At 35.3% G+C, this 144179-nt stretch overlaps 2 protein-coding genes across 2 annotated transcripts; one reads left to right on the top strand and one right to left on the bottom strand.

Annotated features, from left to right (window-relative positions):
• Positions 1-8355: 8355 nt before the first annotated feature.
• LOC120352215 lies at positions 8356-9793 on the bottom strand. Its single transcript, XM_039431961.1, has 2 exons — positions 9428-9793; positions 8356-8825 (listed from the first exon to the last, which is right to left on the bottom strand). Exons 1-2 carry the CDS (start codon positions 9791-9793, stop codon positions 8700-8702), a joined length of 492 nt encoding a protein of 163 aa, XP_039287895.1. The 3' UTR covers positions 8356-8699.
• Positions 9794-53368: 43575 nt separating this feature from the next.
• Positions 53369-101304, top strand: LOC111056049 (toll-like receptor 6). The gene is made up of 2 exons (XM_022343370.2): positions 53369-57681; positions 99631-101304. The coding sequence occupies exon 1, from the start codon at positions 53819-53821 to the stop codon at positions 57662-57664; it is 3846 nt and encodes a 1281-aa protein (XP_022199062.2). The 5' UTR covers positions 53369-53818; the 3' UTR covers positions 57665-57681; positions 99631-101304.
• Positions 101305-144179: the final 42875 nt, after the last annotated feature.

Genomic DNA, 144179 nt, shown 5'->3' with positions numbered 1-144179 from the left:
TTGATGAAGCCGCCTTCCTGACTGATGTGGCTCAGACTCCATGGCATCAAATTGAAGCATTACCCTCAGTTGATGACATGGTCAAGACTTTCGAGAATTGGACTTTGACTTTGTATGACAAACATGCACCTTATGTGACAAGGAGGATTAATAGAAAACGACGAGTACCGTGGATGACTGAAGACATACTTAAGATGATGGGACGTAGAGACAAAGCACATAGAAAATTTAAAAAGACATTTGACTTGGACAGTTTGATAGAGTATAGGAGCCTTAGAAATAGGGTTAAACAGGAATTACGGAACTCAAAGATTAGGTACTTGAATTCATTCATGACAAACAATAGACAAGACTCTAAATCACTTTGGCAGGGAATAAAAGAATTCGGGCTTGGCAAGAGAAATCGAATCCACATATTGAATTACCATTGAATAATATAAATGACCATTTCGTTTCACACTCTAACCAACGCGACGAAGTTGTCATTGCTAATCACATTGATGATCTTGAAGAGCAGGTTACAAACTTAGATTTACCAATCACTGATCAATTTCATTTCCATCCAATCTCAGAAGAAGACACTTTCAGAGCAATTCAACGTATTCATAGTAATGCTATGGGTGTAGACAAAATTCCTATTAATTTATCAAGAAGATGTTATTTGCTGTTTTACCAACCATTACATACATTTTCAACAAGTCACTTGAAGAAGGCATTTTCCCTGAAAACTGGAAGTTTGCTCTGGTTCGCCCTCTAAATAAAGTTCCATCACCCAATAAAGTTGAGGATTTTAGACCAATCAGTATTTTACCTGCATTGTCCAAAGTGCTAGAAAGACTCATTCATGCTCAAGTTGTAAAATTCCTAGACAACAATAGTAAGCTTCATAACTTTCAATCAGGCTTTAGAAAATTCCATTCAACTGAGACAGCTCTGCTTCGTGTCACTGATGATATAAGGTTAGCTATGGACCAAAGAAAATGCACCATCCTCACCCTATTTGATTTTTCTAAAGCATTCGATACTGTTGATCATACAGTCCTTCTGAATAAGTTGGCTATTCTTGGTTTCAGTCACAACTCGTTAGTTTGGTTTAAATCCTATCTATTAGGTAGGAAACAATGTGTATCTGTCGGTGACAAAAAGTCAACTTGGAAAAACGTTATGCATGGAGTACCACAAGGTTCAATTTTAGGCCCTCTCCTCTTCACTTTGTATGCTAATGACCTTTCTTCCATTATCAAATTCTCCAGTTTCCATACTTATGCAGACGACCTTCAAATCTATTTAAGCTGTCCCATAACAAAAATTAATGAAACAGTTGGAATAATGAATCAGGATATCAATTCGATAGTGGAATGGACAAAGAAAAATGGCCTTAAGCTTAATCCCATCAAAACACAACCCATTATAATTGGATATTCTCGTCTTATAAACATATTGACCTTGAATCGATTCACAAAATTAGTGTAGACGGTAATGACATTCCTTACTGTAGCTCAGTTAAAAATTTAGGCATTATTATGAATAATACTCTTGACTGGTCAGAACAAGTGAACAAAACTTGTAAAAAGGTATTCTCAGCCATGCATGCATTGAAGAAAATGCACGATATCCTCCCTAGAAACATTAAATTATTATTGGTTCAATCTCTCATCTTCCCACATTTAATGTATTGTAATTCTGTTCTTAACGATATGCAAGTCACTCTGAATGATAAACTACAGCGTTGCCAAAATTATTGTCTACGTTTCGTCTACTCTCTCCAACGCCATGATCATATCACCCCAGCCCACATTGCTAGTTCAACATTAAAGCTTCCCGATCAGAGGCTTTTTCGAATAGTCAAGCTTGTTAGAGATATCTTGATATACGGTAATCCGAACTATTTTAAAGATGATTTCAAATTTGTCTCTGAAGGTAGGAGGATAGATACTTCACATACTAGAACCGGAGAAAGTACTTAAGGATACCCAATCATCGAACTACTATTTTCACAAAATCCTTCTTAGTCAGTGCCTGTCGTGCATGGAATGCACTTCCTGTTTCTATCAGGTCCATCGAGAGCCGAGCGAGCTTCATCCTAACTTTAAAAAAACATCTTTTGGAACAAATGACTGAAACTGTCCGGCCCTAGAACGATCACATGACATCCATCCCCCACCCATCCCACAAATACAAACCTTTAAACCATGTTATAGAACGAATTGTATATATATATATTATATAAACTCATGTTATTTCAATTATCCACTGCATAATGCTGTATATTACTGAAAGTTGATAACCCTGATCTACTTTCAGCCTACTTCATTTTATTAATCAATTATTTGATCTTATCTACCTATATAATTATTTTACTCTATCAATTTTCTGTTTTTTTCTCTTTAATATTCATATTGATTAAAACTTTTACAATATTTCCATTAATAAATAAATCCTTAGTTTAAATAACGAAATTAACGTTTTGGTAGAGAGTTAGTGGGGAGGATATTTTTAATATTCTTTCCGAAGAATGGACATTGATATGTCCAAGGCTCCGCCAATTTGTGTAGATGCGTAGCAATGTGATTATTGTCTATAGTTATTATATTACAAACTGCTTTTTCATATACAGTTCAATAATTGTTTTCTTAGTCTATATTATGTAAATTCATCTATAATTTTGCTGTATTGTGGGCTATTGTATATAAGTGTATAAGCCAGTATATATTGTAATCTACATAAATAAAGTACTCAATCAATCAATCAATCAATCTCTCTCTACATCTAATTGAATTGAGAAATTCTCTCGCATCTAATGCTATAAATCTCTACAATGATCTAAGTTCTTTTACATTTTTTATCTGCAATATCGTACAAGCATTTCCAAAGGTCATCGGAATTTTTAACAACAGATAATGACGAATCATTTGTACAATCATAATGTAGATGTCCGCTGTCTAGAATATTGAGCAGTTCGAAAATCTCAGATAAAATCGAAAAGTGTACATTTTCTGTTTTTGTTAACGGTAAATCAACATCTTGACATCCTGTTGAAAATTTAATATTCTTCGCAATTGAATCAAATTCATTAAATGAAATTGACATCAAGAGACGAGTTAATTTTTTGAATTTTTTGAACACTGCATCTCGCAGATGTTTGATGTGTCTCGAATGAGGGGTTAATCTCTCTTTCTAAATTGATGAGATGCACGTGTTATAGGCGCTCGTGTCTGTATAAAAAAGATCACCCCACACGTGTTGTCTGGTCTAGCTCTAAGCAGCAACTAAACTAAAAAACGTGAATGGGATATTGGAATGAAAAATCATTTGAAGGCAGAAAACGTTTATTTACACATTTCGACACAACTATTCATAATTTCATCTTCAATTCTAATTAGCTTATCTATACACAAATTATGAGGACGATAATAACATAGATAGTCTCTTATATCATTTAAATTAACTGTGCTTAGAAAAATGTCTTTCAATTGCTTCGCCAAACTATAATTTTCAGGAGTTGATTTCCTAATTGCACTTTCACACTCATCGTACCAATCAATACAGTTTTTCAACCTCACTTCCAATTCGTTGTCAGCAGCCAACCACTTTCTCGGATCCATGTTGTTGAGCGAATGAAGAAAACTAAGTATATGCAGGAACTATTATAGAGTAATTGAGCGGTCTTTCTTCATTAATTGATGATAGACAACATGTACGCGCTTTATGCAGTCTCAATGCATGCAGGCAATAAACACATTGTAGATCCTTTCCGTTGTAGAAGAATCCATAACGAGCAAAGTTTTTTTTCTGTGAATTCGTGTACATCGGAGCCATTTTCATACTTTGCATTCGATTGTTTTCGCACAAGAAATTATTTGTTTGATACATATTTTTAAACAACAAAGAATTATAATGTTGAGCAGAGAATAAAGCACAGCGAGAATGTGGTTTATTTTTATGAATGTTGCACGCAGCATAACACCATGAACTAGTGAAAAAGCTGAAATCAGGTTTTGGAAAATCCTCTGGTATACATTGAACGTTGCTATGCAATCTTCTTAAAAACTTTGCTTTCTCAGTTCCTTTTGTGAAAATTTTCTCATAAGCTGCAAGGTAATCACGTATTAATGACTCACTGTATTCTAAATCTCCATCTTCCCATTTTATTTTATGATAGTGACGTTCTAACCATGTTACATCGTTATACAATTTTGCACTCAATTCTGTCTTTGCAAATGGTGATTTGAAATGGAACACAATATAATTATTAAACTGATCAATTATGGCAAGTTCTTTCACAATAATTTGATTACAATCTTGTTTAAACCAGTGAAGATCGACCGTAGCAATTTTCGCACTCGCTTCCTTGTCCACTTCTTTCTCTTCGACGACCTCGCGGGCTTTGTCTTTCTCCCTCCCCTCAGCGGCGGCGGCGGACTCCTCGAATCCTTCTCGTTTCTCCTCCTCCACCTGCAGCGGCTTCGGTGTACCCTCGAATCCTTCGTCTCTCCCCTCCTCTTCTCGTTTCCCCTCCTCCTCCACCTCCAGCGGCTTCAGTGTACTGCACCTTGCTTCATAATAGAAACTATCAAGATCGCACTGAATACCAATAGAGCGAGTTTGTGGCTTGTCCAAAATATCAGAACACAAAGAATAGGACATGTTGTCTGTTCAAAGGTGAAACTGATAATGAACTAAATTGAGCAGAATGCACACCTTATATAGGCGCCGCGCTCTATCAATAAAATTACTGAACTTCTTTCACCATGCTCGTGAGAGGTGTGTATTCCATCACACGATCACTAATTAAAACGCAATAGGCGGAAGTATTTGCAGGTACTGCACTTTTAAATTCCATTTCAATACAAACATCTGTCGATGATTTCAAATGACTTGGTTGGTGTGAACAATCTACAACAATCAGCGGTGTTGATTCACAAAACGTTTTAAAATCGATTTCTGTTCCGAGTTCGCTATTGATTGAATGATTATAATACGAGGGTGCGAAATCCAGGAACATCCGGTATAAAACTTCCTTCTTACCTAGCAGATTTTCATATGGATAATACTCACTGTTCAAATATACTTTAACATTGTAAATACTGCAGCTATCGAAATTAGATATTGATTTTTTAATTTCATTCTTACGATCAGTTTGAAATGCAATTATAACGTATTTTGGACTATCAAAACTCGATGTGGTACGAACTGCCCAAGAATGGTTAAGTGAATTTTGCAAATTTGGTAATTCACAAATTTCCCAATGGCGGAAACCTAATTTCAGTGGAGTGTCAGCATCAAGCAGTCTCAAGAATTTCAGTCTTACATGATCTTCTAAAGTTATGTAGGGCATTCTCCATTGCAGTTTTGTAATTTTCACACTAACGCTTGTTCCACTTTGAGACTCAACACAATTTAGATCTGTCGGTGACCTCAATAAGACGAGTTCCTGTTTCAAATTTAAAATTATTCTTTGAAAATCTTCAAAAAACGGCAGGATTAATTTCAGCGGAACACAGAAAGTGAATGTATTATCCGTTAGCTCATATCCTGCTCTGTCAAAACCAGCCAAGTGATATGTGTTTTTATCGAGAGTATTTTTCACCAATATAGCTTTAATTGTGGATGTTAATCCAATCAATCTTGATTTAGAAATTTGCTGACCTGCTAATTAATTCATATCGTATTTCGTCAAAAAGGTTACCGATTACGTTACTGCTTAATTTATAGTCTGCTGCAACTGGTGCATCGACTGGGTCTGTTCCCGGTTTTGTACAGCTAACTGTTCCCTCAATCAATATGAATGATTTACAGGGTAAAGAATAGACATCTAAAGAATTTATGCCAATACGTGCCTCGTCAGAGTTTTTTATTTCCTGTCCCGAATAAACTGTATGAGTGTGAAATTGGAATTTAGTAATATCATTATAAAACTGAAGGTCTGTCTCCACATCCAGAATTTCACTAATTGCCGCTCCCCCGCCTAACATGTCGCCAATCAACTATAAAACCCAACTTTTCTAATATTCTCGCACTTTTAGCCGACAAAGCACGTTTGTTTTTAGGTGTTGTCGCTATCGCGTTCCTTTCTCTAATGACTTGATTGGTCTTATTCGAACGTGGGTTGAAAATAAGATAACCCATTACTTTTCACATATGTGCAACCTAATTGTAATTGTATCTCCGCGGAAATCAATAAACGATCCGTTCTGGTCCGTTACCTTTACATTAATAGTTTGAATTCGATGTGTATTCAAAGGTACATAAATAATTGGTGATGGTACTTCGTTTATTAAATAACCACTAGGAACCTTTGGTAAAAATTCGTAGATTATATGTTTTTGTTTTCCCTCAGAGTAACTCCCGCAAGCTAAATTACACTCAACTACAATACTGTCAACGCTTGTTATGTTAACCAAATGTTTGGAATAATGCCATTTATTTGGCTGCAAAACAATATTATCAAAACCAAGTATCTTAGCAATCGAATCAGAACGTGTTAAATCAATGGGTTTATCAGAATGAATTTCAATCTACATAGTATTTACGTTTGCACGTATAATAAGTTCATTCTTCTTGCCATCAATATTCAATTTATTCTTTAAAGATTTTATAATATCCTCAACTTCATATGCACCAGTATCCAACTCGATTAATCTATCACCATATTTGAAGCTGGAATTTGTTCCTTTGTTAATGTTTGCAATACTATTGTAACTGGAAAAATTAATCAATCCAATTTCCCATTCACGATTTTTATCCAATTCTATAATTTCTTGTAAATGTTCATAGAGATCACTTGTGTTAGATCGTAATGTAATAACCACCATCTTGTGTGTTCACCACAAACACTTAATTACAACTGATTTGCAAGAAACAATAATGTAAGATGACCACAAAAATCGCTATTTAATGGTTGCATATGCTCTACATTATAAAATATATTTACTCCATTTTCTTTTTTCCAATATTTGTCCAATTCGTATGGAGGTTGTAAATTTCCAATTGGATCAAAATACCAAACATTAGAACCAACTTTCTATATGCTACCCAATGTGTGCCATCCTCGCTTTCCCTTGCTAAATTCACAATGGCATTCTCGTTTTTTAGAATTTTTTTGGGTAATGCATCTAGCATATATATGCCTCTTAGCTGAATCTGTAATAATTTCGACCAATCAATCAAATCATAATTACTCAATTCTCCTTCAATATTCATGCCTTCTTCTTCTTCTTCTTCCTACTCTTCTTTGTTGTTCTACGTTTCTTAACTTGAGGGAATAAACTCACTCCATATGATGATGGGGGTAGGGGTGGAATTAAAACTCTCCCCCCACTAGTTATTTGAGGAAAAGGCTTCAAAAAATATCCTTTTCCTGCAATATGCTTTTTCAACTGAGCTATAGCTTTGCGTCTAATTTCACTACTATAACTTCTCCTCTCCCCCTTCTTCTTCTTCTTCTTTCTCAAAGACCCACCAAATGCCGCTTTAGCTTTCATAACGTTTGTAACAAGATAGCTAAGTGCTTTCTCGGCAAGGGGTGTTTGTGGATTTTTGAAAATGTCCCATGCAGCGTTTGCAAGAGCTCTGTCAGCTACCGCCCGAGTTTTATTATCGCTATTTTGAGTATAGGCTATATCATGGGCCTTGCAAGCTTTATCTAACAAATTTATACCTTGATCACCTCTGTTTAACCTCTCATTAACCGTCGTGCCCGGTCCGCCGTACTCGTATCCCGGAATATGATATTCTTCCCCCAGGTTATCAATTACCTTATTTAGAATAGTTGATGTCACATTACTTGCCAAACCTGACACACCTTTAAAAACTCTTGCTGCTGAACTCAAGATTCCTTTACCCCGTTTCCTCGAACTCTGCTTTTTTCTCAAACTCTGCTTTTTTCTCCTACATACCATTTTTCATTACCTTTCAACTCAATGGTTGAACATTAATTGAGGTTAATTAATTAATCAATACATCAACTTGAATTGATTTGGTTTAATTTTCAATCGAGTTGGAAATGAATTCATACCATAATTGCTATGATACATTGCTTGAATGATAAGAATATTATTTCAAATCTGAAAGGTGAATGTGATTTGAAAAGGGGAGAAATGATGCTGGGCCACCCACATCTGTAGGAGCACGTGCTAATGTAGGAGGGAGCGAGAAGCTGCCAGCGCTTGCCTGCACAGCTGTGTGTGTGTGTCTAGCGGTAAAGTCTACTGAGCATGCTCACAACAAACTATAAAAGACCCACTCACCTTATTTAAATATCATTCACAACAGAGCAGCTGAACCAGCATTTCTTCTTCTTCTGTGTGATATTCATTACGAACTTATCAACAACAACAGGTAAGAATTGAAAACAATTTTTTATCAAATATGCACACATTTTATTCAACTATTCACACACATACATCTATACAATTCGTAACACATAGGTCAACGAATTGTATACAGATATAAAAATTGTTAAGCATTAACAATTTTTATATCTGTCCAATTTGGAGACTTATGTGTTACTACTAACACATAATTTTTACAAGTTTCATTGAAATGGTGTATTTTTCCCGCGTCAATGCAGGAAGCAAATCTTTGAGGCAGATACACCTCGCATTTGCTTCCTGCATTGATTATTTTTAAAATTACACGTCGCCCGTGTTTATTGGTGTCCTCCCTCACCGCGACGATGCGGTATGGATGATCCTCCTTCAACTCTCGCAGCGGCACCCATGGCTTGGTTGAGGTTTGTTGATGAGTTGGACAAAGTCCAACTCAGCCTCCACCTCCTTTATTAACGGCGCGAGTGAGGAGTCCTCATGCATTACAGCTCGTTTCTGTTGAAAAATATTTGATTAGTGTCTTATTTGTTTCAGATCTCTACATCAGATTATCATCGAATTCTCTGCATAAAGTGAGTAATATCAGTTATTGAAATAACATTGTTGCATGATCGAGTACTTTAAACAATAATTTCTAATCAGTTCAAATAATATTTCCTTAGCATCAATTCTATTCGGTTCAAATAATATTTCCTTTGCATTCCAAGCAGTTCAAATAATATTGGTAACAATGTTGCATGATTGGCTACTTTAAACAATAATATCTAAGCAGTTCAAATAATATTTCCTTTGCATCAATTTCTATTCGGTTCAAATAATATTTCCTTTGCATTCCAAGCAGTTCAAATAATATTGGTAACAATGTTGCATGATTGAATACTTTAAACAATAATATCTCATAATACCATTTCTAATCAGTTCAAGGAAATATTGCTTGCATTCTAATCAGTTCAAATAATATTCAGATCAAATAATATTCAGATCAAATAATATTCATATCAAATAATCAAAGACTCGTATGTGCACAGATTTTTTAACAATCAATCACGGAAAAAAATCTGTACATACACAAGTTAATAATATTTGTTGAAACTAACCTTTGATTGAGTGAGCACCTCATCCTCCTCTTCGCCGCTGACTTCAGCCTCCTCGAAGGTTAGTTTCCTCTTGGCCTGTCTCTGCTTGATGTTGTTGCTCAGCGTTGTCAGCACCGCACGCCGCGGCACCCACGTAGGTGCTGGAGCCAAGCGCTGAATGGGGCTGTGCCCGATCACGATCTCGCCCCCTGCTGATGTTGGATCCTGTGGAGCGGGTGCGGGTGCAGCGGAGGCGGGAGCTGAGGCGGCAGCGCCAGCGGAAGAGGCAGCGCAGGACTCGGCAGCTTTGCGCTGCCAGTAGTTTAGCACACACTGCGGGGGTGGGCTATCCGGCAGGATGTAAGATGGTGAAGATGGAGAACTCATCTTGATGCGTGAAGTCTCTGATGTCTCTGATGTAAATGATAATTTTCCTCTCATCGCTTGTGTTTATATAGCATACGTTTCTCTCTCTGTTCCAGGCACGTGCGAGCGAGAGCGTGCTACAAGGCGAAAAAAATTTGAATTTCTCCCCAACAACACGAGCTCCCAGATCGTTATCAGATTGTAAGTATCCCACACACGATCATTTTTCAAATAGCATCCATGTGTTAGAAGACGAAAAAAAAAAATCTCGTCTAGAACTTAGCATGAGACTTACCCTGCTAGAAGCTGAAATTCCCATGTCTACGGCAATAAAACCCATGATTCTAATTTTATAATTCAAATCAATGTTAGATCCTTCAACATCGAAGTAAGAGCACCTCATTTTTCAAACATGAATCTTATCTTGTCAGTGTTTTCTATCATCAATATGACATTTTAATATTTAATGTATTACAGTAGCAAAGTTGTTGCATTTCATTTATTTACAATATTGCACACATACTTGATTTTGATCTTTCTTTGTCAATCCTGTTCTAAGCCTGTCTCATCTACAGAATCTCGTAAAAAATTCCAGATAACTTGATTTAATTGTTCTTCTGTGAAATAGCATTTCTCGATTCAGTTATTAAATATTTCATTGTTTTCGCAGCATTTTCTCGCCTCTCAACTCGAGTTCCGAACCTCATAACCAGTTGAGCTCTCGTCGAGACAAGACAGCTGAGAGGAATCAAACATAGGACGGTATCTACACCTGAGAGGAATCAATCATAGCATAGACCGCTATCTACACCTGTAGCCCGCTATCTACACCTGTAGCCCGCTATCTACACTCGAGGAGATTCACGCAGCATCAACCACTACATGTAAGTACATTTTTACTTTGATTTTATCCTCTGAGGACTATTTTTCTCCTCCGAGGACAGGTTTTCTCCTCCGAGGACAGTTTTTCTCCTCCGAGGACTATTTTTCTCCTCCGAGCACAGTTTTTCTCCTCCGAGGAGAAAAAACCTTCTACAATATACTGCATGCATGCGATTTATCTTTAGAATATGGTATATCCGGAACATCCATGCCCCGCTCTTCTTTCTCACACTCATCGTATAAACAAAACAGTAAATGTATTACTTTTTCAAATGGATTTTCCATAATATATTTGCAATAGACACATTGCAGATAGAATGGATTTTTATGTAAGAAATAACCATTTCTCGCAAAATACTCTGCTTTATTGCATAATGATTTACAAAAGTCACAATGGTGATGCTTTTCAAAATACTCTCCTTGAACGGATGAATCTTCTACACAATTAAAAGTTGAATATCTTTCTTCATATTCTCGTAGAATATTATTATCGTAATTCTCCTCTTCAATTGTTATATTATCTTTCCTTCTACAGTTTGGACTGTACCTTGCATGTTCTATTGCTGGTATGTCACTTTCTTCCCATTTTCCCAAATAAATTGAACAAAATACACATCGCACAATGTCTGGTGGAGATGAGAATATAAATCCCTCTTTCGCCATGTTTTCCGCGGACAAATGCGGAGAAGATTTCAACCATCTTTTATCAAAAGATAATAATCTTAATCTTTCATGCAACATTATGTGATCTTGAGATATCATTTTCACACACCCTTCTTCTACCAATGACAATTCACAACTAAACATGTTGTTGTACTCTATCTCATCCTGATCGTTTTGTTTTTCAGAATCATGCCGAGGGAACGCAGACTACGTGGCATCAATTCAAGCGCAGCCCGCCATCGCATCACCCTCGATGACGAGGATATCGACATCACCAGCGTGCTTGAGAGCTCGAAACGTCGAGTTTTCGATATAATTAGGGAACATGCGGCACGCTATGATGGGAATGTTAAGTGGTTTATAGTCCTTAACGTTTTGCTGTATAAATTAGTGGTGATGGATGACAAGCAGGTTGGTGACTCTGTCTCATCTCTAATAAATCTACATAGTTACTCCAACATAGCGCTAAACGTGCTTGAGAACTATGAAGATTTTAATGAGCATTTCATGTTAGCTGTGAGAAAAATCCTCTCATCTTTCGAAAATTTCGTAAGACATGGGAGTGGATGGGTGCTAAAGAAAATTGAATCACTGGATGTGAACGTGATTAAATTTAATCCTATATACACATCCAGTTTCATTCAAACACCCCAGTTTTTGAAAAACAAAAAATGTATTATAAATGTGAAAAATCTCTCTGACGAAAAATGCTTTTTATGGTCAGTGCTCGCGTATTTCCATCAGAAGCCAAGGAACTCGGACTTAAGTGTAAAGTATTTGAGCAAGTTTGCTCACACACTTAATACGCGAGGTGTAAATTTCCCGGTGACGACACGCGATATTAAGAAATTTGAAATACTCAATCCGACATTGCAATTCACGTCATCGCGTATGACAACAAAAAGTTTTTCCCCTTCCGTACAAGCATTTTCCGCACTCGTAAACACCAAATTAATCTTTTAATGCTAAAAGGCGATGCAGGAAAAACTCATTTCTGTTTAGTAAATACCGCGAACGGGAAAAACGGGCTATCTCGTCTTCTCTTCCACCTTTCAAAACACAAGGGTCAAGTACATGTTTGTAATTTCTGTTTTCACCGGTTCACATCAGACAAAACTCGAAATGTAGACGGTAAAGCAAATTTGATGAAACATGTGGAACTTTGTTCCAAGTTTGAATCTCAGCGCGTTTCATATCCTAAACGTGGAGAGACAATTAAATTCAAGAAACTAGGCGCGACGTTGAAGAAAAAGTACACCATTTACGCGGATTTAGAAACATACGTTGTGAATATTAATGATGATGATGATGATGTTGATTGTGATGAAATTACTCGTAGTTACACAAAGAAAACGGCGCGTCATATTCCCTGCGGGTATTGTTTCGTTGTTATAGATGTTAACGGGGAAATCGCCTACGGACCTGTACTCCATAGATCGAGTAGTTTAGACGAAAAAATCATGGAGAAATTTCTTCAGGAAATTACAGATCTCGGCGACATTTTGTATGAGGATATGAAACGAGAAATTCCGATGCAAGCTTTATCCGAAAGTCAAGAGCGTGAATTTCAAAATTCAGTAAACTGCGGGCTTTGTGCTGAACCGTTTTTAGACAGCGATATTAAATGTCGTCACCACGCGCATGAAACCGGTAATTACTTGTGTGTGGCACATGTTTCTTGTAATTTAACAGCTCGTACTCCGGAGTACATATCGTGTTATTTTCATAATTTCTCCGGTTTTGATTCGCATTTTATTCTGAAATCGCTCGGTAAATGTAAAAAAGAAATTTCCTGCATCGCAAATACGTCAGAGAGATTTTTGACACTTTCAGTAGGCAAAATTAAATTTTTAGATTCCTACAAGTTTATGTCTGAATCCTTGGAAGTATTGGTGCGTAATTTGGTAGAAAGTACAGACATGGAAAAGAAGTTCGAACGATTATTTTCGGTGTTTCATGATCCACCTCGCGAACACAGACAGCTCTTGTTGAAAAAAGGAGTATATCCCTACTCGTACATGAGCTGTCCCGAAAAATTCGCCGAAACATCGCTTCCTCCCATCGAATGTTTTCATAACGATTTAACTGATACACCTCTGTCTCGCGAAGAATATGAGCATGCGCAAAGAGTGTTCTCAACATTCAAGCTGAAAAATCTGGGTGAATATCACGATTTTTATTTATGTTTAGACGTAATGCTATTAGCAGTAGTTTTTGAATCCATGAGGTCTACGCTTTTTAGCTCATACGGCCTCGATGTGACCCATTTTGTTTCTCTCGCACACTTCACCTGGAATTGCATGCTGAAACACACTAAAGTCGAACTGCAATTACTACAGATCCTGACATGCATCTTATGTTTGAGGCAGGGATGAGGGGTGGGGTGTCATTCATCGGTAAACGTTATTGTGAAGCAAATAACAAACATCTACCCGAAACATACGATCCTTCAAAACCGTCTAATTATCTGCTTTATATCGATGCAAACAGTTTATACTCGGAAGCTATGAGCCGAAGCTTGCCTGTTGGAAATTTCAAATTCCTCTCAGAGGAAGAAATTTCCAGCCTTGATTTCGCGAATTTGGACACCAATTCAGAAACCGGATATATAATAGAATGTGATCTCAAGTACCCTCAAGAGTTACATGATAAGCATGCGAGCTTCCCCCTTGCACCTCTCCACCAAACGCCACCGCGCGAATTGCTCTCGAACTACCAAACGAATGAGAACGGTCAAACTGGAACCAAAAAGCTCATGAACACACTTTTCGATCGTGAAAAGTACATTGTTCACTATGTCAATTTAAAGCTCTACCTTCAGCTCGGTTTGAAATTATTGAAAGTGCATCGCGTCATTAGCTTTTCCCAATCTCCCTGGCTGAAAAGCTACATCGACTTGAATATTCGGAATAGACAGAACGCGAAAAATAAATTTGAAATATCCTTCTTTAAGGCCTGTTGTAACTTAATATTTGGAAAAACTATTCAAAGTAGTCGTAAGCAAATGAATGTTAAAATTATCACGGATGAAAAACGGTTAGATAAGTACATTTCAAATCCACTATGTAAACGCTGGCAAATAATTAGTCCGAACGTGATCGCGGTTTTCTCTCGTAAGTTGGAACTTAAAATGAACAAGCCTGTCTATTCCGGCTTTTCCGTACTGGAGTTGAGTAAATTCCATATGTACGATTTTTTCTATTGTAAATTACAAAAAATTATACCGTGGGATCGTATAGAACTGTGTATGACTGACACCGACAGTTTTCTTCTAAACCTTAAAGTCGAAGATGTGTATCAGTTGATTAGAGAAAATTTGTCCCTTTTCGATACTTCTAACTATCCACCTTCCCACCCTTGCTTTTCCATGGAGAGAAATAAAGTTGTAGGAAAGTTCAAGGATGAGACGGGTCAAAGCCTGTCCATAGATTTCTTGGACTTAGATCCAAACTTTACTCATATTTAGTATGTAACGAGAATGAAGAACCTGTAAATAAATGTATAGCAAAGGGTGTATAGAGCGGAGTGAAATGTAGAAAGCTTAATTTTAATTTATATATGAAATCATTGTTTGAACGTAGTGAACATGTAGAAAAATTTAATATGTTAAGATCCTATAATCACACCATGTATCAGGTTGAATGTGCAAAAATCTGTTTGAGCCCTATGATGATAAGAGGTATATTGCTGAGAATGGTGTTGATACTCTCCCATTTGGACATTATAGAGTGCCCACAACACTCTAACTGATTGGTCAGTATGTCCCATGACAATCATCCGACACCACTGATTTTGATTTGTCTGTTGTAAATATCATGAATATTATTAGATCTAAGTTAGCTTTAGAGCTTCATAGCGTGCCGCGTGTGAACTATCCCACTCGCAAATATGAGTTGAAAAGTGAAAAAGACTTGCTTCAAGCCGATCTCATTGAGATGACAAGTTTATCACGTTTTAATAAGGGTTACAAATATATCTTAGCTGTTATTAATTGTTTTTCAAAATTTGCATATTGTGTACCATTAAAAGACAAGGCAAGCCAATCTGTATTTAACGCTCTCGAGCCAATTATTTCTAAAAATAAAGGAGTTAAGCTGTTCCAAACAGATCAGGAACAGAATTCTTTAATTTAAAAGTTAAAGCATTATTAGATAGATATAGTATTAAACATTATCATGTTTTTAGTGATAAGAAAGCCTCCATAGTTGAAAGGTTTAATAGAACACTTAAAGCAAAAATTTATAGATATTTAACTGAACATGGAACCAAAAACTGGATATCGCAACTAGACAGTTTAGTTCGAGATTATAATGCAACAATGCATTCATCCATTAGAATGAAACCTAAAGATGTGGGGAAAAAAGATCGTAATCATGTTTTAATGTCATTGAATTCTGCATTCAATAGACGATATAAATTGAAAAATTCAAAACCGAAATTTAAGCTAGGAGATGTTGTACGAATCTCAAAGAAAAGGGTTCTTTTCGATAAATCTTATAACATAAACTGGAGCGCAGAGTATTTTGTAATTCATTCTATATTTCCTTCTCAACCTGTAACGTATAGCTTGCGAGATCTAAACGGAGAAGTAATTAGTGGTAGGTTTTATGCAGAAGAAATTAAAAAAACACAATTAAATGAATCGGAGAGACAAGTGTATTTGATTGAAAAAATATTAAAACGTGATAAAAAAGGATTGTTAGTGAAATGGATTGGGTTTTCAACGCCTAGTTATATTAGTAAGGATCAACTATTAGATGAAAAATAATCTTTTGTAATCTATTGTAAATATCATGTAAATTTATTGTAAATAATCTATTGTAAATATCATGTACATTTATTGTAAATAATCTATTGCAAATACATTCCATTCAGTGTAAATATGACAAAGATTTGGTGTAAATATAATACGTCTCTATCAAAAAAATGCTTCTCAGTTTCATTTTAATCTGAAGTTTTATTTGCTAAGGCTTAGATAAGGGGGAACACATGCGTTCTCGTGAAGAGGGTGCGGGAGAGAGAGGGGGAATTGAAGTGAGAAACTTCTATCAGTGCATTGAAAGGGGAGAGCGAGAACCTGTCGCTTGCATCCCGATGTGATAAGCTATACACAGCCATGTGGTGTCTAGCGCACAACCTCCTCCTTGATAACTTACGAAAAATGATTAGTTCCTTATCAGATCGCATGCTGTACACGTGACTAACATGAGTAATATCCCGATAGTAAATTTCGACAATGTTATAAGAGAGAAAGAAATGCCAACATGGTGTAAAAATGGTAAGTTATTACCACATAATGCAAGGATCCTTATAATAGGCTCTTCAGGTTGTGGCAAGACCAATTTACTATTTAATTTAATTTTTTCAAAGAATGGGTTGAGATTTAAAACTATATACTTGCACACGAAGAGCGAGTATCAAGATAAGTACTTGTTTTTGAGAAAAGTCTTTTCAAAAATGAAGGGTATTGAATTTCATATAAACAGCAATTCGGAATCTATAGCTCACCCCAACAAAATTCAACAATTTTCTCTTGTCATATTCGATGACTTCCAACTTAATCACGTACCTCAAATAAGAGAATATTTTACCATGGGTCGACATCGTAATATTGACACTGCATATTTAATTCAGAGTTATGGAGCTACACAGAAACATTTCACTAGGGACAACGCAAATATGATTATAATCTTCAAGGTAGATTTATTGAGTCTGAAATTAATTCACAGAGATCATGTTGGAGCAGATATTTCTTATAAAGATTTCGTTAAACTTTGTCATACAGTTTGGAATCGTAAACCTCATAATTTTCTAACTATTATGACCGAGTGTGGAATTAATAGCGGCAAGTACCGAGATTCGCTCGATACGTTTCTTACCGTTCAGTAGAGATTAATTCTTTGTGCAGTCATGTTGTCTAAAACACGCAGCAGGAAGCTGAATAGAAAGGACGTTGGTTTAATCGAAAAGATTAAGAAATTGAGAAAAGTAATTAGAGAGAAGCATAAAAGCTTAGTCAATTTTGAAAAGCGATCGGAGGAATATAATAGGAAAACGCTCTCCCCGTTGATAGAGCCCATAATTGAACTGGGAAAAAACAAATTCTCACACTCTGGTGTAAAACCAAAAAAGGAAGAAGTAAAAGAGGAACAAGAGAGTATGGATATTGATGATAATGAGGAGGGGGATGAACAGAGTTATGAGAGTTCAACAGACAATTTTTTAAGCTCGACTAAATTTGAAAACAGTTTACTTGGTTCTAGCAGAAACGATGATGTGCTGTCACAATATCTAAAAATGTTTCATGCGGAAAGATTGAATAATTCAATCAGTTATGGAATTTCATATAATTCTAAAGATGACGTGTATTATATTGGAAATCATCAAGTAATATTCGATAACGGTTATATAGATATTGATAGTGAAAGATTCCGTTTAACACATGGTCTACTTGAGTTATTATTCAGACCAAACTCAAATCTTTATAATCAGAGAGATCTGGATAAGTATAAAAAAATCTTAACACTTACAAGTATACATTTAGATCGAAGAGGGTATGTTAAACGAAATCAGGGAATTAAATCGCAAATGATTCAAAAGTTATTTCCCAGTAAAAAAATTAGTAAAAAGAAGGGTTGGGGTTTATTGAAATTTGCAAAAAATAATTCTCATGATAGAATTTATCAATACTTTGATAATTTTGACGAATTAGTGGAAAGATTAAATTTACTCTATTCCTCAAAAGCTAGTGGGAACAGTGGGCATGATGTGGAAATCGTGTCTATAATTGAAGAGCTAAAAGAAGCAAAATTAATTGTTTAGTGTCACGATGACTCTACATCGATTCGGACAAATTGATATGGGTAGTGCTAGCGGAGCTCTTGCTAATCTTACGTGTGATATTGACACGATAACACAGAAGATAATCGAATCGATAAGTCAACAAGGAATCAGCGAAGCTGTGAAATTTTATTTTGATTCGCAAATAACCAAACTCGTTTCGGAAAATACAAAGAATATTGGAGTGAGCATAATTGAAAGAGAACATATTCTAAGTACATTACAAAATTTCAGTGCTAATTTCGATAAAGCTATTGGAGAGAGAACTCAAACTCTAGAGAGTGCATTAGGAGAAGTGAAAACTTTAACAGACAGCTTTTCATCTCAGTTGCTCAGTATTAACAACGATAAAGTTGATAAGGCTTATTTAGATGAAAAATTAAAAGCCGTATCAGATAAAATTAAGAATTTGGAGGTGCTGGACAGAAACTATCTCAATACTAAATTGAAACAACTTAGTACAGAAATTTTTACTAAAGTAAATGAAACACACCCATCAGCAATTGATAAGCAATATTTAGAATCTACTTTGCAGAAATTGATTAGTTCTTCATTAACAAAGGAAGAGTTTGAAAAACGATTATCTGAAATGGCGAGTGCAATAAAAGCTAATATTATGGAGGGTATTGAGCAGTTTATTACAAAAGATGCTATTGCTATTCTGATTAATCAAATTGCAGAAAAGTATGCAACTAAAAATGATATTGGAGATTTTATTAAGAAAAACGAGATGGCAGACGCTGTGAAAAGCGTTCGTGATGAAATAGCTGAGGCAATTAAAAATTCGGAAGAGGGTGCTGTCATGAGACTGCAATGTTCGGCCCCATTCATTGACTACCTAAGTTTATTTATCCACAGAATTGCATTCGACATTGTATCAAAATATGCCGAGGTGTCTTTCCATATGAATTGGATTGAGGCCAAACAACATAACCTTACAGAAAATCAGGTAGTGCAAATTATTACAGAAAAAATGGATTTGGTGAAATATAAAGACTTTATATTGGGGCCGAAAACATAAAATCTTGAGTTGAGTGTGAGAGAGTGAACGATATGTTGTTTCAGTCTAGACGAGTGTGATTGATTGTATAAACACTTGTGTGAGAGAGAGAAGTACAGACCTATAGTTTCAAATTTCAGTCTAGACATTTTTGAGTATATCGATAAATCTTGTAAAAGGATGTGTGTGAGAGAGTGAACTTTTAACACCTATAGTTTCAAATTTCACACCCTAGACATTTTTGAGTATATCGATAAATCTTGTAAAAGGATGTGTGAGAGAGTGAACTATTAACACCTATAGTTTCAAATTTCAGTCTAGACATTTTTGAATATATCAATAAATCTTGTAAAAGGATGTGTGAGAGAGTGAACTTTTAACACCTATAGTTTCAAATTTCACACCCTAGACATTTTTGAGTATATCAATAAATCTTGTAAAAGGATGTGTGAGAGAGAGTGAAGTAGCTTTAATGACTAAACACTTGTCACATAAATCGATTTAGACATTTTTTCATGTAACGGTTTTCGATGCAGGAGTTATCGAGCTTAGAAAGGGACCTCACAGGGAACAGAGCAGATGTGACTAGATGAGGCACACGCGAGCGAATGCACGCATCACTTTACTCTAAACAGGTGAAGTGACAACATGATGCCTAACTATTTTGACTGCACAAGTTTCAACGAGTTGTCTGTAGAAGCAAATCCAGTAGTTGATTGGGGTTTTGAATTTTATGCCTATGATTGGATGTGGTAACAAAGGTAACATTTGCCGATAATGGTGAAATTCACCTTAAAATTATCGATATTGATAGTGAAGCCGACTTTAAACATACTATCAAGTTGCCGAAAGAATATTCAGTGGTTTTGAATGAGAATAACATCAGAAGTTTTAATTCTCGTTCATGGCAATTAAATGTGAGCGGAAATCGTATCTTCTTAAGGCAGTTTCATGGTAACTATAGACGTTGAGTTCCGTCCCAAGTGAAATAGGTCTGAGAATGTGTAAGTATTTTTGGATATGCTAGCACATTCCAATTATACTTACATATTGTCGGAGAAATCACTTTAAAAAAAACGACTGCCATGTTTGTACAGCAAAAGAGCTCAATTTTTTACACATTCATAATCAGTTTGATTGAACTCTTGACTGTCAGTTGGAAAGCAAGCATAAATATGTCCCATTATAGAACTTATACTAAATTCGCTACATTCTTCCTTACTCGCCTTTCGTAATGCTGGTCAGAGAGAAACGTTTCACTTTAATCTGACAGTATAGGAACGGTCGATCAAAATGGAACTTGATCCTTACCTCCTTTACTCGCCTTTCGTAATAAAGAAGGGTGCGGGAAAGAGATGTCACGAGTAAAAGAAGGAGAAAGCAGGTCCGTCTGCTGGTTGTGAGAAGCGAGGGGGGCCGTATCCTCCTCTCTCTCTTGAGCCTGTCATCGTAGTATATCATTAGAGCGAAATGGATTCACTTCAATCTGTCAGTATAGCATTAGATGTAGAAATATGAATTCACTTTAATCTGACACCAAAGGAATTTCTCAAAGTGAGTCTGGCATCATAGTATAGCATTAGAGCGAAATGGATTCACTTCAATCTGTCAGTATAGCATTAGATGTAGAAATATGGATTCACTTTAATTTGACAGTAGAGAATTTTTCCCTCTCAAAGAGATTTTTTTCCCTCATCTAGCATTCACCTCAATCTGTCAGTATAGCATTAGATGTAGAAATATGGATTCACTTTAATTTGACAGTAGAGAATTTTTCCCTCTCAAAGAGATTTTTTTCCCTCATCTAGCATTCACCTCAATCTGTCAGTATAGCATTAGATGTAGAAATATGGATTCACTTCAATCTGTCACTATAGAGAGGGAATTTTTCCTCCTAAAAGGGAAATTTTTTTTCCCTCACCTGGGGAAGGGGAGAGAGAGAGAGAGATATCCTACCCCCCTCACCTTCACTGGCCAAGGGGAAGGGGAGAGAGAAAGAGAGAGAAAGATATATCTCTCTCTCTTTTCATCCCCCTCACCGCCACTGGGCAGGGGGAAGGGGAAATCTATTTTTAGAAAGAGAGAGAAAGATATCTCTCTCTCTCTTTTCATCCCCCTCACCTCCACTGGGCAGGGGGAAGGGGAAATCTATTTTTAGAAAGAGAGAGAAAGATATATCTCTCTCTCTTTTCATCCCCCTCACCTCCACTGGGCAGGGGGAAGGGGAAATCTATTTTTAGAAAGAGAGAGAAAGATATATCTCTCTCTCTTTTCATCCCCCTCACCACCACTGGGCAAGGGGAAGGGGAAATCTATTTTTAGAACACCCCCCACCCTACAGGCGGGGGGAAGGGGAGGAGGGATGGACGAGGGGGGAGAGGGGGAGGGGATTTCGAGCAAAAAAGCCCGTCTATAACCACAATCTTACTCTACTAACATTTTTTGTTATTAACTGGTATTAATGACAAAAGTCATTAACATATGTTAATAACATTTTCTTTAATGACAAGGAATGTTCTGTTAAAAACACGAGTTACTAACTTTTGTTAAGTGATATTTTTGACGATTCAGTAAAGTTAATAACTAGAGTCAATTGATGAACTTTTTCTTTGAAGTGTAAACGCAGCTTTACTGTTAATTATAGGTTCATTAATATATCTTAATCACCAATAGATTATCTTGATAATATAGGACGATAGATGATATAACTTATCAATTTATCATATTAATCATAATATTATACAAAGAGGAATTATGAAAACTATTCCAGTACTAATAAACTACTCTCAAACACTTAAAAACATCAATATTTTAGTTACGAAAGTTGTATAGGCTAGTAGCTACCAGCATTAAAGTTCCCCACAAGAAGTTACAAGTGATTAATTATCATAGATGAATTACTCATGAGAATCTGAGCCCGGACTACATTGTGAAGGGTCAATTTTCAAGGTGAGCAGCTCACTGCCAATAAAGTTGAGCATTTTGGAGGATGGCGGTGGTTGGAGGGTAGATGGTGGAAGGGTGATTGGAGGGTAGTGGGATACTGATGGATGTAACCTGGCTTGATTAGCCACCAAGCTTCGCTGGAGCATGTTCAGCTATGTACCTAGTTATAATCCTATTAAACCCTTTCTTCGCAAACCCTGAGCTATGCGAGCTCCTTCCTCATACCCCACATGTGCACCTAACCCAACACTAAACCCGACCCTGCCTCACTAACCCAGCTCCTTACCTCACTCTCTCTCCAGGAAGCGTGTTCCTGCATTCCTCGTTCGCTATAAATCTGTGGATCAGACGGTGTTTCTATCATATTTATAGGCCACACACGGGCAAAACGTGACTAAACGTGTATTTTGTCTCTATTCTTGAGAATGTAGAGTCCTAGATCACGTCAAAGATAATCCTTAGATTGATAGATATCAGATTTCTGAACATTCTTTCAGAATTGTTACATGACTTCAAGGCCAATCCAATGTGCTTTTTATTGGAATTTCCGATGTTATTTCATTCATTTATATTATCATTTATTAAAGTTTTGAGTGACATTAATGAGTGATATTGTGCGTGACATTAAAATACGAAAATTGACATACCTTGGACCCATTATGAGAGGACCCAAGTACATAATCCTGCACCTCATAATCCAAGGTAAAATAGTTGGTAAGCGCTCGGTGGGTCGTAGAAGAATGTTTCGGTTGAGAAACCTGAGGGAAGCGTTTAATTGCACAACCAATGACCTATTTAGAACATTGGTGAACAAGGTAAAAATTGCCATGATGATTGCCAACCTCCGCAATGGAGACAGTACTTAGAGAAGAAGATAGTATTGAGGAAATATGCCATTCTACTATGACATTGAATATTTAAGTAATCTTGATAATAAACTATGATCAACCGATCAGTTAACAATCATATTTTAATGTTTCATGTTTACAATATTATTGAAAAATTATAATAACTGAGAATTTACTTTAATTTCAGGTTCAGTTCAACTTAAGAAATGATACGTGCAAACGAGAGATTACGTCTAAATTCTTTATCAACAATACCATTTTCAAAATAGTATATTTTTGAAAAACTGCCATCCTTAAGAATATACAATTTGCTAGCAAAATAACTTTGATAGACATTTACTGTATGAATTTGGCGAAGAACTCGAACAATTTGCCATTGAACTCTGCGACATAATGTTAGGTTGAACTGTTTTGAAGTGAGGTTCCAACTGATAATCATCCAAATATGAACAAACTTCTTAAGTATTTTTATTTGTGTAGAAGTGTAGATTGAAAATCTTGAAGATTGAAGTATGGATTGAAAAAGTGTGGACTATCAATTGCAAGCAATGAGGCATGCAATTGATAACTCGAAGTAGCATATCATTTTCTCCCGACGTTTCTCTGCTTTCAACTCGGTAAGCTCTTGATGATAGTAGCATTGTTGTTCACAATAAATTATTGTCGATACAACAACCCAAACAGCCATCAGTTGTTTACAGCCACGTCAGGACAGTACATAATTCATTCTGATGGACAGTATTAGCGTAGGCTGAGGTTTTTGACTGCGCGAGTTCTACTGATTACAGAACTACTAGTTTTATATTATGAAGAAACTGATTCATCATTTTCTGTTAGGTACTGAGGTAGTATGAATAGTTCAGTAGTAAGTAACTGTCTTATAACTTATTAAATCTAATCTCAGTTTTGAATCAAAGTATCCATATTGAATTGAGATTATGAAAACATTTTTTTCAAACTACAGATTCATTAAGATAGTAACGAGATACCAGAATCGGTTGTCTCACCAATACCAATTCTCGATGATGTAGAACTAAAGTACAGTGCAGCGGAGTATTCAGTTTAGAGAAAGCGCTATGATTGGTGGATGAATGAGAGAATGACCTATCACGTTCAACCTCTGCCATTGGACTAGACCGCCATCGTTGTGACGTTGAAATATACTGCTTATTGAGGGAGTGGCTTGTCTAGGCCAATTGCAGACGTCATTTGCAGTTCAATAATTGTAGACGTCAATCGCGATGGGTCATTCATCCACCAATCATACCGCTCGCAAGAATACATGGATACACTGTGAATACTGTGAAAATCTTACAACATAGAAGAAATATTAAGAGACTAGTTTCATTTTTTCTATTTAATATATTTTATATTACACTATTTTATATTATTTGATCTATTTAATAATACTTGGATACACTGTGAATACTGTGAAATTCCTACAACATAGAAAAAATAGCAAGAGATTAGTTTCATTTTTTATTGAATCTATTTTATTGCAAACGGAGATAAATTACAATAGTTAACTCCAGAATAATCTCAGGCGAACACAATAATTATATTTGATAATGATGTGAGAACAGGACTAACTCTTCGTTTCATTGACAAAGAAAGGTTGTGAAAATTTATTTCATGACTTCATGTTCAATATGAACTCTTTCATGTCAAATTCTGAATAATAATATCCCACTCTCATTAATTACAACAGAATACGAACGATAAATGGTTTAAGAAGATGTGAGTTTTCCAATTAACCTTTATGAATCTTCCGTTCCTTCTTTCTTATTATAATAATTATTAAACCTAATTAAATGCTGTAAATCACCTCGAAGACTCTGCTACTTCGAATATTGACAAAAGGGTGAACAGCTAGATGAAAATTCGATGAGCGCTACTATTCAAAAATAATTTTGTCAGCCCGGGAATAGAACCCGTGTACCTCCTAATTGCCGGTCAGGAATGCTTACCCTAACACCAAAATGCAATCTCTGGATAGCAGCGTCCATTTTATATGAATCCATAGCGGCCAATCAAACTACATAGTTATGGAAATCACTGAGATATTGCATATCTATCTGCAATGCAGATAGATTAGATTTAATTTTCATTTGTTCCTTAATATAGTTATGAACTTTACAAAAAATCTCTCATTATCATATTTGAGAATCACTTTTTTCCATGAGGATTGAAGTTTTTTGAAGACAATAATAACTATCCTAATGATGTTTCTATTAAAATTTCTTTAGTTCGCTACCTTATTTTTGTTTTACCATGAGTATAGTTCTTAATTTCGAATTTGTTCTACTTGTTTCCATACCATGTGTAAATTCTATTCTTGCTTACATTCAACATTTTTTTGTATGATGATGGACTCTCTAACTTGCAGTCTTCATATTGTAGCAATTTTTCCTTGATGGAATGAATAAATAATCGACATAATCTGAAGAGAATACGAAGTTTACAATTGACTCTATTCAAATCCATTCCACAATATATTCACAACAACATTCTTCTCACCACTATATTTCCAAAGCCACACAGCCCAAATGGGATTAATATTTCTCAACGCTTTCCTACAAGACGCTGGTCAAGATATCGGATGAAATAAGGGTTTTGCGATGACAGGGACGCTGAGTGTTCTTGAGAGCAGAGCTCGACCACCAATACCAGATATTCAGATTGTGCGTTCAGCTGGAGAGGGATAGCGTGTGCATTGGAAAGAGATGGCAGATGTAGGTGAGGTGGTGAGAGAGATGAGTAATATGGGTTGGAGGAGAGTCTGGAGAGAGACAGGGGGTGAGCAAAGATAGGGTTGAGGAGAGATGAAGAATGTGGGTGGGGCGATAGAAGAGGTAAATATGAAGAGATGGAGGAGAGGCTAGAAAGTGAGACGGGATAAGGAGAGATAGGGGTTGGGATAGGATAGGATAGAGAAGAGGCTGGAGAGAGATAGGATGAACAAAGATAGGGGTTGGAAGAAGATGAAAAAGTAAGTGAAATGACAAAGAGGGATAGATGGAGGAGAGGCTAGAGCAAAGAAAGGGGTTGGGAAGGGGTGAATAAACTAGGTGCGATGACAAAAAGGTGGATAAAGTGGGGTGAAGGAGTGGTTGGAGAGAGAAAAGATGCGCTGTGATGTAGGCATATGACGAAGAAAGTTGGAGAGGTGACAAAAGAGTTGAATAAGATGGGACGGTGCGTGTGTGAGAGTGAACTAGCCAAGGATGAGGAGTAGGACCTAAGGATGAGGTGGAAGATTGGCCTAGGTCCAGAGCAATTCATCTCAGCGTCTGCAGCACAGCTCTGCTGTGGACCAATTCATCATTAACGGCTTCTTTTCAGTGTAATCCCTCTTCTTGCAGCAAGGCCCCAGGCCCAGGGCCAGACAGGACTCGTGTGCAGATTTATCGCGAGGTGCTCTCTCAACAGAAATGCATTCGTCTATTGAGGTGTCATCAATCATCATCGGTCTCGGCGATTGCTCTCATCGGTCTAGTGAAGCGCACACTTCTTCGATTGATGGCTGCTGAACTTCACTTCTTGGCTATAATTGTGTGAAGATTGGAGCCACATTAATATCAGAAAACAAATTTGAGATTATAGTTCAGTCCTTAGGCTAAATGTCCTTCTATTTTGATTCTGTGGAGAATAAGCAGATGGAGTTGATTCAATTAAAAAAATATATCCCAAAAATCTTTTCTTCTTCTTCTTCTTCTTCTTCTTCTTCTTCTTCTTCTTCTTCTCCTTCTTCTCATTTAGAAGTCGAAAAAACTTTATTATGATTAATATCTGGGCACGAGCTTCGATCGTTATTTTTATTTATTGATAAACAGAACACAATTCTCTAAAATGATCGTGTTTATATTTCACAGCTGGCTATGAGTCATTTTATGAATTTCGGGGATGCGATATTTTGATTTTTCACATCATCACTTTTCTACTATCCACAGCTGTTTCAGCCAAGGATGAATTATGTCGTTCAGCGAGTTTTCCCAAGGATGAGACCTAGAGCAATCGAATCTTTATATCATAAACCTACTATGTTCCAAATTTCGTGAAAATCGTTAAAGCCGTTTTCAAGATCCGTTAAACATGAATAACCAGATATAAAAAATAACCAGATATATAAATACAGAAATTGCTCGCTTAATATAATAGGATAATTTACTCAGTCCTCAGGCTAGACTCCATAGAATTTGATACTTGCCTGTTCCGTCTCACAAATTATATTTATATGATTTTTTAATTATTAAATACGATAAGCTTGAAAATACTATATTATAATTAAAATTCACCCAGTTCTCATGCTAGACTCAATTCAATTTGTCATCTTTGATAAAAGTGTGCAATCCATTTCATTTTATCGTTGATATGGTTGAAGAATATTTTTGAAAATACGCTTTGTTTAATAGAGTCAGATTACATGGAAACATTCCAGGTAATATTACTATTTCAAACAATCTACCAACTTGAAGACTTGAAACCTGAAACTATGAGACTTGATGTATTTTGAAATAAATCGATAATTTTGGCAGGATTAGTTTAGTTTTTCATGGGAGTCCCCAATGATGGGATTCACATTATAAAGTCAGCGCTTGATTAAGCCTACCATTTGTTTGCTATCCTTGTCTGCAATCAGACAAAACATATAGGCCTACCTCCGCAATGCTGTCAAATCGGATCTATTGTAAGAAAATTTATTATCATGTATCACCAGATAACATAATTTCTTGTCAAATAGAGTAAATTTGGAAATAGCTGTACATAATATTGACAATAATCATCATTATCACATCAAATATAACTTGACACAAAACTTGAATAACATCCATATGAGGCGGTGGACATCTATATAATAATAGGAGGCGGTGAAAACAGAGAATCCGCAACACTGTTATCCAATAATTTCCAACAACTCTATAATGTGGAACATACTGTAGACATAACATAGCACAGACATCAGTCTCCAGAACAAAGTATGGAATATTGAAATATTCTACTAACACTGGTAACGTAAAAGTCTCAACTAAACTCTTATTTGTCCCACGATGACATTGAACTGCATTGAGTGTTCCCCACCCACTTCTCCAACCTTTTGACTGAGCTTATTATCAGCGCCCCTTGCACCGATATAATATTAATCGCTATGTCTATGTTGGATCAATGTTCACTAGAATTTATGAAACTACTATACCTATGTATAAGTCCGCCATTGTCCAAGTCCTCTCGACCACCCAGGCCCACTTTATAATTGAATATTCTGTTTATATAAAAGTAATTTTGCAGTTAACGAGTGAGTGGGCACCAATGACGTCATTCCATGCATGATTTAACGTTAAAAGCACGAAACAGGAAGAGGGGTGATGCAAGGGAGGGCAGCATACTGCAAAATGAAAGCAGGAGATTAGCAGCAGAAAGAATAAGGGAACAAAACAGCAGGCCACGTGACTCTACTCATTCAGGAGAGAGAGAGGAACGGGAGAAAATACTTGGAAAGGAAGAGAGTGAAAGTGAATGAACCCCTGTGCAGTTTTTCTGTTGAGTTCACGTGACATCTCGCCGATTTGCCCCACGGCAGCGATTTTCAGCCAGCGGAAGTCGGGTCTGGTGACATTTTTTTCGCAAAGATCCAAACCTTTTGAAAAACGTTTGAGGGCTGAAGGACTCTGTGATTGCTTGAATTGTGTGTGGACCAATAATGTATTGGTGATAGGAATTCGTCTGTGGTATCCCTCTCATGAGGGTGGAAGGACAATTGGATGGATTTTTACAAAGGAACACAAATTTTGGAATGCATACGAGCGTAACGTTGTGTTTGGTTTTTGAAAATTATTTTTCCAGCCTTAAGTCTGAGATGGATGGAATAATGTTATCAGCACAAAATTGTATTTTCTATTGCTTTTTTCAATAATATTGAGAAGTTTTTGCGTTGTTTTTGAAAAGTAAAAGATATTTCATGATACTGAAAGGGTACTAAATTCGACTTATTTTACCATTAAAATGATGTGCATTACAAAATTCTGTTAATTTTTGATTTATATTGGAAAAATTGAGAATTTTTGAAATAGCATACACTCGCTCTATTGTTGTCGAGCGATAGAACTTGATCTTTATGGATTTCTGACCTGCTTTACTGTTTCTTCCTCATCATTCTTTATGATGATTCCTCGTCATTTCTTTTCATTTCTAATGATTTCTCAACATTATTCACAATTATTCACAATTGATTTGAAACTTCTTCACTGTCCCATAGCATAAAGATTTACAAAATTATTATAATATAAGAACAAAAACTCAAAATACATATTACCTGTTTGGAAAATTGAGGCTCAACTCACACTTGTTACTGCTCAACTCACACTTGTCACACGCTACTCAGGTCGAGAAGAGACTCGACTCTAGTCGAGAACATGCGTTTCCAAAATGGTGACACTCAGACCAGTCGATTCTAGTCTCCTCGACGCCACCATTAGCACATGCTCTCGACTAGAGTCGAGTCTCTTCTCGACCTGAATCGCGTAAGTGTGAGTTGAGCCTTAGTTTTCCAAACAGGTGATATGTATTTTGAGTTCTTGTTCCTTCTATTATAATATTTTTGTAAATTTTTCATGCTATGTACACTTATGGGACAATAAAGAAGTTTCAAATCAAATGGGAATTGTAAATAATGTTGAGGAATCATTAGAAATGAAAAGAAATGACGTGGAATCATCATAAGGAATGATAAGGAAGAAACAGGAAACCAGTACAGAAATCCATAAAGATCAAGTTCTATCGCTCGATTACAGTAAAGCAGATGTAGGCTATGCTATTTTAGAAATTCTCAATTTTTTCAATAAGATTCAAAAATTAAAAAAATTGCAATGCACATTCATCCCTTATTATTTATTACTAACTTGTTATCCATTCCGTACTCATATCCAGGAATAGCAGGTAACCCATGTTCCACATGACTCTAATTGAAAACTTTACCTACTGGGATCTTGAAGAATTGAAAATAGGCCTTTAACAATCCTCGGTGAATTAAAAATCCATGTGCAAATTTTTTTGTCCAGTAGTTCAGACGTGAGTTTCCTATCCCGTAAAGGTATAAGCCAATTTTCCCTTCATTATTATTAGCTGAAATATTTGGACTTAATGTGGAACTCAACATCATCACATGTCAATAATGTAAAGCATGGTCCAAGACTGAATAATGTATTTTGACTGGTGCCTGAATTGATAAAAAGTACTGGAAAACAGAGAGTAAAGAAGAATGTGTGTCCGAATGAAGAATCGTCTAGAGCTGGAGCTCTGAAAGAGAGAACCACGTGATGCAGCGCGCACCAGCTCGTTATGTGTGAAGTAATGATAGTGCTTCAAGAGCAGACTCGTTCCAAGACTCGAGGATAATTGTGAAGGCCTCAGGCACTACCAAGAGAAGAAAAAAATGAGGACCAAGAGAAGAAAAGAAAATGAGGACGGAACAGGAAAGCAAACAATAAGGAAGGAAGCAATGACAGATGATTGTGTCGGAAAGATAATATTTTTTATTTTACTTATTTATTTTATTTACAATGCAAATTACACTAATGTAATTACATTGGTAGATAAAATGATGAGGTAGTCATTGTGCTATTTTTCTTCCAAATTTATAGGTGATAAAGTCCAAGATATCAAATCAAATCAAATCAAATTTATTTATTCATTTAAAATACAATGAAATTACATAAAATAAATACATATGAATAGTATACGAATATGAGATAAGGTTAGAATTTCACGTGTACAATTTTATAAGATTTCAGTCTAAACATGAAAACTAGAAATTTTGATTTCAGATGGCTTGAATTAATGAATTGATTAGAATATTTCACTCAATTACCACTTGTAACAAATATAAAGATAACATAGGTGGAAATGAACTGAAGATACATGGATGAAGAATAAGAGATGAAAAAATAGAGAGAATAAGGACAAAACAAAGAAGCAAATAACAAGGAAGGAAACAATGATAAATGAAATTGTCGATAAGAAAATAAGGATGAAGTAGGTAGAAAGGAATTGAATATACATGGATGGAGAATAAAAGTTGGAAAAATAGATAAAATATCGAATGAGTGAGTGAGAATGGAAATGTAGCAAACATAAAATGGAAGAATAGAATGAGAGCTGGTGGCACCTTCTTTTTTCAACAAAACCAACATTAAACTGATACATTTTGAAATAAATAAATGAACACACACATTGCCAGACACTTGTGAACATGAAATTCCCCTGGACCTATTTTGGAAATATCAGTCTTCAATTTCATTGGACAAAAGAATGACTTGAATAAAGAATCCCACATATTGCTCATGTAATTATTCCATTTTTAAGAGAATTCCTCCTCATTCACAAATGAAAAGAAATGAAGGATTGTAGTAGCAGAAGTCATCGAGGTATTTGAAATCATTGAAATTGGATTTTTGTTCAATGTTTCTCATTATTTTTTTACATAAATCACACACGCAGATGTCATGGAGCGTGATATTTCAAAAATGTATAAGTCAACTTATATTCAAAGTTTGTGCTTCAGAATACCAACATGGTAAATCTTGACGGATAGGGGATGGAATGAACATACACTTGAAAAGGGGTGGGTAGATGTACGCACGGAATTCTAAAGAGTTATCCGTGTGCATGACGCGTATGTGCGTGCGGGTATCTTTTGTTGAAAAAATGTCAGTGCTTTCCATTTCCATTCACTTATAACGTTAACCGATCCACAACAACTTTTTACCTACACTTCCCTTCTTCACTAGAAAAGTACTCTTCAAATATGTGCTCATGCGGCGGCAGATTTTCCGCTTTCCCGATGAAAATTCTATTCGAAAAGAAAAACCACTTGAAGAGTGAACTGCTGTGATTGATGACTAGGTTGTGAGCTTATTATATATTTCTCATTTGATCTTGCTAATATCTCAGGCATACATAATTTCCTAGTTGTGTTGTGAGTTGACATTCAGGATAATATAGTAATTGGGGTTAGCTATAATCTACTCGTTTTCACATGAGTTACTCTCCTGTTTCAATTGTAGTCTTATGCTCTATTTCATGATGACTTATGATTAACTCCTTATAATTTTCAAGTTTTGAATTTTGATGATTTTCCAATCTGTAACTTACAATCATAGAGTAATATGATTTGTAAAGTGATAATTTTGACAATAATCAAGATCTAAACGTCTCAAACAATCATGATACTGTTCACAAAATTATACTCGAAGATGTCATGAGATATCATTCAAATTATCTTTATAGGATAAAAATTCATTCATACGATTCTGAAATTCTATTAAACTCTGTGAATATCATTCCCACGTTGACGCTTGTATGCGGTACACTTGTTGTTGTTAAGCGGGTGTTGTGGTGGCATGCTAGTCGGCAGCGAGCGCGCACACACACACACAAACTCTCTACTTTTCCATTGAGATGTAAAATGAATTAGATTTATCACTACATAATTTTCGTGGAACACATTTACAATGACAATTTTATATTTTCATCAATATGTCTTTCTCAAAATACGTTTTTCATAGTTTAAATATTTGTCTAATACTTCAAAACAAACTCTCATACTACCAATCAAATATAATTGGCAATGTCCATTTAAGTTCTGTAATAGCCTAGGTACTCAAGATTTTTTTAAGTGAATTTCTTCACCTTATAACTCATATATGATAATGAGTTCTTTCTGTTCTTATAAGTACTCGTTCTGATTATGATTGATAGGCAGTGGAAATGACTATTTTGAACAGTTAAAACGAAGAAAGTAGGATGGTAGGACCAGATTTTCAAATGCTAATCAGGAATCGTTCAATCACATGTAACTTGTTCAGGCAGCTGACATATGCTTGTTAGTCTATTTGATGCTCGCGTGACAACATTCAACTTTTTCTCCACTTTCTCCCACTATTCTTCAATGTGCGTGTCACTTTGGTTGCCCCTGGGGGCTGGTCATCATGTGTATAAGTAATCTCTCCAAATGCATCGTTTCATGGAAGGCTTGAATCGTATGGGTCTATATATAAATCCGGAAACATACATATCCGAACGTGATGTATCCTCGTCTACACAATCATTATTATCACTATATTTCAAAATATACAATAATCATTATTATACGAATAACTGATACAGAATATAACTTGATGAATAAGATAAGATGGGATATAATATTGATGTAATGTAATGTGATTCGATGATAGCAGAGATGACAGAAATAATATAGTTTCCTTTACTCTATGATGATAGGTTCAAATAATCATGAACGGAAAGGAAATAGAAATTTAATATTCCAAATCAGTCGATTATGGAAAATGTTAGAGTTTGTTTGTACTTGACTATCAAATAAATTAAGTGATTGATTCAATGGCAGAAAAACGTTGGCCAATGAAACGTTCAATAGATAAAATTAGAAACAAATCCTAAAGAACGACTCAATCTTGTTGTAAGTTGTGAAAGCTACAAAAACAACGTTGGCGATAGAAGAGATAACACCATTATTCCAATTCACCTTCACTGCATTCCATTCGAATCTTGTTCACTTGTTTTGTGCCCAGGACAACACACAAGCCGAACACATTCAAGCGAATATTTCGCGCAAGGCGGCTCGTAAAGTGTGTTACAATGCTGCAATTTTCTTCACGGTTATTGCTCGCACACACCATTCGCCATGTTTGTTCCTGTTCTGTTTCGGCTCATCATTTCTGTTCAGGAATATATGATAAACAAGGCACACACTCCGGAAACCAAACAGTTTTCCGATCAGAAAAAATCTGGATTTTCTTTCTCCTCACTACCTCCTGTTGAACTATTTCCTTAAGTATTTCCCTTACTATCCCTACCTACCCATCACTATATTCTGACACTATTTATTTTTTCCAGCCCCATTGCATCTCTACTAGCTTGTATTGTTTCAGCATAGTTCACTATTATCTCTTCACCCTTTCTTACTTTTGATGTTACTAACTTGATTTTCTATTTCAGTATGAATGTGATTCTAAACTAACATGTTGTCACTCTCTCTATCTTACTTTTGTTATTCTTTGATATAAATATCAGCATGAATGACTGTGATCCTAGAATTCTCATTAAATATTCGTGTTTTTTACTGAATTCTAGGGTGCAGTCCTTCCGAATTCATCATTTTGGATTCTAGTTTGATGAATTTGCTACATTCCTGTTCAACTATTCGAGTTGATTTCTTGATGTAGGAAAATAGTCTCGCATTGTGCAAATCAAAGTCAAATATGTTATACATTTATAGATTCAGTTTTATAGACTTATTCCAGTTTTGCTTTCGTGATAGAGTTATCAAGCCTCCTCTCCTCTCTTCTCGTTTGCATTGTGTGAAGACCTTTTTGTGTAGACGTGTTTTGAGTACTAACTGCTGATGCTACCGAATAGTAAATTAACTATCCCTGGTCATATCTGGTGGGTCCGTTCCTTTCACAAAATAGTTTCCCAATTGGAGGAAATTAGGGAACAAAAGATTAAACTTAGTCTTACAAAATGGCTTTTCTAAGGTAACAGTTTGTTTTTGTTCATATTGAAAAATAATTACTGTAATTTATGAATTTATTGGGCAGGTTGCAAATCATACATCAGTACATTCTACCATATCTGTATCTAATTAATAGTAAAGAAAATAGAGAGAAGCTTTTCAACCTCTATTTATCTTTGTTCATGGTATAGTTCGACTGTACTCTAGCGAAGATGAAGCTATTTCAAAATAAGAATGTAACGTAATCCAGGATTTATAATTTGCTTCTTCATTATTTTAAAAACATGCTTACTTTTTCGAATTATAACTGTAGCTACGATAGCTATGTCCAGTTACACACACATCGAGTTTTGGACGTACGAATTTTATAATCTTTCTGAATTCTATTAGATTGTACATAACTTGGCAAGCAGATGATGTGTTCTTGTGTTTGTCAAGTTTCATTCAATCTAATAGACTTCATCAGGACAGAAAGTAATCGATCGTCCAGAGATCGATGTAACTGGCTTAACAAGGATACATTATGCTGTATATATCTCGTGATACTATGACTCATTATACATCAGCAAGAATAAAGCCAATAATTCTAATATTTATCATTATTAGGAATCTCTCCATACTCCTTCTCACAACTCACACTTGTTTCGTATATCCCATCTCAGTTTCCTCAAGCATATCACATCACCCTTTCCCACGTCTTTCTTCATGCTTTCCACTAGCTGTAAATCATCTGTCAAATAACCTCGCCGACTCCTGTTTCACAGTTTCTTCTATAGCCATCAAAGGTATCGTTAGTTTTTAGTAGTCCACCGGAACAAAGAAGAGATCCCCTGACGTAACGGACTACCCCTCTCCTTCTACAACCACCCCTACACCGCCATACCACCTTTCAAAGTCATCACTGGCAAAAGTGAGCTCAGGCTCTCCTGACGGCCAAACGAAGTTTTTCCAACTTTATCATGTTATTCTACAATACTGTCTGAGATACCTACATCGTGAGTGGATTTCTCAGCACCTCTCTATTATTCAGGAAGTGTCTGAGTCCCTCTTAACTTGGGCAATCAAGAGAGGATATAAGTTTCTTTGTTATGATGTTGTGGTAATAATGCGATTCAGAGCACTACACGAGAGTTGTGATACAGTATAGCCTATCACAATAATGGAAGTAATATCTATATATTGATTTCTAAATTACCTCCAATATTCATTATTGTTTGTTTATTTCATTCGTTAAAAATCAAGAGACTCATTACTGTTTACATTTCTGAGAGATACATACCCAATCACAATATACTCTTAATTTCCACCAATATTCATTATTGTTTATTTTATTCGTTATTAGAATGTTAAGAATGAAGAGACTCATTACTGTTCACATTTCTGAGAGATACATACCCAATCACAATATACTCTTAATTTCTACCAATATTCATTATTGTTCATCTATTTTTTTCGTTATTAGAATGTTAAGAATCAACAGACTCATTACTGTTTACATTTCTGAGAGATACACACCCAATCACAATATACTCTTAATTTCTACCAATATTCAATATTGTTTATTTATTTTATTCGTTATTAGAATGTTAAGAATGAAGAGACTCATTACTGTTCACATTTCTGGGAGATACAAACCCAATACACAAACATACTCGAATTCATAATCTTAAGATCATGTGAGTGTAGTTTCAATGGATTATACAAAAAGAATATTTTCTCATTTTACACTCGTATTATACATTAACTCTCGTGATATTAATTATGAATGGAACAGGTCTATTCGAATTCACTCCAATGCGAGATGAGATGGAGTACTTTTGACTGGAAGTAGGAAGATGGATGGAGTACTCTTTGTACTGTGTCATTATAGCTTATTATTATTATTCTAGCATATCATTCTAGCTTATTTTTTTACAAAGAAGCACTGATTGGGAGAGAAAAACTAAGGATACTCCTTGTACTATTTCTTTCCCAAATTTAGATAACACTTTAAAAGTCCAAAATAGGGTTATGATTTCACTTTACTAAAATTTAGTCCATTTTCACTCAAAAACAACGAAAACTAAGATTTTTAAATTTTGACGGTTGGAAACAATAAAAAACAAAAATATCACAGTCAAATCATCATTAATTGGAAAATTTTTGAGTTATTTTACAAAATTTAGAGCCAGAAAAACCTATGTATTCTCTATTGGTTTGAATTTTCACATCAAATCAATCAAATCAATTTATTTTTTCATTTTTACAATATATACAGAGCATGAAACTGAACATATACATAGTCACTGAAACAATTACCATATAACTAAAAAATCACAATCATACCCTGAAGAACATTAACAAAAATCAAATATACATGGAAAATAATCCCAAAGGTTACAAAAACCTGTTTGGGCAGAAAAAACTACTTAAAATAAAAAAAAAGTTTCACAGTTTACAAAGCAAATTAAGAAAGAGTAGAAAAAAAACTAAAAAGACAAGAAAAAAAGGAAAAAGAACTTCAGTATCAGTTTAACATTTTAAAAATACTAACAATATTACACTATAAAATATATTAATATATTTTACTTAAAGAGAATGTAGTCTGATTGATTTCTCATCATCATCCCAACCATATTCAATATTTTTACAATCTCAGAACTAATGTGGACACCACTCTGGACTAAAAATCAGGTTAATGATTATTTGGCTTGGATCTGTATGGATTCTGATATTGTAATCTCTATGCAACAACGGTCGATTCAAAAATGAGCACAGTGATGCTCTAGCATCCCTCTCGAAAATTTTCAGACTGGACCATTATGTGAATGTGCATTGAATAGATGCAAACTGAGGATTCTAAAATTTCCATCACCAATAGTAATCATGGAAAGTAGTGGCGACTGTAAAGGAAGTAATGTCCTTTGTTCTCATTCTGATCGAACCGAACGACTATTGAAAAGAAATAACTCAAAGTGTGATGGCGAAACGAGATATCCAGTCAATCACTGAATGGCTTTCAATAAGCAACCATTTCGTTACAAGAGTGGCCACTAGGGTGCAAACAAAAATTCTGTTTTGGTAGTGCCTTTGAGACACTGTCACAAAGAACTTGTAGTTATTAGCGTAATACATTGAATGTGCCCACCGATTTCTGTTTAATGTCGCGAATTGCAGACTTGCGGGGTCTGATATACCGTCACGGTTCGTTTCCGGGGTATGAGTCCTACTGACAGTGGTCCCACTGGCCTTGGGGTGAATTATCATGACAAAAGAGGCTGTGGTTTATTGAATTCGTTCGTTTTCTAGATTGCGGATGACTAAGCGTCGGCCAGGAGGGAGCCAGTGACAAATAAATAAATGGACTGCTATAGATTATACATTTCGCTTCAAGTGTGCGATAGCATCGATGAATTCGAATGGGAATCTTTCGATGAATGGAATCGCAGATGTTGAATTAACAAACGCAACCGTTTTGGAAAATAGTACATCACTTATCGTCGTAACGCAGCTTCGATGCAAATGCAAATTGGTTGGACGATTGTTTGTTGCTTTGCATCTGACAAAAGTGGTGAGATGTGATTGGCTGTGGACTGACACTGGCATCAGATCTGCATTACGATTATAATTATGGCCGACAGTAGCTGGAATTGATTTTGGAAACTGATGAATGAATTTGATTCCTGTACGAGACAGAAACAGTGAGTGAGAGATGATCATTACCATGTTGAGGGTCAACTTTTTAGGACAAGCTTATCGAAGTATTAATGATTTGAACAAACTCTGATAACAGAGAATTTCCCAGAACCATTCATTAATTCATTCCAATCAGATTGTGTAACTTTTCAATCTACCTAACGGAGGATTTTACAGGACATAATATCAATTTATTTAAATCAGATTCAGTTATGATAATAATAATAATAATATAATACTATTATTCAACCAACCAGCTCACATTGTATAAAACATTTTTAATGAGAAACATAACTGGTGTCGCAAATACATTACAAATGCATACATACATTACTATGTCACAAATACATGCACACATGCATAATATATGATGGTCTAATTTCATTCAATATATGATGGTCTGAATGAACTCCCTTGATTTTTAAATGTTATTGAAATCAATAATATTGATGTATTTTATTCAATACATTTTATGTATTCCATTGAATATCCCTCAAATAGCTAATAGCTAGAGGGATTGAATAAGTATACTGTTCTAATTGAAATAAATAAATTGAAATGATAAAAAAAATGGTAAAGAGCATGCAATCTGACTAATTGCATCCTCTGTTAAGAGAGTCAGAGTAACTAAATGTTTATTGCCCTTTCTTCAATAATAAACTCTTCATCATTGTCATTGATTGTATTCCTTCATGAAAATAATTATTACTACCATCTTCAATCCTTCTACTGTACTTCCACGGCTACAGTAATTTACAGTTCACCGCCTAAATGAACATGGTGATGCTCTAGCATCCCTCTCGAAAATTTTCATACTGGACCATTATGTGAATGTGCATTGAATAGATGCAAACTGAGGATTCTAAAATTTCCATCACCAATAGTAATCATGGAAAGTAGTGGCGACTGTAAAGGAAGTAATGTCCTTTGTTCTCATTCTGATCGAACCGAACAACTATTGAAAAGAAATAACTCAAAGTGTGATGGCGAAACGAGATATCCAGTCAATCACTGAATGGCTTTCAATAAGCAACCATTTCGTTACAAGAGTGGCCACTAGGGTGCAAACAAAAATTCTGTTTTGGTAGTGCCTTTGAGACACTGTCACAAAGAACTTGTAGTTATTAGCGTAATACATTGAATGTGCCCACCGATTTCTGTTTAATGTCGCGAATTGCAGACTTGCGGGGTCTGATATACCGTCACGGTTCGTTTCCGGGGTATGAGTCCCACTGACAGTGGTCCCACTGGCCTTGGGGTGAATTATCATGACAAAAGAGGCTGTGGTTTATTGAATTCGTTCGTTTTCTAGATTGCGGATGACTAAGCGTCGGCCAGGAGGGAGCCAGTGACAAATAAATAAATGGACTGCTATAGATTATACATTTCGTTTCAAGTGTGCGATAGCATCGATGAATTCGAATGGGAATATTTCTATGAATGGAATCGCAGATGTTGAATTAACAAACGCAACCGTTTTGGAAAATAGTACATCACTTATCGTCGTAACGCAGCTTCGATGCAAATGCAAATTGGTTGGACGATTGTTTGTTGCTTTGCATCTGACAAAAGTGGTGGGATGTGATTGGCTGTGGACTGACACTGGCATCAGATCTGCATTACGATTATAATTATGGCCGACAGTAGCTGGAATTGATTTTGGAAACTGATGAATGGATTTGATTCCTGTACGAGACAGAAACAGTGAGTGAGAGATGATCATTACCATGATGAGGGTCAACTTTTTAGGACAAGCTTATCGAAGTATTAATTATTTGAACAAACTCTGATAACAGAGAATTTCCCAGAACTATGAAATAAATACATTAATATTAATGAATACATTAATTCATTCCAATCAGATTGTGTAACTTTTCAATCTACCTAACGGAGGATTTTACAGGACATAATATCAATTTATTTTAATCAGATTCAGTTATAATAATAATAATATAATACTATTATTCAACCAACCAGCTCACATTGTATAAAACATTTTTTAATGAGAAACATAACTGGTGTCGCAAATACATTACAAATGCATACATACATTACTATGTCACAAATACATGCACACATGCATAATATATGATGGTCTAATTTCATTCAATATATGATGGTCTGAATGAACTCCCTTGATTTTTAAATGTTATTGAAATCAATAATATTGATGTATTTTATTTAATACATTTTATGTATTCCATTGAATATCCCTCAAATAGCTAATAGCTAGAGGGATTGAATAAGTATACTGTTTTAATTGAAATATGATAAAAAAAAATGGTAAAGAGCATGCAATCTGACTAATTGCATCCTCTGTTAAGAGAGTCAGAGTAACTAAATGTTTATTGCCCTTTCTTTAATAATAAACTCTTCATCGTTGTCATTGATTGGATTCCTTCATGAAAATAATCATTAGTACCATCTTCAATCGTTCTCCTGTACTTCCACGGCTCCAGTAATTTACAGTTCCACCGCCCAATTGAAAATCAGAGTGAGTGCATGTCGTAGAATATAATGGTGCAGTTTATTGTCAAGAGCCTTAATTGTTAGGATGCACTCAAAGTAATTGAAAATAGCGATGTAAAATTTGGAACGTAGCGACTACTTTCCCATTGGAAGTGAATTTGAATAGATTATTTATTGTTAGTCAGTGATAATTTTTGCATAATGCAATTATTAAATGTGAAGAAGGAGCTCTAACCAGTGTGAGCATCATAGAGAATGTGTTTCAATTTGATTTTATCGGATTTGATGGTTTGACAAAAATCAATTGCTGGCTTTTCTCCCTAATGGCTTGACCAAGTTATCACCAGAGTACTAATTATTCAATGATCTAGGTTCTAGGAGTGGCTAATAAAATTAAAGATAATAGTTATGATTTTGGAGAATTCAACCTAATACTATTGTCGGCCAGTCACTTCCTCCCTGTTATCCGTATGTGTTTTTGGTGGGTTCATAGAAGTGTATTTTAATTCGGGGAGAACGGTGTTCTTTTATGCATGAGACCCTGTCTTCTTTGGTTTTTAACATTCTGAACCGAGTCCAGAGCTTTCCCTGCTCAATGTGGTAGACTAGTAGACTCCACTGTGACATCGGGTCTTATGTACGCCCATGTTTAGATTGTCGACTGGATCAGTCCTCCTCCCTAACTCCGTTTCACTCTCTCCACTTTCTTCCTTCTATTATCTCTTTCTACTTTTCTTATTCCCAACCCCAACTTCCAATCCAGTTCTCTTTACAATTTCTTATCCATGCTCACGACCACCGAATATTCTCTGTTCCAATTTGCTGACCTGAGCACTTTTATACAGTTTCTCTCCTGACTTGGGATTGGGAATTCAAGTTTGATTGACCAGATTGGTCTGATCAAGTCTAATTTCAATTTATCTGATCACATATCAATCTATCATTGTTGGAAATGATTCGGAATGTTTAGAAAATTGTGTTTCTTCCGTGGTTTTAAATTTTCTTGAATTACTCAATAGTATATCGTTTCAAGTGGTAATTGAGTGAAATTTTCCAATTAATTCATCAATTTGAACCATCTAAATTCAAAATATAAAGCTTCCATGTTTATTCTAAACTAAAATTGTATAGACATTGTACACGTGAAATACTAACCTTATCTTGGACTGTTCAACCTAAATTTGAAGAAAAATAACACAAGGACTACCTTATCTAACAATGTTTATCAATGTTCATCTGAAATGATTTTATCCTAATCCTTATCGCATCCAGAACTTACCAAAGTTTTAATACAAGTTTTCTTTTCATCTTCAATTTTGTTGAATGAAGCAATTTTTTCTCTTTCTTTCGAATGTCTTCCAGCAGCCATGATTAAATAATAATTTGAAAAAATATAGGCTACTCTGAATTCAGGATAATACGGTAGGCTACATAAGAATAATGCTTCCATGAACTTGAAAATTTGATATGATACAAAATATGTTAGTATAAGACTCAGTAATCGACGAATTTTTAGTATAAGCACAGATAAAATTAGTTATTAAAATAAGTCCTCTCTGGTATAAGGTTGAAAGTAGAAAATTGAACACTGCTCTGATGGTGCTTATTTTGGAAACACAGGAAACAAGACCTCAGGTTGAGCTATCAAATGTGAGATAATTTTCCTGAAATAATGTTATTTCGTGGGCTATTGGAAATTATTTGATACGAACATATCAATTTCCTCCTGATATCTCCAGGTAGATTATACAGGGACTTCAATGTATTGGCTTTGTTGACTGGTATACATCAATGGAAGTTTCCATTCTAAATTCATAAAATTCCTCAATTGTAACTTTTGAATAGAAGTTTCAAATGAGATTTACAATGGATAGGGGTCGAGGACTGCAGATAGTGTGAATTTATAGTTTCTGTTCACTTGACCATTCAGTCTTCATATAATAAATTCTGGCCATTCATATATTCTGACATGCCCTGCTTTTAACGTCTGAAGAGCTGAGAAAAACTCGTTTATGTTGTTATACTTGGAGAAGTACCTTATCAATAATTATGTGGAAAATATAAACAGTTTGTTGTTTGTATTTTTCTTGACTTACGTAGAAGTTCATGAATTAATTCAGTGAGAAATAAGATCAACAGCAAACAACTTGGAATAACAAAAAAGGTTGACTTAAATTTCTTCAGGGAATATTCAGATACGTTGAGGAGGAGTCTGGATCAACAGAAGTCGAGTAAAAGATAACTGTAAAACAATTCAGCGCAGAAACGAGTAAACAGGAAGCTGCAGAAAGGCATCTCACAGGAAAACAGGAATATTAAGGAGACGGAAACAACTTTCTTGAAGCTTTGCAACTCTTTGCTTCCTTACTACATTAAATTCGAAATATCGGATGAATAAATGAATAAATCAGAACAAAATAATGCGGCTCCATCTTTATTCTACTCGATACTTTATTGATATTGACTGGTCTATATATCGAACCGAAATAGGACTAGAAAATATTGATGGTAAGTTGGAGAGAAGAATATTTTGACTGCCTGTTCTGTCATGAATTTGCTTGTATAAGACCAGAAAATAGTTCTTAGAAAATGGGTCTTACTAGTCTAAATTAGAGGAGATATATTTTGACAAGAAAATTAAGATAATTATCCATTGAGTAGTATTAATTGTAAGTAATAATAAATATTGTAGTATTAATTGTGATTGATCGTAAGTAATTGCATTAATTATAAGTATCAATTATCGGTATATTGATGGATATCCTCCATAAACATCAATATTATTTTCGATCTCTATGTTTATTCATTGAAGGATTACACATTTCAAATTCAATAACATTTCTAAGAATATTGTGATTACGAAACAATGATGTTTGCAATTTTTGGAAAGAAATTAATTTATTTAAACTGGATAAAATTTTATTCAAAGAGAATATAATCATTACCACTTTAAATAGTGAATTTGCTATGACAATTCGTTTGACTACATAGACATTTTCTTTGAGATTGTTAATCTATCTAGCGTATGGCAGATAAATACTGGCTCTTAGAATAGCTTATACTCTCTATGTTCAAGTGGCAAATTCGGACAGAAGGCCCAAGATTTCTTGTCTGGTAGTCCTTTAAAGGACTGTTGGGTGAGTGTGTATACATATTCAGATATAGTCTGTCGAATTATAATGTAAAAGGAGAGTTGTGTCTTGTATGTTCAGGAGAACAATCGTTTGTCTGACCGCCAGTATGTGTTAGTCCATTTTGCGTTATTCAGGGTGCAACACGAGGAGGCGAACTAACATTACACCCCAATTTCTTAGAATCTTCCATACACTACATCAATTATAAAAAAATCAAAAATACTGTTCTCCAAAAAGAGGACAACTTTTGTTTTTGAGTCAAAATTGTAAAACGAACGGGAAGCAATCACATGATAAGAGCTTCTGACAATTCATGAATTTGAATGACTGTTTCAAAAAAATCTTCACTTCAATCGATGATAATATCAGGGACTCTTGAGCAATTAAAATTACTTTGCTAAATTACAATTACAATTACAATTGAATTACAATTAAAATTACACTATAACTATCACTTCGTGATGCAGAAAATTAACATATTTTTCGATGATAAGATCATCTTGATTCTTGATTAAGTGGGGGAGATCCATTGATATCGGATATCTGATGTGGAATTATAAATATTATCATCCTGGAATTTCAATTTAAGAAGCAAACAAATAAGAATCTGAGGTCAGTTGATGTCAGTATGTTGATTCTTATACCATAGAGTTTGAATACCTAGATTAATTGTCTTTGCTTATACTTATTCACTTTTAGACAAATATTCTTCTTCACCTATGTTATGATGCGAGTATATTTTTGTATACCACGTGGGACTATACTGAATGCCAGTTTACACAATGATAAATGTGCAGTAAACAAATTTTTTGTCTGCACTTGATAAGTAATCAATCTTACAGTGACAAGAACTTAGCTGGAAGCAAGAGACCCGACTTGCCTCTCGATCATTTTGCAACATATTCCTTCACGCACTCTCTCTCTCTTTGCACTAATCATACTCTTCTCTCACTCTACACACATATTTTCAAATTTCACTTTCTCTCTCTTTCCGGATTTTGCATGAGAGATCTTGGACCCTGAATGCCTCCGGCTGCAGCGTAGTAAGTAGTCAGAGGGAAGTTTGACAAAAGATAAAAAGGCAGGGTGTTTTGAAAGAGTTTGCACCAACAATAGACTTTCGTTTGACAATGATATTTCACAGGCTGAAATCGGTTGGGGGTTGCTCATGTCAAAAGAGACGATAAAACACTTTTGAAACATTATGAGCGCCAGCATACAACACACACACGCAGGCATCCATTAGACTATGTCACTCCCCAGTCCCCATTGATAAATCTGCTCCATCGAAAGGTTTTGCAATGAGATTAGGCTATTTATGATCAGGTTATAAACCCTGCTTGGTTTAAAATGGATGAATATAGCTTCTAAGATGGAAAAATGTAAGAAATTAGGTTCAAAGATTTCTGCTCTCTACGAAACATTCCGAGTAGTTTGGAAATGTGTGCTAATAAATGATATGTTACCGTGTACAATTCATATTGATTTGAGAATGAACAATGTCGCTAATGAACGAAATCAATGACCGGTTCATCATCCTTCAATCGTTGCAACATAAATTACACATTGTTTATGACTGATGGATAGATCCAGTATTTATCATTTGCTAATTCCGATGTGTAGAACATTTTTTGGTTAGGCTACAATAATTGAATGCAGTATCATAGGCTCACATCAGTAATTTCAATAGACAAATATTCATCCTCTTAAAATGAATAACAATAATATTACTTCGATGCCTAATCAACAATTCGTTACAATTTTTTGAAAAATTTCAACAATTCCTGATTTAACTGGTGTTACTTGATGTTTATTACAGAGCTACTTACTATATGTGTATATTATATTATCAATGTTAGTCACTTTGGTGGTTGATGTGTTCTTGGATGATGAATGTACAAGCTGGTTCACTCTATGAATGCATCATAATATTATACCAGAGACTTGCACATTTCACAAGATAGCTGGAAAATTATACAGAAGTTATCGTTGCTGAATGCTGTTCACTATTTCACAATCAACCTAATAATATGTTCATAATATATACCTCAAGCTGAATAGATAACAACTTATTTTGATCATTTGCCACAAGTCCATTTTTTGAAGAAATGATTTTATAATTTCACATCCGGATGTAGAATTTCGAGATCTACACTTAGCTAAAACCACTTTAGTCCTACTTCCATTATCAAGACTATTACAGCATCTTGAGTCAGCTATTGCAGATGAATTTCGTGTGAATAGCTTGCTGTTTGGATGGTGTATAGTATCATTTGGTAGAATGACCACTATAGTCCACTTATGTCGACTTTGTAACGTATTAAAATTCGATAAGCAAGCAAAATCGCTAATTGAAATAATTTCATAGGTCTGGAGCAAAACAGCTATTCTATTATCGCCAAGTGCGATAAGAACAAGTGAAAGATTAGATAATAACTGGTACCATGGCTAAAATTAGAACAGCCGAATAGGAAAGTATTTTATTTGCTATTTATTATATTATAATATTATAAAGTAATGGAAATTTTGAGGTTAGGTTTTAACACCTACTGATCGGCAACCTAATAATCGATCAAGCCGTATAATGTGAAATCTAGCCAGACACCTTGGCAAAAATTTGTTGTAAACAAATAGTATTCAACTAGAGGATTTGGAAAGCACATGGCTAATTGTTGTAGAGGGAAAAACAACTTATAAATTCCAAAAATATTTATTATCTGTAATGAGCATGAACAAATACACCAAAATTAATAAATTAGAATATTAAGGAAGTAGGATAGTCATAGGCACATGGATACATTAGTGAATTTGCATGAACCAATCAAATTACAGTAATCGATGGGCGGCAATAGAGAGCCGATTCAAATTTATCTATAAATATCTTTATAAACGATAAGAATTTATAAATTATCACCACTCAGTTCATGTATCGGATATGGTCCGAGTAATAATAAAATATAATACCTAAGATATAGGTAATAGTCATTAGATATTTATTCATTCCCTTGGAGAGGACGACTTCAGCCACCAAAAATCCAGGACGACCAGGAAATTCGGATCGCCACCATCGTCTTGTGAAAATTCAGCACGTGAGTGATAAATTACCGAAATATATAAATTCAGGGCGCCCTCAGTGCTTCGAGTGAAACAAAAATTTAAAAAGCTAGCTCGTCGAAAGATTATGAATATTGAAATTATTATAAAACTTGCGCAAGTCTTAAAAAGGTACAAAAACATATTTTATTGGATAAGAGTTGTATCAAATTTATATATCTAAAGATGCACAGATTAAAGGAGTATTCAAATTTAATATTATAATGTACATATGCTCACTCAATCATTGATTTCATTAGTGAATTATAAGATATAAATGTAGCTCTTGTTCACTGGATAAATTAATCTATCTGATTCCACCAGAGGCCGAACCTTAAGCCCTGAGAGATATATATTGAGAAATATACTGAGATCTATAGATATTAATATATTTGAGACTTATGATTTACCAATTGATTATTTTTATGATTTTTGGAAAGGAGATGAAATATAGTACGATTTTTAAGTCGACAAGCAGCAGCAAGTCGATATCTGAGCTGCATAGAATAAATGCATACGATTAATGAATTAAAAGCACATGGTAACGTTTCGTGCTAAAGAACTAGTGAGCTTATTTGTGATATTTTATTTTTGATATATTTGTTCTTATTTTTATTATCTTCGCTTGTTGCTCTATATATTTCTACATTTATTGTTTGCTGATATTTTCTTGTACAATATATGTATCAAATATTTTATGGTGTATCCTTTATTTATTTCTCCACTTCCATGCATGACCAATCTCATATTTATTTATCGAGTTATCAGTATTGAAATATTAAGAAAATTACCATCCGGCTTTATTCTTCACCGAATAAGTTGGTTTAATCAGCGATATTCAGCATTGATAATCAAATCTTTGGAAATAATACGTTCCAGAGATTTATATAAATTGTACAAGAGCAGTGAATTGCGGGAGCTCCTGAGCGAGCCTATAAGAATTTTGTCTAAGTTGTATTCTAAGAACCACAACCAGAGCCATACAATTTTTTACTCATGCTTTACCAACTGCAGCCAAGCCAGGCAAACCGTTATTCACAAAAATAACGTTACAACTTTTTTCATGGACCAAAAAAGTTGAGTCATAATTAAATCAGTAGTTTTTTTTATAATTCATTACTTTGGAATGATAGAATCATGGATAAGTGTATTTTGAACCCAATTTGTAAGTTTCATTGTGATAGGATCAAAAATATTCTTGAAAATCATGTTTGACATACATGAAAACTTTGGACTCCATTATCTTAAAACTGCAGTTTTGGACTTAAGTGCTTATGATATATGACCAAGGTATTAATCATCAGGATTCATATGCATGAAATATTCAAATATGATTGAACTCGGAAAAAAATGAATGTAGTTGTGAGTGAGACGATGAAAAGGAGGATGATTCTCAAAATTTGATGGGATAGCAATTTTATGTCACCAATCGCCATATTGGCCATAGCGCGAAACGTGGAGGTAGGCCTATAACAGTTCGCTCTTCAACTCTAGGTAAAACTCTTCCTCGAAAAGAGCGTTCAGTTTGGGGCGCAAGAGAATGGGATTTGAATTTTCATGAAAGAGTTATCGGTGCAAGTTGGGGTGGCGAGGCGTGCGGCTGAATATTGAAACTACTTTCATCATCTCGAGGTGTGACGGAGAGGGTGGAACAAGTTTTGAATAAGTGTATCGTCTGCAAAATAAAAAGAAACTTTCTCTCGGAGAACGTAATAGAGAGGGCTATCGGAGATGGGATCTGACTGCGGGACCCTTTCCGTTACACGTTATGGTGTGAAAGGAAAAGCTGCCGGGATGGTCTGGAGGGAAAGAGAAAGGGATAATGGAAAATGGAGAAAGTAAAAGTTGTGCCTGAGACAGGTTGTGGGTGCGGGAGTGAGATCAATAGCTTGTCTACAGAAAATGTGTGAAGTGTTCTGTTATCAATAGACGTGCCTGTAATGGGCAATCACAGGGGAAGCCTTTCACGCTCTTTTTGAGCAGTTCTACCAACATTGTAAGTAGGAAGCTGTCCGCAGAAATATCGCGCTGGCTCACGTATTTTGCGAGAGATCAACCAACTTGGCGAACGCTGGAAGCCCTTCGTGAAGGCGCGCTCACTGATCCAAGGGGCTAATGGGTTCAAGATGGGGATATTTCGCTTTCAAGTATTCAAAGTCTCTAGTAAAGCAGATATACAGTAACATTTTAGAATGACTTTAGAAATAAATTTCGAATAAAGTTGTATAAGAATCGTTCATCTTTAAATCTTTCTAGAATTTCTTAAATTAAGCATCCTCAAGTCCCTTGTACATTATTGGAAGCAATCTGCTGTTTTTTTTTAAGAATATAATTGTTTACATCCTTAATATCCCAAGTTATATGTAGGCTTGTGATGAAAGTGTTGTTATTATTCACTTTTTTATCTCCAGGTCTTCTATGTATTATGTTACATGATATGAAGAAGAACTATTGAGTTTGAAAATGTAATGATTCAGCAGCGTTATTTTATGGTGGATGAGCATCTTCAGTGTTCAATATAATGAATGCTCATGATGCAACATATGTACCTTTTAATTTTTGGTAGTACCGAATTACTTATTAATTATTATTTATATGAATTGTAGTTTGTATCTAATCAAGACTAAGACAAAATGTTGAGACAAATTTTTATTGTAATATTTCTATATATTATACAATTTCTATTATCATATGCTCAATTTTAAACCATAATTTCTCTTTTATTTCACAAGTGTTATATTATTGTTATTATTTTCTGACGTTCTCATGCGATGTAAAGTTTTTCTGGCAATAAAGAATCTTGAATCTTATACGATTCATAATCACCATGATTCATCTTTCACTCACAGTCATGATATTATCAAGTTTGATAATATTATTAAGAAAAGTTAGTTATTTTCAGGTAAATATTATATAGCCTACCGATATGAGTATATGCATCATATTATGTGGAGTTAGTCAACTCCAATAAATTTATTTCAGCGATATCTATAATTCGGTATACATATATATATATATATATATATATATATATATATATATATATTATATATATATATATATATATATATATATATATATCAGATCACAGCAATAGATTTCTGATAGGCACCAAAGAAAATCTCTACATGCTTTCAGTCGATAAGGTTTGGGATTTTTTTGACAAATCAATGTTTATTGAATATAATATTTTCATGTACATTTCAATATTCATATAAGAAACAGATTGGTTCTTTTATATTAGAATAGTGGAGATATTGGATGGGAATGATTGATATATTTTTTTAAATGACATAGTGATCTCTCCCAGAATGTGAATATCCATAATTATGCTGATGTGATAATTTGAGTAATAGTGTGATGTAGTAGAATATTCATTGTCAGAACATTACATATTAATGTTTTACCATGAATCTAGAATAGGATAGAATATATCTGGTAGAGATTGGTATACCATCAGTATATTAGGCTAATTACAGACTGAATATCTATCATGAATCTATAGAATAAGAGGTGAAAATCTACATTAGAATTTTATTAAACTATATCGTGAAGAGAACAGTCCCAACGATATCACAAACGTTAGAGAAAATCATCAACATCAATCACAAGGAATAATTATGCAAACATATTTGTGGACCTGTTGTCAGTTTGTCGATGATTCCATTTTTATTAGAGTTGTTGTTGTTGAGCTGACACGTTAGCTGGAGGAAGTCTCGTATTCTTCAGCAAATAATCGAGCCAGCCAACGAGCATATTATATGAAGATAAGTGCTGCAAATTATGTACGCCAACGAAAAGACGAGAAGGAGGGACGGATATGTAGATTCGGATGAATTTTCCATTATCAAAACATTCTCTCTCTTTCTTCCTCATTCTTTATTCCTCTCACACTTTTTTACACTTGACTCTATCGTTCTCTTGTAGCTTCACATTTTGTTATGCTATCCTCTTTCTCAACCTCCCTCACTCCCTCTCTACTACTTATACATCATCCTCCTCATAGAACAATCATCAAGTACTTCTTCTTCTTCTTCCTTGTAATTGGGTGAGTTTTTTTTATTGAAGGCGAGCCGTTCATTGTCTCCTATTATGGATGAACATGTTGGTAGAACAGAGAAAAGAGTGAGAGAGAGAGTTTGAGAGAGTGGATGGCGGAGAAGAAAGAATGATAGCTAAAAGAGTTAATAGGAGAGCTCCTGTGCTTGCGGTGCCTGCTTATAAAAGGTAGCACAGCCACTGTAATATAGCCTGAAAGAAAGGCTTGCGTCTGTGTAGTCATTGAATTTGACAAGCCCCCCAGTGATGAAGAGGAGAGGTGAAGATGAGAGGTTGAAGAGGATATTGATGAAGAAAGAGGTGTAGGAGGAGTCGAGGAACTGGTGCCCACGATGGAGAGAGAAAAAAGAAAGAGGAGCTTCTTGTTCGTTGCTTCGATACGCATACCTTTTTATTCCACTCAACACACAAGCTTTGGCGCACGCGTGTGTATGTGTGTGCGCTTGTGGGCGAGTGACCGGGCACTAGTTGATGCACCGTTCTATGTGAATGGCTAAATAAGAGTAAACACTCCATCAATATTTAAACGACGCGGCCTCTGTGACGAGCGTGTCATTTCGCTGTATATAACGAGCTGCGTCATTAATGGTGAATGGGCACGCGTTTCAATTAATAAGAACATCACCAGATTGGAGAGAGACGGAGGAACAGAGAACATCTGCAGAAATGAATGAGGGGAAACGGCGGAGGGAAGAAAGTTACTTATGTCAGACGGAGAGCAAAAAGGAATAAATAGGAGAGGAGAAGGAGAGTAAACATGCGTGGGAGAATGAGTGAGAGAGAGGAACAAATGAAAGATAGTGCGCAGAAGTGTAGAAAAACGCGGCTTGTTTTGTCAGTGCTATTGACTTTGGCGTTTATCGAAAACGAACAGTCGCATCCTACAACCCCTTTCAACCGGCGTTAATAATCACCATCTCTGTCCTACTTGCTCTGCTGTTTGTTGCTATTAGTCAACGACTATAGTCATCTTTGTCTTCATATTATGCTGATTCAAATTATAATTCTGTTTCAGTAAAAACTGTTATAATGTAACTTACATTGTACAGTTAAGGCTACACAATATTGAACTACTTTATTCCAATATCGATATAAAAATCGTACAATAGGATTGTAAGAAAATTATTCATTTATTTATTTATAACATTGTGTACAAATTCGTTACATGAGGAAAGGCACAAAAGGCTCATGCTCAAAACAGTTCCATTCCCAATTTATTCCATACTGTCCAAATCAAAATGTTGGTTATGTCACTTTCACTTTAAAAAAGAATTTACGCTCTTCAATACTCAGATAAACGAGCAAATATTGAATCAAAAAGATACTATTAAGAGTTAGAGTAGTTATACTATTTAGATAGAGTCTAAAATAAGAAAATCTTTAACAGTAACTTAATAATTATTCAAAAAGTCTAAATTTTGAATGGAACTAGAAATTTTTGAGCTCAAAGCTTACAAAAATCTAGAAATATGTTTAATTATTTCATTACAAGATTATTCTATCACATCAATGAGTATGAACAGAATGGTTTAAAAGGTTTGTATAAAAAGGTTTGTACCCTACCAAGAAGCCTGTTTTTGTATATTATTAGAAGTTTTTTTTTTTTGATTGTGATTTTTTGTGTTCTTTTATGTATATTGTATTGTGTTGATTTGAATAAAAATATTGATTGAATAGTACATAAGATTATTTCATCAGCATGAGTGACTGTACTACAAGCTTCTTTAATAGAAGTCTTTAAACTTATATAAAATTTTCTGTCTATTGAACTCATTTCAATAAGAATTCAAAACTTGAATATTGTTTCTAAAGATAATGTTTGGGACATAAGCACTAATAAATATTAGCCCATTGTGAATGCCTACAGTAGACAGATTGTTGAGAAGCTCCTCCTTGAGATATAGTAGTGAAGAATAATAATGATTGTTAACCATCAATTTCAATAAGCTGCAAAGTGTGGTGGATGTTATTAGAATCTTAACTAGGATTAGTATGTCGAGCTCGTGAAGCTGTTGATTAATTTAAAGGTGTTACGCGAGCAAGTTAATTGAATCGATTAATAACGGTGCAAATTCGCGACAGTCATTCGCACATCAAGTGAGTTGTCTGTGGTGGTTGAGGGACAGCCAGCCTTATTTCCTGGATCTGTTGTTCTTTTGTTTCCTTTTTCTGCTGAATGTGAACAAATCATCTCTCCCTTTCGGCTTTTTCCCTTAGTTTAGGTTGACTGGTGTGTCTATAAAGGAAAATATTAAATCGTTGCAAGCCAAAAGTGCAGCCACCCCTCGTGAAGGCACGAAAATAAAAGAGCCTACCCGCACCACGGGCCTAAATCAACCCTCTTGGTGGGGTGAGTTGGGGTTGTAGATGGTGAGGGCGGCGGCGCCGATGGCAGCGCTGCCTGGCGGGAAATCGAGGAAGTAGGCGAGCTTTTGTAGTAGGCCGCAGGATGCAGACGAGTCAGTCGTTCTCCGGACGCCCAAGCGAACGTTTCGGAGCGAAAGCGGTTATACGGTGTCTGTTGTTACTTGCTTCGCGAGCCTGGTTCCTGGCTTTTCTTGGCGCCACGAATATCTTACATTCCCTCTACGTACTGAGTCTTCAATACTCTTGTGATAGTGCGGTGATGAGCGTTGTAGTAGTATATTCGCTTCTATATTTCTCACTCAAATGAGAAGACTCTACATAGTGTGGGCCAAGCTGATTTTCATCTCATATTTTGTTTATAATGTACAATAGTATTTCGTGTTTTCTATTTATCATAAATCGTAAGGTGGTTTGCAAAATTGGATTATAGTGATCAAGCTTTGTGGATAGTGTGTATAGTGTGTGATTGAACAGTTGAACAGTATCGTTGGTGAGATGAAAAAGATGATGAGGAGAAGCAGGTGATGCTGTTGAGCTGTGAAAATGTGGTGGCCTACGGTGCTGGTGTTTTGGTGGGTGGGTGCGTGTTTGGCTGTAGCGGACGCAGTCGTAGACGACCAGACGACCGAGCCGCTCGTGTATGACGCACCCGACGACTGCCAGTGGTGGGTGCGCAGTGATGGCGCCTCGGCCGCCTCCCCCGCCTCCACCAGCGACGAGGTGCTGCTCAGCTGCAAGCTGCGGACCATCAACAGCGAGATGGACACCACCAACTTCAGTGTGATCCCGTCCGAGCACACCATCTCACTGCGCATCGAGTGCAACGACGAGATCCGCTACAAGAGTTCTCTCAACGACCGCAGTTTCGCCCACTTGACACGCTTACGAGAACTCACTCTCGACGGCTGCAAACTGGCTAAATGGCCGGCTGGCACCCTCACCGGCCTTAAAGAACTCAAAAACCTCACCGTCAGAACCAAAAACACTGATTGGCCTGCTATGAGTCTCGAGGTATCCCCCGACAGCTTCCTCCCAGTCAGACATCTAGAACGTCTCGATTTGAGCTCCAACAACATCTGGTCATTCCCTGAAAACATATTCTGTCCACTGACAAACCTCGTGACACTGAACGTCAGTGCCAACCGACTTCAAGATGTCAGTGATTTGGGTTTCAGGGAGAAAACACCTCCCCCTCAACCCCTTATCAGCACACAAGATGATATCCCTGAAGAGGAAGTCCAAAACAAACCCACAACCAGCCCATGCACAATGGACATTCAAGTACTTGATACTTCTTGGAATCATTTTGTACTCATACCAATGAATGGGTTCAGTGCTCTGAGGAGACTACGTGAGCTGTACATACATGACAACGAAATATCAATGATCACTGACAGAGCATTAGCTGGTTTGAAAAACTTACAAATTCTAAATCTATCTAATAACAAAGTTGTCGCCTTGCCTCCTGAACTATTCAGAGAGTGTGCAGATGTTGTGAAGGAGATTTATTTACAGAATAACTCGATCAGTGTGCTTTCACCTGGATTATTCTCGAATCTGAACCAACTGCTTGCTTTGGATTTGTCGAGGAATCAGTTAACAAGTGCGTGGATCAATAACGGCACGTTCTCGGGGCTTATCAGACTTGTACTGCTCAATCTCTCTCACAACCGTATCTCCAAATTGGATCCGACACTCTTCCACGATCTCTACACACTTCAAATTCTAAATTTGGAGCACAACAGTCTTGAAACCATTCCTCCCGACACCTTCACACCAATGAACAACCTACACACTCTTGTTTTATCATACAATAAAATCGCTTACCTTGATGCTTATGCACTGAATGGATTGTATGTGCTGAGTACATTGTCACTTGATAACAATGAAGTAGCTGACATTCATAAAGATGCATTTCAAAATTGTACTGGGTTATTAGACTTGAACTTGAACGGTAATCAATTAACATCTGTTCCAATAGCTCTCAAGGACATGAGGTTATTGAAAACTGTTGATCTAGGAGAAAATTCAATAACTCATCTTGATGAACCTGGATTTCATGGAATGACTAATTTGTATGGATTGAGACTCATTGGTAATCAGCTTACAAATTTATCGAGAAAAGCATTATCAGATTTGCCATCGTTACAAATTCTAAATTTGGCTAGGAATAAAATCGTATCAGTTGAGTCAGGTGCTTTTGAGAGTAACACCAATCTACAAGCAATCAGATTAGACGCTAATTATTTAACTGATATTACAGATACGTTCTCCAAAGTACCTAGCTTACTCTGGTTGAATATTAGTGATAATAAACTTGAATGGTTCGATTATGATCTGCTTCCTAGAGGACTACAGTGGTTGGATTTGCATAAGAATATGATTACTGATATTGGAAATAGATATGGATCTGATGTGAATCTCAGTCTTCAAACGTTAGATGTGAGTTTCAACAAGTTAACGAAGGTGTCTGCTTCTAATCTGCCTAATAGTTTGGAGTTGATATTTTTGAACGATAATTTTATCACACATGTTGAACCACACACGTTTTTGAAGAAGACAAACTTGACTAGAGTGGATCTGTACGCGAATCAGATTGTGGAGATGGATTTGAATGCTTTATTATTGACACCAGTGGACCCAGATAAGGCTTTACCTGAGTTTTACATTGGTGGAAATCCTTTTCAATGTGATTGTACAATGGAATGGTTACAAAGGATCAACCACCTGGAAAATTTGAGGCAGCATCCTAGGGTGCAGGATTTGGAGAGTATTTACTGCAAGTTGTTATATAGTAGGGATCGTATGTATGTTCCGTTGGTGGAGGCGGAATCGTCGCAGTTCTTGTGTGCGTATAAGACACATTGTTTCGCTCTGTGCACGTGTTGCGACTTTGACGCATGTGACTGCGAGATGACGTGTCCGTCGAACTGCACCTGCTATCACGACCAGTCGTGGTCGGCCAACATAGTCGACTGCTCCGCGGCCGGCTACACGCAGATGCCAAGTCGCATCCCCATGGATGCCACAGCTGTCTACCTCGACGGCAACAACTTCGGTGAACTATCTAGTCATTCATTCATCGGACGCAAAAACCTCATCACACTCTACGCCAACAACTCCAACATAGCTGCCATATATAACCACACGTTCAGTGGATTGAAAAGACTGAAAATTTTGCATTTAGAAAACAATCAGATCAAGGAGCTTCTTGGATTCGAACTGAGCACACTCGAAGACCTGAAAGAACTGTATTTACAAAATAATCTCATCCATCACATCGATAATAGAACGTTCATGGGGATGAAAAAGCTTGAAGTGTTACGTGTTGATGGGAATCGTTTGACGAAGTTCTCAGTTTGGCAGTTGTCAGCAAATCCTTATCTGGTTGAGATTGGACTCTCTGGCAACCAGTGGTCGTGTGAGTGTGATTTCATGGCTGAGTATGCAGTTTGGTTGAGAATCAATTTAGCCAAAGTGATGGATGCAGGTAAGATCCAGTGTATGTTGAACAATGTAACTAATGCTATGGGTCCACCGATCTACGATTTGAACGGTACCATGTGTGATATGTTCCTAGGCGGTCCAAGAATGGTCGGCAGATACGCGATCAACGATTATTTATCGTTTTTTATCTGTACAGTTTTTGCATTTACTGCGTCGGTGGCAACCGTTTGTTTTTTATTCTTGTATAGACGTGAGTTGAGGGTATGGATCTATTCGAGGTGTGGGCTGCGAATGTGCTACAAGACGACGGCGTTTGAGGAGGAGCAGGACAGAGATAGACTGTTTGACGCGTACGTCAGTTACAGTGTGAAGGATGACGGGTTTGTGAGTGAGATGCTGGCGCCGGGTCTGGAGCAGGGGGATCCGGCGTTCAGGTTGTGTTTGCACTACAGAGACTTCAATGTGAGCGCCTATGTGGCCGATACGATCGTGGAAGCGGTCGAATCGTCACGAAGGACTATTGTGGTGCTATCTAAGAACTTTATACAGTCGGAGTGGTGCCGGTTTGAGTTCAAATCGGCGCTACACGAGGTGTTGAAAGACAGGCGACGGCGCATGATCATAGTGATCTACGGAGAGCTGCCTCAGAAGGACCTGGATCCCGACCTGAGGCTCTACCTGAAGACGAACACTACCATCCAGTGGGGCGACCGCCAGTTCTGGCAGAAGTTGAGGTTCGCCATGCCCGATGCCAGGAAGTCAGCACCACTTCCTCCACCGCCGCTCTACATGGAGAGGGTGGCGACGCCTCCACAGCAGTTCCATCATCACCATCCTGGCAAGGGGTTGCTGCCTCCGCGCTTCCTCCACCACCCCAACAACCTGCAGATGGCGCAGCACCGAGACTCTGCCAGGAGGATAGTGCAACCCTTATGGGCGTAGCGGATAATCGGCCACAGGTAGGCACTATCTCATTTAATTTAATGTCATTATAATTAAAATTAAGAAACTAAAAATAGCATGAGTATAAAATATCGAGTTGCATGCTAAGTGAGCTCTGCTTACTTAAGCAGTTCAACGCAATTAATAAATAAGCAATAATTAATAGCAATTCTATAATTTTCAATATTACTCAATGTATTATCAAGAGCTACAACATAATAATGAATATTGTGTTACTTCTTTGATGTTGAGGTGAATTCAAACCAGTAGGAAATTTCTTCATCCTATTTACTTAAAAATCATATTTGAGGACAATAAAAACACGTCCCCTTGAGAATGATCATTAAAAGACATCCCTTCAACTCGAATGTTTATTATCTTATTAAAAACATAACATAAAAATTCAAAAAAATCAGAGTAACTTATTTTCAACTTTCTTTCATTTCTGACATGATTCGACCTATAATGTAATTTTCTAGTCAGTCTTCACTTGGAAGTGACAATATAAGCCGAAACATGTTGTGAGAAATAACTTTCCTTCTTAATTTTTACATAAATACTAGACAATCCCAAGAAAGTGAATCTAATAAAACTGTATCCAAACAAATAGGTTTCTCTCCAATAAATGAATGAATTGATGAATAAATGTATTATCACGCTAAACATGACATTTCCAGAATTAAAATCCGAGCGAATAGATAGGTTTTGTTTATTACACAATACTGGAACTGCAAGTAACAGGACCATGAAAAGGAATGAAATAGGATTAGGTAGACAGGTTTTACACAAATAGGTTCATATATTCTACACATATTTTTATTCAGTTTAAATTCACACAAATTTTGGTCCCTCTAACTTGAATGTCTAGAATAATAGCAAACAAATATGGTGAAATTGTCAAGTTGTTGGTTTCGAAACAGTTATATCTCCAATCATAGAAACGTGCATTGGATATGGCAAGTAATTATGTGTATGGTATTAAAAATACGATCATTGTCATGAATTTGATTCCCATGCGGTATATTTTCAAGTATAGAAGTATTTTCAAAATACAATTTCAATAAAAAAAGTTTACATATATTTTAATCCCTCTTGCAAATGGATATAAAGAAAAAATATAGTGGTAACTGTTGAGGCACTGTTTATTAAGATTGCAAATTTAACGGTGCAGAGATTTGCAATTAAAATACTGTCGAGCAATTGGTCCATTGTCATTGTAGATAAATATCTGGCGGCATCAGACTTACTGAACAATTTCATTCATGATTTTCTTATTATTTCTAGTAGACTACTGTACTACGGATCGAAAAGAAAATAACATTTCATGAAATATATTCCCAATGCATGTAACTTTTCATTCCAGTAACATAGTAACACATAAAATATATATAAGGGGTACTTCATGTAATCAATACTTAATGGAACAAAAGATAATACCGAAGCCATCCCAATCTTGCTAAAATTTAATTACGAGTCACAGCATAAATTCTTCATTAAGGTTTCATCAAACTGAAGCATTCAAATCAAATATCACTTTGAGGACTATGAATTAATTAGTTTCTAGTACCACACAGTAATCAGCTTTACAGGATTCCAGTCATAAACTAGCTCGATAAGTTGTAGATAGCTAATCAACTATGTACGAAATTTATTTACAACATTGTCGAAATAGAGGTCATGCTACTATCAAAATTGTGGAAATGGAGGTCATGTTCTATCAAAATTGTCGAAATGAAGGTCATGTTACTTTTATTTATTCATTTATTGTATAAAATACTATAATCATAATACAATTATGACATTTGAGGAAAAACTAGGCTGAGCCTGTACTATTTCTCTCCAAAAATTTTGATAAAATGTTAATGTTGTCCAAAAGATAAGGTTATGTAATCTCACACTGCTTCGTCACTTGATTTTCGGTCCAGGAATGATGATTTAAAATTTTGGATTTTGAAGGTTGATTTTATACTCTAAATAAATCACAGAGTGTATCACAATAAATTAAAAACTTGAGAAATATTGCACATATTTAAAAAATTTGAATACAGAATCAAAAACCTACTCATTATTTGTTATTTACAGCTGTCTATTAAAATTGTGTAAATAAAGGTCATGTTACTATCAAAATTGTCTAAATGAAGGTCATGTTGCCATCAAAATTCAATTTTAGAATAGGAATCCGTGAGAATTGTAAATACTGTAGTTAATAACTCGTTTATTGGGTAACCAAATAGAGTTGGAAACAATTTTTCTATTTGAAAATTGTGGCATGGAATATATAATAATGAACTATGTATTTATAGTTGTGAATGAGAAACTACATAATATTTACAGATGGAAATTACTGAGATATTGCAATCATTCAAATGCTAATGAATTAATTAATAGTAATAATAATAATAATAATACATAATATTTGTTCAACTGCTAATTAATGTAAAATCATAATTATCACTAGAAGTGGTTCTAAATCAAATGGAATAACAATTCTATAAATGAATGGACGAAAACAGAAGGAGATTCAAAGCTAGAACAGATTAAAAAAGGAGATTCAAGGGTATTTCAGAGTGTCTAAATATTTTCATCAATATTCGTCACGTCTGAGAATTTTTATTGGCTGTATAATAGATTCAATAACATATTTTATCATTGAAATTACTTGTATCTTTTTATTCTGAAGTTATCAACATATATTGTATACACAGATAAAAATAATAATAATATCGAGTGACCTGGCTGGCTCAGGTCTGGTGTCAGAGTTTTCAGGTCACAGCTGATCAATTTCAGGGCCTCTGACATGACCTAACGACTGCTTTTTAGGCAGCCGGGACCGACGGCTTAATGTGTCTATCCGAAACACGGGTAAATAAATAATATCATGATGAGAAAACTATCAAGAGTCCAATAATAATAATAATACATTGTTCATATTGAGAATCAGAATAGAAATACGTAAATCTGGATAAATATAAATAGACGAGAGAATAGCAATTTATTAGGGTGCATAATAAGAGAAGAAGGTCTCCAGTGGAGGTTTTCTGGACAAAATGAATAATAAACTATTCAAATACTCTACATCAAGTATACAGTGAATTATGAATGAAGAAAGAGAACTCATTCAAACTAGACACACACTGTATAATCGAGCTTAACAGATAGGCTAGGCATTAATCGAATTTTAATTACAACAATAACTCCTGCCATGATTACAAATTAATGTAGCTCAGCTGATTTCTATTATTTCTGCGACTTCAGATGGGAGAAAGAGGGTGGTTTGGGTGGTATTGATTCTCTCACTCCATCCTGAGCTCTCGACAAGATATCCTGATTTTTCCGAAAATTAGGTTCGAGGATGAGATCGGGAGCTTTTCAAATTTCATGAGCGATAACGAGAGATAGAGAGAGTGAGTAATGTAGAGGGAGAGAGAGAGAAGAAACACTGAGTAGTCCTTCTGAGCTTTCTTTATTAGTGGTGTGGGTGAACGAATATATTTTGGCTTGAGGGAACAGTCTCAGTTATTAGCAGTGAGCTCTGAGCTCTGAACTGTGAACTGTGATGTAGCTTGGTCCAATTTCTCCTCTCTCTCGAACTCTCTCCCTTCCTCTATGTTACTCTTCCTCCTTATTCACTCAATATCACCCTCTCTTTTTATTCCTTTCTGGACGTCTCTTGTACAAATCTCGTGTAGGGTGCAAATATGAATATAAATTATGAGAAAGAGTTAGGCGTGAGATGACGGCCGAAAAACAAAAGCAATTATCATCACCGTCATCGTCATCATTTATGTAAATCATTTTCCCATTACATCCAAAACAGCTAGTAAGTAGTGTACGTGTACTTCTCACCAGACTTAGTATTTTGAGAATAGCCTGTTACTGACATTGAACTGAGAATATTTGGAGGTTCATTCAATAAGCACACTGACGTCAAAGATAGTTCCACTGTCACTCAAAACTAAAAGTAACAAACCCATTCAGTTATTTTATTCTAAGTATCTTTGATTTTAGTTCTTCGAGATAGTTAGCCCACTTGGTTGAAGATACAGTAACTATATATAACAGTGAAATACAGTAATTATATTATAGTAATTGAAGATAGTTACTGTAATTGAAGAGTTGTTATTCATTGACAGAGGAAAACAAATTCAATATTCAGGAAACGGGCCGAAATTGATTCTATTTATTTCTATTAGTGGCATGATTCATTTTTAGGGAAATGCATCTGTAAATAAAGCGATGTACCGGCACTGTTGTAATCAACAGTAAAATTATTGATTCTATGCTTTGAGAAAGTTACACAGCTCTTCATTCTAAAAAAGGTTTAAAAAAGTTCGAATGGGTCCTCAGCTGAAGGAAGTAAAATGGCTGACTCGTTATAATGATCCATCTTCAGGTGACAAAGATGCTCGCGGCAGTCAGAAACCGAAACGGGCTGATCTCAGGTCCTTAGTATCTTATTCCTTTTTTCCATTCCTCTTCTCTCGGTATCCCCATCCTCTATTCCTTGTCTCTCTCTTTCATACTCACCCAGTCCGTCTCCACCCTACTGCCGATCTCGTTTTCATCTGTGTTCTGCGAAGAATACAGCAGAGTTATCCCATAACCTTCTAGACCCTCTTCCTACTCTCTCGCTCTTCTGCCTTAATAACGACCTTTTTAAGGGTCTCCCTTCTATAGAAAACCTATTAGGTATACACGCCGAGGCATTTGGGCCCATCTGCACCGTTCGGTCACTATTATAATCTATTTTTCACCTCCGCTGATGGCAAAGCCACATAAATTTCTTTCATCTCGTAAATTTCATCTTATACGTCCCAAGGACCTGTTACTCACTTTACAGCTGCGTTCTGATGACTGCCTGGTTGTAGAATCATCCATTCAAGGCACGGAAGTGGCTTCAATGAAAGTTCTGGGACAACTTTGTTTGTGATGTTTGTGGATCTTATTTCACTCTCCCAACAAATGATTGGAGACGGCCTGTGATTCACGGTAGTTGAGCTCATTCATGGAATATTTCAATCATGAAATGTATTATCTATTAACGTTGCTCCAGATAGATATTGTATCAAGAAACTGCTGATTATATAAGAGCATCATTTAGTACTAATATTGGAGACCGAGCTTCGCTCTGGAGTACAAGAGCATGAAAAAATTATCACGAAAGAAGAAATTATAATAACATTCATACAGAAATGTTCTATCTAATAACAGTAAATTCAGATTAATTCCGAGAGGAATCCAAAAATTTCCCCCACAAAGGCCAGTTGCACAAAAGCCGGTTAAATTTCAATCCTGATTAACTTCACGTGAAGCAAATCAGAGAAGGCCATTTCAAAAAGATGGATCTACTGGAATTAATCAGGATTGAAAATAACCCGGCTTTTTTGCAACCGGCACTAAGTACCTGATTGAATGATTACAGAAGTTCAACAGCTGAGTCATAATTTTGACATAGTCCCACACACATGAACTCGCTCACTCACCTCTATCACCAACAGACGACGAAATAATTATTATCAGCTGTTTTTCCAAGGATGAATAATAATTATCCTTTTAATGTCCTTCAGCGAGTTTTTGCAGGGATGAGACCTAGTGCAATCAAATCTTTATATTATAAAACTACTATGTTCTGAATTTCGTGAGAATCGTTGGAGCCGTTTTCGAGATCTGGTGAAATACAAACATCTAAACATATAAACATCCAAACATCTTAACATATAAACAGAAGTTGCTCGTTTAATTATAGTATAGGATTAGAAACTGGATCTTGAAAATTCATGTGTAACAGACTCTTGTTGAGAATGATTCTCCTCATCCGCATATTCTTGTTTACCATGAGTTGAGTTCAAGAGCCTGGGTAATTGATGATAATAAGAGATGAATTTAACTGAAGTTCTGTTGGCTTCAAACCACCAGGAGGTGATTGTGAAACCTATCTCTATGAGATAGTGAAGCTTGTCACAAGCGGTCACCCTTCCAAGGGAAGTACTGAGATTACCTAATTACCTACCCAGTTCGAAGGATTCCCACTGCTGCAATAAACTGGTTTCTACATACTACGGGAGTTTAACATTTTTAAACACTTATTAGTCAACTTTAATAAAACAGAATGTTGAGTCACTCAACATCCCATATATTAGACAATTGGAAATACAAGTATTATATTTGACCTAATCTTGGACCATGTCATTTATATAAATTTGGGAGAGAAATATTTTAGGGCTAATCCTTAAACACCCCCACCCTTACCAATTTTTCATTGGAGAGTGATTGTACAAGTGAATAAGTTTGCTCATTATGTTTGGTAAAAATCCGTTCTATGATGTAGATAGTTGATCATGGTATATACTGGGGATATGCTATACAAAATAAACTCACAATCGCTCTGGAAGGCTAGAGCTTGAATTCAAAAGCTTCAAAGCTATTCCACACTCAGGTACTGTTCTATAAATCCGAATAATGGATATCTGAATCCAAACACATCAGTATACTAGTCCACATAGTCTCATTAATTAGCCTAGAATACACCGTACAGAAAATCCCTTTATTAGGGAAATCGTTTAATCCAATGTTTTGTTGTCCCGTGTTCTCGTGTATCACATTTTAAACAAGCGTTACTGGATTACTTGGATAATTATAATACACATTATTGAATAAATAATAATTATATCAGTTAATTACATAGCGAGCAAGTGAACAATAGGCTACATGTTTTCAGCAGAGAGTAGAATTTTCAATCTATACTCTCAGGATAGAATGTAATTTACATTCTATATACTCTGAATGGGCCCAACAGTGGTAGCAGACTTGAGGCGATATTGATTTCTGGAGCTCAGACCTAATTAGAAGTTTGTTTACATGTCACTTGTTTGAAATTCTCCCTGTTGCTTCCATCAACTGCAATTCAACTGTAATTAATAATCAACCTCTCACAGAAGCTTGGGTTATTTTCGGAAGTTTTATTGGTGTACTCAACTAGTTCACGTCAAAGGTAACTCATGATGAAAATGATGTAATGGAAATTAGAGCAGTATATGACATAATTGATGTTATAATATGGTAATATGTTAAAGATGTAATTTTTTAAAAATCTATTTAAAGAGCATTCGAATTTTATATTGTACTCACAAGGCTCTACATTTTTATTTATCAATGTGTAGAATAGATGAAAATGGAAAGTGAAAATTATAAATTGTAGGAAGAAAAATTTGCTTTACTCTTCTTCAAGTTGGATGTTAATTACGTGAAAATGTTCCAATTAATGGTGATTTGAGTGTGATATATATATATTTTTTTATTCTGTTTTTAATCATCAAAATTAAAAATTCTTAGTTTTCGTGTTTTTTTTTAGTGAAAATGGACTAAATTTTAGAAAAGTGAAACCATAACCCTATCTCGGACTTTTAAAATTTTATCTAAATTTGGGAGAAAAATGGTACAAGGATTATCCTTAGTTTTTCTCTCCCAATCAGTGCTACTTTGTACAAATTATAAATAAAAAAATAAATTTGACAATTTGGCAATGTGATTAGTCTTCCTTTTCCTTTAGATCGTCCTTTTTTCTTTATTTTGATGAATCTATTTTTCTTATTTCAACGTTCCATCTATTTGTTTGATGTGATGATCGTTATGTTTCTTATTATTATGTAACTTATTAAGGTATTAGAGGATCAATTGTGAGAGAGGATTAAAATAAAGACACCAATTCAATTCAATCGATCTATGTGAACTAACAGAATCAATTGTACTTAGTTCCAGAGTTCACGAAGAACCAATTTTTTGTTCCAGAGCTTACACAAAACTAACACTTGGTTCCAGAGTTTACGAATAACAGAATAATATACAAATACAGATAAAACTTGAGATGAATGATGTGGAATAACACGTGGACTGACCATACACCTTGTTTGAATAGGAGAGAGCCTGAACCTTGGCCTTTTATCCGATGGAACATTGTTGTATAAGGAAATATCGACTGACACTTCCTTCCCTGATATTCAGTTTTCCACAGAAAATGTCACCGTCGCTAGGAGCTTCCTTCCTACATTATTTCAGGCATATAGGCCAGCTGCCGCTTAGGCATAGGACACTGCTTTTTAAGAGGCTAGTGATTTTTTCTGAGACTTTGTTTTTGTTGTGCTTTGGAGTGAAGGGAGAAGTGCTATTAGAGGTAAATCTAGATTTTGTCCCCGTATCGGATGTCATCACCTGGCAAAATTTCGTTGTACTGGGATGAGTGAGTTTGAAGGTGGGGGGGACGCTCCCGAAATGTTTGGTGTTGCCGAAAACAGAAGGTGAGCGTACCGTTTACCCGATATTTTTTTCTCTTTATTTACATTTTTTTTCCTCGTTTACTCCAAATCTCCCTCTCTATCACTTCTTGTCTAACCTCATTCTCCCTTCTCAACTTTCTTCTTCCCAACTTCTTCATCTTCATCTTGTCCTTGATCTCGATTTCTGTTCTTTCATGCTTCAGAGCTCTTTGGAAACAGAAAATTATAATGAAAAAATGTTTGTATTTTTTGTAGCCGTATCTCCCCGTGTTTGCCTCCAGTTTAGAGTGATATTTGATATTATGTCCTCGTCTTCTTATATCTTCGAATACATAGATGCTGGAGAGTATTTCGAAAGAAACACACAATTTCAATTATTGAAATTTCCACATCCACTGGTTAAAATCATATCCAACTTGATATTATTGCTTCATATGATGATGAACCAATAATAATTTCATGAACGATCATATTTGTTAGAAGATAATACAATATTTCCACATCCACTTATTGAAATTATTTATTTTGCAATCTAATAGACGAGTGCGGAAAGTCCATGTAACAAGAGCGGTATGTGCGATTACGATCAATAGTGCTTATTTTAGAAAAGTGAAACCTTAACCCTATTTCAGACTTTTAAAATGTTATCTGTATTTGAGAGAGAAATAGTACAAGGAGTATCCTTAGTTTTTCTCTCCCATTCAGTGCTACTTTATAAAAATTATAAAAAAATAATGTATGAGCTTCAATATTTAATGTGAAACATTGATATTAAACCGTTACATGTTCACAATCCTATCTTTCAAATAATATCACCAAAAAGTACGTTCTAGAACGTTTTAGAAATACAGCTAAGCCAACGATGTGACATCTTCAAGTATAGCATCATATTTCCAAAATATTTAACAACTCCTGGTGGCTAGACGTTTTCCATTACAGATATATGAAAACCATATTTTCAATTACACTCAACAAGAATGGCATTTAATCAACTGTGATGTATTTTCAAAAATCACCATCAACTGTTTAACCACTGTCTGTCACGTTGTAGAATTCAAGGCTGGCAGACAACATTTTAGTGCATACTTCGATGTATTATAACAACAGCCCACTCTTTACTAGGTATTTCCATTAGCACGAAACAACAATGCAAACCTATGACAATTTCACTGTTGCTTTCAAAATGGCCGCACAAAATAGAAGAGATGTGCATCAGATACGGTTTTGTCCATCCACGAAAACCTTTTACACCTTTACTATAGTCTCTTTCTCCTTTTTTGCTCTCTTTCTCACTTGGCTGTTTTTGGTCACTCTCTGGATTTATCTCTCTCGTTCTCAATGAAAACCTATTTGTATCTCTGTTTCTCCACATTTCAAAAACCGATTCGCTCGCATTTCAAGCTACAAGAGTTTTGTATTAGTTTTCCGCCCTGCAACGTATTGTAAGCAAATTTCTATTTGTGCTCGCCGATCCTGATTTATCCAGCAGGCAAACGTGTGACAAGTCCTTTTGATACAGCACACGCCGTGTGAATGAGTCTGTCGCACAAATGACATTCCGTTTGAAGAGTTTTCCATTTCAAAGTTATGTCAACGTCATAGGCTGGAATTTTCCCCGTTTCTTTCAGCCTCATAGCAGCGCTCGCTAAAAGCTATGTCACACCGAATGTAATCCACTCCACTGTGTTGAATTGGAAATGAATCGAAAAATGAAGCACAGTCAACTTTATTTGCATATTTTCGTTTTGACTTCAGCTGCTACAGCATGGACAATGCATAAATTAGATTGAAATGTATGCATCACGTCTACTCTACATTTACACGAATAAAATCTGAAATGATATAATTTGTATGAAATTAATTCGAAAAACTCCATTAGGCTGAAAACTTCAACTGGAGCAGGGATTGAGTAACAACAATTAGATTAATTATTCCAGTTTTGTTGTTACTCGTATATTTGATGATAACTCTAATTAATTACATAATTGTAATCCTGAATTCTTCAGATATGACTTTCTGTGTATCCGTATTTGAATTATAGATATATGGATGATAGATATATAGATAGATAAATTTGAATGATATTATTAATTAAGTGATGAAGTCTGAGTATAGGAATTTATTGTAGTGAATTTTTCTGATTTAATTTCTATGTACCTGTATTTGAATTATAGATGTATAGGTAGATTAATTTGAATGATATTATTAATTGAGTGATGAAGTCTGATTTAGGAATTTATTGTAGAGAATATTCCCTAGCTGATATATATTTTTTAGGCATTTCTGATAGATTTTTCAATGAATGTACTAATAACCTTTTCTTTTTATTTTGAATAAATGTTTCAACAACCTTGATCCAAATTTCAAGAATCAAATTCCTAGTATTAACATCCCAATATTGTTAAATCAATGTTAGAATGGTTCAACAATGTGCTTTTATGCTGAGATTTGAATCATTTATAACATTCACAAGGTCTCCAGATGTTCATGAACAGGGCAGGATGGTATCATAGGAACTGTATCCCTATCCGAAATCATGCCTCCTTTGTCTCGTGGAAACCGTTTGAAGGTTATCGATCTGAATCCAGGGAGTGAGAGGGTGAATTGAGAGGGAAAGTGTCAGTGCGAGGGAGTGAGTGATTGAGTGAGATTGAATGGGAGGGAGAATTCAAACGAGCTACGAAAACAAAACTTTTGCCAATGCCGTTGCTCCCTAGAATCGGTTCGACTCGACCATTGAAGCCAAACCGTTTGTGACAAGTGATAGCTGGGCTGTTGTAAAAACTGGCCGTAAAGTTGGTGAATGTGGAAGGGCCCTGAATAATGATAACAATGATAATAAAATTGGGCAACTCGTGGAATACTGGACCTCGTTCCACACTTCCATTATATATTTAGTTTCATGTATGTGTGTTACTATATATTACCTTCAATATATATATAATACTCTTCCCTCACAGAAAAGCAGGCGAGGATAGAGCCAGGAAAACTGCCCCCCCCTCTCATCATGAACGTTTTTTACAAGGCTGGACATTTTTTTATTTTTATTGCGATAGTAAACCACAACAATCAACTGTGGGGACATTCACCTCATCTCGTTCCTGAGCTCCTCTACTTTCACAATGCTATCACCCCCTCTCTTTTCAAATCCTGTCTCCAAATCTCTCTGATTTTCAATTTCCTTCCCCCATTCGTTTTTTTTTTGTCTTTCCCTGAAATATTAATTGTGCAGTATATTATTTCATATGTCTTCTCATACAGTATATATTATTCTCTCCTTCTCTCCAGACTCCAATGCTGTTAACTTTACGTTTTTATTAATAGGAAGCTCTGATACGCTTTTCTCTATAAATTGTTGGCTCTAAACATGAATAGTTACTTGAAAAAGATTTCAAAACCAATAGTGAGTTAAATAGCCCAAAAAACCGTACAAGCTACTTATATCAAGCATTTGCCACTTACAATAGCTTACTGGTTTTCAATGTATTTGAAATGATGAAAATCTACTTTCTATGGGAACTCTAATGTCTCAAATTAACTTTCTGAAAAAATAAACTCTTAGTAGACCTGTAATGAATGTATCGATGCACAAGAATAATATACCATTGACAATGCTTTGCACTTGATCTTGTTGCAAACAAAACAGTACTGAATAGTTTCAACGATAATTAAAATTACTGTAGACGAGTCTTCAAATGCTTTCTCGAGTCTACGCACAGGCCACAGTGCCCATGTAGGCTCATTCCATAATGTATAATATGAAACCCTAATCTAAGTTCTTAATATTTTGTATTTTATATTTCATATTATTTATCATTTTTGTACTTGCTGTATTGTGGAATAAAGAAGATTCTTGATTGATTGATTGATTGATTGATTGATTGCTTTATCACATTCGCCTGTTACATTGTTTATTTATAAGCTACATTTTGTTTATTATGAGCCGGCTCTATCAATACCATAAAGTACATCAGTCGAAACAGAGAAAACGTCTGTAGCGATAAAAACAAAGATAGCTAGAAACAAATTATGTTCTAAACACATTAAGAGAACTGATAACAGAGAGAGATGAATGCCAGATCAAGATAGCGCTGTTTTCATCGTGTGGCTAGAAGCTGTTTTCATCAGTCCACCATTGAAAAGCTGAAACCAAATAATAAACTGTGTTTGGGAATACATTCGATTTTATGGCCGGATTGATAAGAGCGATACTTTATCATACAGTTCCACAGATAAGATGAGAAGCAGAACCCTCTCTCTCCATTTATAAACACTGACCTCACAATGTTGAGCTGCAGTCTGTTTATATTATTTGTCAGTAATAAATTCAAGCTCTAGCACCGTAGGAAGAAGTGCAGACTAGTAATTTATTTTCTTCGGTGGCTTTCTGGCAAATAGAGAACTGACTTTGTACGTTTCAGACCAAAGTTAATTTGTTTCTGAATTGGTTGTATAGTGTAGCGGCTTGTGGTAAACGCAAGCAACATGATTAAAATGATCATCATCCCTTCGAGGATGAGCAAATTCTACAGAAATCCTCTCCTATTCTATTCTTTTCCCAACACAAATGATTATTTAAATTTCAAAAAGGAGCTTTCAATTCACACCGGGAGTAACTAGTTTGCATAATACTGTTTAATATGGTGACTGCATTGTCTGTAAATTTCATCACAATGGATTTTATCCATACAAAGTTGTTTCTCATTCCGAGAAACAAACAACCTAAAACCAAAGACAATCCTGGACTAATCTGATTGAGAGATAAGTGCATAAGTGATTGGATGAATAAACTGTTTATGTTATTGGATTTGGTTGATTGCTCAGATGAAACTCAATAAAATAGTTTATGTATTAGTTTTTTGGAATCTTATGGAACGTTTGAGGAGCCTAAATGAGGTGTGAGCCTTGAAGTATATCTCACGTGCAGTAGCAATGTGCAATGTGCAATGTGCAATGTGCAATGTGCAATGTGCAATGTGCAGTGCAATTTGCAGTAGCCTAACCTGTCAATAAAACACCGCAAAACTATCAAAGTCTAGGACTTTCTGAGAATTTGTTACTTTTTGATAAATTAAAGTTTAATATGCCCTAAATAAAGTATAAGGTGGTAGTATTAGTGGTGGTTTTTATCTTCTTGAATTTCTTTCGTTTTTGATTTTAATAGTTCTAACAATTGCTGTTCCATGGTATTCTTCTCATGATCCAAATTTATGTTCTATTTTAGTGACTTGGATAGCATATCATTTTCTTCATTGGTGGAAGAGGTTTATCATTCATAGATAGATGAATACATCATTTTCTTTTCCATACAAAAGTGAGAATCACATTATCTATATTTTATACAAACCATAAAATTTTTAAATTGGATGATATTTGACTCAATGTTATCCGTGAGTCTGGGAGCTCTAGCTCAAATATCGTGGATCAATAAGACACCGCAATGAATTTTTGTGCACCCCAGAAAATTTACATACTGAGACATCCCGCTCTCAGAATAAGATAGCAGAACGAAACAGGGTTGTTATCTAGGTGAAGGCTATAAGAAAAATAATCCAGGGAAAACTGCGTTGGGGTGCAGTGTCTTTGAGGGGATGCTCTAGTGAGATTTACCATAAACTGTCAGTTTCCCTTATGGATGATAGCGATGGGAAGCGTTGGAACAATACTGTAGGTTTGTGGTGGATTTCAGTATGGGGAAGCGAAGCCGCTAGCAGTCAGTGTTACTAGTGTGTGATATTGATGGGAAGCATTGGAACAGAGCTGACAGATTGACGTGAACCGGAGTCGGAGCCGTATCATTGTGACAAGCAACGGCTCGTGTTGAGTAGCGTGTGAGGAATGATATGGCGGAAACAGCGACAGATAGGGGGACATGTCGCAGGGTTCATGACACTTTGTAGCCGTTATCCCGGCGAAACAAACGCGTCAACCGCGTTCCCGGTCCCCTCCGAGAAAAACCTTCTCGGAAAAAGAGGGCGGCAACGAAGACGCATACGATTAAAGTAACAGGAGACGTCTGGAGAAATATACGGTCTCCAGAGATCGCTGTGTCGCTGAAGATAAGAAACGCGGTACACCCTAGTGCACCGCCTTGTGGGACCCCAGCCCCGGTTCGCGGCTCATTACACGTCACCCACAATGCCACACTGCACTTGATCATCATCATGGCCTTGTCTGCTGGCTAAAGATACAGCTCAGAAAGGTCTCTTATTTGTTTCATCAGCTGTTACGGTGATGGGTGACTTGTGAACAGAAATAGCTGCTATTTCCGGATCCTTATTCTCGATGGAACTAAGTGTGTCCACCCTCTCAAAAAACAGTGCTGCAATTTTCTTGTTATAATGTATTAAGGTGAAGCAAATTCGTAAGGTTTTTTTGGTGAGCCTTTTGCAGAAGTAATGTAGCCTATTCATAGATCAGAAACGATTCATCCTGCTGTTTATCCATATCAATAATTGTCATATAATCATAGATTATCGAGAGAGAAGAATCGGAATATTATGGGAAATGGAAAAAAAATATTTAATGAAATACGAGAAATGTGAGTCGAGTTCGATTTGTCGATTCATCCAACCTTCATCACTCATCTCTACAATTTAGCTTGCAGTATGACTTGGAACTAATAACTCATTTCTCTTTGTGCTTATAAAATGTCAAATCAAATAAAATTGAAGTTCACCTAAGTATCAAAGTTCATCAGAGTATTCATCATGTATGAAAGTTAACTGTTTATTATGTTAGTTTGTAATACTCAGCCTATCAATATTCTAGAAGAATGTTAACCTGGTGCTGAATTGAGCTTTGTAGGGACTGTTTGAAACCTAGTGGACCCGAATATTTTCGATGTGTTATGATTATGCCTTTTTGACAAATTCATATTATAGAAGATAATTATTAGAAGGTTATTTGATGATAACCTCGACACATATATTATATAGTGAGGTATCATTTTCTAAACCCTGAATATTGTTATATTAAAAAATATGTAATGTAATGTATGTTGAATTTATGAATAAACTCCTCTGGATGTGTCGTCCAACATCCAGAGGAATTATTATTATTATAAGACAAATTGAAGACTCAAAAGTTGAATTATCAGAATGGTTACATAATGATATGTCTTTTGTCTCTATCAATGTGGACACAATAAGTTTCATTTTACTTCAAGAATGATTAGGTATTAGTACAAATAATCAGGAGGCGAATTGAGTATTCAATTTGATAGTTGGAGCTTGATAAAAAATAGCAATGCCCGTATGATCACTATCTCATGTTGAAAATACAATCTCCCATCAGTTCTTTTGTAGGATCATTTTCAAAACAGATTATTACTGCAGAGACACCGTTACCTTGTGAGTTAGTTATTGTAAAATGGACCAACGAGGGTATAAATTGCATGCGAAGGTGTGAGGCCGGTAATAAACGAACGAACCTGGAGGAAATAACTCAATAACCGAAAAGTATCGAGTTGGTGAGGTGGGGGAAGCGGCGGAAATGAAAAATTACTTCATGATGGCCGTGGAATCCATTTCTCATAGATACTGAAACATTCATTACGTCTATATTAATACATCTGGGATTCGACATCCGAAATTTCGTACTCAATAGTTTAGTGCTAACGTTAGTTACTACTTACGATTAGAGGCTAGTATTCGAGGTAACAGCTCATAGATATATTGCCTCTGCCTCCTACATCAAGGCACGTGTAACATTAGCAATCTTCTCTGGTCACGCCTTTTTTTAGTTGAGGATGCCGGTACCGTTTCAAGAATATTTGCAGCCGGCTCTATCCTTTCTCATCGATCAGTCAATGTTGCTCTCACTCACACTCTCTCTCTTCCACTTTTTTCTATTTTCTTCTTTCCCACACACTTTATCATTACCTCACACCACTTGCTTTTCCATTACATTCTCTTGTACTCTTCCAACTTTATCTCGCTTTTTGGATGTGTATAATGAGGTATACTATCAGGTCGATTGAGGTATACTGTATGTACCGCACTTGAAAAGGTCAAATCAGCAGACTTACCCATACTTTCATTGAAATATCATTGTGCCACAGATATATTTTGTCCCTCTTATTGGAAATATCGACAATGGATTTATCTAAAACATTTCTATCTAATGAACATTCAAGAGAATGAATTCAGTCATTCCGATCATTTTCGCAATGAGAATCTCTGAATAGGCCTATTCATGTAATTCTTATATGAGAATGTTGGACAACCTTGTATCAAAATACAATAATAATACCTACTCTCATATACAGAAAATCGTTTTTGTTTATCTCTGGGTGAATTCTCATTATATTGACCAAATTTGAATTTATCATTTATCTAGAATACTTTTGATGTATTTGAAATTGGTTCGAAGCATCATTGTGGATTTGTTGAAGATCTATAGATCACCTCTATAAAGTTCCTGAATTGATGCCCATCAGAAAGTTCTCTAATCTATAGCATTGAGTGTTATAATTCTATTTATTCTTTATTTTATTAGTCTACGGTGGTTTTTAGGGGCATATATCAAATAAATAATCTATTTACTAAGTAAATAGTCTATTATAGTCTAGTCTATAATTATATATTATTATCCATTATAGAATAAATTATAATTATAGTCTATTGAATTAAATAATCTATTTACTTACTTTATGGTAGGGGGAATGGTGAGCGAAGTCATTTTGTTATTATTCCGTACATAGTTGTATCATAAAATGAAGAATCTATAACTATTCTCTGGCTCTATTATTAGCTCCAAATCTTATAAGTTCTCCATTGCCTTATTATGTTATAACTGCACTAATGTGTTCTACTAGAATACACTAATTATTGTCTCTATGGGTAATAATGTGCAGGATGAATAAGTTTAAATGAACAATATTGAGATATCTTCAACTCAAATTTCTCTAGTTCTGTTTTGTTCCTCCCTCATATGAATACTTATTCGAGAAAACTGCGGTTGGTTTGGATAATAAGAATCCCAGCACCAGTAATATCGTCGAGCCTACAATATTGCCCAAGAGAATAACTTGATGTAAGGAATGATGCGACTAGGCTTAGCTGGAGATGGATATTGCGTCTTTGGACTGCGGTGTGTGTCGAGGCTCACATCTCATGATAAATGAAGGTGTGCAGACATGACGGGACGGCGGGACGGGGGGATGACAGGGCAGAGGGATGACGCGACGGAGGGTTGACGGGGCAGAGGGTTGACGGGACGATGCAGGGATGACGGGACGCAGAGAGGGGCTGGAGTCCGGATTTGTCGTTCATTGTCAACAGACACATTCAACCCTTACCTGTTCGGTAGCAGCCATAGCCGAGGGAGCAGCTCTTTCACAGTGCTGTGTACAGTGTACAACCCTCGGTGCTTTCAACCTGCCTGACAACAATCAAACTCGTGAGGTGAAATCTTCATCAGACCAGGTCCTGATTTTGAGGGTTGTGTTGGTAAAAACTCGTGCAGTGAAATCTTCATTTAACCAGGTCAGATTTGAGGGTAGTTTTGGATGAGTAGTAGCTGGTAAATGATAGAGGTGTTTGTTATTATTCAATATAAGATAGGGAGGGTTCTGAATGAAACATGATTTATTGCCGCATTTGAATTTCTTTGTGATGCCAGTTGGCTTCTTTACTCCAACGTAACAAGTTCAATTGAAAGTTCAACGTAACGATTACATTAGTCCGATGTAAAAATACAGCTTCAACGTAACAATTACGTTACTCCTATGTACAAAGAAAGCTTAATCCTGCAAAAATATGAATGAAGCTTTAATAATAAATTATAATTGAATCATGATAATTTTTATACAGATGACACATGAAACTGTCGGTCCCGGCTGATGTATACCAATCATTGATGGCTCCAATTGGATATTTAGGCTTGATAGGACCTTCACGTACTCCTATAACAAAAACCAAACAAGTTTACTATCGAATGATCAATTGAATTACACTTATTTCAAAATAACTCGAAAAATAGCCCATTTCAATAACAGCAATTCATGATTTTGTAATATGTAATTTTCCAACTCTTTGATTACATAATAATTATTACCTTCCTATAGAAATTCAACCACAGCACTGAACATCCATTGAATTCCTCTCCTTCTAGAGCTGAGGAAGTGGGTTCCATTATTAATTTTCATCTTCTTCTAACAAACCAAATTCCAATAAACATTTGAAATTCGTATTCGAATCTAATCCACTCCTATGGATTTTTCTGCTGGCTTTTTCTTCTCTTTTTCAGTTTTTACTGGATCCCATTTCGCTCTATCTCCACCATGAACACGATCTTCCACTACTGGATTCCATCTCTCTCTATCTCCACTTGGACTCGATTTTCCACCACTGGATTCCATCTCTCTCTGTCTCCACTTGGACTCGATCTTCCACTACTGGATTCCTTCTCGCTTACCTCCACTTGGACCCGATTCTTCCACTACTGGATACCTACTCGCTCTATCTCCACTTGGACCAGATCTCCCACTACCAGTTCTTCCTCAATCTTCGTCTTATTCACCATTAGGATTATTCATCACCGGAACTCCACACATCTACATCTTATTGTGTTTAGTGAATTTTGTTTTGAACTAGTGCTTTAAATAGTGAAGGGAGCCGAACTGTCAAGGCATGCTGAATGCACTCGAATCAAGAGACTTTTTCATTTAGGTTAAGTTTTATCAGTTTCATCCCCATTTTCCCCGTCATGTGTTGTTCTGAGGTCGGTTCACGATTGGTCTGCTGCTTCCATGATGCCTCTCACTGACACGTCAGCTCGCTCGCCCTCAAGTAGGTATGATTATTTCAATAATAGTAATAATGACGCAGGTATGTTTCTAGCAAATAAGCTCCACTCTTTCAAAAAACTTTTCAAGGCTGCTCACCTTAACGTACAATCCCTCAGTTGCCACATTGATGAACTCAGATCAATCATGTTACACTTTGTAACATATTTAAATCTGGGTAGATGAAAAGCCCTAACAGAAATAGTAATAGGTCTAAAAATAAAGTAATTGGCTAATATCGCCAAGCAGATAATAATCAAGATAAGATAGCATCAGCTTGTTCTGGCTAAATGGTACAAGAACTTAAAAAGGATTTGAAGGAAGTTTATTGCTCATAAATAGATTATTATTTAAAATATTTGAAGATTGAGGTTATGTAGAAGTATTCACGGATCGGTGACCTAGAGATCGATCAAACCGAAGAACGTAGAATCTGACCAAAACCCCTTGGCAGAGCTTTATTGCATTCGGATGGTGTGCAATGTGAAAAAACACCCGTCCACGTGGCTAATTATTAGTTAGCATGGAATTAATATTAATATATAGAATATTAACTAGCATGCAAAGAGCATAAATAAAAAACCAAATAAAAATAATTTAATGTATTCAGGAAATAAGAGTTACCAGGCGCATGAATACCTAATAAAATTTGCATGCACCAATAGTAAAACGGCAGTTAATAGGCGGCAACTGTAGGCCAATTCAAAAATATTTATATATATTTATATAAATGTACTAGTTTCGTGTAAAAATTTGTGTGATCTATGTTATCAATATGGCTCGAATGCAAAGAAATTATTAATCATATAATCTAAGCAATATTTTGGCATTTTTTGTAAGATCTATTTGAATTTAATGGCGGAAGATTGAGATATTTAAATTTTATGCTAATTTGAAAGTCGGAAAGAGGATCTGTAAAACTTGAGAAGGAAGAACCAACTCTCGCCAGCCAGATGCCACCATAAGAGGACCCCAAATATTTTAGAGCGAAGTACCTTATTAATAATTTTGTAAAAATTAAAGTTAAAGTAAATTATTAAATTTCTTAAAAGACTTCGTGATGCTATTGTGAAGCAGAAGTCATTTTTCATTTTAATTAAATTTATAACCCCTTGGAGGAGACGATTCCGGCTACCATATTCCCGGACCACATGGAGTTGGATCGACATCGGCGGCTTACAAGAAGATTTTCGACACGTGAGTGATTTAAATTTGAATTTAGTGATGGGCGCCCTAGTGCTTCGAAATAATCTGATGATCAAAGCTAGCTCGCCGAAAGGGTTATTATAAATTAAGAAATTATAAGAGTAATACTTGCGCAAGTAAAAATTAGTATTAAAGGTATCTAATTGAAAGAAAAATATAGATCAATATTTTAGAAATTTCTATTTAATCAAAGAAGTACGAAATCTAGGCTATCAAACGTATGCATACAATATTTAATTTTTGCAATACAATTTGCGATAATTTATCATAGTTCTAATTCACTAGATGAATGGCTCTACCTATTCCGTCAGGTGCCGAATCTTACACCCTGAGATGAAAATATATATTCGATACAAATAAATCTACTAAATACTAGAGATTTTAATATATAGATATATTTGGATTATTAGTGGCTAATTTATCAAGCTGATCTTAGAGCACATATTTATGATTGAATTATCCAAGCAGACAAGTATTAGCAAGTACATGTCACAGCTACATGCCAAAGAATGCATATGATTTCAAGATAAAGGCACATGGTAATGATTCGTGCCATAAATCTAGAATATAAAGTTAGCCTGTGATATTTTATTGATTTCAAATATTGTTCTATTTTTATATTATATTTTTTATCGCTCTATATATATTTTTTGCCTCGACTGATCTTTGCATTATTTATGTAATATATGTGTAAAATTTTCATGGTGTGCAATTTATTTTATATTCCTCATCTCTATAGTATAAGTATCATTTATATATATATATTATTATTATTGAATTACAAGAGTTATTGGAGAAGCCCATATCTAGGCCTATCAAGATTTTTTTAAGACTGAATACTATTAGAAAACCACGCCCTAATTATATTAAATCTCATGCTTTACCGACTGATGCCAAGCAGGAGGCTAATCGTTATTTTAATATAAAGAATAACGTGACAGAAAGACATGTCGCCCAACGTGATAGGCCACGGATACGACAGAAAGACATGTCGTACCAACGTGGGACTGATGATGAGAGCCAAGCTCATTGAATAATTATTTGAAATAAAGTCAATAACCATATTGAAAATTATAGATAACTTATACGAGTTTGAGGAAAACTGGCAAAGTAAAATTTGTATTACTTTTGGGGAATCAATAGCTTTAAATAAAGAGAAATTATATGTTTTAAAGAAATTTTTTATTATTGTTATTGTAAAAAAGAAAATATTTTATAGAGAGAGCTATTATATTTTATAGGCCTAAACTGCTAGTCAGAAATCAATGAATAGTATTATTATATTATAAGAGCTTAAGTAATAAATAGGTTACCTGGCTTGTAATGTCCATAGGCCTATCCTCATTTGTGTCCTTATTAATGCCTTGTTGGCCAAAACTTTCACTTTTTTTTAACAAACACTTGACACTTAATCCATTTTTAAAATATGAGTCTCTTTTCGTCCACGCAAAGTAAGGTAGCAGACACACTGCAGACGGCGATAATAGCGGAGATCGACGCTGAGGGGGGCGCGATGGAGTCCAACGCCCAGATCTCTTCAATCACCGCCAAGAATCCTGTGAACAGTAATAAACCGTTAAATGTCTCCCAAGAAGCAATAAGGAGGGTTATAGTAGAGGGGATGATCAAGTCATTTTCTAATAGTTTAGAAAAAACAATGACCACAGTAATGAAGAACTTAAAGGCGGAAATGAAGGAAATGCGGGAATCACTGAAGGATACATCGGTAAGAATGGGTAAGGAGACTGCGGAAAGAATAGATAACCTACCAGCACAAAACACTTCACAAATTCATGAAATAGCTACAAACAGGAACAATAGTCAACTTATTTCCATAAATAAACAACAGAATAGTAAATCTACACAAATAGCTCACCTAAATTCTGATATAAATCAAAACAAAGTACAACTTAATTCATTGGAGACAGCCGTTGGAGAACAGCAATTATTTTCATCTGAATTAAATGCCGAAGTAGTAGATAATGAAACAGAAGCTTCTAGTCATTGGAAACAGGCCCAAGAGAAGTTGGTACAACTTGAAAGTCAAATACATCAATTTCGCACGAGAATATAGAGCCTATTCCCATAGCAACGTTTGATTCACTACACAGTTTCAATGAATTAGGCCGTTTTGACAATACAGACCGCTATCTCCAACCTAAAGAATTTATAGATCAGATAAAACTAGTTCAATCATTAACACCCACCTCTTGGAATTTTGGCGTCTTCGTTTGACTAGTTTATTGATTGGCGAACCCCTGATGTTCTTTCGGAGTAGAGTCCATGAATTTACATCATTGGATGAGTTTGTAGCTGTCTTCCTGGAACAGTATTGGAGCAGAAGTAAACAGTTGGACGTGCTAGCGGACATTATATCATGCGATTTCAACCCTAACTTAGACGGTGCATGTACCACTTTCGTCACTGCTCTACAGTTTAAAAATTCTCAATTGAGCGAGCCCATTAATGAATCGGCATTAGCAAGTATTATTTTAAAGAAGCTACCGTATCAAGTTAGAATGGCACTCGCCACACAACCCATTACTGATTGTAAGCAGCTGATAAATCATTTATATGGCATACAGTCTGTGATGGCAATGTCAAACCACCGTTCAGACCAGAGATATACACAAAATCAACATAACTCGAAAAGTAATCAGTATACCAGCCAAAACTATGAATCAGTACCATATGATTGCTCACGACCTACTCCTCAATTTGAACACCGAATGATCATAACACAATAATAATTGGAATAATAGAAGCTTTCAAAATGTCAAACAAATCATTATCCACAGCAAACCTACAAAAGAAATTATTATTATGGCCGTGATCGATTTAACACAAATATGATTACACTCAGAATAATTATAATAGAAATTACAAACCGCCACCTCATCAAATAAGTACAAACTACACATTAGAGCATGCGTCCAGATCAAATCACCAAAAACACAGAACCCAACACCCAACAAACCGCCACCAGATACACAGAAAGCTACAGCTAATAAACAGGACTATATGATACCCCCGATATACAAGCACAAGCTCAAATGAAACAAACCAAGAAAATCAAGATATTTCAACATCATACACCACCTTTAGAAATGATTTACCGAAAATATTATTAGAAGACCGAAGCCAATACAAGACAGCCTAACACAAAAAACCGCCGCCCACCATGAAATTAAAACAACCCGCAGACATCAACCCATATTGAGTATTCTGTTCCCCACCGAAGAGCAACCCGCCACCGAAGAGTCACTAATAAATATAAACAGTTACCAGGAGGAGACCGCCACCAAGCATCCGCCACAGAACCCATGCACCCGCACCAATGGATACCACCGAAGGAGACAAAGGACCCCAAAATTTTTGACCAAGAGGCTGACACCAGGGAGGACGGACTACCGGACAAGAGGGGCGAGCACCGCAAGGCCCGGAGACGGAGGCGCCCGAGGACACCCGACCGGCATCAGTACCGAGAAGACGGACTACATGACGGAAAGAGGAGCATGCATCGAAAGGCCCGGAGGCGAAAGAAACGGAGGAACCGCGCGCGCCGATGGAAGCCGCATGCACGCTTCAAGAGGCAAAGAAGAACACCGGACCGACACCGAGGAGGACAGGAAGGGACCAACGTCATGCATCCGCGGCACATACGTTTCAAGAGGGCAAACCAGCTATGTGACCGGCAAAATGGACGTAATAAATGGAACAAAACCGGAGCTGCTTACGAAACTACCATGGATTCATGTTGGATTAAAAATGAAACTGATAGAACTATTACAGATTCATGCATTGGCAACAATACAGTGGACTACTTGGGGAGATTAATTATGGATAAACGGTGTTTGAGAAGAATGGAAGAAATGAAAAGTAAAATAAAGAAAATGGAAGTACCTGGCATATTGATTAGAGGTTATACTATTAAGGAGATAATAAAGGTTCTGATATATTATATACTATTGTTATAATGGCTGTGATATTAATAAAAGACTGTGTTGTAGATATGATGGAAAATATTGTATTGTATTATTAAATGAATCTATGATGATAATTGGAAATTTAATATTATAAAAATGTTTATTGTTGTAAGCCTATTGAGTTATAATGAGCCGAGATCAAGAATATTAAATGAACATAGGAGGAAAGATGAATTAAAATTACATGATGATTGGAAGTGTTATATTATTGAATTGTTTATTATGATGATGAAGCCTAATAATGAATTTAAGTGGGTAGTATTGAAAGAAAATAAATGGAAGACTTTGGATCAATTAAAAGAAATAATTATTAAAGGAACAAGGAATTATTTGAAGAAAGAATACACAAGATACCAGGGCTTTAAATTCATGATGAAAAATTATCAACTAGGACAGCCTCAACAATCAACAGCAGATAACCTAACCGGCCTTGTAGCTATAACAAGCAGAAAGTCAAAAGATACGGGAAAGCCACGAAATTTCTACATGAAATATCACAGAATTTCAAATAAATATGATAAGAAAATCAAGGAAAACATTATTATCAAACCGATTACTAACCTTCCTTAATAAATTTAATATTGGTATAGGACCTCGTGGCAACAATCCAATGTTTTAATTCCTTCCAGCCGTTAGAAGCCTGCAATAAGGAAAAGAACAATTTTTAAATATGTAATTAAATTATATACATCAGATAAAAAAGGACACAAGCGGGGATAATAAAATTAAAATTTGTTAATTACCTTTTTAAGAGAAAAAATTGAGCAGTTAGGTTAGTTATGAAAGTCGATAGCAAATTCTGCTGTAACATGTAACACTATGAATTGTAGAACAGCGAACAGCTGACCAAAGCCACCCAAATCAAATGAATGTAATGTCTGTTGAACATATGTTTATAAAAAGAAGTACTGTACCCAAAGAGTTATTTATTATTGTTATTTATTATATTTATTAATGTCGATATTTATTTATATGTTTTTATATTTATTACTTTTAATTATGCCACGTTTGTTACCTGAAAAGACTTAAAGTGAATACCAGTTACCAAAACCAAAGAGCCATTAGCAAAAGAAAGTATTGTACCTGATGTATAGAAAATTATTTATATTAAGACCTAAGAAATACTATAAGATATAAGCCCAGAAGTTTATGAATCGAAATTATTGTCTAAAAGGAATCATTTATGAGAATTATGAAATGTGTGTAGTTAAGTTGGCGGCCCTGCAAGCGGCGAATTTAAAAATTACTGTGTTGTAAATGGTGTCAGGAGGAGTACGTTTAGAAGTTTATATTTATGATATTTTTATGTGTGTTGAGGAGGAGAATTTGTTATTGTTTTTGATAAAGGTATAAAGGAGATGCAGCAAATATGACTGCGAAATGTGATAGAAGTAGGAGAGTATAATTTATAAATAAAGTATAGTGTATATCAATGTATTGAAGGGTGGGTTTTCATTAAAAACATTGTGATTCTCAAATATTTTGAATTCAAACCCAGGGGCGCGTGTAACATATTAAATCTGGGTAGATGAAAAGCCCTAACAGAAATAGTAATAGGTCTAAAAATAAAGTAATTGGCTAATATCGCCAAGCAGATAATAATCAAGATAGATAGCATCAGCTTGTTCTGGCTAAATGGTACAAGAACTTAAAAAGGATTTGAAGGAAGTTTATGCTCATAAATAGATTATTATTTAAAATATTTGAAGATTGAGGTTATGTAGAAGTATTCACGGATCGGTGACCTAGAGATCGATCAAACCGAAGAACGTAGAATCTGACCAAAACCCCTTGGCAGAGCTTTATTGCATTCGGATGGTGTGCAATGTGAAAAAACACCCGTCCACGTGGCTAATTATTAGTTAGCATGGAATTAATATTAATATATAGAATATTAACTAGCATGCAAAGAGCATAAATAAAAAACCAAATAAAAATAATTTAATGTATTCAGGAAATAAGAGTTACCAGGCGCATGAATACCTAATAAAATTTGCATGCACCAATAGTAAAACGGCAGTTAATAGGCGGCAACTGTAGGCCAATTCAAAATATTTATATATATTTATATAAATGTACTAGTTTTCGTGTAAAAATTTGTGTGATCTATGTTATCAATATGGCTCGAATGCAAAGAAATTATTAATCATATAATCTAAGCAATATTTTGGCATTTTTTGTAAGATCTATTTGAATTTAATGGCGGAGGATGAGATATTTAAATTTTATGCTAATTTGAAAGTCGGAAAGAGGATCTGTAAAACTTGAGAAGGAAGAACCAACTCTCGCCAGCCAGATGCCACCATAAGAGGACCCCAAATATTTTAGAGCGAAGTACCTTATTAATATTTTGTAAAAATTAAAGTTAAAGTAAATTATTAAATTTCTTAAAAGACTTCGTGATGCTATTGTGAAGCAGAAGTCATTTTTCATTTTAATTAATTTATAACCCCTTGGAGGAGACGATTCCGGCTACCATATTCCCGGACCACATGGAGTTGGATCGACATCGGCGGCTTACAAGAAGATTTTCGACACGTGAGTGATTTAAATTTGAATTTAGTGATGGGCGCCCTAGTGCTTCGAAATAATCTGATGATCAAAGCTAGCTCGCCGAAAGGGTTATTATAAATTAAGAAATTAATAAGAGTAATACTTGCGCAAGTAAAAAATTAGTATTAAAGGTATTTAATTGAAAGAAAAATATAGATCAATATTTTAGAAATTTCTATTTAATCAAAGAAGTACGAAATCTAGGCTATCAAACGTATGCATACAATATTTAATTTTTGCAATACAATTTGCGATAATTTATCATAGTTCTAATTCACTAGATGAATGGCTCTACCTATTCCGTCAGGTGCCGAATCTTGCACCCTGAGATGAAAATATATATTCGATACAAATAAATCTACTAAATACTAGAGATTTTAATATATAGATATATTTGGATTATTAGTGGCTAATTTATCAAGCTGATCTTAGAGCACATATTTTGATTGAATTATCCAAGCAGACAAGTATTAGCAAGTACATGTCACAGCTACATGCCAAAGAATGCATATGATTTCAAGATAAAGGCACATGGTAATGATTCGTGCCATAAATCTAGAATATAAAGTTAGCCTGTGATATTTTATTGATTTCAAATATTGTTCTATTTTTATATTATATTTTTTATCGCTCTATATATATTTTTTGCCTCGACTGATCTTTGCATTATTTATGTAATATATGTGTAAAATTTTCATGGTGTGCAATTTATTTTATATTCCTCATCTCTATAGTATAAGTATCATTTATATATATATTTATTATTATTGAATTACAAGAGTTATTGGAGAAGCCCATATCTAGGCCTATCAAGATTTTTTAAGACTGAATACTATTAGAAAACCACGCCCTAATTATATTAAATCTCATGCTTTACCGACTGATGCCAAGCAGGAGGCTAATCGTTATTTAATATAAAGAATAACGTGACAACTTATTTCAAAATAGCTCGAAAAATATTTCAATAACAACAATTCATGATTTTGTAATTTTCCAACTCTTTGATTACATAAATATTACCTTCATATAGAAATTCAACCAAACTACTGAAACTCCATTTGAAATTCCCACTCTACTAGAGCTGAGGAAGTGGGTTCCATTATTAATTTTTATATTCTTTTAACAAACCAAATTCCAATAAACATTTGAAATTCATACTTGAATCTAATACACTACTATGAATTTTTATGAACTTGCTATACAACATGAATATTGATCGACCCAATTATCCCACTCTTTTTGAACAAAATTATAACAATTGTAAACTGTAAAACAAGATTGTGATAGGAGTGCCTATCTGTAACTGCTCCCATATCTACTTTCCATGATATTTGACTCGCTATGTGTTGGAATTTGGTTTGTTAGAGGAAGATACAAATTAATAATGAAAGCCACTTCCTCAGTGAGTCTGGCAGCTGATAAATTTCTACCCGCTTGTGGAGATTTAAAGATATGCTAGAACTGTAATAATCGAAATATGTGTAATCAATTCGATTGAGAACGGATTCGAATGTCGTCAGGTATCGACAAAATACGATCGTTTGCAATGCTATGTGCTTCACACCGGCCGGTTTGTTGGCTACCGCACAAAAACCGGACGTTAAGTGTGGTAAAAGCAGGCAGGCATTCAGATTGAGAACCTGTTTGCAGAGTAATGACAGATGAGTGGACTCGGATGCTGCAGAGTATCATCATCATATCCACAAGACATCCAAATTCGCCCTGATTACATATCGTTGCATAAATTAAATGATAGCATCGCTCTATCTATGACTTTCACGTTGGTTCTTAATCACACGTACCAAGTAGGTTAGAGTGATCAAGTGTTTTGTTGATAACAGACAGTTGAGATGTGACCTTTATTTGAATTAAAAGGAAGTAATATTTATGGGAGAATGTGAACTTCAATGAATGAGATTAAACTCAGGTGATTGAAACATAAATGCTTGTTTTCAGTAAATTTTGTTTTTCTAAAATTCTTAAAAGAAGGGAACACCTTCAGCAACAGACATACGTCAGCAAACAGGCGGACAAAGAATCCCTCCGCAGGTGTTCGAATGTTGCAACGCACACACAGACGTCCGTCTGTCTCCATTATGTCTGCTAACTCCATCATGCATACTTTTTTCCGTCGATCTGCATACGTCCATGTCTTCTGCTGTGTGTTCTCCTAAACTTCTGTGACAATCTCTTGTGAACTCATTCTTATACGATCTTAAATTACTCAATGTTGCCTTATACAATTTAAACATCAATTCTCAATTGTAACTGGGCTGGAATTTTTTTTCATAACGGATGAAATTTGTAAATATTATAAAATCGAATTCTTATTCTCCTCACTCTCCAACAAATTTCTTATGTGAGTGAGAACTATCTTCGATAATTTTTAGAATGTCTGTTCTTATTAGTATATTAGTTATTTAAAATGTATTTTAATGTTTTGTTTTTCAAATTGTATGCTCAATGGGCGTAATGAGGACAATAATGGGATTTAGTTCCTGGTGCCCTCAAATATGTATATTTTCAAATAAATAAATAAGATTTTCCTACAATAGTAATTGTTGAATAAACGTTGGTGTGCTATACCTGGGGCCTGTTTCATAAAAGTTACAAGTCCTGTAATACAGGAGAATCACAATTCCATTACATGCTCAATATAGCCGATAAAATCAGCTGTTCCTGTATTACAGGACTTCTAAATTTTTATGAGCATGTAATTGAGTTGGTGATTCTCCTGTATTACGTGACTTATAAGTTTTATGAAACAGGGCCCAGATGTAATTTGTATGAATGAGATTTCAAAATTAATGAATGAAGAAATTAGTTTATTATTTCTTAATTAATTAACAATCCAAGTAGCTTCATTGAAATACTTTATTAGAATTAGATTTTATTTTTATTCTTTCTTCTTAACAGATTTGATTATAAGAACACATAAGATATCATGAAGGACTTTTCTGACTTATAATGATGGTATACACGGTGGTGTAGTATAACATATTTTTCTTTCGCGTAGGAATGAGATTCTATCCTTATTATTTCTTCTCATCAACTATTATGAGAACATTTGATATTATGAGAACAATTCAATGCATTTAATCTTCGAGATTTAGAAGGTCTGTTCTGACTCTGACTTATGATAATGGTAGAATAAATGTGAGATTAATCAGTATTCTATCAACGTTAATTCGAATTCCGAGTAGAACATTGTTTGGAAGTCTTGAGTGGATTCCCGCTAATCAACAAGTATCCAAGTCCAATGTCAAGAACACTAACCGCAGCACTTCCAGGCAAGACACCTGCAATCAGAAGATTGGCGAGCTGCTCAGCTCAACTCAGCCTTGTAACCTAGTAATTGAAAAACCAGTTTGAAGCCTCTGCTCTGCTACCAGGGTTGCTGCCTCTATTCAGACTGTGCTGAGATGTGAGGTGTGTGACGGCCTATCTGAGTGGTAGGTGTCGGAAGAGTTGAGAGGATGAATTAGGATTAGATAAGTTGGAAGAAGAGCACTACGGTAGAGAAAGAAGAGAAAAAAAGAAGAAGGAGATGAATGATGATGGAGAGGGATAGGAAGGGGTGAGGAAAGAGAAGGAGAAAAGGAGTATTGGAGAAAAAAAGAAAGAGAAGTAACAAGGGCATGAAAGAGGGATAACAAGAGACATGAGCAAGAGGAGGAGGAAAACGACAATACAAGAGAAGGAAGGAGATGACGAGAAGGAGTATTAGAGAAGGAGGATAAGAAGAGGAATAAGTGGGGAGAAGAAGTTAGAAATTGACTATAGGAGTAAAAGACGGGCTCAAAATTCAAATTCAAATTTATTCATTCCTTGTACAATACTACAAAAATAACCAAATTGACATGTTCAATGTATAAATACAAAAAATCAAAGTACAAGAGAATGTAAGGCTCACAAGACATGAGTCCGTTCGTGAGCTTAATTAAGAAATATATTAACTTAAATAGCTAGAAAGTGAAATATAACTAGAATAAAAAAAATGGAATGAAATACAGTTGAATGTAAGTATACTATTGAAATATAAGTATAACAATGTTCACAGTGAAGTTGTGCAGGATAAAAGACGTAAACTAGACAGCACAGCAAGAACAAGAAAAAAAAGTGTAATTTCTATAAAAAAATATATATATGAATTGTATAAAAAAATTAGTGAATCATTTATAGGCTTTCTATCAGTGGAGAAACAAGTTCAATCAACAAAGCTAATGTATTATATTTCCAAAGATATCAGTGGATGTTTTGATCCATAAGATGGTATCTTTCTTCAATATACTTGGCGGAGAATTTGCAAGCAATTCCTGGGGAACGATAATTACTAGCTTTTCACACCTGTAGGGGAATTGCATCCTCCACTCAGATTTGTTCCAATTAGGTTAGAAGTTAGAATTGTTTAGAAATAAGAACTTGTATTGCTAGATTAAGTTATGTTTTTATTGACTGATTTTTGTATGACAATTGTTCATGCTTTTCTTGTAATGGCCTATGACATGTAATATATAAATAAAAGTTCTAAAAACTCGACGTGTATTATATGGATTAACCCGGATATTGAAGAGATTCTTATTTTAGGCTAATAAGAGAGAGAAGATAACTCGAAAGGAAGGGTGAAGAAGAGTGTGGTAGAAGACAGAAGAAGGGAGAAGAGGAAGATAAAAACGTGAGATCTAGGAGCCAAGTGACGAAGCAGGAGTAGAAGAGAAAGAAGGCGAGGAAAGAAGGGAAGAGAAATAATAAAAAAAGAAGATGAAGGAAAAGGAGCTGCGATGAGAAAATTGACTCGAGAAGTAGACGACGTTGGAATGATGGACATGAAAAGGAAAGAAGAAAACAGGGAAAAGAAGTGAAGAAGAGGGAAGGGAGAGCAGGTTAAGGAAGGAGAACAGGGCAAAGGAGAAGAGGAGGGAAGAGAACGAGATATATACGGGAGAACAAGAAATTGGGAAACAAAGAAGGAAGATAAGCAGGAGAAAAAGGCCAGAGAAGGAAGAAGAGAAGGGGGAAAGAAGACTTCAGAAGGAGAATGAAAAGAGAAGAGGTGATTGTGGGAGGATGAGAAGAGAGAAAAGAAGAAGTCAATTCAAATTGAAAATTTCATTCACTGGAACATAAAAAGTATCCACAAAAATATAAGACATTTTTTCAAGTGAAAAAGTTACTACTGCACAAAAAGTACAGTAAATAACTAGAGTAGTAAAGTAGATGAAAAAGGAGAAAATAGGAGAAGATAGACGTGGGAGGGTAAGGAAAAGGTGCGGAAATGGGTGAGAGTTGGAGGAGGATAACAGTGGATGAGAAGTCATCAGTAGGTTGTGAAGATTAGTCAAGAGGCGGTAAGAGACTCTTGTCTGGAAGGTCACATCACCCCATCAAGCATACTCACTGCCGGCCTAGTGTGTACTCTGGCACGAGTGTAGTGGGTACGAGTGAGATAGAGCATGATAGAGTGAGAGAACAAGGAGAAGACGCATCTCAAGTGAGGAAAAGGATGAGTGAAGAAGGGCACTCGAAGAAGAGTAGTTGAGTATGTGATTGAGAGAGAAAACAAAATGGAGAGAGTGATTGAAGCAAGTACTGGGCTCTACAAATGTTTTGGTCCATCAGAGATAATTATACACCCACCACACAATATCATAGTAGGTATTCCCACAGATTCACTCTTCACACATAGCTTATTACCTGCAGCGGTGAAAACACACCGATATATTCATTAGGTGTCCAATCCAGGCATGTTTTTCACACACCATCTCTTGCGTTTCTCTCTCATTCATTATGAATTTCACGAATATTTGATGTGGTGCTGTTGCCGAGATTTATTGAGTGTGGAAGGATGAGTTTGCGTCGCTGGATATCATGAGTTTTGACGAGTGTGTGTAACTTATGTGTTGGTGTATCTCTTCGTTGTATATTATTAGACTCCAATAACTTCCGAATTGGAATACATTGCCTATATTGGAATATATTTCCTACCTCATATGTGTTATATCAATTCGCAAGTCACATGGAATAATAGAGTATTCAGAGTATCACCCGAAATTCACGCTTTCCATGTTAAAAAGGTAGTAAAATTTGTACAAAATGACACTAAACATGAAGCATAAAAGTTTGCTGATAGTTTCTATCGACAGTATCTTAGGTTTTATTCCTTTAGCTTTCTTTTTTTCTTAGTCTGCTGTATGGTGAAAAGCATTCCGCTCTTTATCACTATTTTTATTTTAAAAATTAATGAATCTTCTACTTCCTGAACAGCTATGGCCGCGCAAGTATCGCCGCTTTCAAGTCATCTAAACTGATTTTTATTAGTGGAGACATTGAAAGAGCAAGTTCATCGATATCACCCTGTACTTTAGATGGCTTGAAAGCGTACTGAGGTGGTGTTGATCACTGAGGATACACTGGAGCGATTCAAATAAAATCAAAGTCTATTCATTAAATCAATTACAATAAAAATTTGATTACTATAATATTAAATACAAATAAAACAAAGAAGTTTTATGCATTGATTGTGGAAGAGCTTCCTGGGCAGAATAGAAAATTATTGCCCCAAGGAAGAAGAATGTCATTATAATGCATAATTCAGTTATGCTCTATTATCATCATCATTACAGGACACAACTGATATTCTGTGATAGTAATGTAATATATTCGAGTTGATTTATTCAAAACTGACGTTCATCTTTCAATTATATTAAATCATTCAATTTCCATAGTAATTGGTAAAAGTGTTCATACATTGGTGTATTGGGGAAGAGTACAAATATTATAATTATATCCTCATTGAATGTGCATTCATATAGTCTCTCATCATCCATTCAATAGATATCATAGTGATTATACTATTGCGATTAGGTTCTTTCACAATAACTCATTGATATATTGTGTAATATTAGTTGTGAAATCTGTAGTATTGATTCTTCATTTTCTCTCAAATCTTAGCAAACGAAAAAAGGTTCTTGTTTTTATTTCATGCTATTGTTCAAAATGGCTTGTACTTTTGAAATTTTGCTACAGACCCATGAAAGCGCATTATATTCACTATCCATTCCTGAAAATTTGAAACCATAATAAGTAGTAGCCTATAACGCAACCCAACCTGTCAGTTATTTATAGGTATTTCTCAATATTCTCGACTAAATAATTATATTCTCGGCTAAAAACGTGGAATTTGATTTTTCTAAATAAAGAAGGACAGTAATTGATGAACCTGTTAAGTAATATTGATGTTCCATAAATAAAATGGGTCTACATTGAATATACAACGGCATTATACTACCGAATATACAATAACGTTGTATAATCAATTTTTAATTTACAGTGGCATCATACAACTAAATATACAATGCCGTGATATACTCGATGTTGATCCATATTATTCACTAAATGCGAGGTGTGAATATATTCATATGTGCATGAAGCATGTAAGTATGCATGAAACTGAAACATTCAGTTTCTACCTTCTGTTACAAAATGATGCAACATACATTGATGATTCAACATGTGATGCTCTGCTCGAATTCGGTAGGATGAGGATAATCAGACTGTTAGGTTGAGAGAGATATATGGAGATAGAGTGAGAGTGAGAGAGAATGAGAAAGCGTGAGAGAGAGAGTGAGAAAGGGTAGAGTATGAAACCGAAGCAGTATTACCGACTGCTGACCAACCCAACAAGCTTAGCTGAAGGCATATTGTCATATCTGTCACTAGCAAAATGGTTTGACGGCTCCATGAGAATATAACTGTGAAACTGGCCCATCGATCGTCAAACGGCTAATATTGTGAATGCTTATGTAACATATATTATTTGTGTTTATATACGAGACAGAATATCGTATGATATAACGAATTAGATTTCAACTAGAATGTCACTCATATTGTTGTGAAGCAGAAGCCAGAACTGTACATCTATAAACTGTAGGGTGTTTTCCTCTTATATGCGGATTTCAATATTCAATTTATTGATGAAGTATCAAGAATTTGTTCACAACCCACAATTACAAGTAGAGATGATGAAATGGGAATTCAGTTCTATTCTTTCTGATTACAATTATGACAACGAAGAAAATCAAAGCCTTTCCAACGGATTTTCGATGAGTTTGATATATTATATTTGAGTACTATATAAATATATTACTCAAATATATTTGAGTACTGTATTGTGACCTGAAATTAGTAACAATGTCAACATCGAAATAATTTGTCACTTTATTTCTTATAGCTTATTCATTTTCTCGCTTATAAATAATTTATTTCTGTACTGTATTGTAACCTGAAATCAGTAACAATGTCAACATCAAAATAATGCGTCACTTTATTTTCTATAGCCTATTCATCTTTTCGCTTATATCTCGCAAATAATAATGCAATCGAAGTCACTATGAAAATAACAAAATAACAAGTGAAAACAGTTTTTTCTTCAATTTTTTTATTTTATTGTGAATAATACTATTCATTCTTCAACAAGAGTGGTATTCACTCCACCTTAAATGACACTTAATTGAGGCAAGTCATGAGTAGAGTCACTATTATAATTTTAGTATGTTTTTGGGGTGATAAAGTCGAGTCACTATTGCAAGTAATCAGGAGGCATCAGCAGAGCAAAATTGAGTTGATAGGATCTTACATTATCGAGTAGTTTGTGTATTATTTTGATATATTCCCTAGGATTAAGCCATCATTTAAGAATATTTGCACAGAAAAGAGGTGATTCCTCTAAACTTCTTTGACAGTATTTCCTAATTATGTCTCAAAAAATGTACAAATATCAGGTTTGAAAAATTTTATAAGCGAACCAAATCTTTAAAATCATGAAGTCATGAAATTATCAAATCATCTCAAATAATGATGTTTACTTTCATATTCAGCAATGTTCAATTAAAACTGCGCCTTTTGAACTTCTCCACATGTACGTCTTCATGGGCTACTGAGTCCTATAACGAAGCTATTCAAATAAAGTAGCATATTATAATATTTGAGTACACAAATTTTCGGCTGAGCAGCTTGTTGCAGGCTGAGTGAGTCTGAGAGACTTTCTCTGGAAACGACGCGGCTACTGGACAGAGTTGATGGGGTCTCCTGTGGTACGCCAGAAATTTCTTTATGAAAACAGTTTTGGACGGGGTAAAGCTCAGGAGACGCAAGTCCAGCAAAGTTAGCGAACCAAGAAGCACGAATACGTGGTATAGTGGTAGTGGTCAGTGCTTGGAATGGTGGTGCAAGTTTGTTGAGGGTTTTGGGGGTGGGGTTGTGAGTAAGGGGGAGGAGGAGGAAGAGGAGGAGTTGTGGTTGGACTGCTTTCCTCTCCTCAAGTTCCGTTCTTTGGTCGTCGCTCGAATTTGCGTCAATTTTCCTTAAAAAACTAACTCCGCTTTCTCACCAACGAACGATCTACTCGTGTGGAAACTTCGAGAGAAGCAGCTGGGTGAATGCTCGTGCCTGCTCCAAGACTTTTCCGCTCCATACTTCCTGTTTTAGTTACTTCTAATTCTATTAGGTATTGTTATGTTGAGGTAATGGATATCAGATCAAGTTGGAATATTATTATTGATATCAATTGTAGTGAATTTAGTCTATCGATCACTCTCAACCGCTGAAGGTTCAACGTGACATTCAGTTTCTCATTTTGTATTCTATACTAGTTAACATGGAATAGAATCATTTCCAGCTATTTAGATCTCCGAAGCAATACTCAACGGATGAAGTACTTTTGATTACAACTGAAAATATAGTTGGAATTAAATAATGCTTTCGAATGTATTGTTAAATTTAAAAATGATTTGTTATCAAAACATCACTGCGATTAGAGAATGTTATGAGTATCCAATTTTGGATATTTTTGACTTATAATCTGATCATTGAATGAGAAATTCTTCATCGTGGCTTTATTCTCAACTAGCAGGTGGCCCGTGCTCCGCAAGACAATCTGGAAACTTGACGTAATGAAATCTTGAAGTATTAAAAACAGGCCTATAACCATCCTCTGTTAATTAAGAATATATATGCGAAGTTTCAAGTTAATCAGTCCAGTAGTTCAGACGTGATGAAGCGTCAAACATAATTACTCTATACCTATAGCCTATAGACTATACCTATGCCGGTTCTTCTATTTATTATAATTTAGATTATTGTAACAAAATGAAAGAATTTTACACAATTGATTAAATATGAACTTCATTAAATTCGTTCATCAAATATTAAGTCTTGTTAACTTATAGTTTTGATAACTATTATTGCACTAAAGTTCGTCGGTATTTGACCAACGAAGTAACGTTCAATACTTCACCAACAAATATCTTTATTTTCTATCTTTTTGATACTGTGGAGCACTTGATTGACAAGACATTGGAACTAACTAGATAGCATGTTTCAAAAGCTAGTCGAAAAACGTAGCGTTTGGACAAGTGTGATTGATGGAAGATGATGAGAAAGCAAGATAGCTGACAAATAGGATAAGAATAGAGGGAAGGAAACCAACGTTTACCATTTGGAGCATGAGAGGAATAGGAAGACGAGACCGGTCGTCCTCTACCACTGGCGGGGTCAGAATAATGATCGAACCATTTGCACCAATTCCTCTCAGCTGGTCCTCTCTGTTGCTCTCTGGAAGATCGCATTTTGTGTCCTTGTCTGGCACACAACAATATCGTGTCTACTAAAACGAGCACGTAGCACAATAATGACGAAGCCCTCAAAGAACAGATCAGATCAGTGGCATTCCGGCTACAATGACCATCTTAAACCGTGCGCATAACAGTTCAGCTATAATAATATCCTCCCATCCCTTCCTAATCCATCATCAACAACACCTTCCACCCTCAACCGCCCTGCCCTCGCCACCCGGGGCTCTACCTAGAAGGATCCTGCCATCCACCATCAACACACCTCATTTCGTTTCTTGTTTATATCCATTCTGTGTCAGCTCCCGATACCCTTCCCCTACTAATCTGTACCCCCTCCACCCACCACGTCACGTTTATAGCTTTCAAATTTCCCTGCAGCCATTTCCCCCCGAAACAATTACACCGTCCTTTCAGTACAGATAACAATGTAGAAGGCTTCAATTTTGTTCGGGCCGCCGAGTTCACAGAACATCACTCACCTCAGTGTGGTGTGTAGCTGATGTTCTCCTCTGTTATTCTTCATTTCACGATATACTAGGGGATTCTAGAAAATCAAACATGATTCTAAGCGACATTTTGAATATACTATACTCGAAAACTTATGATTATCCTGTTATAACCTTCAGATGCATTGAAACAATTGATAATTCTTATTTATCGATAAAAAATGTACAACAAAAACAAAAGCTTTAAGAAATATAAATAAAAATATGAATCAATATAAAAATGTAATGAAAATATGAATATGAGTACCCTTTTTTAAAATTATTTCGTCACGACATGTTACGACATGTTAATAATTTAAAAAAAGCTACTCAGATTTATATTCTTATTTACATTCAATAGTAGCCCTAAGAAAAAGAGAATCACTTAGAAATACGTTGTTGTGAATGTTTATATCCAATTGATCTTGTTGAACAATGGTATCGAATCTCATTAAAACCACAAACTATGAAACATAAAGCTGACAGACGGTGAAATTCAATTTGAATTGAATAATTGTGACTCCAAGAGTAAACATTCTATTCGCTGTACGACATTCTCCCTTAATAAAAGGAAATATCATCTCACAATAATAAAAGGTATTCTTCATTTTGTGAAACTCCAATACCATTTCAACTCACGATATAATTTTCACGCTCGAAGCATTCCTTGTGAAGAAATTTATGTTGAGTGGGATTCAACATCCAGAAGTTTATTTAAGTGTAATATTTGGTGACAAGAAGGCGTAAAATTTACATCTCAACTCCCCAAGTACCAGAATAAGCCCACTACGAGTTTCAGTTGGATACCTCCCTAGATTGACTCCAAAATATGAAATAATCTCGATTCAATTGGTTTACAAATTGAATCAGGAAGAGGCATTAAATTGGGCATGTTATGGCATCCCAAATTGTATATTATATTTGATAAGGAATAAGTTTGGGGGAAGGTGATTTGGATGTGATGGAAGTGGTGAAAGTAATGTAATATTTTGGGCTGTGAGTGCCTTTAATCATATCGAAATCAAATTTATAGAGTTGGCTGGCCCTAGGGGTAGCAGACAGGGGGAAGAAGATGGAACGGAAGAAATGATTGGCTACCATCAAAACTGTTATTCTCCTTCACAACCCCAAAGTCATTTCCAAGAGTGAAATAACTGCAAGCCTCCCCTAAAAATGTGAAAAAGTGCACAGCAATGTACACCTAGTCTGTGCACAAGTTTATCCAACTTCCCCTATCGAGAAAAAGGTTTCAAGGAATGTTTTTTCGTAGTGTTATTCTGTGGAAGAAGGCAGGCAAGAAACGACAAAGAGAGTGGGATGTAGAGGGGGTACAGGGGGATGTAGTGTTCTTTATTTCCGCGCCATAAAGCGATTCCACTCGGAAAAGGAATGCGGAAACTCCGCCATTGAATATGCCTCGCGCTTTTCCACTTGCAGCCGACTCCAGAAAACATTCAAGATGCCGAAACAATTTGCCAGAACCCGGCGACAATTAAATTCAAACGTTATTGAGACCGCAGGGAATTTTCTGCGCTGTTAAACCGGCTGCATGGCTGATTCGAATGTGTGCTTGTAGAGCACTGTATAATATGAAACTGCGTGTTAGTGTATTTGTATGACAGAGTTAAGATAGAGGGTTCAACTATAATATTTTTAGTGAATATCCGATAAGTTTCTCACCTACTTCTTACTGTATTAGAAGCTAGATGCACGATTAGTTTTGTTTGACACACTTTAAACAAGGTTTTCAAGTAGTTTTCATCTACTAAAATTATTCTAATAAATTATCAAATTATAATTATCATCTATTAAATTACTGACATACATAATAACATGTCACCCTTGAGTCCAGTATTGATCTGATTCAAGTCCCAGAAGCCATATTCTTCATACTCATTATAAGTTCTTTTTTCTATTGTATGTCATTATATTTGAATATTATTATTGAAATATATTTTTCACCATATTATTCCATATGATTCCATATCGTGACATGAAATTGTTATTATAATAGAAGCTATTACCGTTTGTGATTTATAATTTATTCCAAGAAAGAATGGAAGAGGTAAATGTTGATAAAATCTTTCCAAGGGTATCCCTATCATACTTAATTCAAAATATTGATATTTCCCAGAAAGTTCCTAAATTATAATCGTATATTTACTATTGATTGATAGAATGCAGATTTCAAGATGGATCCTATCTGGCTAATTTCCCTGTCTCCTCCCGGAGTATTTCACATTAGTTCGATTGTAATCTGGGTTCAGCTTTAAGCCTCAGCGAATAAATCACCTTATTCATTCCACTATATTTGATATACTATCTACTTACTTTTTCAATTTCAGATGAAATTCAGCAATGATAATTTTCACATCTTATGCGGAAATTTACCTTCCAAATTTTAGATGAAAATCAATTATTATATATTTGTACATCTTATGAGAGAGAATTGATCTTGATCGAGAGTTTCATATTCTGATATATATCGTTGGAATCACTCGAGAATTTCAACTTTTTAAATTCAAGTTCAAACATTTTTTTCAACTATTGAAGGCCTACTATTTTCATCAAGTTAATAGGCAATCTGTAATTATTTTTAGGCTCAAAATTCTTGCTTCGCATATTCGCATGTAACATCCAATCATCAACTTTTGATGACTCTAGATGACGATTGTTCTGTTTCATAGTGTACTTGGTTGATTCTATTGTTGTCAACCAACTTCTCCAACTCATCATGTAAGTTTGTGCAGCTATCTCTTGTTTGGCTGCTTCTAAAACACCAATCACAAGACGCCGCCTAATTTAGAAACAGTTTTCTCGGCTGCGAAAATTGGCCAAACAATTTTGTAGCTGCAAAGGATTATTTCCTCTTGGCCGGCGATCCTTTGTCCTGGGTCGTCCTCGCCCTTCTCCTTCAACTCCTCCTCCTCCTACTCCTTCTTTTTCACCTCTCTATTCCTCACCTCTTTCTTCCCCCTCTCTTCTCACTCTCTCTCTCTCCCTCCTCCCTGTCAGTCTCTCTTCCTTAGCGTCCTTCCAGCGAGCAAGAGTTTGATTTTCAAGTTGAGAGAGCGCAAAAGCCGGCAGTGTCTTTGTCAGGGCTCTTGGGCGCCTCAAATCCGGGCAGTTCACTCATCCGTGAGATACCCCCCTACTTGTCTTTTCTCACTCCTCTTCCACTCCTCCGCCCCCCTCATACTCTTTGCATTGCTATTACAAGTTACTACTTGTAGAAAGACCATCTAGATCTGTCCCATACTAACCCTTTGTTCGCCACAATATTCAAAGAAGGTAGAATTCAACTGAAACTTCTTACAAATTTCGAATAATTTTTGTTTGTCTCCTCAAATTTTTGGTCTGAGGTAGTAGGTTTGGTGCCATCGATGACTATCCTTTTTTTGCCTAGGATGATGCCTACATGAACTCTAGGCTTGTGCATGGGTAATGGGACAGATGATAATGAGAGATGAATGGACCTACAGCTAAGGTCCTAATTGCTTCCATTCATGGTCCAGAAACACTATAAAGAACATTAAAAGATTTTTTTTCAAGTTTTTAGAGAACTTAACACTGTTATAAGAATGTTGTAGAATTTGTTGTGAATTTAACCATTTAACTGTAAACATTTTCAACCTTTAGAGCTTTAGCTTTGAATCAATCCTTTATTGATTCTGTATCACAAATATATCGACAATGTATGACTATGTATCGCCAAGTCTTGCAAGACCCATTGCATACTATCCTTGATACATTTCTACTTGAGTCTTGACATTATTTTTTGTTGGGAATGGGAACTGGAGCTGGAGTGAAATGACTTACTATTTTTGTGAATCTTATTTGCCTCATTTGAATATGTAATTGCTGATTATCTACTCCTTTTTCTAATTATTTATTCAGTTCAGCTTGTAACTTATGTATTTATTCAAAAGATTCCTTTTTCTAGGTGACAATACATTCTCATTAACTCAAACCTAGTTGAATTATGAAATTGAAACTCTATTCATTCAAAAGTAACGAATGTCTTCTCTTTCTTTTGTTCACAGGTCTCGGAAAAATTAATTGAAGAACGAGAATAATTACCACAGCAACGGTAGCTAGTGAGTATTTGTGATAAATAGAGTGCTAATATAGAAATTAAAATGAAATTTGTACAGGTCTGTTAATTTTAAATTTACGTTGAGATAATTAATTCTGTAAATATAATTTCCGATCTATTTTGTTAAGTACAGTACTTAAGTCTCTATGTATAAGAAGTGAGCATATTTTTCTATAACCCAAATCGGCTAACATAGAGATGATGGATGAATAATTCTGAAGACTTAATAGTTCATGCAATTGAATTAATAGATGTATCCAGCCAAATAATAATTTGCTTTATTGATGTAGCTCATTCGTACTCCTTGAAAGCATTTGATAGGTCCTTGTCATTAATATTCACTGAAATTTTATATTTATCTTATAAGCTAAAGCTAGAACTCGAATATTCAAAGAATAATTGTACTTTCTTATTTTTCTGACCTGCTTGGCAAACATTGAATACTTTTAGATGATAATATTATGTAGAACAATGAAGAAGACTAGTATTTGTTTTTCCAAATATAATGCAATTTCAAATCTCTTTTCCATGTTTATGAGAACAATATTATTTAAACAGCTTTGAAACTCTCGAAAATCTCAACAATATGCTTGAGAAGTCATACTAGATGCTTTCTAGAATTTTGATACCGATTTATTATACACAGTTATTTTAATACTTAGACAAGTTGATATTCTGCTAGGTTTTTGATTCATCACACAAGTCAATCTCAATGGATATTTTCATGCATTTCATTAGGAGAAATTCGACCTGAGAATGATTGAAACTATTAGGCCTATGATATTCGAGAAGAGTATTGAATTTATATTAGGTTCAGTAAGCCAGTTAAATAGTCTGATTGATAGACCAAAACATCGTGTTAGAGCTTACATTGAAAAGTTTTTCTGTATTTGATTCTAGATTTAGATTATTTTAAACAATAGAGTACAACTCCATAGTAAAATTCAAGACACTTGTATTTAGGAAAGTTGTAGGAAGTGACAGGTTGAAAAAATGTCTCCAATTTTGATGAAAGAGATCATCCATCGATAACACTATACATCCAATTCTATCATTTGATTTCAATAAATTGTTCGGTTCATTAAGTTTATTGTATTTTCTTACTATAAAATCTCCTTAGCCTACTTTTGAAGTTGAGAAATTACTTCTCCTAACCATGGTGGGTTTCTATTATCAATAAGATTCATTATCAAATTCCATTCAAATCAAAGTATGACTTGTACCGTAGAGTAAAATATGAACTGAATAATCATTCCAATAACTTAATTTATGTAAATATGATAGTTATCAACTTGAAACTGTTTCTATTATAATATTTGCACTCATGCTCAATGTTTTGCATTTTTCAAGTCAAGTTCGATACAAACTATTTTTCTTGTATATCAAAATATAAATTTTATAATTTGAGTGGGTAATTGTAAATGTTCATTCATTCTTCTGTAAAAGTTCAATGTATAAATGTAATTATTGTGAAAATATTGAATTTAAAGTTTTTATTTATCAATCTCAGTTATTAGATATAAACGTTGTATATCTGTAAATATGATTATCTTAAGGAAAACTATGATCATTATAATGAATATTTGAATAAACTGAATCTATTTCGATTTGTGCTATGCAATCTTGTTGTTGTTACTGACACCCTCTCAACTGACAGTTCAATGTCAATTTATTGAAAATAAATTACTATAAATCTTCATTCAATTTTGTTCACCTGAACGCTTGAAATGAGCTTTTAATGCTTGCTTTCTATTATGAAAAACATAAATATGCTATTATACATCATGATGAGCTCGAGGATATCCGATATTGTCCGGCAATTATTATTACAAGAGTAATTAAAGTGATGAAAATCATCTACATAATTACAAATGTTATTAAAGAGATGGATAGAGACAGGGAGTGATATTTACAATATTTTAGTTTCAGAAGGTAATCCTCTCTGGATATTATGCACAATTATTAATCTGTTGGCCCCAGCAAAAACTTATTAAAAATAAGGTCAGCTACAGGATCACAGAATCGAATGTTCCTGGGGGATCAAATTGAAATAAAAACTGTCAAACCCTATTAACATGGGATTCACAATTATTTTTTTCCTGAAAAGAGATTGAATACAAAATTAGAAGGATTTATAAGCAAAAATCTACTTTGTGAGTTGATACCTTCTGACTCTGACATCTGCTTTTGGCGATGAAACGATCCTTTTCACGAACTCAAAATTGATATAATAATTTTCATCGAATTTTACATTTTTAAGTTTTCATAGCCCATAGAAAAATATTGCAGCAGGTTTACAGTGAATTTTCCAATTTTATTTTGATAACTAACTATCTCACATCATTCAGGATTGAAATATTCGTTCAGATTATTAGTCTCATATTTGGTTAGCCTATGTCATCTACATAATATTTTGAGAATTAAACGTTCATAAAAATAATGAAATATAGAACTTCAGTCATTAAGGAGCCTATGGAACTGCCATATTACAATATAGTTCAATGTGGTACGATATATGTTACAATTATGGTACAATACATATTACAATATAGTACCTACCAATAGCAACAGGCCACACATTGTAATTAACGCATCATAGACACTGAAATAAAAATTTACTGTCAACGCCTACAAACAAGGGATTCACAATTTTTTTTTTCTGAAAGGAGATTGAATACAAAATTAGAAGGATTTATAAGCACAAATACTTTGTGCGTTGATACCTTCTGACTCTGACATCTGCTTTTGGCGATGAAGCGATCCTTCTCACGAACTCAAAATTTTTGAGTCATCTGCTATGACACGCATGGCCGCAGCTATTTACTCCGGTTTGCTCACCTGTTGCTATAAGTAGGTACTATATTGTACAATAATAATATTGCAGGTCTATTTCGTGCTGAAAAGAAATATGCAGCTTACTTCCTACATTATCAATTCAATTCTTATAGAGATACATTGTTGTTGAACAATAATGCAATACTATCTGTCCACTAGTGAAGTTAATAATATCATAGCAGATAATTATCATATACATATACAAGTCTAGGTCAAAAAATATTAATTTGCCGAATTTGTTCAGGACTGTAATCAAAATATCAGTAGAAATGTTTTACTGATATTTTGACATTAACAATTACTTCATGTCCTTATCATATCTGTACTGAATAGAATGCCTTCAAGCACTCATTTATTATTATTATATTGAAAATCAAGAGATTGATAATGTTCCATCATCAATCTCTTGTTCCTATTCCAAGCTGTTTCATTTAAAATAGGTGCCGTAATAAAAGGCTGCAGAAACTTATAATAATTCACCAACTAATAACTTCGAGAATAGAAAATGAACTTGAAACCTATAGGCATGGTTCGCAAATAGGAGTCTGCTTCCTAGAAGAAGGATGCGCATTGGCAGAGCTGTTATCTGTTTAGCCCGCGAGAATCGACCAAGTTATTCGAGAGGTGTCTGAATGCAGCACACGGCCAACATTCTTCTTATCTACAATCATCATTCACGCCGTTAAAGAGCGCACATATTGGAGTCCGTGACGCATTTCCAACCCGCGGTGTTGCTTTGCGCCGCGGGTTTATAAGTTTAGGAGAGGAGTTCAGAAGTGTGGTAAGGTCAAAGAAGAACTCTCTACAAGTGCATGCTATATGGACAGCATTAAATTGACTACATTAAATAGAATTATGCTAGACGCTGATTCCGAAGCTAGATACACGTGCAAGTACTTACTGTTAAGAATTATTGATTCAGTCCAACGGGCGATTGGATAACAATCCCGGGGAGAAGCTCCTCCAGTGACCACTGGCGAGAATCTTCACTGGTCATCTACCTGCACAGTTCTCAGCTAATCGCAGTCACCATCAGCTGGCCATTCGTTAGCCACAAGCACAATTCTCAAAGGTCTGCAACTGCAATCTAACATTTTTTGGCAAGTGTACCGCTATGTGGCATTTCAAGGTACCAAATCTAGATTGGACCTCAATGTAAACTCAGGAAAGATCAGGTATCCTATAAAAAAGAAGGGCAAGTCTTGAATGTCAGAGAACAGTATCAACCAACAATGTTGTTGTTCACATTAATTATCTTTGAATTCAAATGAATAGCTATCAATAATATTGTTGTTCATATGAACTATTTCTGAATTCAAAACTTGTCCATTTTCCGATTTTGTATTGCGAATCGTCTTTTGAAAATCGTCTTGAAATGTGGCTCATATAGATTGACCATCAGATAGACAAATCTTCATTCTTGGTATGTGTTGTCTGAATTGGAATAGGAAAAGGTTCAATGATGAACGTTTGCCTGTTGTTCCTTCCCGCAAATTATATTATCACACTCGATGTTAAAAATATAGAGTAATATGGAAAATTAAGAACTAGACATTCATAGTATGTATGTATACAGTGAACAGCAGACAAAAATTCAGGAAATTAATTATACTAATATCCTATTACATATTACATACAATTATCCTGGGAAACTCATCAAATTCCATGATAAAATTCATCAAATTTCACATAAATTCTCTTATCAAATTGAAAAACAGTATTGATAGATGAGATTTTCATACTCGTCCCACTGTATTTGATTTTTGCCATGACCAACTCTTGTTACGCTTAATGGGATGATTTTTGAGACTGAACTCAATGTTACATATTTCCCAGAATTCTCATCCTTTCTCCTCCAAAAGAGTGAAAAGTTACAAAAAATATTCCTCATGTCGTGTCTATTGAACATCGACCATTGTTCCAATACCATGTCGGCTTCGGTTCATCAGCTTTACTGATCAATTGCATGTCCACAGGAGAGCTGAAGGTAAGATAGTATGCAAGAATGAAGTGGAGGTGGATACTGATGCAATTTACAGTCCGGTAGGTGCATAGTGCAGACTCATCAAGGTGGAGTACTGGATGAAGTCCAGTAGCCTAATGGCGTACTGAAACTCTGTATTTCATCAATCTCAGTCTGATCATATCTGATCAGATCTATCAGTCTGATCTTATCTACTATTCATTTTTGGTTCAACCAAATCTATTATCATTAATCATAGAATATAAAAGTATTCGTGGGTAGTTGTCTATCATCGATATTCTTGGAAGGTTTCAAATTGAAGTATATAAATTTAAATTAATCAGCCTTCTCTGAGAATATATTCAAGGTAGACTCTATAGAGGTATACTCAAAGAAACATATAAGATTCACCATCATTCGTTTCGAATGATTTATTCTGTCTTACATTCATAGTTCAACAGAATTATACGAAGGTGATTAATATTGTAGTCCTTATTTTAGAAGGAAAATGAACAGGCCATAACAATATATAATATGAAGAGACGACTATAGCCTCACTGGGGCCAGAGCACCAAACATTCAATTAAGGGATGTTTTGTATTAAAATGCTACTCATTATCAGTAGTAATTGGCTAGTTCCTGCAAATTCTAGAGATTGATCATGAATCAATCATTATATTGTAATTATTATCATCATAATGAAAGCATGAATATTAGTCTGGTTCCAGCAGATTCTAGAGATTGATCATGAATCAAACATAATATTGAATTCATTATCATAATGATAAAAGCATGAATATTAGACATTAAATATTACAATAAAATATTAATAACAATAAATTAGATACTTTCAAAATGTACAATAAGTTCATCATAAAATAGACTCTCAAACCAAAAATAGACCGTGAAAAAATTATATTTACACACCAGCAACAACTAATGTATTCACTTGAACATTCCTGAGCTGGTGGTGAAGAAGCACACGAAGGAAGACAAAGAAGTGTTTGGAGTAGAGAGAAGTGAGGCCTCGCCTAGCAGGCGGCCAATAAAATAAATAAGCTGTTATCTTTCTTCGGCTCTTTTTTTAATAGTGATTTATCGCTTAAAGAGAGTTTATCGCGTATAACGAGCTATGAATTATTATCGGGTGTTGCGTGAAGTGGAGCACCATGAGATGGTGGGAGGGGTTTGTGGTGGGGGAGCGGATAAGTGCCCTCCTTGTTCCTTGTGAGATAACCTTGGCTAACACGAGCTGGCCGGCGTTGGAGTCTGAGTGTGGAGTCTTTGCTCTGCCCAACGGGGAATCGAATCTAGTTGGATAGATAGCAGCCAGACCTTTGAAGCTTTGAAGCCTCGCGCCCCGGGCCAGCCAAGTGGCCGGCCGTTTTCGACGATGAGGGGTAATAGCTAAGGAAGTGGAGGGGTCACAATTAATAATAAACAGCTTGTCAGGATCTCCCCTCGTCTCGTCGTTGTCCATCTTCGTGTTGTGGCTGCCTCGTGTTTTGGTGTTCTCTCTCTCGCTCTTCGTTTCACTTATCATAACCAACTATCAGTTCTTCCTTTTGTTCGGGTCGTTCGTCTTCCGTCAAATGACTTGCGAAGAGCGTGTGCGAGTGAGAGGGGACGTGAGAAGGAGTAAGACAAAAAAAATTGTAGACCAAGGGAGGAAGATTAGTATAATTTTTATCAAACGAAAATACAAATCGAATGTTGCAAAAATATAATTTTTCTTATGCAGAGAAAGGACTTGAAAAGTGAATAGAATAGAATGACTGCCTTTTTTTTGACCTAGGAGGGTGAACTTAGGACGCAGTCGGCACTCTCTCACACTTAACCCTCAAAGCCTTAACCCACAAGTGGAGAGTGATATGAATTTTTCAGATAGACTAGAAAAGGATTGAAGTGAAAAAGGGAAGGATCTACTCTTCGGATGAGTGTGGAGATAGGAGCAATATAAGGGATATAATATGAGGGATTCGAGAAGAAAATATTTGAGGAAAGAAGAGATCAAAATTTTGAGAATTAAAGATGCTGGATAACTGGGAAAAAATATCAGATAATACTAAAAATCTGAAATTCACAATTTGGCACCTTTATTAAAAGATAAATATGTATATCATTTCTATATCAGTTCAAAACAGCTCTGACACGGGAGAAAATCTCTGGCATATTTTGAAAGGTTGAAAATCATATTTTGAAATCAATGAATGACTTCTGAATAAATTATTGAAACAAAAAAAAAACGGATTGATAAATTTAATGATATTTTCGTTATTTGAGAAGTGTGAGGAAAAATACATTTTGGAAAGTTGGATACAAAATTGAAATGATGATGATTATTATGGAAATGTAGAGAGTGGGAGAGAGAGAGAGTGAGAGGGCCCTCTCTTACACTTAACCCTCCATACTATTCTAAGGTACAAAGTTACAACTGAAACGAACGTCATAAACCATAAATTAAAGTTGAAGAGAACAAGAAAACAATATCTCCAACAAAAAAATTAACAATGAGAAAAAAATGATAACAGCTCTCCCCAGAGATAGATAGATAGATAGGATAGATTGATTGAGTACTTTATTTATGTAGATTACAATATATATTGGCTTATACACTATATACAATAGCTTACAATACAGCAAAATTATAGATGAATTTACATAATATAGACTAAGAAAATAATTATTGAACTGTATATGATATGAAAAAAGCAATCTGTAATAACTGTAGATAGTTATATTGTTATGAATCTACATAAATTGGCGGAGCTTTGGACATATCAATGTCCATTCTTCGGAAAGAATATTGAAAATATCCTCCCCACTAACTCTCTACCAGTAGAGAGAGAGAGAGAGAGAGAGAGGAGAGAGAGAGAGAGAAAGATAGAGAGAGAGGAAGAGAGAATGTTCCAGTGACAGAAAAGAGGTAGCAAAGGGTTGTGGTTGAGAGTATAAGGGAGAGAGCTAAGTGCTCTATGTTGGAAGCACATACCCGTAGAATGGAGGAGTAAAAAGATGGGCCAAGATGAAAGAAAAATGAAGAAGAATCAATCGAGTGAGAGAATGAAACAGAGACAAGAAGATGGATTAATAGAATAGTGGCCGAACTAGTGTTGGACGTGGAGTGTTAATAGGCTGTTGATGCTGAGGTGTTCTACTCAGTCAGCTGTGCTTGAGGGGCGGAGGTCCGCTGCTATGCCATCCCATGCAATGCATTCCAAGACTCAAGCCAAGCTTGCCCGATCATTTGATTTGAAAAGGTTGGCCCCTTGTTCAAATCCGCGTTTGATGGACAAGACAAACAGATAGCCTCTTGTATTAATATTAATCGCTTGAAGCAAGGCGGCGCCGCCAATTTCCATTGCCCTTGGAATGCATGTGTTTGACTATAACAAGATTCACTCCAAACCATCAGCATCGGTTGAATGGGAGGCCCCGATGTTATGTATATGTTATGTATATGTTATGCATATGTTATGTATATGTTATGCTGTATGAATCCCCTGAAATGATGATCATGTATGGGATCCGTGCCGATGAGAGCAACAGTGGTGTTGTCTGTTAGCTAATATGAACCCGGATTTTCAGTAATTAATTACTGCAGGACCAGCGTCAGGCCGGGTCATTAACCCTTCTGGTTACGGAAAAAAATTCCATTAAAATAAACCTGAAAAATTCGTTGAAAAACTTTCTAGTTGAAAAGCAGTGAAAGACCCACTGTTCACAGCATATTTAAAGAATATCATTTCACCCTCACACAACACGATTAATTTTTGTTATAATTCAATAATGAATCGAATCCGATGGAGTAGAATGCAGTAATGCTTGGGAAATAGTATATATCTTTTTCATCCTGAAAGGATTCAATTCAGTCAATTCATTAAATGAAATCTTATTTTCCAAAGTAATCTTTCTTAGTAATAGATTAATATTTTCAAATTCAAATTCAAATTTATTTATTCAAGTAAGTTACAATACATTCTGGTTTATACACGGATCTACAATAAATTACAGTACAACAGCTAATTATGCAACAAATTTCACATATTATGAAAACTTATTAAGTACAATGAAGATTGAATGCAACATTAGAATATTGATAATATAGTATTGTAATGTAACTACATAAATCAGCGGTGTTTCAACAATGAATAAATGATAATTTCAATGAATAAATATACACCCCACTATAAATTATATGTGTTGGAGTAAAAGAAATGATGATAATAATAAGAATAGACTATAATATAATATGACTAATAATATAATAAGACTAGATGTTTTGAGCCTCTCACCTTGCAAAAATTAATGGAGAGAGGAAATAAAATCCACAAACATTTGACGAAATCGCTACCAATTACGATGCTTTAGAAGAACGTCCATCAATAAAATCGGCATCAATAGTCTATTTGAATTCTCTGTAAGCATGCCTCCGATTTCCAGGACAAAGTACCTGTTAAATTGACTAAGATGTTTTCATTCGTTTTATATATTATTTTATATCTACTGAATGTTAAAGAGTTTTGTGTTATTATATTTGTTGTGTATTTGCCATACGCTTAATGAGATAAGATGAACGTCCAATCAAATACAATTTGGCTTCTTCAATTAAATTTCTATGTATATTCACAATTTTAGAAATTGCTCTTATACTGAGCGACTAAAGAGCAACAAATAATTTATCATAATATTCTAACTACTTTACGTAAAGTGGAAATTTGAGTTTAGAGAACACGAAGTCTAACATTTCTGTACAGAAGTTATTAAAAGAGAGTACAGTCGTTTTGTCTCAAATGTCCATTGCCAACCTTTTTTATCATCCAATTTTTTCGAGCGATAAATCAACTACTTCTGAAACTGTTTGTCACATTGAGGTACAAATACATCAATCATAAGACTCACTCAGTACTGGAGGACATTTTACGATCCACTTATCCTTCCCGAACACCAGCAGATCTCAAAAAATGGTAGACTTTTTCAGTTCAAAGTATGGGATAAAAAGTGGATCGAGCACTGGAAACGTTTTTCAAATGAACAGGTGTTTGCTATCTATATTCTGATCGTAGTTTTTGCTTATATTTCAGTCGTTCACACAATCCCTTGGGGACGTATTGAAGAAAAGGACGTTCTCAGCGCACAAAACCACAACCCCAGGCATTTAGGCAAACGTTTCAAAACCTTTATGAATTCAGGCTATCTGTCCCAGGAGTGCGTAGACCCAAGCCGTCAGATTGATTGAAACGGTGACATTTCTTTTGTTCGTCTGTTGGGTTCATGTTTTGTGAACAGTTTAGTGGCGGAAAGAGACAGTGAAACTGCCATTCTCTCTTGCCAATATCCCTTCAGGAGCTGTACACAGTATACAGTTTCGAATGGGGTTGAATCTGCGACGAACAACAACCGCTCAATATTATTGTGATCATCTCACAACGTGGTTCAAATGGTTGATAAATATCAGCTATTTATGCTTAAGCATGAATTCGGTAATCTGTATAGGGTGGCTCAGCTAATAATCTCTTCTTAAAAAAGTAACGTTGTGAATGCGATGGTGGTTCCATTATTTGGAGTATCTTAAACTCCATTTGGACCTCGGAATTCCTGTAGAATCTGATTCGAAATGGATTTCAGATAATCGAAATTTTTCAAACTATGTATTGAATAAAACTAACGTCATAATCTCCAATAGATTGGAAAATTACTTTGTTTGTCTTCATGCTACTTGAACTGTTGATATTAATATCTTGTGAGTAATTAATATTGATATTGAACTTTTACAACTGTTCTCACAGTTTTTTTTGTTTGACGGACGCTTTTCGTGGCCGTGTCTCGTGTGCCACATCCTCAGCGTACAAGGAGTAGCTAGATACTGCTAGGATGTGATATCCTCAGCTCACAAGGAGTAGCTAGGTACTCTTAGGATGTGGTACGCTGAGGATGGTACGCAGAGGATGTGGCTCAGTGCCACGAAACGCGTCCGTCAAACAAGAAAACCGTGAGTACTTGTGAAAGTGCAAGATTGATATTAATTATTTACAATATTTGAAAACCTTGGTTTCCCAGATCCAATGCTGTAACAGAATCAGCATTCAATGAGGAACTGTATTATTCTATGTACTTACTATTTAAGATTGTGTACAAATAATCAAATTCTCAATTAGAATACTGTAACAGTACCAGAAGCCAAATAAGTACTAATGTACTAAAAAATCTCCCACCTAGTAGAGGTGTAGATTAATATCTTCCGAGTGAAACTCTCTCCAGTTCCATTGAATCTTTGTGACATGGAAAACTTCAAACATTCAAAAGCAAAAGAGAAATTGAATATTTTTCAATTTTGTCTTTATTATCACAGTAGTTATTCAAACACAACAGCTCTCAGATTTCTTTTTTCCGTAATAAGGAACACCATACCAACCATTTCAACCATTTGAATGATAGAATTATATTACTCACTCTGAATAAGAAATTGAATGTAATTGTAGCAATAATATAATAACATCACAAAAAAGTACCAGCTCCACAGGCAAACTACTCACTAGGAAACGACATTTTTGAAGAGGCGCGTGTACTCAGTATTCTATACATTTCGCCATTAGCATCCAATATGTATTCCAGTGTATCAAATTATGTTCCGCCTTCCCAGAAGGAATGGGGTGAGTCCACATCATTATTCCGGCTCTCATGTCTTGAGAAAATAGAGAACGTGATGCAAACGTGAATTGTATTAGAGTGGCGCGTGGAATCACATTGTTTAAAATAAGATTTATCCAGCTGCTCGTTGCTCTTATAGTGGAAAACTCGGTTGGAAAAGGAAGATATATAGAGAGAGAGAGATGATAAGTGCATGAAAGAGAGAGAGAGAGAGTGAGAAGGGAGAAGGGAGAAAGAATGAGCGAAAGTAAAAAAGTAAAAGAAGGGATGATCATGATGAGATCATGGCGGAGTCTCCTTGTTTTGACGTGCCCAGTCATGCGATAGATGCCATTTTGTTTTCTCATTGAATACTGTATGTTTTCCTCTCGAAGCAGTCGGATGGATCCAGTAGTCATATATACTATATAGATGTATAAGATATATAGATTATAAGATGTATACTGTATACTACTACACTAGGATACATACTATATTATAATGTACTCACTTTTCTTGTGAAAGGGCTACTGGAATTATTGAAATACAATAAAAGTTGTCAAGTTCCTTTCTATTCTATCACAACACAGCTAGTTCCGACTCTTCTATATCCTATATCAGATTTTGTTATCATAACTTACTCATACCTTAATTATCTTATTCGAAAACGAGTTAGTTTCATATCTTTTTCGGATCTCTCCAAAATTCCCTCCCTTCTTTGAACGTTTCCTTTTTCAAGTTCATCAACAAAGAGGTCAGACCAATTGAATTGTGATGAAATAAAAGAATAACTGATACGTAATATATTGTGTTTCAACTGTATTGTTATACATTATTGACCCAGCGTTCTGTGGGTAAATAGGATGGAGAGAGATTCCGACCATTTCAAGGAAACAACCAACCCTTTCTGATAATGATTTTTGATAATGATTTGGGAAGAAAGAGATGATTATGAAATGATTTATGAATTATTGCAATGCTCTAGTTAACCACACGGAAATAGTCCAATGGAAATTGGGAAAGTTGAGTACAACGTTGCCGAATGAGATTTGATCAATATTGTCCACAGCTGATTATAAATGGAAATTTATTGATATTTCTGTAGTACACCTGAAGAACTGGCAATGGTCGTTGTCATGGACATGGAGGGGAAGAAGGTGGTACTCAGCCGTTCCAATTCACATCGGACTGTTTTCGTGCGATTGACTACAGTATATTGCAAAAAGAAATGATAAATCGATGGATGGAAAACCTTATACACATTGATTTTTGGACGTACAATTTTCGCAGTCCTTATAAATTCTATTAGATTGATAGATGTTGTATAATAAATTTATAAATATAAAGAAAATAAAAATCTCAGTACCCTTTTTTTGAAATATTTGTGATAAAATATTTTAAAAAAGGGTACTGAGATTTTTATTTTCTCTATATTTACATTACAAGTAGCCCTATACAGAAAAGAGATAATAAATTGATTGATTAAATTATAGATAAATTTATATCATAAACAGATGATGTTTGTAAAGTTCTGTTCAATCTATTTTCATTATGACGGCAAAAAACCGTACCTCCAAATATCGATGAAATTGAAATGGAATTATCTTTATTCTTCTTCTTAGGAAATACTAACAATACAGAATATACATATACAAAACTTGAAGAAGGTTCCTCACATGGGCAAAGCCTGTGTGCGAGGAAAACTTGTGTAACTTGCTTTACTGGATCTGGTTCGAAACTGAACTGATTCGAACATTTTTTTTCCAAAACAGTGTATGGAACACGGGTTATTGGTTGGAAAAACTGGACAATCGATGATAGCAATTGGGAAATATCGTGTGTCGCATTGTGTGGATGTGGGAAAGTGTTCGACACAGAAATGCTTTCAGGGCTGAATTGAAGCGGATCATTCATAAGAGCGCCAGCGAAATGATTGGCCCGTGCCAAGCCTACAAAGGTAGGCCTTTCGATAAAACATTGACGCTCCATTGTTGGACTGTTCACACATTATTTAGTAGGAGAGTATTAGTTTGTCAAGCTCTGCCTTATATCTCAGCATCCAATCACTCCAGTTCACTTGTTATTAGTACTCCAATTCATCCGAATAGAACAGCTTTCAAAACTGAACATTTCTGAGGTGAAAAACGTAATAGATGGTTGTGGATGATTTTCTTAAACCAAGACTATCATCCCAATTATTAGAACAATAAATTTGAATCTATCTTGAACTGAAGTTTTGAATTAGGGATTGTTCAAAACCATGAATAAAGAATCCGGACCCAAATCTTTCAAAATATATTTCAATTTAGCTCTGTATAACTTCACTTTGAAGAACTACAAAATATGATTGGACAATTCAACTATAATTATTCTCTGGTAGATTATGTAGGAGATTCGACCATAGAGAGAAGATGACATAAGCTATAGTGTATGTTCATGCTTAGCTTATGCTATTTTTCTCTAAGATTCAACTTATTTTCGAAACTCAAAATTGGACAAAAATCATAAAGTTTAAACATAACCTATTTTTGGACAACTCCTATCTAAATTTGGGGAAGAAACAGTTTTGGGCTATTATCCTGTTGTTCCTTTCCCAATCAATTGAGGATGGTATAATTGTATGTATCAATGTATAAATAAATGAATAAAAACATAAATAAATATATAAATAGATAAATTAGTTGATTAATTAATAGATAAATGAATAAATAAATAAATAAAATAATAAACTAACAATCAACTGGTAGTTCCTTGAAACTGCATATTTAAATGGAATTGAGAGGAAAAAGCTTTTATAGTGTTGTATCGGAGGTAATACTGGGGTATTTACCAATATTGGATGAAAATACTTCAACTTATTACTGAATTATAACTATTATTATATCAGTTTCGAATCTTTCAGAATAATAAAATAGCCTACTAGTTCCGGCTATGACATCATTGTAGATCTCTGGTAAACTAAAACTATATTACAGAGCAGTAAATGCAGTATATAGTACAGAGCAGTGGAATTTTATATTTGGCTTCACTGTAGTCAAGTATCAGTTCAACAGAGATTTATAGAGAAACTAGTGATTCAAAGATTAAATAAGTATATAATAATATTATGAATAGTTTTCGTATAAGACTGCTGCTCTCTCCCAGTCTTGAATAAATAGACTACCAGTAAATAGATAAATGCCAAATAGATGAATAATATTTTTAGAATTTATTGAAAAGCAATTCAATATTTGGAACTCCTCCTATCACAAAAAATTCTGAAGAGTTGATGCATCTCCGAAGAAAAATGTGGCAGTGAGATTGCACGACTCATCTGGTTGATTCCATGAATTATTCTTTCCTGACTCATTTCACAAGATATTCATACTCTTTATTCCATTGAATATATCTTTAAAACTTAATACTCTTTATTCCTTTAACCCATATATAGAATTCAATACAAATTATGTAGTTTGAGCCTACTCACGTTTCTATATAGATTTAAGAATCCAGTTTCTTCTAATATTATCAGTTTGATTATACTCTGTGCAGAAGTACTTCTTACTTGGGATGGACATGCGCAGCAGAGAAAGCATACAGCGGGAGTGATACAGAGGCGCGGTGTTGCCGTTTTGAAGCGGCCAGCGTTCTCCAACTTCTAGTTCAAGTGCTCAAGCTACACATGCGAAGTTTCCTGTCTAGAAGCGGTCAGACGACTGACAAATTGGCAACTGCGCTTCAACCTATGACTCTAATCAATGTAATTGGCTGATCTCCCTCCATTTCTCTGCGCTGCATATTCCTCCAAGTCTGAAGTGAATTTTTATGGACTATAGACTACATTCAATTTATGGACTCTAGATTTTTATGAGGTTCATTGCAAGGTATGAAGATCAATATTCCAATGCCTATTATTATTGATTTGAAGGGAAAGTTGAGCATCATAGCCAGCCAGTACAACTTATTTACAAGTAAACAATAAACACATTCACATTTCCAGCAATCTTTTTGAGCCTACTCGGAATGAATCCGTATTTGCGGGCCTGTATACCAAACGAATCCACATCTCCTGCAATCTTTGGAGTCTACACGGAGTTGTAAATACATGACCAACCACTAGCGAGTCGCTGAGGGAGACTCAGTCCTTTTTTCGACAATCTCCTTTCATCGGTGAGCCTTTGAGGCTACGGAGCAGAGCTACGCCGCGGAATGAAGCAGAGCAGAGCAAAGCAAAGCGCAGCAATCTTATTGCGACCACAATCCGTTTATCGTTTGTCGAGAACTTTGCTTCCACTGCAGATTCGGGGCTGGCTGGCTTTATCTAATTGCGAGTGTGCTAGGCTACATGAAAGGCGGCATACATACAACTTTTTAACTCTCTTGCTCTCTCTCATCAGGCACCACATGCTTCTGTCAGAACGCTACTCATATGGAAATAGAAATTGCAGAGAAGAACGATCTCCGGAGAGAATGAACAGTGTACTCCACTCCTCAACCACCAGGGTTTACTTCACTTTCCCAAAACCGTCTCACACTGACTCTCTTTGATTCCTCCCCCCTCCCACCACTTTCTCCCACACACCACAATTGACTTCTGTCAGCTGTTTGCTTATAACAGCCTCAAATCTTCACATTCAACTTATGCTGACAGTGTAAGGGGAATCTCACCATAGAACTCAGTCTTTCAGCCCTGAATATCACTGTCATATACAGTCACCATTGCTTCCCATTTATTCAATGCTGACAGAAAGTAGTGAATCTCGCCATAGATCCAAGTCTTTCACAGCATGCTCTGAATATCACTGTCATATACTGTTACCAACGCCTTTCATTTAACCAATGCTGACAGAATGTAGTGAACCTCACAATAGATTCAAAGTCTTCCACAGCATGTTCTAAAATAATGTAGCTGTGTGATACCACCACTACATAGAACAGCTTGCCAAAAACGATGGAATTGGAGTTTGTGTAACTCCATAAAACACCGAGATCCATTTCTGGGAACAAGTCTGTTTAACTTTGTGTAAAAAGCCTCCAAACTCTCATTATTGTTTGTTTACACGAGCCGCTCTCGTTGAACCCTTGCGAGTATTATTTTCAAAAGAGTGTTTCCAGGAAAATTTTGATGGAGTCATGAGATAGCTGCAATTGAATGAATAACATTTTGGATGAGGATTTTCAGTGCCTGATAATTATTTTCTCTGTTTCTAAGAACTCAGATAGACAATATGAAAATAAGGATGAGTTGATTACAATGTTCTTCGAAAATTACTTCTCTGTTATTGATGACAAAGGATGAGATGAGGTATTTCTCCGTAATGAAACATATACATATGCATTCTTGGAGCAGTATTTATTAGCAATTCTTAAAAACGTTCTTATCCATGCATGTTTTGGTTGCTGAGAGTCAATTCACAGGAACTGATCTGAAGGATTCTGGTAGTATGGCTTGCTAACCTTACTTTATTGGGAAGGTTTTTGAGAATCGCTAATAAATATGGCATTTCAGAAGGAAAAATCATTGCACCCATCTGCCATAATACTTTCTGTACTTCACTACACTAGCATCAAAATTCTTCTCAATGAGCAATTTATGATTGATTTGCATTTCACATTAGTCTTGCTTTTTAATTGTTATTGATGCTCATTACTATTAGAGGAGTTTAATTATTGAAGTATTCTGAACTGTTATTAGTTATTAATATTCATAGTAACAATTATTAACATTTGAACGTAAGTTGAATTCTGTTTTGTTGAACCCATGAATGAAGGAATCCAAATCTAAATCTGATTTCACTATGGGAAGAAGTTAATTGTTTATAGAATTAGGAGAAGTGTAATTAGTTGTATTCCAGTATAAAGTAGCGTAGGTGAACCAGCCATGAGGAAGTACAACTTTACATTTGTAGAAAGAAGATTCTCAAGACTTCTGCATGCCGAAATGTTTTCAAATACATGTTTCGGTCATCACAGTTTTTTGACAGAAGTCTAAATTGAGCTTAGGCCCGGTGGTTGTACAAAAGACGGTTCAAGTTTCAAGTTTATTCATTCATCTCTTGTACAACATAGAAAATCACATTGACAATGTACATACAAAAATTATTACAAGAAATAGAATGTGGAGCTCACAAGACTTACGTCCGTTCGTGAGCTTCAAAAGGAAATAGATTACAAAAAATTTATAAACAAAGTGGCATAAAATAATATGAAATAAAGTAGGATTAAAAAGTAGGAGATAAAAAATACATACAAAAAAAGTAGTAAATAATGGAATTGAAAAGCAGGTAGAAGAATCTTCAAAGTGGAGCTATACATTTAAACATCGCTAGGCTAGACAGCACAACAGAACGCAAATGAGAAAAGCATAAAGCTGTTTTAGAGTACGGTAAGCTCGAATGATAATATTGGGCTAGAAAAACTTAGGGCTCTGATATAGTGGAGAAAGTAGTGAGAAACGATCCAAATCACAAAAATACTATCTCATGTTACCAGAGAAGTCAGTGGATGCTTTGATCCAATTTATGGTTTCAATCTTTAGTTTATTTGGTGGAGAATTTGCAAACAAGGTTTGGGGAATTATATTCACAAGCTTATCACACCTATAAGGAATTGCATCCTACAAACACTAAGATTTGTTTCAGTCATGTCAGAAGATCTAAAAACTCGACGTGTATGGTATGGAGTGTACTCCACTCCTCAACCACCAGGGTTTACTTCACTTTCCCAAAACCGTCTCACACTGACTCTCTTTGATTCCTCCCCCCTCCCACCACTTTCTCCCACACACCACAATTGACTTCTGTCAGCTGTTTGCTTATAACAGCCTCAAATCTTCACATTCAACTTATGCTGACAGTGTAAGGGGAATCTCACCATAGAACTCAGTCTTTCAGCCCTGAATATCACTGTCATATACAGTCACCATTGCTTCCCATTTATTCAATGCTGACAGAAAGTAGTGAATCTCGCCATAGATCCAAGTCTTTCACAGCATGCTCTGAATATCACTGTCATATACTGTTACCAACGCCTTTCATTTAACCAATGCTGACAGAATGTAGTGAACCTCACAATAGATTTCCACAGCATGTTCTAAAATAATTTAGCTGTGTGATACCACTACTACAAAGAACAGCTTGCCAAAAACGATGGAATTGGAGTTTGTGTAACTCCATAAAACACCGAGATCCATTTCTGGGAACAAGTCTGTTTAACTTTGTGTAAAAAGCCTCCAAACTCTCATTATTGTTTGTTTATACGAGCCGCTCTCGTTGAACCCTTGCGAGTATTATTTTCAAAAGAGTGTTTCCAGGAAAATTTTGATGGAGTCATGAGATAGCTGCAATTGAATGAATAACATTTTGGATGAGGATTTTCAGTGCCTGATAATTATTTTTTCTGTTTCTAAGAACTCAGATAAACAATATGAAAATAAGGATGAGTTAATTACAATGTTCTTCGAAAACGATTGATTCTCTGTTATTGATGACAAAGGATGAGATGAGGTATTTCTCCGTAATGAAACATATACACATTCTTGGAGCAGTATTTATTAGCAATTCTTAAAAACGTTCTTATCCATGTATGTTTTGGTTGCTGAGAGTCAATTCACAGGAACTGATCTGAAGGGTTCTGGTAGTATGGCTTGCTAACCTTACTCTATTGGGAAGGTTTTTGAGAATCGCTAATAAATATGGCATTTCAGAAGGAAAAATCATTGCACCCATCTGCCATAATACTTTCTGTACTTCACTACACTAGCATCAAAATTCTTCTCAATGAGCAATTTATGATTGATTTGCATTTCACATTAGTCTTGCTTTTTAATTGTTATTGATGCTCATTACTATTAGAGGAGTAATTGTTGAAGTATTCTACACTGTTATTGGTTATTGATTCATGGTAACAATTATTAACGTTTCAACGTAAGTTGAATTCTGTTTTGTTAAATCCATGAATAAAGGAATCTAAATCTAAATCTGATTTCACTATGGGAAGAAGTTTAATGTTTATAGAATTAGGAGAAGTGTAATTAGTTGTATTCCAGTATAAAGTAGCGTAGGTGAACCAGCCATGAGGAAATCAAACTTTACATATTTGTAGAAAGAAGATTCTCAAGACTTCTGCATGCCGAAATGTATTCAAATACATGTTTTGGTCATCACAGTTTTTTGACAGAGGTCTATAGTAGAACTTATGCCCAGTTGCACAAAAAGCGGTTTAATTTGAACCGTAATTAATTCCACGAGAACCAATCAGATAAGACGTCTTCTCTGATTTGTTCTCGTGGAATTAATCACGATTATAATTCAACCGGCTTTTGTGCAACCGAAACTCAGTGGTAAAATTAGAAAGAACATTGAGATTATTATGGAAACAGGAGAAGGAGAAGAATGGGAATAACTGGGCACATGAGTTAATAACAGACAATTTCTAAAGCGGCAAACGAAAGATGGAACAGACAAAATCCAATTCTTCGATGACAGGATACACAAAAGGAGCGACTATGACTTATTAGGTTTTCAGTTCTTCTCATAAGAATATGCATAACATTCGAAGCTCTGCTCTTGTTAGTCATAGTAGACCAAATCGATCAAATGGGATCGCTAAGCATTATAGAAAAAAACTAATAGTCCACTTCACTCTGTGAGTAGTGAGCATTGAAGGACCGACACAGAAACTAGCCTATTATTTATGTGTCAACATATTTGTTCCGGGAGCGTCCTATTTCTCATTCTCCAAAAACGGAGCGAGTTTCACGAGATGAAATGTGTTGTCTTGTAGGAGAGTGAGACAGTTTATTATCTGCTGAAATATTCTCCCATCTATCATACGAGCGTTTGTTTCGAGGCAAGTAGTGTCTGTTGTAGGCTGTTTGTGGCTGATATGACAGCCTTTCTCGTGCCTTTTCTTGTGACCTATCACAATGAGTATCTTATTAATTCTTGATCCTTCTCAATGATGCGTTTCTCATTATTATCAATGATGCTGTTTGAATCATGTATGATACTATCCTTCATTTGATAGGGGTGAAGATTGGAAGAGGACTGGGAAAAATAAGAGACAAACATTGGCGTAGGAAATGAAATTGGATGTTGCGCTTCTAAACTTGTAGCTTGTTTCTAGAATGAAAAGAGAAACTTATCTCTCTTTTAACTTTTAACATATAATACGTACAATACATAAGTGAATGAACATCACGGTGTAATCCTCCTGGAATGTTTAGTGGAAAAATAATACACTAGTTTAGTGCAATGGTTATGAATGAGCTTATTTGAAAGAAGGAGAAGCTATTACAAGATTATTCTTGTGAAATAGCTTGAAGTATCAAATGTGGGATAGAAATATACTGATAGTTAATCCTAGTTCTAGTAACAGTTGTATCCAATTGAAAAAAAAAGTGAATGAAACCCTCTGTGTTGTTGTGAAGGAGATGAAAACATAAAGACGTTTTCTTTTAATAAGTGTATGATATTATCAAATAACTAACGGTTTGAAGCACAACTTTTCTTTTAAACACCTATCAAATTGAATCGATAATACATTCTAGTAGATTCTATAGTGAAATTCACTTCAAACTATCAGCTTTTCATATGAAAATAATATCAACGCTCCTTCTTCAACCAAAGTGAACTGTTCGTAAATTTCACTATATAGAGTAGTTGATATCTATTTTGTCCTTATTCTCACTTCGATATTATTATATGTAAATAATTCCGCTTCTCTCCACCCTATAACAATCTTCTCTCACGAATATTTCCTATTACAAACTATATTTGATAATACTCAACAAACATTCTTATTTACCATGTAATGTTTTCTGTATACCCTGTTTACACTGTATCAATAAATAAGAGAGTATCATAGTTATAATTATAGTACAATTACTTATTATACTATACTACTAGTATAATTACTTACTATAGTATTATTACTACTACTCGAGAGAAGTTTTTTATTTTGTTGTGAACTTTGTTTCGATTCTTCGTTTTATTATTTTTTATTCTGTTTATATATTTGCTTCCGTGCTAACTCAATTTGAATCAGGTTAAGCGTATTATAATCTTATCTCCTACTCCTTCTGGCGAACAAGAATCAGGTTATGCCAGTGGTTTTTTTCACTTACCGTTTATTATTATTACATCTTGGTTGAATTGTGGTGTCATGTTGAGCTTTGTTCGATTCATGTTTATGTTTTTATCAGTGTGGAATAAACTTGAATTTGAATTAGAAAAAATACGATAATATTAGTCTATCTTCACTTGATTTTATACACATTGGTCATTGTTACACCTGTATCTTCTCATTCAATCCTCTGACTCCCTCTTCAAGCCAATTTTTCTGTTAGGAGAGCCAAGATCACAGCCAAAAATGAGCCCAGCACCAAAGCAAACACCAAACTGCACCACAGCGGTGGTGAAGCGGTGCTGGCGCGATATCTGGTACTACTCATCTCATAAATTCGAAAATATCCAATTCTCCTTCCCTATTATCTCTGTTCCACTTCCAAATAGATATTCGTTGGCTGTTTGTGTTTTGCTTGAATTGCATTCGACTGCGTACTAGATAGATCGGCGCGATAAAATACACAATTTATTATTAGTGGAACTGTTGGTTGGGCTTGATACTATCTGACCCTTCCTCCCGGTCCAACCATTAGTCACGATGGTGTCCACATTCTTCTGCCAGCTCTTCTTCCATGCTCGGATAACAGCTTCATGATTCCAACCCGTTATCAATGACAATACGTTTACAAATTGCAACGTTGTAGCCGAAAAGTATATTGATGTAATGACAATAAATCGGGATGTAACGTTGAAACCGATTGTAAGTTTGATTGCAGAAACTGAAAATTTAGCTTTTCTTCTATAGTGAGGTCCACGTTATAATGACAGTATTTGATCAACTTTGGTTTTGCTATCCATGTCTATCATTCGACAAAGCCGGTGGTACTATCTTTTTCTAGGTACACAACGATGCCAATTATGTTTTTGACAGTGTAGAAATATAATTAATTAATGCAGAGAATCGGCATCGCTATTCTCCTATCTTTATTTACTGCCATCATAACGTGGACCTCACTATAGAATCAATTTTATTATTTCAACCCGTTATCAATGGCAATAGGTTCACAAATTTCAACATTGTAACCGAAAAATATGCTGATGTAATGACGATTAATCGGGTTGTGACGTTGAAACCTCTTGTTTGATTGAAGTAACTGAAAATTTAGCTTCTCTTCATGGCTTGGATAGAAGGTTCCAACTCATTATCCATGTCAATATAATCCCAAATTGCAACATTGTTATCGGGAAATGTTGATATAATGATAGTAAACCTGGTTACTGATTTGCTGATTGCTGATTTGATTGGAATAACTGAAGAATCAACTCTATCTCTTCAATTCCAGACCTATTTAATGGGTTGTAATGCATATTTCAATTTATATACATAGGTCTGAAATTGGATATATAGGGCCGGTTTCCGAGCTCGGGATTTAGCTAAGTTCTAGACTTTAAACAGCTGGAGTCAGAAAATTGGGTTTCCGAAACGGGGCGTAGTCGTAGTCATTGTCACAGTCACGTTTAAATTAAATTTCAAAAAACTAGAAAATTGAACACAAAATAAAATAAAGAGAGAATAGTGTAAAGTTTCAGCTATTTTGAATTGTTTATAAATGTTCAATTTCGTCAAGGAAAAACGTTTCCAATTATAGAAATGAGAAAATAAAAACTGCGACTACTGTTATAGAAACTGCGACTACGCCCCGAAAAGGAAAGCTTATTTCCTGACTCCAGCTGTTTTAAGTCTAGAACTTAGCTAAATCCCGAGCTCGGAAACCGGCCCATAGAGTTTTATCTCATCGCATCAATACAATTTACTGGAGGAATGATCAATATTGCCAAAGACTGACGGTGTCTTTTGCACAGGAATGTAGTTGATAAATAATACAAATTGTAAAATCACTGACAATACAATAGAAATATTGTGTACAAGATTCTATAGATTTGAGTATTCTAAATTGTTGTGATTTCTTAGTGATAGGTATGTTTCTGTCAAAATTGGAAACTCACCAACATGGCACTTCTGCATGACATTACAAGCATTACGAGCCAATATTCTAGTAATTATTCCCCATTCTAATAATCAGCTTACTACTAATTTTCTCATGCAATATTCCCCAGGAGCAACCCAATATCTCCTGGCTTCTCAAACATTTCGCAATCTCCTGAGCAAAGAGTAATGAATAGTAGACAAGTGTCGTTGAATGTGAATTCAAAGTTTGCTCCGATTTTTGAGCTCCATTCAGGACGACGAAGATTCTACGCTGAACTTGGAACTCTGAATGGGTTTTGTGAACGCCAAGTACTGAGTCAAGACAACGAACTTGGCCAGAAAGCACCCCGGGCCTTGTAAGCGCAAAGCCCCAGCTCATAAGCGCAAGCAGCACAAGAGAAGCGAGTTCTCTGCTACCGCCTTCGGTGAAATATGAGAGGCCTTTTCACCGAATTCTTTTTGTTCACCCCAACACTGCTCTCTGCTGGATAACACTTTCAACGTTGAAGCAGGTTGAAAATAACGTATTTTCCCAATTACACGAGTTTGTACGCACTTTTTTACAACACCTCACGCTGTCTTACAAAATGAGAGTAATTGGTGATTGTGACTTTTCACGTAGACAAAATTAATAGAGCACAATACCTCCTCCCATTCGTTGAATACTCCGTTAAGATAGATACAAAAGTAAGTTGATTTACAATCATGTCATTCCTTATATCATAATGCTTTGGAATTATTTCCTGGTCAATGTTTTTCCTCATTCCCCATACATTTCTAAAATTGATAAAGATGCATGAAGAATGGAACTAGTGAACTCCATTGGAGTTATTTATGGTAATCTTATAATTCTGTGGTTGCTCACTGATTCCTGGTTGTGACCTGTGCTTCACAACGTTCTCCTCACTATGAATTTCTTAATAGATTTATATATTGCTCTTTATTGAGCATTTGATGATTATTCATAGAATGATGAAATATATATTATATGGATCAAGCTTTTTTTCTGAATATCCATAACCATTGTAGAGATATGAAAGTTTTGAAGAATTATATCTTACTTCCTATAATATACAATGCTGATCATGGATCTCTATCACTTTTCAGAACTCTGAATTATCCGTATAAATGTTCTATGTCGATCCAGTTCAACCCCATGATTGATAGGGTAGAACAAACTCACCTACTGAAAGAATATTATTAATTTCTAAAGATATCATATTACTTGATATATATTTTTTTCTTTAGGGCTACTTTTAATATAAATAAAACATAAGTCTCAGTAACCTTTTAAATTATTCCATCACAACATGTTTCGGACATTAATGACATTTTCAAGTAAAGACTTAAAAATAGATCTTGTCAAGACATTAATGGCATTAATGTCCGGAACGTGTTGTGATTAAATACTTTGGAGGGGTACTGAGATTCATGTTTCATTTGTACTAAATATCAATATATTTGTATTATTCATATTCCATGAGAACTTAATAGTGAACAAAGGTTGGATAGAAAAGTAAAAAGTAGACAATAAACATATTAATTCAATTTTCAGTCACGAAGTAAAAAAACAACATTTAAGCTGCACTGTAATATTTCTCCCAGCGAAAAAAGAGAAAAACCATCCAATTACATATTATGGAACTCATGACTTTTTCATTAGACTGTTGGTTTACCGGTAACGAGCAGCTCTGTTCATTTGTTTTTGTTCGGAAGGTGTATGCAGTCGTCATAACAACTGGCATTCAGTTTCAATACCGCAGATAGTTGTTTTATAACAAGCAGTGAATCTCGTTCATCCCCTACTGCATTAGGACGACAATGGAGGGGGAATTATAATGCTGAAGCAATGAAATCAGCGAGAGACAAAAACTGGAACAGTTGGAGGTTAGTTTTGTGTTAAGGTTGGGGGTGTATGGGAAGGGAGACGGTCGTTTCACGAGGCGGTTAGACCGCTCACCCGCTGTTTTATTAAATATTATATCGTACGTTTTATTTACCCTTTATGGTAATTGAATTGGGCGGCCGTGAAAGTGTATTAAAAATGGAGTTGGCGAAACCTTTTATGTCGGTTGACATTTTCGATTGAAAGCGAACGCGGAGAGCGGTGCGCCCGCTATAATGAGCATGGAGCTTATCCCCTTTGTCAAAAGCATTTATATAATCAACGAAATACCACAATAACTTTATTTGGGGCTGCATACTGCTTGCTTTCTCGTTACATTCAGCGATTCAAACTCCCCCACGTGACTGTGTCCCTAAACCTAGGGTATACAGGTTCATGTATGTATACATGCTAGGACGTACTGAACCAACGTTACTAGGCCTACCCTGCGTAATCCCCGTCCAGTCACCACGACCACCTCGATTAAATTTACACATTGACGACGATATTTCGTCGCACACCGTCCGGAATCATCCACATGTTCACTTTCTACCCTCGGAAGCCTGAGGGTCCCTTGCCAGAGTGAATTTCTCATTCGCGTTCTCATAGCAGTGGAGCCTTGCGCCACCCCGTTTTATAGCCCTCTCGCCCCCTGTTACCGTCACGTATTCGAGGGTGCCTGGATCTCCCTCCGGCTACTGTTCTGTGTTCTGCCAGCCTTTTGTAGTGGCGATTCCTTTCTTCCCTGCGACGGCGCAAATTCTTACAATACAACCTGGCCTGCCTGCCTGCGATCATCTCCGCATATAGCTCTTTGCCAATTTTCAGAAAATGGGGATTTCTACCACTAAGGTATCTGTATTTCTTCAAAGTATTGTCAATTTTCTTTTTTAGAAGTGGACAAGTGAACGTTGCTAACCGCGAATATTATCTCCGATCCGCAAGTAACTTAACCAGACCAAGACCACACAAAGAAATCTTTAAACGTTTTTATTTATTTATAGCCCCAAAAGTATACAATGAAATTCCAATTAGCATAAGGCAGCAAAAAAATCCGAGAAGTTTCAAGTTTTTTCTGAAGAATTGGTTATTGGAAAAGCAGGATGTTGAAGTGTGGTTTAGAGATCTCAGATAAAAACTTAATAATATTGCAATAGAAGTATAGTTACAGGTCATTTAAAGAAATCTATTCAATGTGTGAAATATTCAAATCTAAGCTTAGTAGGTATTTGTTTCTGTTTGTAATGTAAATAGATATTATTCAAGGTAAAACAACCCAAGTTGGAGAGTGTAGATATAAGTGATTAAGTGCCCTAAGATTGCTCTAGAATAGATAGATTGCAAGGGATACGTTAAGTTGAATTTTTCACCTTATGATGAATGGATGTAAGTGGAAGAGTAATTATATTGTTTGTTTTTAAATAGAGAAGACAAGTTTTGTTGATTCTAGTACCTAACAGTTTTCTTCGCGACAGGGATGTAGTAATTATTATTTATAGGTTTATAATTTTTCTAAATGACTAAAACTATTTGCTGGTAACTCCCATAAAGGAATCCTCGGGAGTACCTAATTTCTCTGATAAGGAAGCAATTGTATGATTATTTTGTTATATAATTTCATTGAAAATTGAAATGTTTCTTCATACTGTTATGTTATATGTTTTCATTTGAAATTGTAATTGTGATTTTTCTTTTTTACGAGGAATAAATTATTATTATTATTATTATTATTATTATATTGGTTACTATGCTTAATTTCTTCTTTATTTAGGATTGTCTTCAATTGCTGAAGTCAGTATGATTATATGAGTACTTCAACTGCATAAGCCTATTTATAAATTGAAACTATTTGAATTTACGTAATTTTCAACAATAAAATAACTATTACTTTACATAGCTGGAATTCGTAATACTTCATCAACATATGAACGGTGAAGCAATCCTGCTGCTTAGTGGAAGCAAGGTGCAAGGAATAAGAAGACAACGCAGAAATCACACGAATTAGTTCAGTGAAGTGTTGAAATTGAAGGAAAAAGCCAGAGTATCCTTTGATAGGATCAATAACCTCAAAATTAATCCTAGTCCGATATAGAAGGATGAACGAACGGGTCTCAAGTTCACAAGCAATATTTTCAAGAATTCAAGTCAAAATAGAATAGTTTTTATTTGTCTCCCCCACTAGGTTCTTTAAGAATTATAAAGAAAATAGTTTCGATTTGATACATTAAAAAGCATTTCTATAGATTTTTGAACTCTCATGTATTATTTCCGAGCTGTTTCATAATATTATTCGCTGGTGATACTGCTGTAATTTCCAAGCAGTCTTATGAAGATTAAACAGAAGAATGATCAGTTTTGAACAAGAATATTGTAACAAGTCTTTAAATAGGATTATGGTTTGAATTGTCTACAGTTTCCGGTACCCAATTTGCATATAACGTATATAAGTATTATCATTCTAAGAAGTAGAATCAATTAGAATTACAGCCAGTTTGTGATGATTATGGTGGTCCTAGTGTGTATTCATCGTAATGATATGATATTAGCGTCTTTCAAAAATCATGTTTTGAAAATTTATCATGGTATCAAATTGAATTGAATATAAAAAAATCAATTGGGAGGATCATCAATAGGAACTTACTTTTTTAATCTTTCTTATTTCTACTCTTCCATCAAAGAAAAGATAAGGTATTCTACAGATATTTTAGGTATGTAAGGGAGGTATTGAAAGGATATGAAATAATATATAATTTTTTCGAATAGAGAAAATATAAACAACCATGATCATAGATCATGATGGAAACTACACAAATGATCTAACCAAGAAAGGAAATCCTGTGGATAATCAGTCTTAGCGGTAACGATGGGTGGGTACTTTGAAATCGAGCAGAGGACAATTGTCGTTTCAGTCGGTGAAAAGCACCGACTGTCAAAAAACGATCCATAGACCCGCCTAATGGAAGCCGCTGATTAATAACCACGAATTAGTGAAGATCCTGCGTGTCATTCCAGGGGCCCGGGGCTCACACAGCCTTTAATAGTTGGCTTGGTATTTTTTCTCTTTAAAAGACCCTGGTTATTATACCTGCTAACTAGAACAGGAAGTAGTTATTTGAAGCCTAACATTTCCTGTTTATAATATTCCATTCTGTATTTTTTCTCTCCATTGCCACGTATCGGCTACTCCTCTTTATTCTTACCTTTTTTCGGTGCCTATTAACCGGGAGCTTGAATAGGAACTAACGTTTATGGGCGGCGTCCATCAAAAAGGACCAGATAATGAGAATGAATTCAATGAGGCTTCTTGCTCATTAGAAGGCTCACATTATCAGTGTGCAAGGGAGAAAGGGCACCTGCATGCATGGCTCAACATACTAATATGTTCGAGCATATTCGTTCAACTGATATTTTTGTGGGTTTGCATGCATTACGTAAACGATACTTTTAAGCTTTCCAAAGCAACCCCTCTGAATAAATCGTCCATTTTTTATTTACATGCTATGATGCAAGTAAGGATGTTTCATTATAATCTGAAGAAAGATAAATGTGTGGAAGAAAAAGAAATTCCTGCTTAATAAACACCATCCTTGATCTAGAGACTACTTGCCTGAACTACTCTAGTAGTCTATCATGCTGATTGAAGCATACAATTGTATAAAGTATAATAGGTATCCAATCGTGCTCTTACACTCCATTATGAGTTGTCCAACTCTCAACCAGAAGGATATTAGGAATACGGCCATAGAAATTAAATCTTTGACAGAAGGTCAAAAGGTTTGACAGAAGGTATTAGTATTTTCTTTCGTTGTGATTGATGGAAACTTTTCTATGAGGATACCCTTTGAAAATTATTTTTAAAGGGGAGAAAATATCCTCATCCTTTTTATGAGGATACACTTTGAAAATTATTTTTCTGTTGAAAAAATCAAAAGATCATATTTTTCTCAATCTGTTGACAATATTGTTGAATGTTTTATTATATTCTTCAATAAAAATATCTATCAACAAATGAATGATACCTATCACTGATTTAATCAAACCAAAAAAATGAACATCATGATCTCATAAGACTGTATTCATTACAATGTTAAGTGTTTCCTCCTAATAGTTTTTCTCAATCTTATACAACAGGACATAACTTATATTTCTATAATATCATATATTTAATTTACTTATCTACTTATTTAATAATATATTTTTATTATTATATAATTATTGATTTCAAAAACGTTTCGGTGTATGATAATATTAAATGTAAGTATTGAATCTATACAGCAAACTCCAGGGCTTCACACAAATATATTATACTCTCAGAATCAATTTAGATGATTGAAGCCTTCAAAGCAACATTGACACAGCTTTGAATAGATTGGCAAACATGTTGAATGAGCATACGGCAGGCTCAGGCTGGACAATGTTACGTATTTGTCCTCAGTTTGCAGACTGACTAAGGTTCATAGTGGGATCCACTTCGAACTGTCAGCATTCCTAATGAATAATATCAATGCTTCACGTTTGACAAACGCTGACAAGTTCAAGGTAGATTTTCTCGGATCTAGGTTTGAAGATTTGACAGTCAGAATTGCGTATGAATGGAATTAATGTTCCTCAATTGATATAAGCTGTCAATTTGAGGTGGACTGACTCGAATCTAGGTCTGAAGATTCAACATTGTCAACGAGCTAGTGATTCATCAACAGGTAGGAATACAGAGATAGAGTAGTGACGTCACAGTCGCCTTTGTCGTTGCAGTCCAATGCTCGAGAATCAGCATCTCACGCCTTTGTGTTGCAGCTGGAGATGAATGGACAGAGAACTGTTCGTTCCGTTTCAGTAATTCGAGTGTGCTCTCGACCTTTCGACGAGCAGGCACGGTGACAGAGGAGAAGCCGGCGCAATCCCCAACTATCGTCAACTGGCTCCAACTCATCCTGACTGAAGTTTCCATTCGCCAAACCCAATTTGACGCAACTGACGAGATACGTCCGACTTCGTGACAGATGTAAATATTGGACTCCATTATGGAAATGTATATGAAGATCAGCCTTGAAGTTTCTCAAAAATATTACAAAACAATACTGTTGTTGTGAATTTTGAAGTTTTATATGGGCTAGGGTATGAGAATAGTTAACCTATTTGATAGATTAGGGACATTTTGGATTTAGACATAACCTAAGTAAGTAAACATGAGGCTAAGTTTAACATGGGTTAGATCTGAGGTTAAGGTTATGAAAATAGAGCTATGGAAATAGATAAGAGGATGAACGTAGAAGTTTCTGAAAAATATTACAGAACAATATTTTTGTTGTAAATGTTGAAGTATAATTAACTTATATAGGCTAGGGTATGAGAACCATTATTTGTTTATTTCTGTAGTGAATGATCTTGATTATCAATAGGTTACAATCTAAATAACTTTAGATTCATTCTAAAGCTATTCGAATGTGCTGTTAACAAGCTTTATACAATATAAAGCTATTTACAAGCTTTAAATGATGATTCATTCCGACCTCATGTACGTTGATAGGTAACTGGATAATATATAACCACAGATGAAATATACAATTCATTTTTATAGTTTCTATGTTTGAGTAATGATAATAATTCCACTCATCGACATCCCAGTTTATAGCTAGTTAAATCTTGAATTACAACTATTGACAAAAATGTTTATCTGTATCTTTCAATTTGCTTTTGATCTTTGGGGTTTTACAAATTTTCATTGTAGTTGACAATACTCATAAAATTTGATTCTTCTATTCCAAGATAAAAAAACTAAAATAATTACTTACAGACTGACAAGTAACTCATGATCGAGCAATTCATGCTGCAAAATACTTTCTTGGAACAGTGTCTAGTGAGTTTATCAAACCCTAACGCAATATCAAACTCAGTATAGGTGATGTTGTTCCATGATAATCAATTCTATAACGTAGCAAAATTTCCAAATTATTTCCATAGAGAGAGCAAACACTTTAGCCTCGCATACACACATCGATTTCTGTTCGTACAATTTATATTGTCATCCTTATGATTTCTATAAGATGGAACCAAAGACCTTGAAGAGATATGAATGATTAAATGTAAATAGATATGAAATATTATGGATGAATAATTAAAACATTTCTTATTGAAATTTCATAATTGAAAAATTGAAAACCTGAATTCACATATTATTTGAACTAGAATATTGTTTTTAAAATGCATAATTTTGTTACGAGCAAATTGAATTGGATTGGATTTTCAAATGTACCGCCATAAAGACACCATAAAATGGCTGCTCACAAAAATAGTGTCATGACCTGTATTTATAGACCTTGAATTCCAAGTACGACACTAGCGCTGCATGTGAGTCTATGCATCTTTTAGGTCTTTGGATAAAACGGAACTTGACAAACATCTGTTTGAAATCATCTGTTCAATCTAATAAAATTTATTATAAGGACGGCAAAATACCGTACGAACAAAAATCGATGTGTGTGTAACTAGCTATACGGTGCGCGCTCTCTATGGCTCACCTGACAGAATTACAATTTCTGCACTTGCTGACAATAAGATTATGGAGCGAACATACTGTAGGTTCTTGTATTGTTGATTAGCTTATTGATATAAATCTGTATAGAATCCCTCAATTATCATGGTTTGCAGTAGAGCTAGTCACACTCCTTTGTGGTGATACAATACATTATTAGCTCCAGCATTGAATGTCATTACATAGAACCATAGACTAACTTAACAGTGATATGTTAGATCCGTGATAGAACTTAAACTAATTACAGTTCCAGCATAGAGAAACAGAATATTGTTCTATCTCCATAGTACCATGTTTGAATGCTGTTTATCACAATGCACTCAATCATTATTGCACTTGTTCAAGGAATGAACCTGCAGGACTGAGTTCGCACAAGTGCATCGAAGTGAGTCATCAAGCGGTGTTTGAGGTTGTAGCGCACAACTAATAGCTCAATAAGGACTCGCAACGGATGCTGCCGATCCATCCAACAGCCCTGTTTAGATCATAATAATAATTACAATCGATTGAGCAGAGCATTACTTTGGGGCGGAAGTGGTCCGCAGTTGATAAGGAGAGCAGAACGGGTGAGAGGGTATAAGAGGGAGTGAGTGTGAGAGAGCAATAATTCCGATGCTGACCAGAGGTTGTCTTTTGCAGGATGTACTGCGATCAGATACTCAGCAGATTCATTCAGCAGGTAAATGCTGTTCTGCAGATCGAGTCTCCCTCCATTAATGTCCCACCGGTAAATTGCACAACCATAGATGAGAAGGGAGGCCGTTAATATTATCGATATCACTTTTTTATCATAACCTCCACCAACGCAGCAGCAGCCATTAAAGGCTCCATTATCGTCATTAGAATCAAGCCGATCGTCATCGTAATATTATATGCGAGCCCGCGTCCTAACCTGGCAATTTCTCAGCAATAACGGCCTACCTACAATAATTCAAAAAAGATATCCAGATCGCTCCCTAAGATACTCGCGGACAAATAGGTTGCTGCTGGCTGCAAGGGTGCCGCGCTTAAATGAATGTATCTGCTTGTTTGATCACTTTCTCATCATCTGTGTAAGTCGGTCGTCATTATCAAGTGGGCAGCAATGTTTCAAAATTATTGTAATAAATGGATGAACTGAAATGAGTGTTGTGAATTTATGACTGCGATTTACAAACTAATCTGCTTTCCAAGTACATGTGTTGCACCATATCAACTGGACAACTTTCCGTAAAAGTGATTCAGTTCTACGGAGTACTCTATCAATTTTTTGTTTAAACTACAATTTAAAAAATAAAGTACCAAATTTTTTAAATAGCTACAACGTTTCTGCAACGTAATAATTGCATAACAATAACGACACAAGGGGGTGTTCAGGAATAGATTCTGAATAGGATAAACATAGTTTCACTTCCACACTATAAAAACTTCTTCATAATTCCATAACAGGAGTTCTTGTGAAGAATTTAATTTTTTTTCACTTTAAATGCAAGTGTGGAGATTACTTTTTTGGACGCAGTAGATGAAAATTCATTATTATTGTCCTGTTTATTTTTATAGGGATATCGATTCAAACTTGAAGGAACAGTTGAAGTGGAGACTTTTTAGCAATGACGACGTTTATTTTCAGACATTGACTTTCCATTTCTAAAGTATTTTCAATTTCAAGTTTGAATTATTAGTGGAGAAAAATAATTGATTTACAACACATTATTGACTATTCTTTCTCATCAATGTAGTAGATCAGTATTTTTCGTTCCGATTTTCTCACACGATTAGCCGAGACTAGTTATGTCATTCTCAAGTGTCGATCAGAATGATAAAATAGTTTCAAAATATAATAATAAAAAAAACTGGAAACCCAAAAAAATCTGAACAGAAAACTAATTTATGGGTTTTGGGCCACTCTGTACATCATCATATAATATCCTCCTAATAATCCAACGGTTATTATCAAATCACATACAGGAATCCGCATAGAGGTGTCACCAGCGCCCTGTTTCGGCCGAATTCTGGTCGGTGCGAAATGATTACGTTGCAGACGGTGGCAGCGGTTACGCAACCGCCCGTCATCGATACGACCACGACACGATGGCAACCGCGACTCAATCGTAGTCGCGTCGGAAACAAGATGGCCGCCCAGTGTGACACGAAAACAGCGGGCGAATAATTTGGAGCATGTCGCCGCACACACATGTCTGTGACACTGGTTGATGTCGGATGACATTTTTGATTGACGCTACCCCCTCCACCACCTCCTTCATCATCCCCTCGCGGGGAACTATCAAATTACGTCTGTCAAAATGCGGCTGGATGTCCACACAAGTCGTGCATATTCATATTAAATGAACAGAATCTAGTGGAGTCACCGAATGTCTCTCACTCCTCCATCAGGCTCCTGCAGCTTTTCTGTACAGTTTTATTTATTTGATCAACTCAATTTATTTGGGAATGCTTGTCCCACAATATTTATAAAATATTGGTATAATTATGTTGTTGAAATGTTAAAAATAATAATGTGTTTTATATTTTATTTGAGCCAATCATTGAGTGTGTAGCTTGGAATGAGAAGATTAAACTGGAATCACGTAGGGACGGATGCCAGATAAAAGAATTCATAAAACTGTAATCAAAATAATGTAGACCTCATGTAGAAGAGATATTGGTAGAAGGGATATATTACCACTTTTAAAAAAATGGTAAGTTGTATCCTTTGAAACTGGAACAGGTATGTACGCCAAATCCTGTAGAAAAAAACTTTGATTTGACAGAATCTTTGGCAATCACCATACAATGATATTATAGTTTTTATATTGATTTTCTACAAAATCTTGTAAGAGTTTGACTTATCTTAATGTCTTATCTAGATCTGATATTATCTATTGTTTTGTTGTTAAATTTAATTCAGGTTCATCAACTCTCCGTAATATTGATTGTATTGTAATGTTTGTGTGCGATGAATGAATCAATTGGAATCGGTTGAATCAACCTGATTCTCATCCTCACCAAATGAATATTTGAAAATCTGGTTTCCATATCTAGATGTTCTGATGTTCAGCATAGACTAGCTTTTATTCCTGTGATGGTAGAGATCCCCAATAAATCAAAATAAAAGGGATTCCCAATCAATCCTAATGAAACTTATTTACAATCAACACTTCTTTGGAAATGCCTTATTCAACTCCATCCTTGGTATTGTTCATGTATCAGAGATAAACACTGTCGGAAATGTAGGATGAGGAATGTCTATTATTGTGTAAATGTTTAGGAAATAATTAGATGTCCTGATGATGCTAGGCAATGGAAAAGGAAAGAAATATGCAGCAGAACAATCCTCATGAATTACATATTTCTTTTATTATCTTTCACTTGTTTTCTTGGTTCTCATTTTGTACTGAAAGTAAATTTTGTTATCATGGCGAGTCTGTTGCTTAAGCCGCTTTTTTTGTGACACCGTTGAGTGGGAGGAGACTGTCTAGCTGGGCCAATGGCAGGCGTTCATGCCCTTGACCAATAGCAGTACTCGCTCACTAGTCTCTTTCTGCTGCTCTTGTATTTAGTTTTAGTTTATCAGAGATTGACATTGGTGTAATAACCGAGACCGGTCTTTCTAAGTATCAATGAATCTGTGGTTTTTTGACAATTTCTTAGTCTTTTTCATTTGAACTGTTTCACAATCAATCCTATAAAAGCTCTTCAATTATTCCTAACACTATAATCTTAATTGAATTTATCAATAACAAATCCTATGAGAATTTTCCAATTTTTCCAAAGTCCTCATAATTTTAACATCTTGGAACGTGTTTGTGTATCAGGGACAAACATTGTTCAATATGTGAGATGACACATAATTTCTAGTATGAGGTAAACACTGGGGAAACTATTTGGACGTTGAAATGGTTGTGCTAGCCAAGTAAAAACAAGAGCAATATGCAGTGGAGCAGTTCACATGAAGAATGGATGCTAGGTAGGCTGTTAATGTGATGTACGGAGCTGCAGGCGATCATTTTGGCCAAGTTATTACAACTGTTTGGCCTAATACGGGGCTTATATATCAGCGTTCTTCTTTGGCTGCGGCGGCTATTAGTTGAGCCGAAACTATCCACTAAGACAATGAAATACTAGTGATAAATAACAGGCTGAAACCAGCACAGGAGCGGCAATGACCCCAGCTATTGTCTTTGGCATAAGATGCGCCTTTACATCCGCTCCCATCAGTGCCGCTCGTAATTCATACCACTGAAATATTGTCGTTTCTCAACTGCTTTATTTCTGGCCAGCTTATAATTGCGTCAAGCCTACTATCCACCACAAACTTTCAGCATTGGTTGACCACCAATCATCAATGCTATTTACAAGAATTACTGACGCAATTCGAAGAGGATCTCACTCTAGTTATGATCGTCTGCTTCTGATAGCGTATACAAATCACCATGCCCTAATTATTATGACTAAGCCTCCAGAATGGCATTTTCAACTAGATGTTAATGTCCAAAAGTTTGTCAGTGATCTCATTGAGGAAAAAGTAATGGGAAAGTAAATGGTCCGAGACCTTCTGTACTACAAGATATGATCTAGAATCTACAGACATAGTATTCATACAACAAGTATATCTGTATTAAAGCATGAGTAGGCCTAACTTCATGAGTAGTTCATTAATGAAGCTTGTTTGATGTGAGTAATAATAAACTCAAATATTTTTTCATTCCAAATCACTTGAAAATGGCTTCAAAGTCCGAAACATGTTGTGATAAGATAATTTTAAAGGGTACTGAGATTTATATTTTTTTCATATTAAAAGTAGCCCTAAAGGAAAAGGACAATAATAAACTCGTATGAAACTCATATAGATGAAGATAATTTTTTATTTGAAGCTGGGACACATAAGTCATGCAGGGCAGACATCTATATGATACTATATTTTGTTCAAGTTTTAAAATAGAATTAATCAATTTTCTAACCAGTTTGGTGTCTTTTATCACACCAATATATCATCCTCTTTGTTTCCTTCCCCAAAATTGGCCTGTAGTCATCTCGTTACTGACTTACAGATAATAGAAGAACTCAGGAAACCCAAATATTCATTTCATAGTTGATTATGCAGAATTTCTCAGTAGTAAGTGGTGAGCTTTTCATGAACGCCTTCGATGTTACTTTGATATTGGAATGTTTAGCTTCATGATCATGGTTTGAATTTTCAAGAAGGGGTGGATTTGATTAGGAGTGGATATTATAATAAATTTTTCGGATAGATTGTATAATTTCTTCTTCATTATAATCTTCTCAAAAATTTATTGAATCGAGGGAATGAGCTGGAGTTTGAAAATTTAATGAAATAATCTGGAGAGAAATATGAACGCTTTTGAAATTTCCAGTTCAATTTTGTAATCTAGAATATTGATGTCCAACTATCTATCACTGTTCTATATGACCGTTTTAGTACAAATTTGAACTTCAAATTTGTGATAAGATGACTTGTGTAACATGGTCAACGTTATTCTTATTGAGTATCCCCAACCCTATCAAGCTACCATACATAGGGAGACGATGAACCCTTGAACTTAACCTATCTTATCACTCCTTAATTAACACACTACCGAATAACATCGGTACTAATAGTTTCTGTTGATAATGAAGTTGGAACTTCTGATCCGGTTCTAATTGATGCCTCTGACATTTGTGAACCCCGATGAACTCACTTCGGGGATAACAAGTGTTAGGGCATAGAGTTGGAGTTATCATGATATCTCTGCTCCATTATAAAGTGAGCAGTGTTCACACAATAACGGTCTTCGAGCTGCTTATCGCTGGTTGATGGAAGGAGTTGGCTAACCTAACCTACAAACTGTCGTTTGGGTTAGGTTAGGTTGAGCATCTCGAAACTTATCGCAGACCTCTCCACCAATAACAACAGTTCAGTGTGATATTACTCTTGGCAAACTCCAATTCCAATACGAGCGTTTGATCAACAATACTCACCTATTCTATACTGCAGTGTGACACTGTTACATTCTCGCCACAGTAGAATTGAGCTAATAAACTTGTTCTGAACTCAGTCATAGCCAGCAGTGGAAAATGAACTGCACAATCTGCTTTAAGAAATACATCGTAAAAATGGAAATGAATGAGAAATTGCATTTATTCGAATTTTAATCTCTGAAATTAATGTACAGTAACATTTTCATCTAAAATTGAAAATAGACTCTAAATTGAGAGAAAGTGATTATTCAATTGCAAATTATTGTTGATTCTATTAAATCATTCACTATGAAGAGATAGCAGACCTCATGTGTGTCTCCAGCGTTATTGCCCTGTCACCAGCTGGCTCGAATCTTTGAATAGTAGACTTGAGATGCACGAGTCCACTAGCGTCAGGTGATCAATTTTCATAACGGCAAGGAAAGTTGCGTGAGTGCGCCACACCAGATTTTTTTGTATTTGAAGCTGGGGCACACATAAGTCATGTGGGGCCGACATCGATATGATAGTATATTTTGTTTAAGTTTCAAAATAGAATTAATAAATTTTCTAACCAGTTAGGTGTCTTATATCACACCAATATATCATCCTCTTTGTTTCCTTCCCCAAAATTGGCATGTAGTCATCTCGTTACTGACTCACAGATAATAGAAGAACTTAGGAAACCCAAATATTCATTTCATAGTTGATTATGCAGAATTTCTCATTAAGTGGTGAGCTGTTCATGAACGCCTTCGATGTTACTTTGATATTGGAATGAATAGCTTCATGATCATGGTTTGAATTTTCAAGAGGGGGTAGATTTGATTAGGAGTGGATATTATAATAACTTTTTCCTACAGCTACCTCGGAAAGTTGCTGTTCCTGTACTGATTACAATACCCAAAGATTCATTTTTCCGGAAAGATTTTTTTCTGCATTCCAGATTTGCAACATGGCAACACAAAATAGTTGGTGGGTTATATGGAGGATTAGTGCACGAAAACAAAAATTAAGTTGGTAACAATGACTGTGGTTAGATTTAGATAAGAATCATTTCAATGGCTACCCTACATTTATGATAAAATCCCAATCTAGAAATCCAAAACAAGAATAATGTTCATCTAAATCATAATTAAATAATCATCATTTACGAGTTCTCATCATTTGATAATAAATAATAGTTCTTTTCTATTGATAATTATTATTTAAACTGCAAGAAATGAGAAAAGTAGCAAATATACATTATAAAATTTGAATTGTGTTATCACAATTGTTATCATAAGATGACTTGTGTAACACGGTCTACGTTATTCTTATTGAGTATGCCCAACCCTATCAAGCTACCATACATAGTGAGACGATGAATCCTTGAACTTAACCTATCTTATCACTCCTTAATTAACACACTACCGAATAACATCAGTACTAATAGTTTCTGTTGATAATGAAGTTGGAACTTCTGATCCGGTTCTAATTGATGCCTCTGACATTTGTGAACCGCGATGAACTCGCTTCGGGGATAACAAGTGTTAGGGCATAGAGTTGGAGTTATCATGATATCTCTGCTCCATTATAAAGTGAGCAGTGTTCACACAATAACGGTCTTCGAGCTGCTTATCGCTGGTTGATGGAAGGAGTTGGCTAACCTAACCTACAAACTGTCGTTTGGGTTAGGTTAGGTTGAGCATCTCGAAACTTATCGCAGACCTCTCCACCAATAACAACAGTTCAGTGTGATATTACTCTTGGCAAACTCCAATTCCAATACGAGCGTTTGATCAACAATACTCACCTATTCTATACTGCAGTGTGAAACTGTTACATTCTCGCCACAGTAGAATTGAGCTAATAAACTTGTTCTGAACTCAGTCATAGCCAGCAGTGGAAAATGAACTGCACAATCTGCTTTAAGAAATACATCGTAAAAATGGAAATGAATGAGAAATTGCATTTATTCGAATTTTAATCAATGAATAACTAAGTTCAATAATAACTTAATCTAAGTTCAATAATAATCATACATCGTACAAACTTTATATAAGTGAAGATGAAAAAACAGATTGAATTCTATCTATATTATGATCTACGGAGCTGCTGACAGAGGTACCATTTTATCGATGCTCCACCTGTGAAGTGACTCACAATTTCTAGGAGTTGATAGAGTTCTTATTAGATTATTTCATTAGATTTAATAATGGTTCATGAATAGCATCAGAAGTTGGACAGTCTGTTTCTCTCGGATTCTTTGAACCGAGACTTTCTTTCATTGATTTCTTTGACCGATTCTTTCATCGCAACCAATCATACCTTATACCATTGAGAAAAGACAGCATCAGTGCTATCTTGTGCTGTTTTTCTCTATGCTTATACTATCAAAGTTAAGTGAACGATCACTGGAAAGTTTAGTATTTCCTCATGTTAAGTATTTGTACACAATGTGATAAATAAATGAATAAGTTAAATCTTTTCGTATTCCAGGGGAATGATTCTTTTCAAATCAATTTTAGGATCTCAAGATTTTACGAAACTCTGAATATTATATTGCTCTCTTCCAATAGTATATTGAAGAACCAGACTTTGAATTGTACATTTTTCTTTATATCTTTGTGTCTTATGATGTACTGTATTAAAAATGTTTGCATCAACACAGAATAAGATAGTCATTCTCTGTCGCGGCCGAGTCTCAGTGGTAGAGAGGTCGTTCCAGTCCAAACTCTGTTATAAAATAGAATAAAAATGTCATTCTTCATGAATCATCCTCCTATGTCATTCTTCAATGGTTATGAACATGAAAAATTATTTGGAAATTTGTCAAACATCGCCAGAGGTGGTTGGTCCAACATAAAAAATGTCATTCTTCATGAATCATCTTCCTATGTCATTCTTCAATGGCCATGAACATAAAAAATTATTTGGAAACTTGTTAAAAATTGCTAGAGATGCTTGGTCTATATAATAACTACGTAGATGTAGTTTCCAGGTATTTACGTAATAATGTGTGTGTAATGTGATAATAACCTGTCATAATTAGTGTTCAGAACTGTCATTGTTTGAGTTTTTATTGGAGATTAGACTGGAAGGCTGAAAATATTTGATTCCCAAATAGTCTTGAAGAGGTCGTACCAATAAAGGGTGACTGCGAAATTCTCCTTCACCCAACCTCTAAGCTATCATTTCCTCCACGAAGAGTATTTGCACCGTTGGCAAAGAGTTGATTAGGTTTCTACCATACCAATCCACCTAAAGAGGGAGTAAATATTTTTCTAAGCCGTTATACATCCTTCCTTATACATATTCATAATTATTCTCACAAAAGTTCCCCTTCTCTTTACCTTGTACAGCTTAGAAGTTCAGCAGATTACATGCTACTTCCTGCTACTAGGGTCGGGACACGGATGTTTGAATATACTCGTAATATTTAGCGGGTTCTCTCTCCATCCCTTGCACTCCCTATGTATTTCCTGCTCCAGAATTTGCTCATACCCTTGTGATATGCCTTGAAATCATCCAAACTCAAACTTCCTTCTCCACCCTTGTTTACCTCCAAGGTCAAGACAAAGACAGTAACTCCAAGACTCTCGCGCCCCAATATTTTCGAAACACTGTTGATATTTCCACTTTAACGCAACGTGTAATTAAAAAGGGGTGTTCAAAAGTTACGCACACATACACACCCCAAAGTAATTGCCGATTACTTGGTAGAAAGCTAGTTAGTGCAGCATGTTGTTTTTCAGGACTCCCATGGGTTAAATGTCTGCCTACTCTGCTCATATTATTATCTACACTGTGCAGTTTTACCGGCCACCCCACACTGCTAACCGATTCAATATCAGCGTTTTCAGGAGACTAGTGTAGAACGCTCAAAAAGCATTATACTCGCACAGAGGGTCTAATGAGATCATAAAGTTACCTGGCCTCCCGATTAAACGCTGTTTGATTCTCGACATCCACTTCTGTGAATAGTTTCAAGCTTTCACAGCTACGGTTATCAGGCTCCTATTTATGATTATTCGAACTATGATATTTCCTGTTTTCAGGCTCCTATGATTTATAATATATTCGAAATATGATACTTCCAATAAAAGTATTCAATTTTGAATACAGAAAGAAAGGAACTTCAAACTCAATGATAGAAAATAACTACAAATTAAAAATTATATAATAACCATTTACTTTGATGTGTACTTCAATAGTTTATTATTGAGTCTTAGGAGAATTTTGTGATACTTCAAGCTTTGATAGATTATCAGTAATTTTGATGCCCACTTATATGAAGATAATCATACTTCCTCATTCCTGTATCATGATACTCAATGGATTACTTGGTATGGTTAATGAAAATTCTCCTTTTATTGATTTAAAGAAAACTATCTCACAATATTGTATTATCCACTATAGCTAACTCATCCATGACTTTACGCATTAACGTTTTAGCCTTCCACGAATTCCATCGTATACACAATCTAATCTATTCATTATACAAGGCAGGCATCTACGTAGTTCTCTACAAATTTTATGATTATTTTAATTACATGCCTCCCATGAGATGTCACCAGGAACTTCTTCTTCTTCTTCTTCTTCTTCTTCTTCTTCTTGCCTTCAGGATTAGGCTTTTGCCTGTTCCGACTCACAACAGCATTCTACAAAAATTTAAATGTTTTGGAGGAATATATTATATCTAAAATTTATAGCTTATACAAGTATAAAATGTTATTAATTTTGAATTCTTTATCAGCTTTTCCTATATTCTTATTTGATTTCCTCTATTGCCATATTTTCCGAGGTGTACCAATGTCTCTTTTTCCTATCGGATGGTAATTTAAAATTTTTAAAGGAATTATTTCCGTTGGCATTCTTATAATATGTTCCCTCCACTCGTTTCGGTGACATACAACTTTTTCATTCATGTTGAAGGCACCCAATTCTCTTCTAATTTCTTCATTTCTTATGTGGTCTCGTCTGTCACAGCCCTTCGTTCTGCGTAGGAATCTCATTTCTGCTGCCTGCAGCCTGCTCTCCTGTGATTTCGTGGTGATCCATGATTCACTTCCATACAGGAGAACAGGGGCAGCCATCACTCTGTAGAACTTCATTATAGTTTCTTTCCTCGCTTTCTTCCCTAAAGTTCTGCTGATGTTACCACATATCGATTGGAATTTTCCGATTTTCCTTTCAACATCTAAATCATCTTTGAAACTTCCATCGAGAAATAAATGAAAGGGATACAACTCTTCAATTTTAACAGAAAAATCGTTCCCAGTATTCGTAGCTGATGAACATCCAATACATTTCATCTCTTAATAAAAACAATATAAAAATCTTGAAGTACCCTTTATTTTTTAAAAACTTTAAAATAGTTCAACAACTAGTTTCGACCCTAACTTAGGTCATATTTTTTTTCTTCAACTTTATTACTCTTCTCTTGATGTCTGTGGTGGAAACTTATGTTTTAGACATTGTAACTTTGCCTACGATTCCTTTCAAGTTTCCAAACTTATATTTTAATACAGTATTATAATTCTTAGAATGAAATTTTGCGTTTTTTTACCAATTAGAAGCCTTTTCATCGTTGTAAAAGCTAAGTGAAAAAAGATCATTCGAAAATGACCCAAGTTAGGATCGAAACTGGTTGAACTATTTTAAAAATATAGGTTACTTCAAGATTTTTATATTGTTTTTATCAATTTATCAAAAGTAGCCCATGTGAGTGAAATGTTTCTATTTCATCTCTTGTATGGAAATGATGAGGAATTTCCTGCATTAGGTCATCCATTCATATTCAAGAATTCCGCATTGATAAATAATAAATAATATTGATAGTTATAACAGACCAGTACGTAAATTTACGTCCAATCTTAGAAATACTAAGAAAGAAAAATTGTATGTAATTTAATTTTTCTCCTATCCTACCAACTTGATCCAATTCAGAACTTTTCCACTGATGGTAAGCTCTCTACAAAGTTTTCTCCTCCTTCCTCTAATGCAAAGGTTAAGAAAACATTCAAGAAACTTTGCATGTGGCACCTTCCGTCGCATTAGAAATTCATACCTCATTCCAGAGTTTTGATAGCAGGACTAAACTTGATAAATTTGTCTTATCAACATTTTGTGTTGTTGCTGTTATGAACTTGTAGTTTGTTCATACAGATTAGTTCAATACAGAAAAGTAGTCAACATTTGAACTTTGAAGAAAAAATACATGTTTAAATAATACACATTTGTTAATAGAAATCTTTTCTCTTGACTTTTCTCTTGGGATAACAGTGTAAGAAATTAATTATTGTAGAACAATAAGATAGAATGATAACTACAAAAATGACAGAATAACTATAAAAAGAGTATTATTTGATTTCCGCCAATATCTATCAATATCCCTAATTGAACAAAGTAAATCATAAGTTAGAGAACGAAAGAAGCACTTTGAGAACTATATAAATAATCAATATTGTCTCTGGTAAAGCTACATGATTCCGAGCAATAATTATTCAATTTTAAAGCTCTGCAATCTTTAATAAGTGTTTGAATGCATAAATTCTATATATATAATATTATTTTTGATACCCGCATTGAATCTCGAGACTTGGAGGAAATATACCTGTTGCAAAATTGAATATTAATTGTTCGAGAATCCAACCTTTCCATGTAAGCCCATATGGATGAAACTATTCAAATTGA

The sequence above is a fragment of the Nilaparvata lugens genome, chromosome 7 (assembly GCF_014356525.2).
Source record: "Nilaparvata lugens isolate BPH chromosome 7, ASM1435652v1, whole genome shotgun sequence".
Classification (NCBI taxonomy): Eukaryota; Metazoa; Arthropoda; class Insecta; order Hemiptera; family Delphacidae; genus Nilaparvata; species Nilaparvata lugens.
Note: the sequence above shows the minus strand (reverse complement) of the source record. Positions and strands in the feature narration are given on the sequence as shown.

Bases quoted from the DNA above. Each gene is read 5' to 3' on its own strand.
- LOC111056049 (XM_022343370.2), top strand. From the start codon at position 53,819: ATGTGGTGGCCTACGGTGCTGGTGTTTTGGTGGGTGGGTGCGTGTTTG.
- LOC120352215 (XM_039431961.1), bottom strand. From the start codon at position 9,793: ATGAGTTCTCCATCTTCACCATCTTACATCCTGCCGGATAGCCCACCC. The intron at 8,826-9,427 runs GTTAGTTTCAAC...ATTTTTCAACAG, and splicing joins AGGTGCTCACTCAATCAAAG to AAACGAGCTGTAATGCATGA.